Source organism: Mustela lutreola, chromosome 15, assembly GCF_030435805.1.
Source record: "Mustela lutreola isolate mMusLut2 chromosome 15, mMusLut2.pri, whole genome shotgun sequence".
In the NCBI taxonomy this organism is placed as follows: domain Eukaryota; kingdom Metazoa; phylum Chordata; class Mammalia; order Carnivora; family Mustelidae; genus Mustela; species Mustela lutreola.
The window spans coordinates 64,679,942-64,824,120 of NC_081304.1; the positions used below are offsets into that span (position 1 = coordinate 64,679,942).

A 144,179-nucleotide genomic window follows, 5' to 3' on the forward strand; every position below is an offset into this window, starting at 1 on the left:
ACTCTTCTCAGATTGGGACACCTGGGTGGCTCAGTCAGTTAAACGCCTGAGCCTTTAGCTCAGGTCCTGGGACTCAGTTCTGCAACAGATTCCCTGCTTAGCCGGGAGTTTGCTTCTCCCTCATCCTGCTGCTCCCCCTGCTTGTGCTCTCTCTCACTCACAAATAAATAAAATTAAAAAAATAAATTCTTCTCAGATAGCTAATATAGAATATCGTCTTTGTATTCATCAAAGGGAAAGTGCCATATCATAATGAAATTCAGACTACTTCAAATTCATTTTTTAACCAGTAAGGAAGTACTGGAAACAAGCCAAAAATGTCTTTAATGAATTAAAGAAATAGATTGAATTTCAATATCTTAATGTTTCTAAAATAAATTGCAAGATTTTTATACTAGATATCAGTGTAAATATTCATTATACAAGGATATTCTAAAAATAAACCTGAGAAAACTACTTGACATATATGATGACAAAAACGAGTTTGACAAAAGTCAGTTTGGGTAAAACTTAAAACACCTACCACCTGAAACTCTTGTTCTATAATTTAATTATTTTAATTTACAAAAATACAAAAATAATATATCAGAGTAAGTCTATTGATAGCTTTGAAGGTATGCTCTGGTTGTGCACTGTTTACTATTGAAAGGGGAATCAAATATGTGATGCTTATGGTGTGACTATATTAAAATTCAACAAGTTCAGAAGCATGAGAGGAATAGAATAAAGACAAAAGATGACCCTTACTTATCCTAAAGATAGACCATGGTATATATGTGCTAGTTGGGGAGAGAATCCACTCAGTAGATGGAGGATGTGGTAGTGGGAAAAAAAAGACACAACGTTTTGGTTGAACGTTTAGCACTATATTTAACAAAGTGAAATTGTGTGTTAACAGACTTGAATAAAATCCAAAAAATATTTTCAATTCATTGAAGATTATTTAGGAAAAACTTGAAAAATACAACTCGATAAGGATTCCAATAAAAGATTCATAAGCAATACAAGTTCCAGAATTTTTAGTATATTTTCCCTAAAAAGCCATTTGATTTAAATTAAAAAGAATTCTATTTACCTGCTACTTAAATAAGAGGAAATTATTTGGTTTTGTAATAAGTCAATAAAATAAATTAACATATCTTGAGAAAACAGATATGCACACTAAGTTAAAAATAATAGTGCTTAAGCTGTTCAGCAAACATTTGTAAAATTCCTTGCCATCAGCTAGCTCTGGAGTTCTGCTAGGTAAGACCATGTATGTTACTGCTCAGAGTACTGACGCAAAGCAATTGTCCCCTTCACATCCATTTTTTGCTGTTGATATGTCATGCTATGTTGTTTAGAGATACATAGATGGCCCTACATGAAGGCCTTTTTTTGTGTGTGTATACGGGTGACTGTGATTTAACTTTCAAATAAGATGGCTCCTGATTTACAATGATTCAACTTACGATATATTTGGCAATGATGTGAAAGTGAAAGTGATTCAGTAGAAACTGTACTTTGAATTTTGAATTTGGGTCTTTATAAAAAGGGCCAGTGACATGTGGTATGGTGCCGTCTTGTGATGCTGGGCAGGGGCAGTGAGCCACAGCTCCCAGTCAGCTAGAAGATTACAGGGGTAAACACCTGATATTCTTACAACCATTCTATATATAACCATTCTTCTTTTTTTAGTGTAATATTTAATAAATTGCATGTGATATTTGATACTTTGTTATAAAATATGCTTTGCTTAAGATGATTTTGCCCAAATGCAGGCAAATGTAAGTGTTCTGAGTATGTTTAAATAAGCTTAAGGTAAGCTATGATATTTGATAGTTTAGGGGTATTAAATGCATTTTCAATTTTTTGTGTGTTTCTCTGTACATATCCCCCTTGTAAGCTGTGGAACATCTCTATATGTATATGTAGCCTTGGTATGGCTTACATATTATTGGCATGAAACATCTAGAACAGTACGTGTGCCATATAATTGTCTACAACATCAAACAAGTTTCTTGAAAACTTGTGCCAAAGGGGTTATGTCTTTAAGGATTCTTATTTCAGAAGGGTTCTCTCAAACGTAAGATTTTTCAGAAGTTAAGTGAAAATCTGACCAAACTAAACATTTTTCCATTTTCCCTAGTGAGCAAAGATAGCTAAAATCTATCTGCCATTTTCAACACTGTACTCAACGACTGTAATTCTAATTTAAGAACAGATTATTTATATCAAAACCACATGTTGGCCTAATCTTACACAATATTCATAAATCTCACTCAGAGCCTTGGACACTTTTATTTGTTGAGTCTATATGGTACTACGGACATTCATCTTTTTTGACCTCATAGCTTCATGTATGTCTATACTTTTGAAAATACATGCATCATAGTTCCATTGTAAAATGTCTGGGTTATAAAATATGCTATGCTATCAAAATGGTAATAAGAACATACAAATGACCTGATGTAATGAACTGGACCAGATTGCCAGATATCACATTTCATACCAGAAAGATTCAGTGGTAAGTTTTAAAATGGCCAGCTACACTTTGACTGAATTATAACTCATTTAACTTCTTTCTTTGTGTCCAGTATTATACATTAGTCAGTATTATAGTAAATAAGTACTTTGGACAGATGTAAATATGCTGTAATAAAAAATGTTTTTCTTCTTTCTTTTAGTCCTTTTAACTTGTAAGACTAGCCACAAATACCTTGCCTTCTCCAAAATAATTTGCAATCCAAATTTATCTCTAAATGAATTTATTGCACAGAAAAAATATATATATATACACTTACAGGAGACATGTTAAAAAATAGTTACACAACAGCAGGGCCCTAACTGTAAGCAGTATAGTTGTTTTGTTTTGTTTTGTTTTGTTTCTTTAAAAAAAAAAGAGGTTATGTGAAATACTGGAATTTTATTTCGAGGCCTAGTATTTCAAGACAGTTAACTACACTTACACTGTCAAACAGCCTCTTGTTGGCAGTATGATTTTATTGGCTCCATGGAATAACAGCAACAATTACTATTGATTCTTTCTTTTATGACACACACAGAAAAAAAAATTGACACATTTGCTCAAGACCATCCAGAATCATTTTAAACTATCAAAATTGATGGGAGGCCTTCACTGCCAAAGTCACTGCTGGGTTTTCACAATTCATTGCAGACAATCTGCTACTCCCATTATGATAAAGGAGAGAAGAGTCATAATCACGGAAGAAAGCTAGATTAATACTTGTAATTATCATTGAATTATTTAGCCTGCTATAGGATTATTATTATTAGTGTCATTTGATAATTTTCTCTCATTTTATTAAACACAACTGTGAGTAATTACCCTACCTAATATTTCTCTGTATTGGCTGACTAGCTAGCAAACATTGATGAAAATATCCGGTAGCCACACATATAAAATGTAGCATTATGATGCTGTTGAATCAGAACATACCACTACATGATCCTGTAGCTCTTTGAGGTTTTGCAAATCAATTAATTCTATGTTTATTGGATTCTTCCCATACAATTAGAAAATTTATAATAGAGTCCATGAACACTATTAGTTTTACCATTTTAAGCCAGCAATCACACTTTGATTTTTACAACAAAAGCAGAAATATAAACACACACATTTGGATCAGTTTTCTGTTAGTCTGTCTGGACTTCAGAATCCTATTCCTCAAGATAATGCACACCAAAGTTCTGGATTAAACAAGAAATTAGATGGCACCTGAACACTTGGTTTAATATTCTCCAAAGGACTATGCAACTTATTTCTTACATTATGACATTGTTTTACAAAGATCCATACTTTTATAATGTTAGTATTTTTAATAATCAATAAAGTCAATTAATCATGATTAAAATCAAACATAAAAATTTCTACTTTTTGCTTTTGCCCCCTCCATTTAGAACTTATTTATAGCCTGATAATTCAAAGGTCCCTATGTTTATGAAAATCTGGACAGAAATAGCTCTAAGATCCCATTCAGAACTTGATATTAATCTAAGTCTTTTGGCTCCATTTATCCTGAGAGCAAAGAGTAGGACAAAGGATTTGAGTACTGTTAGTTTATCTGGGAGATTATCCAAGGTAGAAAAGAATGGGAAAGTGAGACAGTGAAGAAGCAACTTTGTCAAAGAGGTACATTGTTGATATAATTGTTGTGGATAGAAAATGAAGGCTTGCTTTTACTGAAAGGTCCTGAGAAACTTCTTTAAGTTGTCCTCATGACGACCTGAAAACTGACAATTTTATCTATGGTTCTTATTTCCACTTCACTGAGAGCTGTCCTCAGAGGACATTAACTCTCCTACACTTTTGGGTTGTGTTGGAGACATTCTAAAATGAGAGAGTGAACATCAGATTCTATCAGTGTTAAGTAACTGCAATTTCCCATGGAACTATCCACCACAGGTTTGGCTAAAATCAGGTGTTGGGCCTTGATATCAGAGGGATTTGAGGCAGTATCATTTTAGGTTAATAATTATATCTGAAATTTCCAAAAACTTCAACTGATGAAACTTTGATTATAAATCTATAAATATAACAATAAATCTACAGTATTCCAATTATTTTCATAGAAATACACAGACAAAGAATCAATTGATTAATATTTAAATGTTACAAAATACTGAACTGAAAGAATTTGGTCATATAGCAACGTGTAAGAAGTAGAACTTAGGTTTAGTTTAGAACTCAGGATGCATTTGATACTCAGTTAAGAAATTGAATGGAGGGATGCCTGGGTGGCTCAATGGGTTAAGCCACTGTCTTTGGCTCAGGTTATGATCCCAGGATCCTGGGACGGAGCCCCAATTCGGGCTCCCTGCTCAGCAGGGAGCCTGCTTCCTCCTCTCTCTCTCTGCCTGCCTCTCTGCCTGCTTCTCAACTCTCTCTGTCAAATAAATAAATAAAATCTTAAAAAAAAGTAATTGAATGAATGTCTGACTGTCTTATAGGTTTGCTAAAAATCAGTGACTTTGTGTTCACGTGTGGCTATGCAGGAATTTTTAACTTTCTCTAAGAAGTTATTAGATTTGTTTATATAATGGCAGTAAAGGATGGGGAAAAGCAAAGTACAATCCCCATAAAGACAAAGACACTGAGTATGAGAAAAGAGTAATAGATAAGAAGAATCAATGCATTTGAGGAAAATGGGAATTGAAATACACAATGATTGTTGATTTTTTTAGATGGAGAACACAAAACTAGCTTGCAAGAAGGAAATAACAGAAGACATGTTGTGATGTGAGACAGAATCCTGGAAAAGGCAGTAAAGTGGAATAAAGGAGTAGGGAGAGCATATCAGGTAATTTGGATAGGAAGGAGTTAGGAGGTAATTGCTTGATAAATTTTATATGGCCCACTTAAATGCACAGATTTCTCTTCTTTAGTTTATATGGAGAACAGGGTGTCCTTTCTCTTCCCTTTCAGAGCACCAGAGGTGTACTCTTTCAGACTGAAAACCTGAAAAGCTCAGGACTCAGTTGCTTAAGCACAGCTGAGAGGACATATTTCAATTAAGATTTACATTTTTCTGTATGTAGTAGACTGTCAAAAGTTGTTTAACCATATTTTTTCATTTAACAAGAAGACTACAGAGAGTGTTTTCTGGTGTTGGTTCAGAGTGTCCATCCCTCTGAACAGATTTTTCTCTCAAAGTCCGGGGCAAGAAATCAATTGTTACATATGTATTCACTAAAAAAACAGCTGGAAGATGCTGAGCACTGTGGCCCATGAGATCAAGGCACCAGCACACACTTGTGAGTGGTGAGCTCCCAAGGCTGGAGGAAAATTCTAGAATACAGTGCTTATTAGAGAGCAATTCCTTTTCCCCTGTTTCCTTACCTCTCTGCACTACCCTCTTGTATCCACAGCATTGGAAATGCTTTTATCAACACACCACACTGAATCACCACAAATTATGGGATTCTCTTGGTGGAAAACCAAACACTGTGTAAAAACTGTGGTTTTCTAGTTCATGCTTCTGGATGGAAAATAATTCAGAATAAGCTGATAGGAGTAGCCAAGAGAGATTTAATCTTCTGTTTGGAAAAGGGCTTCTATATAAGTGAGTAGAGGAACCTTTAAGAATTATTCATGTTTAGGGGCACCTGGTGGCTCTGCAGGTTAAGCCTCTGCCTTTAGCTCAGGACATGATCTCAAGGGTCCTGGGATCGAGTCCTGCATTTGGCTCTATGCTTGGAAGGGACCCTGCTTCCTCCTCTCTCTGCCTTCCTCTCTGCCTACTTCTGATCTGTCTCTGTCAGAGGAATAAATAAAATCTTAAAAAAAAAGAATTATTCATGTTTAGGGGCACCTGGGTGGCTCAGCGGATTACGCCTCTGCCTTTAGCTCAGGTCATGATCTCAGGGTCCTGGGATCAAGCCCCACATCAGGTTCTCTGCTCAGCGGGGAACCTTTTTCCCCCCTCCCACTTTCTGCCTGTCTCTGCCTACTTGTGATCTCTGTCAAATAAATAATTAAAGATTTTTTTTAAAAAAAAATTATTCATGTTTACATATATGCACCAGAATGCTATGTCCCTTGTCAGATAGGCTTCAAATCAACAGAAATGATACTATTTTACTTAATAAGTTTTTTAATTCCTCTGTTAAAATTTTGGAATACATCATTTTAATGCACATGTGCAAATTTGTAATCACTTCATGTGAGAAAAGGAATGCTTAAAAAGGCAACCAGGGGCACCGGGGTGGCTCAGTGGGTTAAGCCTCTGCCTTTGGCTCAGGTCATAATTTCAGGGTCCTGGGATCGAGCCTTGCATCATTCTCTAGGCTCAGCCGGGAGCCTGCATCTCTCTCTCTCTTTCTGCCTGCCTCTCTGCCTGCTTGTGATCTCTCTCTGTGTCATATAAATAAATACAATCTTTTAAAAAAAAGGCAACCAAAAAACATTTACAGTTTTGGACAGGAGTTTCCCTTACATTTGGATAAGGATGCAAATTCAACTTCATAATAAATTACACTGCATCATAAAGATTAAATGCACTTGGGATTGCGTTCTCTCCTCCCTCCATCCTATCGTACACACAGCTGCCCGACTAATCTTCCAAAAACACACATTTTCATGTGCTGCTTTTCAAAACTAGCTTCCTGTTGCCTGAAAAAATAGTCTCAAATGCTTTTGTCTGGCATTCATGGCTCTCTAGGATGGGCACTCTGGCCAACACATCACTGCTCGTTTGTTCCACCACACACAAGTGGATCTCGGGCTAGTTATTCAGAGACCCACCTCCTCACCGACCCAGCAAAGGTCTCGTGTTTCTACTAAACTCGCGGCTCACTCAGTGATGTTCTCAAAGGCCATTAGTGGGTGACATGCCACTGCTAGAGTCAGGAGCCTGTGTGAAGTTGCCGCTGCCTAAGTGCATGGACTGAAAGCGGGAACGTTAATTCTCCAGGAGAAAACTGGGGCATTGTTATGAGAAGGCAGATGGCAAAACCACCCAGGTCCCCTATGACTGCTTTAACACACTCTGGACAAAATTTAAGGAGACAAGTGAACGTATTAACACAAAATTTAAGGAGACAAGTGAACGTATTAACTCCCACTTAGGCTGTAGAAGGCAAATGCAACGGAGGGAAGGCGTTATCTTCTTCTGGAACAAACCACTTAGCTCCAGCTACTTTTATAAATAGATCAGACCCTGTCCAGGAGCCCACTTAGCTGGGTTCATTTGTATACAATGTCCATACCCTCAGGAATATTAACATTTTATCTCAGATTGCATTAATTTAAATAAAACTTAACAAAAATGGTGTGAAATGAACAAAAACACCATATTCTGTGATGAATCAAATGAAATACATTTTCAGTTGCTGTTTTCCCCATTTAAAGATAAAATTTCTGATAACTGTCATTACTTGTGAAAAGACACAAGACCAACAGTTTGTGTTTATGTGTGTTTTGGTTTTTGGTTTTTGGTTTTTTTCTTCCCCTTAAGGCTATAGCCATATTGTCACTAATAAAGATCTCAAATTTGCCTGGAAGCTTTCATGGCAAATTTTCAGTCTGAGGGTAGTCACCATGCAGCCAAATGGGTTTAAACATCATCAGTGCCTTTGTTCCACACACATTCTCTTCCTGGTTTAAACATTAGTTATCCTGGTTCTACACCGACACAGTATTTGCATCTCTCTCCTGTCCATAACTCCTAAAAGTTGGGGACCTCTCACTTTGGTTTCCCCAGAGCATGACATTTTATTTGGTGCTTGGGGGGCAATGGGCAGTTCAAGAAGTATGTTAATACTATCACTCAATGTATTGATCCATGCTATGCACCAACAGTGTAGTAAATATCATTCATTTCTTGTAACAAAGGCAGTAGAAACTTCTCCCAAGGGACGGAATTCCAAGGACAGAATGAAGGCAGGAAGGGAGCTGGTCTATTTGGACCTACTTTGTGAGAGACACTGGTTTAGGTATTTTTATGTATACATTATACCACTGAACTGTCACAATCCTGCAAATTCTTACATGCTTGGGTTTCTATGTAGCAAGTTTAGCAAGCCACCCAAATTCACAGTGACAGGCCCGTGAGTCAAATCCAGCATGCTTGACTCCATGATTGTCAAGTCCACTAGCCCCATATATCATGAATCTGAGATTCATGAGTATGTAGGTGCTATCAGGAAATGTCAAAAATGCCCATTTCAGGGACACATGGATGGCTCATTTGGTTAATTGTCTACATCCAGCTCAGGTCATAATCCCAGCATCCTGGGATCGAGTCTCTCATCAGGCTTCTTGCTTACCAGGAGCCTGCTTCCCACTCTGCCTGCCTCTCCCTCTACTTGTGCTATCTCTCTGACAAATGAATAAATTAAATCTTTTGTAAAAATCTTGTTAAAAAGTCCCATTTTAAAGAATGTTTTAAAACATTGTTTGGACAGCAATAGAAGCGAAAGCAGAATGACATAATGTAACGACAGATAGTTTATGTGGGAGCCCTTTGGGTACTCTGGTGGATGAATGTTTTTAAATTAGATTTTCATGGACATGGGGAGTTAGAGAGGAGAAGGGAGGTGGGAGAAATTGGAAGGGGAGCTGAACCATGAGAGACTATGGACTCTGAAAAACAATCTGAGGGTTTTGAAGGGGCGGGAGGTTGGGAGGTTGGGGTACCAGGTGGTGGGTATTATAGAGAGCACTGCTTGCATGGAGCACTGGGTGTGTTGCAAAAAGAATGAATACGGTTATGCTGAAAATAAATAAAAAATAAATTTAAAAAATTATTTTTTTTGTAAACTGCCAAAAAAGTAAAGCACTCCCATTTATAGCGTATACTTTATGGTTCACAAAGCACGTGCCAACAATAAAAATAATGATGGGTTACCGTTACAATTCATAGAAAAGGAGGCACAGGGAAATTGAATGAAAGGGAATAACAAAGTAGGTTCATAAGTCCATCTTCCTTCTAAAAAAAATTAACCTGAAAGTTCGTTTCTGCCACCTTTCTCCTGTTTGATCTGATAAAGAATGACCACGATACATGAATTATAGTTCGGAGTTTTGAAAAGCATAATAGCTTTATACCAACACTTTAGCTTTTATTTATTTATTTATTTATTTATTTATTGCTAAGAAGAGAGCTCGATTTGATATGCGGTTCCTGACAACCAACCTCAGAAGTAATTCCATCTTCATGAGAACTCTGAAAGAACCTCAAACCAAACCTCAAAATAGATTCAAAGAGAAATACTCTTAAAAAAATTTCCCTTCCTGGGGCACCCGAGTGGCTCAGTGAGTTAAGGCCACTGCATTCAGCTCAGGTCATGAATCTAGGGTCCTGAGATTGAGCCCAATGTCTGGCTCTCTGCTCAGCGGGGAGCCTGCGTCCACTTCTCTCTGCCTGCTCTCTGCCTATTGGTGATCTATGTCTTTCAAATAAATAAATAAAATCTTTAAAAAAAAATTTCCCTTCCTATCAGAAGCATACCAAACCACTAACAAATTCCCCAGAAAGCTTCATCTAAAAGGTTGTACTTTCCTCATTCACCCAGCAGGACCTTCTTCTCTGGGCCTGGTATTTCTTCAATGGCCTATTCCAGAGAATAAGACACTAAACTACTGAGCGCCATGGGCCTCAGAACCACGAAAGAGATGATGAGGGGCACAAAGCACGCCTCTGGTCACCAAGAGGGTATGTAAACGTTTGCTGCTTTTCTGCATTTTTCAAAGCTGAGTTTTTAGCTGGAGGCCACTCCTTTAGGATAAATTGCTGATACCATATAGTAAAAGCCATTATATGGTTTTTATATGTAACCATTATATGGTTTACAAACCATTTCCTATCTTTGCATTCTCATGTGCCAAGACAGACACAGATTATTTGAAACCCTGAAGAGAGTGCTATTGCATTTAAATTGCCTGTAACCTTCGTGTGATAGATTTATGATTGATGATAGATTTAGTTAAAATATTACTGTTTTAAATATTTATTCTCAGTAAACGATTTCAAACTATGCTCATTTAAGTAAGTTGGTGCATAATCCCTTTTCAATTAAACCATAGTGCAAGGACCAATGCTGCGCTTCCGTGAGAACCCCAAGCTCTTTTTCTAGAATGGCCATATGCATATGTATCAGGTGTCCTCTTTTCACTCCCTTTGTGGAGCACCTAGCATGGAGGTCATGTAATAACCAATGACCAAAAAACAAACAAAAAACCCAAACATCCAGGTCAAAGTTATTCGTGCCTGCCATCATGCAAAGGCAGACCCTGTCTGGAGACCAGGAGACTGCTCAAATAGAAGGCAGGCATCTCAGCCCAGGCCTGTGCTGGGGAAGTTGGTTTCGGGCTTCTGGCGCAATCAGAAGTCAGCGAAGTGACCCGAGAGTGCAGCCGGGTTTAGGGCTGATGATGTTTTTCCAGCCAGGCTGCACCCGGACACCCGCTCGGGGAGCCAGGCTAGGGGGCCGCTGAGCGCCGGTGCTGGCCACGCTCGCTGGCCCCCGGGGCTTCACCCGGTGCCCAGGCCCCGGCCTCCGACTCAGGAAGGAGGGGGGTGGGGGCGGGGGCAGCCTGGAGAAGGGGCTTTGCTAATTGCTGAAGCGGGAAGTGAGCTCGCGGAGGACATGGCGGAGAGTCTGGGAGGAGGTGGAGGGGCTGGCGGAGGAGGGGCGTGCAGCGCCCCTGTGCTGTGCTGCGGCCCAGTCGGGACTGGAGGACCCACAGGACTCGCCGCCCATGCGCTCCTCCGCTCCTGCCCAGCCCTGGAGTCCGCGCTGCCCCTCCCAGCCCCAAGGCTTCTCCACACTAACCTTTGCGGACAGGTAAATTGAAGCCATGCCGCGCCCTCACCTGGAGCAGAAAGCGCAGGCCGCGAGCTCGCGGGGGTGTGGGGACCCAGCCTCCCACGACCCCTGGGGCAGCGGGACCACCACAATGCCACGCCGCACCCAGGTCCGCACGGGGTCGGGCCAGGGATGGCGCCGCCCGCGGTTCCCCCCGCCAGTGGGCGCGCTAGCCCCCATTGTTCAGCACCCGCATGCCTGCGTGCCAAGGTCCCCCTTCCCTCGTCTCCCGCCATGGCCCCACCGCTTTTGTTCTGGACTTGGGATCCTAGGTGGAAACTAGTCCCTCAGACCTCCCTGGCAGCAAGGAGCGAAGGGAGGGATTCTCGGTTTTTCCACCCTGGCTCTTCCTCTCTCCACATTCACATGCCTTCTTGTGTCCTTTCCTCTCCTCATTGTCACTTTTATTAAATGGTTTTGTTCTGCATGTTGACCCGCAGAGCGATTTCATGAATGAATATACAGGAAACTAAGTCGGAGCCCACCTGTGAGAGCCCACCTGTGGAGGCCTTTCATTAGAATGGTCTCTGGTTCTAGCCTCAGTTCAGAATACTGCGTGTACCTGAGGACCGAGTCCAGTTGTTTCTTTCATCTCTGACTTGAATTTGAAATCCTCCTCAGACTTCAGCTTCCAGGATTGCTCCCATCCTTGCTCTCCCACTGTCTCGGTGGGGATCCGCCATGAGTGTTGAACACAGGAATGAATGAATGATATATACCCCCAGGTCGCTGGTGCTTTTTCTTGTTTTTCTGAGGTTGGAAAGGCTTGGGAGAGACCCCTTGTATGCAGATACAGAGCTGCATGCAATTGCTTAGATAAACGTGGTCCCCACTTAATTGCTTGGGCATTGAACATTTCGCCCTTAACCTGTGGCTTGAGCAGTTAGGAGGAGACAATCTGGAGGTGAATCAGAAGATGGCTGAATCCACATGGTGGTGGCCTGGGTTTGGGAGATTTTCCTGGAGATTCTAAAGAAAGATCTAAATTCTTCCAATGGGGAGTGGTAAACATTTTATCAATGGGAGATGGAAAATAAATTGTCTGGTTAACCTTTCCCTCCCCCTCAAAACCCATTATTTGAAAAAACAAAAAAGGAAGTGAAGGGAGAAATCCTCCCACTCCCATCCCCACTCACCTCCATAGCCACCTCCTCTTCCAAGAACTAACAGACAAGGTGCCAAGAAGTGTTAGGGACCAGCAGTGGTCTCAGAGCTCATTCAAGGATCATGGTGAAAGTCATTCAAAGAGATTGTGGGGGCACAGGGATCCAATTAAGGGGGACAAGTTTAAGGTTTGCCTGGTCCCCTAAAAATTAATGGCACTAGAGAAGATGAGCTTTGGGAACTATAGCTTAATGGATACAACGTGTAAAATGCTTCAGTGAGTCATGGTGGGAAGAGGCCATGAGGGCAGCAAAGACAGTCTTAGATGATGTTATTAATAGCACTACAGGCTCTAGATTTCCTGTGGTGGTGTTCTTGGCAAGACCAGCCCGGCCAAAGTGGATCCTCACAACCTGGAACAGAGGGTCTTGGAGATCCCAGCAAGTGTGGTATGATGAGAGCGTAAAATGATAGGAGGTGTCCTTTGGAAGGACTGTCTTCTTGATTTTAAAAGGGAGAACCCAAATATGTAGGGGAAATCTTCTTGGCTACAAAGAAGGCCGAGGCCTTCTAAGGTCAAGGTCTCCCCGTCATTTTAAAAGTTGTCAAAGAACATATTCAGACATTTCAAAGATGTCCTCATGTCCATCCGTTTCCACTCTGGAATTCTATCAATAAGGTGAGAGTTCCTCTAGTTGGAAAAAAGATCTAAAAAGACTTCCCTTTCTCATGTAATTTCTGTAACCTCCAGGACACACCCACCTACCCCTTCCAGCGCTGTAATGAAGCTACAGCTGGTGCCAATTTGTGGAACTCATTAAAGGCTATTTTCCCTTATATACCCCTGGACCAAGTTCCCATGCTCCCTCACCTGATTTCCTGCACTCACCTCCCACCTGGTGTGTTCACACCTGCACGTGCCTTTTACCAACCCCTTTGCCAAAAGGCAGCCAGAGTGACCTTTCAAAGACCTATCAGTTCCTGGCCTTTGTCTCCATAGAAATCTGCACTGATCTTCTAACAAATTCTCAGTCCTCCAAAGGCATCCATAATCCTCCCATCCATCTCTTCCTACCCTTCCAACTGACTGATGCCTGTTCTGCCCTGTCTTTCTGCCCTTCAACCACGCTGCCTCCCTCTTCCTGTGGAGACCCCTCATGGTGCCTGCCTCCAAGCACAGGTGATTCCCATTGATGGGAAGACCCTCTTCCTCTCCCCCGTCTCCCCACTCCAGTTACTCCCACTTATTCGTGAGCTCACAAACCCCATGGTACACACTCTCCATGCAGCCTGCTCTCTCTTTTCTAGCACTGCCCTCCGTTTCTAGCTGTGGTTGTGTCACGGATGTCCCTCCCCAGCCTGCCTCCAAGCTCTCCGTCCGTTTAGCTCCAACACCTGACACAGTGCCTGGCACGTAGTAAGCCCTGGCTAGCTTCTAAGAGCCTCACTGAGGGACTGAAAGCGTTTTAAAAATGTCACCACGTAGGCTCCAAACTGTAGGCAGAAAAAGCTTTGCCTGGATTGACATTATAGAGACGTATTTGTCAAGTTAGATGTGTTCACTGACTTTACCTTATAAAATTAAAAAAAAAAAGGACCTCTGTATCGCTTCCCATCTAACGAAGGCACATGTATACTATTAGACCACGTTATGAGCTTAATGGAAGGAGACAAGATTTTTTCGCTAAGAAAATGTATAAGACTGTTGAGGTCACGTGGGAGGAAATAGTCCGTTTGTTGGAGCATTGCTATCTTACTCTATCACAGCCACTAATAAAAATCTGACACGGGGTGAGTCCGAATTGTCTGTCGGAGATGAGTTAGATCTGGCTCATGTTCGTACAGACATGAAAGCCAGGAACGAAGAAGCAGGCTTTGAAAGCCAGGGTTGAGGAGGCTTTGTGGTTCACTTCGATGAGCTTAGTGCCCAGGGCCACTGGCAGACATGCAGGCCTGTGTCCTTCCTTTGTTCTGGGGTCCCTCTTGCACCATGTGGTGAGGCTAGCAGCTGGGAGCAGCTCATGACAGTGCCAGGTGGCATCATATGTCTCCCACCCTCCTGTGGGCTCCAGTGGGCTCCAGTGTGCTCCAGTGGGTCCCAGGGGACAGCCTGCCTTCCTTGCAAAGCCCAGTAGCACTGGGAGCAGAAACTGGGACCAAAGAGTGAGCACCCTGTTTGACAAGCTGGACCAGCCACCTCTTCTTCAGATGCAGGGGGAGCCCTGGTGTGCTGACTTTTCCCTTCTTACTTTCCCCTTTCCTCCCTCCCTCCCTCTTCCCTTCCCCTCTCTCCTTCCCTGGTAGTGCCCTTTCCCGATGCCCACTTCATCCCTTTTCCTTTCTTACATGCCTGTCTTCTAGAGTTTCTTCTCTCCTGCCAATTACTTCCCTTCGTCTAAATCTCCTCTTTCGTCCCTTTGTCCCCCCTCTCTGCTCCTCCTCCCCTTCCCAGGCCCCTGTTCAGCTCCATCCAGACTGCAGGCAGAGGTGGACAAACACTCTCACTCACTAGCTCAGCCACCCTCCAGAAAAGTCACTCTTCGGTGGCCACCTTCCTGACCCCCTGGTCCTTTCTCCACTTATTCAGCTATTGCTCTGAAGTCTGAGGAGGACAGAGCGGGTCTGCCGCAGAATCAGGCCAGAGGAGAAACCAAACCATGTGTCCACACTGTCCCCAAGTACTGCTGCTCTGAGAGCTTTCTGAGTCCTCAACAGGGTTAGGATTTAGGGGCTTCTTCAGAACCGGGAGTGAAAACAGCCATAGGTCAAAAGAAAAGCTATTGCCCCCACAGAAAAATAATAATCACAAATGAAAACTAAGTTAGCTCTGAAATCCCAAAGTCAAAAAATTGCCTTGAATCTGTCACTAGAAAGCACCCAAGGCCTCACTCTCTGGGTTCTGCGTGCCCTGGGAATGGCAGGAGGCTTTGACCCCCTTCCCTCTTCATCAAGTCCCAAAGAACGTCCTCTGAGGTGGTCTTCAAACTTCCTCTGAGAAACTGTCTCTGGGAACTGTAGGCCCTTGGCTGCTGGGACGAATGAGGGTGATGTCAGGACCTGATGGGAAGCTTTACCAGGAGACTGCTTCTGGATGCAGTCCTCAGGTCCCATGGTCTGGGTGAGATCAGGGTCTTTCAGTGGAGGCAGACAGATGAGATTTCAGGTTTTGAGTTGATTCTGGGATGATTAGTGCTTTGGAGGGCATTGGGTGAAGGTATTTTGCACACGGGAAGGACACGAATTTGGGGAGCCAGAGAGTGGACTGTTAAGAGCTGACCTGCATTTCCCCCAGAAACCTTGCTGCTGTCCTTACCTCTGGTACCACAGAACGTGACCTTATTTGGAACTAGAGTCCTTACAGATGCAATCACATTACAGTGAGGTCGTTAGAGTGGGCCCTAATCTCCAGTAACTGACCTCCTTATATAAAGGGAAAATCTGGACAGAGAGATGCCCCTACTGTCAGTGGTGGGCAGTGCATGAACTTCTAGAACCCTGACAGTAGTGGAAAACAGACTCTGGCTGGGCACTAGGTAAATGGGAGCTCTAGTGGAATTTCAGATGAAGATGCTGTGGACCTCGGCTTCCCAGGTCATAGTGATGTTAGGATTTCAAATTCAAGTCAGAGATGAAAGAAACATCTGGACTCGGTCCTCAGGTACACGCAGTATTCTGAACTGAGGCTAGAACCAGAGACCATTCTAATGAAAGGCCTCCACAGGTGGGCTCTCACAGGTGGGCTCCGACTCAGTTTCCTGTATATTCATTCATGAAATCGCTCTGCGGGTCAACATGCAGAACAAAACCATTTAATAAAAGTGACAATGAGGTGAGGAAAGGGAGGCCAGAAGGCATGTGAATGTGGAGAGAGGAAGAGCCAGGGCGGGGCGGAAAAACCGAGAAACCCTCCCTGCGCTCCTTGCTGCCAGGGAGGTATGGGGGACTAGTTTCCACCTGGGATCCCAAGTCCAGAACAAAAGTGGCGGGTCCAAGGCTCGGGATGAGGGAAGGGGGTCCTCGGCACCCGCGCGTGGGGGTGCCAAACGATGGATGCTATTGCGCTTGCTGCGGAGGGGCACCTCGCCAGGCTCCGTCCCCGGCCCGACCCCATGGGGTCCCGGGTGCGGCGTGTCGTCCGGGGTGGTCCCGCTGCCCCGGGGGCCGTGGGAGGCTGGGTCCCGACACCCCCGAGAGCTAGTGGCCCGCGCTTTCTGCTCCAGGTGAAGGCGCGGCGAGGTGTCACTTTACCTGCTTGCAGAGGGTCCTCCGGAGAAGCCATGGGGAGGGGGGGGCAGCGGGCCGCGGAGCGGGACAGCGAGGCCACAGGTGCTGGGCGGGATCGCGGGAGAGCGGGGGTCCTGCAGTGCTGACTGGGCCGCAGCAGAGCACCGCGGCGCTGTGCACCTCTCCTCCGCCAGCCCCTCCACCTCCTCTCAGACTCTCCGCCAAGTCCTCTGCGAGCTCACTTCCAGATTCCGCAATTAGCAAAGCCCCTTCTCGGGCCTCCCCAGCCCCCCGCCCCTCCCCCTCCGTCCTGGGCGCGGGCCCAGTGCACGGGCGCCCGCGAAGCCCCGGGGGCCTGCGCCGGCGCTGAGCGACCTCCTAGCCTGGCTCCCCGAGCGGGTGTCTGCGTGCTGCCTGGCTGCAAAAAGATCATCAGCCTTAAACCCTGGCTGCACTCTTGGGTCACTTCGCTGCCTTCCTGATTGTGCCCAAAGTCGGGAACCAGCTTCCCCAGCACAGGCCTGGGCTGAGATGCCTGCCCGAGATCTGTTTGAGCAGTCTCCTAGTCTCCAGGTAGGGTCCGCCATTGCATGATGGCACCCGCGAATCACTTCGACCTGGATGTTTGGGTTTTTTGTTTGTTTTTTGGTTATTGGTTATTACATGACCTCCATGGTAGGTGCTCCACAAAGGGAGTGAAAAGAGGACGCCTGATACAAACGCATATGGCCATTCTAGAAAAAGAGCTTGGGGTTCTCTCGGAAGCGCGGCATTGGTCCTTGCACTATGCTTTAATAGAAAAGGCATTATGCATAAACTTACTTAAATGAGCATAGGTTGAAATCGTTTACTGAGAATAAATATTTAAAACAGGTATATTTTAACTAAATCTATCATCAATCATAAATCTATTGCACGAAGGTTACAGGCAATTTAAATGCAATAGCACTCTCTTCAGGGTTTTAAATAATACGTGTCTGTCTTGGCACATGAGAATGCAAAGATAGGAAATGGTATCAGCAATTTATCCTAAAGGAGTGGCCTCCAGCTAAAAACTTAGCTTTGAAAAATGCAGAAAAGCAGCAAACGTTTACGTACCCTCTTGGTGACCAGAGGCATGCTTTTTGCCCCTCATCATCTCTTTCGTGGTTCTGCGGCCCTTGGCGCTCAGTAGTTTAGTGTCTTATTCTCTGGAATAGGCCATTGAAGAAATACCAGGTCCAGAGAAGAAGGTCCTGCTGGGTGTCTGAAGAAAGCACAACCTTTTAGATGAAGCTTTCTGGGGAATTTGTTAGTGGTTTGGTCTGTTTCTGATAGGAAGGGAAATTTTATTTTTAAAGATTTTATTTATTTATTTGATAGAGATCACAAGTAGGAAGAGAGGCAGGCAGAGAGAGAGGAAGAAACAGGTTCCCTGCTGAGGAGTGAGCCTGATGTGGGGCTCGATCCCAGGACCCTGGAATCATGACCTGAGCCGAAGGCAGAGGCTTTAACTCACTCTGCCACCCAGGTGCCCAAGGGAAATTTTTTTTAAAGATTTTATTTATTTATTTGACAGACAGAGATCACAAGTAGGCATAGAGCAGGCAGAGAGAGAAGTGGAAGCAGGCTCCCTGCTGAGCAGAGAGCCAGACATGGGGCTCAATCCCAGGACCCTTGGATCATGACCTGAGCCGAACGCAAAGGCCCAGTGAGCCAACTCACTGAGCCACTCGGGTGCCCCAGGAAGGAAATTTTTTTAAGAGTATTTTCTCTTTTAATCTATTTTGAGTTTTGGTTTGTGGTTCTTTCTGACTTCTCATGAAGATGGAATTTCTTCTGAGGTTGGTTGTCAGGAACCCCATATCAAATCGAGCTATCTTGTTAGCAATAAATAAATAAATAAATAAATACTCAAGTGTTGGTATAAAGCTATTATGCTTTTCAAAATCCCGAACTATAATTCATGTACCGTGGTCATTCTTTATCATATCAAACAGGAGAGTGGTGGCAGAAACGCACTTTCAGGTTAATTTTTTTACAAGGAAGATTGACTTATGAACCTACTTTGTTTTTCCCTTTCATTCAATTTCCCTGTACCTCCTTTTCTATGAATTGTAATGGTAAACCATCATTATTTTTATTGTTGGCCCGTGAGAATTAGAGATCAATGCCCAAGTGAAAGCAGAAAGAAGGTTTATTAAAGCAACAGCACACTATCTAAGGGAGAGCAGGTGGTATTCCATGAGGTGGAGCTGGCCCTTACTTTGTTTTGGGATTGGATATTTCTTGGTCTTTTTGAAGTGGGAGGACCTTCAACATGCAGTGGATTGATCTCCAATTTTAGTATATGTGCTGCCGAAGCGAGCACAAGTGGATTGATCTCTAATGGAGGCTGCTTCCAATCATTTGGGGGACTCCTACCACATGTTGGGAAAAGGAGTTGTTGTCATTTTTATTTTATTTTTTTCAGGGTTCCAAAATTCACTGTTTATGCACCACACCCAGTGCTCCATGCAATATGTGCCCTCCATAACTCCCATTAACAGGCTTACCCAACCCTCTGCCCCCTCCCCTCAAAACTCTCAGTTTGTTTCTCAGAATCTTTAATGGTTTGTCTCCCCCTCCAATTTCCCCCCACTCACTTCTCCTCTTGATCACCCAGTGTCTTCTGTGTTATTCTTTATGCTCCACAATTAAGTGAAACCATATGAAAATTGACAATCTCTGCTTGAATTATTCCATTCAGGATTATCTCCTCCAGTCCCGTCCATGTTGATACAAAAGTTGGGTATCCTTCCTTTCAGAAGGAAGCATAATACTCCATTGTAAAAATGGATCATATCTTCTTTATCCGTTCATCCATTGAAGGTCATCTTGGTTCTTTCCAAAGTTTAATGACTGTGGCCATTGCTGCTATAAACATTAGGGTACAGATGTCCCTTCTTTTCACTGCATCTGTATCTTAGGGGTAAATACTCAGTAGTGCAATTGCAGGGTCATAGGGTAGCTCTAATTTTAATTTCTTAAGGAGTCTCCACACTGTATCCCAAAGTAGCTGCACCAACTGGCATTCTCACCAATAGTGTAAGAGGGTTCCCCATTCTCCACATCCTCTCCAACACTTGTTGTTTATTGCCTTGTTAATTTTGGCCATTCTAACTGTGTAAGGTGGTATCCCAATGTGCTTTTTTTTTTTTTTTTTTTTTTTGGTTTTTATTTTTTTTATTTTTTTATTTTAATTTTTTATTTTTTATAAACATATATTTTTTATATACATATATTTTTATCCCCAGGTCTGTGAATCACCAGGTTTACACACTTCACAGCACTCACCAAATCACATACCCTCCCCAATGTCCATAATCCCACCCCCTTCTCCCCAACCCCCTCCCCCCGGCATCCCTCAGTTTGTTTTGTGAGATTAAGAGTCACTTATGGTTTGTCTCCCTCCCAATCCCATCTTGTTTCATTTATTCTTCTACCCACTTAAGCCTCCATGTTGCATCACCACTTCCTCATATCAGGGAGATCATATGATAGTTGTCTTTCTCTGCTTGACTTATTTCGCTAAGCATGATACGCTCTAGTTCCATCCATGTTGTTGCAAATGGCAAGATTTCATTTCTTTTGATGGCTGCATAGTATTCAATTGTGTATATATACCACATCTTCTTGATCCATTCATCTGTTGATGGACATCTAGGTTCTTTCCATAGTTTGGCTATTGTGGACATTGCTGCTATAAACATTCGGGTGCATGTGTCCCTTTGGATCACTACATTTGTATCTTTAGGGTAAATACCCAATAGTGCAATTGCTGGGTCATAGGGCAGTTCTATTTTCAACATTTTGAGGAACCTCCATGCTGTTTTCCAGAGTGGCTGCACCAGCTTGCATTCCCACCAACAGTGTAGGAGGGTTCCCCTTTCTCCGCATCCTCGCCAGCATCTGTCATTTCCTGACTTGTTGATTTTAGCCATTCTGACTGGTGTGAGGTGATATCTCATTGTGGTTTTGATTTGTATTTCCCTGATGCCGAGTGATATGGAGCACTTTTTCATGTGTCTGTTGGCCATCTGGATGTCTTCTTTGCAGAAATGTCTGTTCATGTCTTCTGCCCATTTCTTGATTGGATTATTTGTTCTTTGGGTGTTGAGTTTGCTAAGTTCTTTATAGATTCTGGACACTAGTCCTTTATCTGATATGTCGTTTGCAAATATCTTCTCCCATTCTGTCAGTTGTCTTTTGATTTTGTTAACTGTTTCCTTTGCTGTGCAAAAGCTTTTGATCTTGATGAAATCCCAGTAGTTCATTTTTTCCCTTGCTTCCCTTGCCTTTTGCGTTGTTCCTAGGAAGATGTTGCTGCGGCTGAGGTCGAAGAGGTTGCTGCCCGTGTTCTCCTCAAGGATTTTGATGGACTCCTTTCGTACATTGAGGTCCTTCATCCATTTTGAGTCTATTTTTGTGTGTGGTGTAAGGAAATGGTCCAATTTCATTTTTCTGCATGTGGCTGTCCAATTTTCCCAGCACCATTTATTGAAAAGGCTGTCTTTTTTCCATTGGACATTCTTTCCTGCTTTGTCGAAGATTAGTTGACCATAGAGTTGAGGGTCTATTTCTGGGCTCTCTATTCTGTTCCATTGATCTATGTGTCTGTTTTTGTGCCAGTACCATGCTGTCTTGATGATGACAGCTTTGTAATAGAGCTTGAAGTCCGGAATTGTGATGCCACCAACGTTGGCTTTCTTTTTCAATATCCCTTTGGCTATTCGAGGTCTTTTCTGGTTCCATATAAATTTTAGAATTATTTGTTCCATTTCTTTGAAAAAGATGGATGGTACTTTGATAGGAATTGCATTAAATGTGTAGATTGCTTTAGGTAGCATAGACATTTTCACAATATTTATTCTTCCAATCCAGGAGCATGGAACATTTTTCCATTTCTTTGTGTCTTCCTCAATTTCTTTCATGAGTACTTTATAGTTTTCTGAGTATAGATTCTGTGTCTCTTTGGTTAGGTTTATTCCTAGGTATCTTATGGTTTTGGATGCAATTGTAAATGGGATTGACTCCTTAATATCTCTTTCTTCTGTCTTGCTGTTGGTGTAGAGAAATGCAACTGATTTCTGTGCATTGATTTTATATCCTGACACTTTACTGAATTCCTGTATAAGTTCTAGCAGTTTTGGAGTGGAGTCTTTTGGGTTTTCCACATATAGTATCATATCATCTGCGAAGAGTGATAATTTGACTTCTTCTTTGCCGATTTGGATGCCTTTAATTTCCTTTTGTTGTCTGATTGCTGAGGCTAGGACCTCTAGTACGATGTTGAATAGCAGTGGTGATAATGGACATCCCTGCCGTGTTCCTGACCTTAGCGGAAAAGCTTTCAGTTTTTCTCCATTGAGAATGATATTTGCGGTGGGTTTTTCATAGATGGCTTTGATGATATTGAGGCATGTGTCCTCTATCCCTACACTTTGAAGAGTTTTGATCAGGAAGGGATGTTGTACTTTGTCAAATGCTTTTTCAGCATCTATTGAGAGTATCATATGGTTCTTGTTCTTACTTTTATTGATGTGTTGTATCACATTGACTGATTTGCGGATGTTGAACCAACCTTGCAGCCCTGGAATAAATCCCACTTGGTCGTGGTGAATAATCTTTTTAATGTACTGTTGAATCCGATTGGCTAGTATTTTGTTGAGTATTTTCGCATCTGTGTTCATCAAGGATATCGGTCTATAGCTCTCTTTTTTGGTGGGATCCTTGTCTGGTTTTGGGATCAAGGTGATGCTGGCCTCATAAAATGAGTTTGGAAGTTTTCCTTCCATTTCTATTTTTTGGAACAGTTTCAGGAGAATAGGAATTAGTTCTTCTTTAAATGTTTGGTAGAATTCCCCCGGGAAGCCGTCTGGCCCTGGGCTTTTGTTTGTTTGGAGATTTTTAATGACTGTTTCAATCTCCTTACTGGTTATGGGTCTGTTCAGGCTTTCTATTTCTTCATGGTTCAGTTGTGGTAGTTTATATGTTTCTAGGAATGCATCCATTTCTTCCAGATTGTCAAATTTATTGCCGTAGAGTTGCTCATAGTATGTTCTTATAATAGTTTGTATTTCCTTGGTGTTAGTTGTGATCTCTCCTCTTTCATTCATGATTTTATTTATTTGGGTCCTTTCTCTTTTCTTTTTGATAAGTCGGGCCAGGGGTTTATCAATTTTATTAATTCTTTCAAAGAACCAGCTCCTAGTTTCGTTGATTTGTTCTATTGTTTTTTTGGTTTCTATTTCATTGATTTCTGCTCTGATCTTTATGATTTCTCTTCTCCTGCTGGGCTTAGCGTTTCTTTCTTGTTCTTTCTCCAGCTCCTTTAGGTGTAGGGTTAGGTTGTGTACCTGAGACCTTTCTTGTTTCTTGAGAAAGGCTTGTACCGCTATATATTTTCCTCTCAGGACTGCCTTTGTTGTGTCCCACAGATTTTGAACCGTTGTATTTTCATTATCATTTGTTTCCATGATTTTTTTCAATTCTTCTTTAATTTCCCGGTTGACCCATTCATTCTTTAGAAGGATACTGTTTAGTCTCCATGTATTTGGGTTCTTTCCAAACTTCCTTTTGTGGTTGAGTTCTAGCTTTAGAGCATTGTGGTCTGAAAATATGCAGGGAATGATCCCAATCTTTTGATACCGGTTGAGTCCTGATTTAGGACCGAGGATGTGATCTATTCTGGAGAATGTTCCATGTGCACTAGAGAAGAATGTGTATTCTGTTGCTTTGGGATGAAATATTCTGAATATATCTGTGATGTCCATCTGGTCCAGTGTGTCATTTAAGGCCTTTATTTCCTTGCTGATCTTTTGCTTGGATGACCTGTCCATTTCAGTGAGGGGAATATTAAAGTCCCCTACTATTATTGTATTGTTGTTTATGTGTTTCTTTGATTTTGTTATTAATTGGTTTATATAGTTGGCTGCTCCCACGTTGGGGGCATAGATATTTAAAATTGTTAAATCTTCTTGTTGGACAGACCCTTTGAGTATGATATAGTGTCCTTCCTCATCTCTTATTACAGTCTTTGGCTTAAAATCTAATTGATCTGATATAAGGATTGCCACTCCTGCTTTCTTCTGATGTCCATTAGCATGGTAAATTCTTTTCCACCCCCTCACTTTAAATCTGGAGGTGTCTTCGGGCTTAAAATGTGTTTCTTGGAGGCAACATATAGATGGGTTTTGTTTTTTTATCCATTCTGATACCCTGTGTCTTTTGACAGGGGCATTTAGCCCATTCACATTCAGGGTAACTATTGAGAGATATGAATTTAGTGCCATTGTATTGCCTGTAAGGTGACTGTTACTGTATATGGTCTCTGTTCCTTTCTGATCTACCACTTGTAGGCTCTCTCTTTGCTTAGAGGACCCCTTTCAATATTTCCTGTAGAGCTGGTTTGGTATTTGCAAATTCTTTCAGTTGTTGTTTGTCCTGGAAGCTTTTAATCTCTCCTTCTATTTTCAATGATAGCCTAGCTGGATATAGTATTCTTGGCTGCATGTTTTTCTCGTTTAGTGCTCTGAAAATATCATGCCAGCTCTTTCTGGCCTGCCAGGTCTCTGTGGATAAGTCAGCTGCCAATCTAATATTTTTACCATTGTATGTTACAGACTTCTTTTCCCGGGCTGCTTTCAGGATTTTCTCTTTGTCATTGAGACTTGTAAATTTTACTATTATGTGACGGGGTGTGGGCCTATTCTTATTTATTTTGAGGGGCATTCTCTGAACCTCCTGAATTTTGATGCTTGTTCCCTTTGCCATATTGGGGAAATTCTCCCCAATAATTCTCTCCAGTATACCTTCTGCTCCCCTCTCACTTTCTTCTTCTTCTGGAATCCCAATTATTCTAATGTTGTTTCGTCTTATGGTGTCACTTATTTCTCGAATTCTCCCCTCGTGGTCCAGTAGCTGTTTGTCCCTCTTTTGATCAGCTTCTTTATTCTCTGTCATTTGGTCTTCTATATCACTAATTCTTTCTTCTGCCTCATTTATCCTAGCAGTGAGAGCCTCCATTTTTGATTGCACCTCATTAATAGCTTTTTTGATTTCAACTTGGTTAGATTTTAGTTCTTTTATTTCTCCAGAAAGGGCTTTTATATCTCTCGAGAGGGTTTCTCTAATATCTTCCATGCCTTTTTCGAGCCCGGCTAGAACCTTGAGAATTGTCATTCTGAACTCTAGATCTGACATATTACCGATGTCTGTATTGATTAGGTCCCTAGCCTTCGGTACTGCCTCTTGTTCTTTTTTTTGTGGTGAATTTTTACGTCTTGTCATTTTGTCCAGATAAGAGTAAATGAAGGGGCAAGTAAAATACTAAAAGGGTGGCAACAACCCCAGGAATATAGGCTTTAGCCAAATTAGAAGAGATCCAAAATCGTGAGTGGGGAGAAAGGGGATAAAAAGAGGTTCAAAAAGGAAGAAAGAAAAAAGAAAAAAAAAAAAAAGAAAAGAAAAGAAAAGAATTTTTTTTTAAAAAAGAAAACACCTAAGAAAAATGTAAAAAAATATATATATATATTAGATAAACTATTAAAAAATCGTTAAAAAAGAAAAAGGTAACAGTTAAAAAAAATAAAAAATAAAAAATAAATAAAAAAAATAAAATAAAAAATAAAATTTTACCTGAAGGCGAGAAAAAAAAAAAAAATGAAGAAGAAAAAATTAAATTAACTGCAAGACTAAAAAAAATCACAGGAAAAAAGCCATGAGTTCCGTGCTTGGCTTTCTCCTCCTCTGGAATTCTGCTGCTCTCCTTGGTATTGAAACCGCACTCCTTGGTAGGTGAACTTGGTCTCGGCTGGATTTCTTGTTGATCTTCTGGGGGAGGGGCCTGTTGTAGTGATTCTCAAGTGTCTTTGCCCCAGGAGGAATTGCACCGCCCTTACCCGGGGCCGGGGTGAGTAATCCGCTGGGGTTTGCTTTCAGGAGCTTTTGTTCCCTGAGCGCTTTCCGTAGAGTTCCAGAGGACGGGAATACAAATGGCGGCCTCCTGGTCTCCGGCCCGGAGGAGCCGAGAGCCCAGGGCCGCACTCCCCAGTGCACCCTCAGAGAACAGCGCCCAGTTACTCCCGTCTGCCTGACCTCCGGCCGTGCCCCGAGCTCACCGAGCCTGCGACCGGTTCAAGGTAACACGGAGCTGCGAGCTTACTGTCGGCTCTGCCTCTGTAGCCGGCTTTCCCGTTCCAATACCCGCAAGCTCTGCGACACTCAGACACCCCCGATCCTTCTGTGACCCTGCGGGACCTGAGGCCACGCTGACCCCGCGTGGGCTTCGCCCCGGTTTAGCCTCTGGAGCGATGTCCCTCCGCGGAACAGACTTTTAAAAGTCCTGATTTTGTGCGCGGTTGCTCCGCCGCTTGCCGGGAGCCGGCCCCTCCCCCCGGGGTCTATCTTCCCGTCGCTTTGGATTCACTTCTCCGCCGGTCCTACCTTTCAGAAAGTGGTTGTTTTTCTGTTTCCAGAATTTCTGTTCTTCTTCTCTTCGATCTGCCGATGGATTTTCAGGTGTTTGCAATCTTTAGATAAGCTATCTAGCTGATCTCCGGCTAGCTGAAGCAGTCTCAGCTTGCTACTTCTCCGCCATCTTCGGTTTAACCCCCAATGTGCTTTTGATTTGAATCTCCCTGATGGCTAATGATGATGAACATTTTCTCATGCATCTGTTTGCCATTTGTATGTCTTCTTTGGAAAAGGGTCTGTTCATGTCTTCTGCCCATTTTTTGACATGATTATCTGTTTTTTGTGTGTTGAGTTTGAGGAGTTCTTTATAGATCTTGGATATCAGCCCTTTATCTGTAATGTCATTTGTGAAAATCTTCTCCCATTCCGTGGGTTGTCTCTTCATTTTGTTGACGGTTTCCTTTGCTGTGCAGAAACTTTTGATCTTGATGAAGTCCCAAAAGTTCATTTTTGCTTTTGTTTCCTTTGTCTTTGGGGACATGTCTTGAAAGAATTTGCTGTGGCCAGTGTCCAAGAGGTTACTGCCTATGTTCTCCTCTAGGATTTTAATAGATTCCTGCCTCACGTTGAGGTCGTTTGTCCATTTCGAATTTATCTTTATGTATGGTATAAGAGAATGGTTGAGTGTCATTCTTCCATACATAGCTGTCCAATTTTTCCAGCACCATTGATTGAAGAGGCTGTCTTTTTTCCACTGTGTAATTTTCTCTGCTTTGTCAACGATTTTTTGACCATAGAGTTGATGGTCCATATCTGGGCACTCTACTCTATTCCACTGGTCTCCATGTCTTTTTAACCCACTGAGCCACCCAGGTGCCCCTTTTAAGCTATTATTTAAAAGTAGAGTCATTCTTTTTTTTTAAGGTTTTATTTATTATTTACTTGACAGAGAGAGATCACAAGTGGACGGAGGACAGGCAGAGGGTTAGGGTTAGACTTCGTTGGGGTCAGGGTTAGGGGTTAGGGGTTAGTGTTAGGGTTAGGTTCAGCAATAGGATTCGGTATACAGCCCGTGTTAGTGTCACGGTCTGGGTTACATTTAGGGTTAGAGTTAGGGTCAGGCTCACAGTCAGGGTCAGGTTTAGTGTTCAGGTCAGGATCGGGGTCACTGTTAGGGTCAGGGGTAGGTTAATGACATGATCTGGGTCAGGGTCAGGGTGAAGTTTAGCACAAGTGTCTTTTAAGGGTCTGGTTCAGGTATTGGTTTAAAGTCCACATTCGAGTCAGGAACAGGGTTATGTAGAGGTCAGTGTTAGTGTCATGATTAGGATTAGGGTCAGTGTCAGGGTCAAGGTCTGGTGAAGGTCAGGGCCAGGGTCAGGTTTAGGGTCAGGCTTTGGTTTAGGGTCAATGTTTGGTTCAGTGTCACAGTTAGGTTTTGGCAGTAGGGCTTGGGATTGGGGTTAGGGTTAGAGTTAGTAGTAGGGTTATGGTTAGGGTTAGGGATAGCGTAAGGTCAGGATTAGGGTTTGGTTTAGGGTAGGGGTTAGTTTTAGGGTCAGGGTCAGCATTAGGTTTAGGTTCAGGGTCCGTAGAGGGTCATGGTAGAGTTACCTTTAGGTTTAGGATTAGCGTCAGGCTCAGAGTCACGGTCAGGGATAAGGTTAGGGTAAGGGTTAGGTCAGCGTCAGGGTTAGGATTAGGGTCAGGGCCATGGTCATGTTTAGGTATGAGTCATGGTTACGGTAATGTCAGAGTTAGATTTAGGTTCAGGGTCCACATCAGGGTCAGTGTCAGGCTTAGGTTTAGGTTTAGAGTTCAAGTCAGTATCACAGTCAGGTTCAGGGTCAGGGTCATGGTCAGGGCTTGGGTTAGGGTTTGGGACAGGCTCACAGTCAGTGTCAGGGTCAGTGTTAGTGGTTACACTTAGTGTTAGCCCCGCTCCTGGGACATGGACCCATCCCTTCAGGGTCTCAGGATAATCTCTTGGCAGAAGGGTGTAGACCCTACACCCGATTCCACTTAACCAGCCTTAAACTGGTGTGTGAACATGACTTGCCCCCAAGACATCTAAACCCTAATCAGCCTGATCTTGCTTGGGGCATCTCCACCTACGATGGCATGGCCAGGTCCTCCTTACACACAGGCACACAGACACCCAGAGCTGAACACACACACACACACACACACACACACACACACACACTCACTCACAGAGAGAGAGACGAGTAGGAGAGCTAGGGCTACACCGGTTGATCAGAAGGTGTGGAATCTCAGACTCTGAGCCCCCTGGTGTCCCCTTTGATTTTATTAGCCAAAGGGCCTGAGGCGTTGGGGAAACCTGATATGACCTGCCAGGGTTTGGACGTGTCTGGCGGGCGAGCTCTCTTCCCTGCATCCTCTGGGCTTCAGTACAGCAGAAGAACATGTCGCTTCCTTTAGAATGTGCCTAGAAATGAGCTGGGCACGGCGGTTTTCTCTGTAATGGGGTGCCTGGATACGTGGGTTCCAATTCCGTTGGGCTCTGTCGTCATGGAAGTGAGGTCACCACTGCCTGGGGCTCCTTACCGAACTCTTGCTGCACCAGAGCTCCCTGAGCCATCGGTCCCCAAGCTGCTCAAGGCTCACACTCCACTCAATGCAGAGCCCATCCAGTGACCCCCATACAGCCTCCCCCCAGGCCCTGGGAGGCCTGGGTGCAGCTGTTGTCCCCGCTGGAGGGAACAGAGCTGGGTTTAGACCAGGTTAGTGTTAGGGTTAGGGTTAAGAATGACTTAGGGTCAGGGTTAGGGTTAGACGTCTTTGGGGTCAGGGTTAGCGTAAGGTTTAGGGTGGGGTCAGGGTTAGGGAGTTAGGTTTAGGGTCCGGCTCATAGTAGGGTCAGGGTTAGCGTTACGCTCAGAGTCAGGTTCAGGGTCAGTGTTAGGTTGACGGTTAGGTTTAGGGTCAGGTTCAGGGTCATGCTCAGGTTTAGGGTCAGGTTCAAATTTTGGTTTTGGGGCAAGGTTCATGTCAGGGTCAGGTTTAAGTGGGGACAGGTTTAGTGTCAGGGTTAGGGTTAGGTCAGCTTTATGTTTAGGTTCTTTTTATGAGTAGGTTCAGGATCATGGTTAGCTTTAGGGTTATGATTCTGTTCAGAATCACGGAGTGGGTCAGAGTTAGGTTTACAGACAGGGTTAGGGTCAGTGATAAGGTCAAGGCCAGTGTCAGGTTTAAGGTTAAGGTCTGACATAGGCAAAGTTCACAGTTAGGGTTATGATCAGTGTCAGGGAGAGGGTCAGGTTTATTGTTAAAGTGGGGTTAGGGTTAGGGTTAGAGGTAGGTTGAGGGTTAGGGTTAGACCGGGTTAGGGTCAGTGTCAGGGATAATATTAGGGGTTAGTTTTAGGGTTAGGTTCAGCGTTAGGTTTCGGGTCAGGGCCCATGTTAGTGTCAGGGTCAGGGTTACGATTAGGGTTAGAGTTAGGGTCCGGCTCCCATTCAGTGTCAGGGTTATTGTTAGGGTCAGTGTCAGCCTCTCTGTTAGGGTCAGTGTTAGGTTTATGGTTTTACCTGGGTCACGGTCAGGGTGAAGTCTAGGCCAGTGTCAGGATTACGGTCAAGATCAGGTTTTGATTTAAAGTCCACATTCGGGTCAGGGACAGGGTTATTTAGTGGTAAGTGTTAGAATCATGGTTAGGTTTAGGGTCAGGGCCAGAGTCAGGTTTAGGGTCAGTGTCTGGTATAGGCAAAGTTCAGCGGTAGGGTCATGATCATAGTCAGGTATAGGGTCAGTGTTATTGTTAAGTTTAGAGTTAGTGTTAGGGTTAGCGTTAGGTTGACTGTTAGGGTTAGAACTTGTTAGGGTCAGGGTCCGTGGTAGGGTTAGGGGTTAGTGTTAGGGTTAGGTTCAGCGATAGGATTCGGGGTACGGCCCGTGTTAGTGTCAGGGTCTGGGTTACCTTTAGGGTTAGAGTTAGGGTCAGGCTCACAGTCTGGGTCAGGTTTAGTGTGCAGGTCAGCGTCGGGTTCACTTTTAGGGTCAGGGTTAGGTTTATGGTCATGGTCTGGTTCAGGGTCAGGGTGAATTTTAGCGCCAGTGTCCGGTTTAGGGTCAGGTTCAGGTATAGGTTTAAAGTCCACATTCGGGTCAGGGACAGGGTTATGTAGTGGTCAGTGTTAGTGTCATGGTTGGGATTAGGGTCAGGGTCAGGTTAAAGTGAAGGTCAGGGCTAGGGTCATGTTTAGGGTCAGGCTTTGGTTTAGGGTTATTGTTCGGTTCAGTGTCACAGTTAGTTTTCAGCAGTAGGTTTTGGGATTGGGGTTTGGGTGAGAATTAGTAGTAGGGTTAAGGTTAGGGTTAGGGATAGACAGCGGAAGGTCAGGGTTAGGGTTTGGTTTAGGGTAGGGGTTAGTGTTAGGGTCAGGGTCATCGTTAGTATTAGATTCAGGGTCCGTAGAGGCTCATGGTTAAAGTTATCTTTAGGTTTAGGGTTAGCGTCAGGCTCACAGTCACGGTCAGGGGTAGGTTTAGGTTTAGGGTCAGGGTTAGGTCAGCGTCAGGGTTAGGATTTGGGTCAGCGTCAGGCTCGTGTTTAGGTATGAGTCATGGTTACAGTAATGTCAGAGTTAGGTTTAGGTTCAGGGTCCACATCAGGGTCAGTGTCAGGCTTAGGTTTAGGTTTAGGGTTCAGGTCCGGATCACAGTCAGGTTCAGGGTCAGGGTCATGGTCAGGGCTTGGGTGAAGGTTTGGGGCAGGATCACAGTCAGTGTCAGGTTCAGGGTTAGTGGTTACTGTTAGTTTTAGCCCCGCTCCTGGGTCATGGACCCATCCCTTCAGGGTCTCAGGATAAACTCTTGGCAGAAGGGTGTAGACCCTACACCCCATCCCACTTAACCAGCCTTAAACTGGGGTGTGAACATGACCTGCCCACCAGACATCTAACCCCTCATCAGCCTGATCCTGCTTGGGGCATCTCCACCCACGATGGCATGGCCAGGTACTCTTTACACACAGACACACAGACACCCAGAGGCACACACTCACACACACACACAGATGGGGAGGAGACCGATCAGATGGTGTGGGACTCTCTGACTCTGAGCCCACTGCTGCCCCCTTTTGATTTTATTAGCCAAAGGGCCTGAGGTGTTGGGAAACCTGATATGACCTGCCAGGGAGGGGACGTGTCTGGCGGGCGAGCTCTCTTCCCCCTGAATCCTCTTGGCTTCAGTACAGCAGAATAACATGTCGCTTCCTTTAGGATGTGCCTAGAAATGATCTGGGCATGGCGGTTTTCTCTGTAATGGGGTGCCTGGATACGTGGGTTCCAATTCGGTTGGGCTCTGTCTTCAGGGAAGTGAGGTCACCACTGCCTGGGGGTTCCTTACCAAACTTCCTGCTTCACCAGAGCTCCCTGAGATGCCCGTCCACAAGCTGCTCAAGGCTCACACTCCACTCAATGCAGTGCCCATCTAGTTACTCCCATACAGCCCCCCCCCCCCCCGCCCATGGAGGGCTGGATGCAGCTGTTGTCCCCGCTGGAGGGAACACAGCTTGGTTTAGACCAGGTTACTGTTAGGGTTAGTGTTAAGAACGACGTAGGGTCAGGGTTAGGGATAGACATCGTTGGGGTCAGGGTTAGCGTAAGGCTTAGGGTGGGGTCAGGGTTAGGGTTAGGTTCATGAATAGGTTTAGGGTCAGGCTCACAGTAGGGTCAGGGTTAGCGTTTCGCTCAGATTCAGGGTCAGGGTCAGTGTTAGGGTGACGGTTAGGTTTAGGGTCAGGTTCAGGGTCATGCTCAGGTTTAGGGTCAGGTTCATGTTTTGGTTTTGGGGCAAGGTTCATGTCAGGGTCAGGGTAAGGTTTGGGACAGGTTAAGTGTCAGGGTTAGCGTTAGGTCAGCTTTATATTTAGGTTCTCTTTTATGAGTAGGTTCAGGATCCGGGTTAGTTTTAGGGTTACGATTCTGTTCAGAATCACGGATTGGGTCAGAGTTAGGTTTACAGTCAGGGTTAGGGTCAGTGATAAGGTCAAGGCCAGGGTCAGGTTTAAGGTTAAGGTCTGACATAGGCAAAGTTCACAGTTAGCGTTATGATCAGTGTCAGGGAGAGGGTCAGGTTTATTGTGTAAGTGGGGTTAGGCTTAGGGTTAGAGGTAGTTTGAGAGTTAGGGTTAGATCGGGTAAGGATCAGTGTCAGGGATAATGTTAGGGGTTAGTTTTAGGGTTAGGTTAAGCGTTAGGTTTCGGGTCAGGGCCTGTTCTAGTGTCAGGGTCAGGGTTACGATTAGGATTAGAGTTAGGGTCAGGCTCCCATTCAGTGTCAGGGTTATTGTTAGGGTCAGTGTCAGCCTCTCTGTTAGGGTCAGCATTAGGTTTATGGTCTTTACCTGGATCACGGTCTGGTTAAGTCTAGTCCAGTGTAAGGATTACGGTCAAGATCAGGTATTGGTTTAAAATCCACATTCAGGTCAGGGACAGGGTTATGTAGTGGTAAGTGTTAGAATCATGGTTATGTTTAGGGTCAGGGCCAGAGTCAGGTTTAGGGTCAGTGTCTGGTATAGGCAAAGTTCAGCGGTAGGGTCATGATCATAGTCAGGTATAGGGTCAGGGTTATTGTTAAGTTTAGAGTTAGTGTTAGGGTTAGCGTTAGGTTGACTGTTAGGGTTAGAACTTGTTAGGGTCAGGGTCCGTGGTAGGGTTAGGGGTTAGTGTTAGGGTTAGGTTCAGCGATAGGATTTGGGGTACGGCCCGTGTTAGTGTCAGGGTCTGGGTTACCTTTAGGGTTAGAGTTAGGGTCAGGCTCACAGTCAGGGTCAGATTTAGTGTTCAGGTCAGGGTCGGTGTCACTCTTATGGTCAGGGTTAGGTTTATGGTCATGGTCTGGGTCAGGGTCAGGGTAAAGTTTAGCGCCAGTGTCCGGTTTAGGGTCAGGTTCAGGTATTTGTTTAAAGTCCACATTCGGGTCATGGACACAGTTATGTAGTGGTCAGTGTTAGTGTCATGGTTAGGATTAGGTTCAGGGTCAGGTGAAGGTGAAGGTCAGGGCCAGGCTCAGGTTTAGGGTCAGGCTTTGGTTTAGGGTTAATGTTAGGTTCAGTGTCACAGTTAGGTTCTGGCAATAGGTTTTGGGATTGGGTTTTGGGTGAGAGTTAGAAGTAGGGTTATGGTTAGGGTTAGGGATAGACAGTGGAAGGGCAGGATTAGGGTTTGGTTTAAGGTAGGCGTTAGTGTTAGGGTCAAGGTCATCGTTAGGATTAGGTTCAGGGTCCGTAGAGGGTCAACGTTAGAGTTATCTTTAGGTTTAGGGTTAGCGTCAGGCTCACAGTCACAGTCAGGGGTAGGGTTAGGGTTAGGGTCAGGGTTAGGTCAGCGTCAGGGTTAGGATTAGGGTCAGGGTCAGGGTAATGGTTAGGTATGAGTCATGGTTACGGTAATGTCAGAGTTAGGTTTAGGTTCTGGGTCCACATCAGGGTCAGTGTCAGGCTTAGGTTTAGGTTTGGGGTTCAGGTCAGGATCACAGTCAGGTTCAGGGTCAGGGTCATGGTCAGGGCTTGGGTGAGGGTTTGGGGCAGGCTCACAGTCAGTGTCAGGGTCAGGGTCAGGGTTAATGGTTACTGTTAGTGTTAGCCCTGCTCCTGTGTCATGGACCCATCCCTTCAGGGTCTCAGGATAAACCCAGGGCAGAAGGATGTAGACCCTACACCCCATCCCACTTAACCAGCCTTAAACTGGGGTGTGAACATGACTTGCCCACCAGACATCTAACCCCTCATCAGCCTGATCCTGCTTGGGGCATCTCCACCCACGATGGCATTTCCAGGTGCTCTTTACACGCAGACACACAGACACCCAGAGGCACACACGCACACACACACAGAGACGGGAAGGAGACCTAGGGCTACACCGGCGATCAGATGGTGTGGGACTCTCTGACTCTGAGCCCCCTGCTGTCCCCTTTTGATTTTATTAGCCAAAGGACCTGAGGCGTTGGGAAACCTGATATGACCTGCCAGGGAGGGGACGTGTCTGGCGGGCGAGCTCTCTTCCCCCTGAATCCTCTTGGCTTCAGTACAGCAGAATAACATGTCGCTTCCTTTAGGATGTGCCTAGAAATGAGCTGGGCATGGCGGTTTTCTCTGTAATGGGGTGCCTGGATACGTGGGTTCCAATTCGGTTGGGCTCTGTCTTCAGGGAAGTGAGGTCACCACTGCCTGGGGGTTCCTTACCGAACTTCCTGCTTCACCAGAGCTCCCTGAGACGCCCGTCCACAAGCTGCTCAAGGCTCACACTCCACTCAATGCAGTGCCCATCTAGTTACTCCCATACAGCCCCCCCCCACCCCCGCCCATGGAGTGCTGGGTGCAGCTGTTGTCCCCGCTGGAGGGAACAGAGCACGGTTTAGACCAGGTTAGTGTTAGGGTTAGGGTTAAGAACGACGTAGGGTCAGGGTTAGGGATAGACGTCGTTGGGGTCAGGGTTAGCGTAAGGCTTAGGGTGGGGTCAGGGTTAGGGTTAGGTTCATGGTTAGGTTTAGGGTTAGGCTCACAGTAGGGTCAGGGTTAGCGTTTCGCTCAGATTCAGGCTCAGGGTCAGTGTTAGGGTGACGGTTAGTTTTAGGGTCAGGTTCAGGGTCATGCTCAGGTTTAGGGTCAGGTTCAAGTTTTGGTTTTGGGGCAAGGTTCATGTCAGGGTCAGGGTTAGGTTTGGGACAGGTTTAGGTCAGCTTTATGTTTAGGTTCTCTTTTATGAGTAGGTTCAGGATCAGGGTTAGCTTTAGGGTTACGATTCTGTTCAGAATCACGGATTGGGTTAGAGTTAGGTTTACAGTCAGGGTTAGGGTCAGTGATAAGGTCAAGGCCAGGGTCAGGTTTAAGGTTAAGGTCTGACATAGGCAAAGTTCACAGTTAGCGTTATGATCAGTGTCAGGGAGAGGGTCAGGTTTATTGTTAAATTGGGGTTAGGCTTAGGGTTAGAGGTAGTTTGAGGGTTAGGGTTAGACCGGGTTAGGGTCAGTGTCAGGGATAATATTAGGGGTTAGTTTTAGGGTTAGGTTCAGCGTTAGGTTTCGGGTCAGGGCCCGTGCTAGTGTCAGGGTCAGGGTTACGGTTAGGGTTAGAGTTAGGGTCAGGCTCCCATTCAGTGTCAGGTTTATTGTTAGGGTCAGTGTCAGCGTCTCTGTTAGGGTCAGCATTAGGTTTATGGTCTTTACCTGGATCACGGTCAGGGTGAAATCTAGGCCAGTGTCAGGATTATGGTCAAGATCAGGTATTGGTTTAAAGTCCACATTCAGGTCAGGGACAGGGTTATGTAGTGGTAAGTGTTAGAATCATGATTAGGTTTAGGGTCAGGGCCAGAGTCAGGTTTAGGGTCAGTGTCTGGTATAGGCAAAGTTCAGCGGTAGGGTCATGATCATAGTCAGGTATAGGGTCAGGGTTATTGTTAAGTTTAGAGTTAGTGTTAGGGTTAGCGTTAGCTTGACGGTTAGGGTTAGAACTTGTTAGGGTCAGGGTCCGTGGTAGGGTTAGGGGTTAGTGTTAGGGTTAGGTTCAGCGATAGGATTCGGGGTACGGCCCGTGTTAGTGTCAGGGTCTGGGTTACCTTTAGGGTTAGAGGTAGGGTCAGGCTCACAGTCAGGGTCAGATTTAGTGTTCAGGTCAGGGTCGGTGTCACTCTTATGGTCAGGGTTAGGTTTATGGTCATGGTCTGGGTCAGGGTCAGGGTGAAATTTAGCGCCAGTGTCCGGTTTAGGGTCAGGTTCAGGTATTTGTTTAAAGTCCACATTCGGGTCATGGACACAGTTATGTAGTGGTTAGGATTAGGGTCAGGGTCAAGTGAAGGTGAAGGTCAGGGCTAGGGTCAGGTTTAGTGTTAGGCTTTGGTTTAGGGTTAATGTTAGGTTCAGTGTCACAATTAGGTTCTGGCAATAGGTTTTGGGATTGGGGTTTGGGTGAGAGTTAGAAGTAGGGTTATGGTTAGGGTTAGGGATAGACAGCGGAAGGGCAGGATTAGGGTTTGGTTTAGGGTAGGGTTTAGTGTTAGGGTCAGGGTCATCGTTAGGATTAGGTTCAGGGTCCGTAGAGGGTCATGGTTAGAGTTATCTTTAGGTTTTGGGTTAGCGTCAGGCTCACAGTCACAGTCAGGGGTAGGGTTAGGGTTAAGGTCAGGGTTAGGTCAGCGTCAGGGTTAGGATTAGGGTCAGGGTCAGGGTCATGGTTAGGTATGAGTCATGGTTACGGTAATGTCAGAGTTAGGTTTAGGTTCTGGGTCCACATCAGGGTCAGTTTCAGGCTTAGGTTTAGGTTTGGGGTTCAGGTCAGGATCACAGTCAGGTTCAGGGTCAGGGTCATGGTCAGGGCTTGGGTGAGGGTTTGGGGCAGGCTCACAGTCAGTGTCAGGGTCAGGGTTAGTGGTTACTTTTAGTGTTACTGTTACTGTTAGTTGTCATTGACCCATCCCTTCAGGGTCTCAAGATAAAATCTGGGCAGAAGGTTGTAGACCTTACACCCCATCCCACTTAACCAGCCTTCAACTGGGGTGTGAACATGACTTGCCCACCCGACATCTTACCCCTCATCAGCCTGATCCTGCTTGGGGTATCTCCACCCACGATGGCATCGCCAGGGGCTCTTTACACACAGACACGCAGACACGCAGACACCCAGAGGCACACACACACACACGCACACACACACACACACACAGATGGGGAGGAGACCTAGAGCTACACCGGTCGATCAGATGGTGTGGGACTCTCTGACTCTGAGCCCCCTGGTGTGACCTTTTGGTTTTATTAGCCAAACGTCCTGAGGCATTGGGGAAACCTGTTATGACCTGCCACATAGGGGACATGTCTGGAGGGCCAGCTCTCTTCTCCCTGCATCCTCTAGGCTTCAATACAGCAGAAGAACATGTTGCTTCCTTTAGATTGTGCCTAGAAATGAGCTGAGCAGGGGGGTTTTCTCTGTAATGCGGTGCCTGGATACGTGGGTTCCAATTCCGTTGGGCTCTGTTGTCAGGGAAGTGAGTTCACCACTGCCTGGGGGCTCCTTACCACACTTCCTGCTGCACCAGAGCTCCCTGAGCCACCGGTCCCCAAGCTACTCGGGGTTCACAATCCACTCAATGCAGTGCCCATCCAATGACCCCCATACAGCCTCCCCTCAGCCCCTGGGAGGCCTGGGTGCAGCTGTTGTCCCCGCTGAGGGAACAGAGCTGGGATTAGACCAGATTAGTGTTAGGATTAGGGTTTCGAAATATTTAAGGTCAGGGTTAGGGTTAGACGTTGTTGGTGTCAGGGTTAGCGGATGGCTTAGGGTAGGGGTCTCGGTTAGGGTTACGTTCATGGTTAGGTTTCGGGACAGGCTCACAGTAGGATAAGGTTTAGTGTTATGGTCAGAGTCAGGGTCAGGGTCATTGTTAGGGTGACGGTTAGTTTTAGGGTCCGGTTAAGGGTTATGGTCAGATTTAGGGTCAGGTTCATGATTTGGTTTGGGGGCAAGGTTCATGTCAGGGCCAGGGTTACGTTTGGGAACGTTTTAGTGTCAGGGTTAGGGTCTGAGTCAGGGTTAGGTTCATGGTTATGGTAAGGTCAGCTTTAAGTTTAGGTTCTGTTTTATGAGTAGTTTCAGGATCAGGGTTAGCTTTAGGGTTACGATTCTGTTCAGAATCACGGATTGGGTCAGAATTAGGTTTACAGTCAGGGTTAGGGTCAGTGTTAAGGTCAAGGCCAGGGTCAGGTTTAAGATTAAGGTCTGACATAGGCAAAGTTCAGAATTAGATTTATGATCAGGGTCAGGGAGAGGGTCAGGTTTATTGTTAAAGTGGCGTTTCGGTTATGGTTAGAGGTAGGTTGAGGGTTAGGGTTAGACCGGGTTAGGGTCAGTGTCAGGGATAATGTTAGGGGTTAGTTTTAGGGTTAGGTTCAGCGTTAGGTTTCGGGTAAGGGCCCATGTTAGTGTCAGGGTCAGGGTTACGTTTAGGGTTAGAGTTAGGGTCCGGCTCCCATTCAGTGTCAGGGTTAGTGTTAGGGTCAGGGTCTGGGTCACTGTTAGGGTCAGGGTTAGGTTTATGGTCTTTATCTGGGTCAGGGTCAGGGTGAAGTCTAGGGCCAGTGTTAGGTTTACTGTAAGGTTCAGGTATTGGTTTAAATTCCAGATTCGGGTAAGGGACAGGCTTATATAGTGGTCATTGTTAGGGTCATCGTTAGGTTTAGGGTCAGGGCCAGATTCAGGGTTAGGGTCACGGTCTGGTATAGGCAAAGTTCACGGCCAGGTTTATGGTCAGCATCTGGTATAGGCAAAGTTCAGGGTTAGGGTTATGATCATAGTCAGGTATAGGGTCAGGGTTATTGTTAAAGTTTAAGGTTAGTGTTAGGGTTAGCGTAGGTTGACGGTTAGGGTTAGAACTTGTTAGGGTCAGGGTCCGTGGTAGAGTTAGGGGTTAGTGTTAGGGTTAGGTTCAGCGATAGGATTCGGTGGAGGGCCCGTGTTTGTGTAGGGTTAGGGTTACATTTAGGGTTAGAGTTAGGGTCAGGCTAACAGTAAGGGTCAGGTTTAGTGTTCAGGTCAGTGTCGAAGTCACTGTTAGGGTCAGGGTTAGGTTTACCGTCATGGTCTGGGTCAAGGTCAGGGTGAAGTTTAGCGCCAGTGTCAGGTTTAGTGTCATGTTCAGGTTTTGGTTTAAAGTCCACATTGGGTCAGGGACAGGGTTATGTAGTGGTCAGTGTTAGTGTCATGGTTATGATTACGGTAAGGGTCAGGGTCAGGTGAAGGTCATGGTCAGGTTCAAGTTTAGGGTCAGGCTTTGGTTTAGGGTCAATGTTCGGTTCAGTGTCACATTAGGTTTTGGCGGTAGGTTTTGTGATTGTGGTTAGGTTTGGATTTTGTAGTAGGGTTATGGTTAGGGTAGGGTTAGACAGCGTAAGGTCAGGGTTAGGGTTTGGTTTGGGTAGGGGTTATTGTTAGGGTCAGGGTCAGCATTAGGTTTAGGTTCAGGGTCCTTATTTGGGTCATGGTTAGAGTTACCATTAGGTTTTATGGTTAGGGACAGGATCACAGTCACGGTCAGGGTTAGGGTTAGGGTGAGTTAGCGTCAGGGTTAGGATCAGGGTCAGGGTCAGGGTCATGTTTAGGTATGAGTCATGGTTACGGTAATGTCAGAGTAGGTTTAGGTTCAGGGTCCACATCAGGGTCAGTGTCAGGCTTAGGTTTAGGTTTAGGGTTCTGGTCAGCATCACAGCCAGTGTCAGGTTCAGGGTCAGGGTCAGGGCTTGGGTTTGGGTTTGGGGCCGGCTCACAGTCAGTGTCAGCATCAGGGTTAGTGGTTACTGTTAGGGTTATCCCCTCCTCTGGGTCATAGACCCATCCCTTCAGGGTCTCAGGATAAACCCTGAGCAGAAGGGTGTAGACCCTACACCTGATCCCACTTAACCAGCCTTAAACTGGGCTGTGAACATGACTTGCCCACCAGACACTTAACCCCTCATCAGCCTGATCCTGCTTGGGGCATCTCCACCCATGATGGCATGGCCAGGTCCTCTTTACACACAGACCCACAGACACCCAGCGCCGCTCACACCGACACACACACACACACACACACACACAGACACTCACAGTGAGAGAGACGAGTAGGAGACCTAGGGCTACACTGGTTGATCAGAAGGTGTGGAATCTGACTCTGAGCCCCCTGGTGTGACCTTTTTATTTTATTAGCCAAAGGGCCTGAGGTGTTGGGGAAACCTGATATGACCTGCCAGGGAGGGGACCTGTCTAACGGGCCAGCTCTCTTCTCCCTGCATCCTCTTGGCTTCAGTACAGCAGAAGAACATTTTGCTTCCTTTAGGATGTGCCTAGAAATGAGCAGGACACGACGGTTTTCTCTGTATTGGGGTGCCTGTGTACGTGGGTTCCAATTCCGTTGGGCTCTGTTGTCAGGGAAGTGAGGTCACCACTGCCTGGGGGTTCCTTACCGAACTTCCTGCTTCACCAGAGTTCCCTGAGCCTCCGGTCCCCAAGCTGCTCAAGGCTCACACTCCACTCAATGCAGTGCCCATCCAGTGACCCCCATACAGCCTCCCCCCGCCCCTGGGAGGCCTGGGAGCAGCTGTTGTCCCTGCTGGAGGGAACACAGCTGGGTTTCGACCAGGTTACTGTTACGGTTAGGTTTAAGAATGACTTAGGGTCAGGGTTAGGGATAGACATCGTTGGGTTCAGGGTTATGTAAGGCATAGGGTAGGGGTCAGGGTTAGGGTTAGGTTCATGGTTAGGTTTAGGGTGAGGCTCACAGTAGGGTCAGGGTTAGCGTTACGCTCAGAGTCAGGGTCAGGGTCAGTGTTAGGGTGACGGTTAGGTTTAGGGTCAGGTTCAGGGTCATGGTCAGGTTAGGGTCAGGTTCATGTTTTGGTTTTGGGGCAAGGTTCATGTCACGGTCAGGGTTAGGTTTGGGACAGGTTTAGTGTCAGGGTTAGGGTCAGGGTCAGGATTAGATTTACGGTTATGGTAAGGTCAGCTTTAAGTTTAGGTTCTGTTTTATGAGTAGTTTCAGGATCAGGGTTAGCTTTAGGGTTACGATTCTGTTCAGAATCACGGAGTGGGTCAGAGTTAGGTTTACAGACAGGGTTAGGGTCAGTGTTAAGGTCAAGGCCAGGGTCAGGTTTAAGGTTAAGGTCTGACATAGGCAAAGTTCAGAGTTAGGGTTATGATCAGGGTCAGGGAGAGGGTCAGGATTATTGTTAAAGTTGGGTTAGAGTTAGGATTAGAGGTAGTTTGAGGGTTAGGGTTAGACCGGGTTAGGGTCAGTGTCAGGGATAATGTTAGGGGTTAGTTTTAGGGTTAGGTTCAGCGTTAGGTTTCGGGTAAGGGCCCATGTTAGTGTCAGGGTCAGGGTTACGGTTAGGGTTAGAGTTAGTCTCAGGCTCCAATTCAGTGTCAGGTTTATTGTTAGGGTGAGGTTCAGATTCTATGTTAGGGTCAGGGTTAGGTTTATGGCCTTTACATGGGTCAGGGTCAGTGTGAAGTCTAGGGCCATTGTCAGGATTACGGTTAAGATCAGGTATTGGTTTAAAGTCCACATTCGGGTCAGGGACAGGGTTATGTAGTGGTAAGTGTTATAATCATGGTTACTTTAGGGTTAGGGCCAGAGTCTGGTTTAGGGTCAGCGTCTGATATAGGCAAAGTTCAGGGGTAGGGTTATGATCATAGTCAGGTATAGGGTCAGGGTTATTGTTAAAGTTTAGGGTTAGTGTTAGGGTTAGCGTTAGCTTGACGGTTAGGGTTAGAACTTGTTAGGGTCACAGTTCGTGGTAGGGTTAGGGGTTAGTGTTAGGGTTAGGTTCAGCGATAGGATTCGGGGGAGGGCCCGTGTTTGTGTAGGGTTAGGGTTACATTTAGGGTTAGAGTTAGGGTCAGGCTCACAGTCGGGGTCAGGTTTAGTGTTCAGGTCAGGGTCGAAGTCACTGTTAGGGTCAGGGTCAGCTTTATGGTCATGGTCTTGGTCAAGGTCAGGGTGAAGTTTAGCGCAAGTGTCAGGTTTAGTGTCATGATCAGGTATTGGTTTAAAGTCCACATTCGGGTCAGGGACAGGATTGTGTAATGATCAGTGTTAGTGTCATGGTTATGATAAGGGTCAGAGTCAGGGTCAGGTTACTCTGTCAAGGTGTAGGACTCTCTGACTCTGAGCTCATTGGTGTCACTTTTGATTTTATTAGCCAAAGGGCCTGAGGCATTGGGGAAACATGATATGACCTGTCAGGGTGGGGACGTGTCTGACGGGCCAGCTCTCTTCTCCCTGCATCCTCTTGGCTTCAGTACAGCAGAAGAACATGTTGCTTCCTTTAGGATGTGCCTAGAAATGAGCTGGGTAGGGGGGTTTTCTCTGTATTGGGGTGCCTGGATACGTGGGATCCAAATCGGTTGGGCTCTGTCGTCAAGGAAGTGAGGTCACCACTGCCTGGGGGCTCCTTACCGAACTTCCTGCTCCACCAGAGCTCCCTGAGCTGCCGGTCCCCAAGCTGCTCAAGGCTCACACACCACTCAATGCAGTGCCCATCCAGTGACCCCCATACAGCCTCCTCCCAGGCCCTGGGAGGCCTGGGTGCAGCTGTTGTCCCCAGTGGAGGGAACAGAGCTGAGTTTAGACCAGTTTAGTGTTAGGGTTAGGGCTAAGAAAGACGTAGTTTCAGGGTTAGGGTTAGACGTCTTTGTGGTCAGGGTTAGTGTAATGCTTAGGGTAGGGTTCAGTGTAAGGGTTAGCTTCATGGTTAGGTTTAGGATCAGGATCACAGTAGGGTCAGGGTTAGCGTTACTGTCATAGTCAGGGTCAGGGTCAGTGTTAGTCTGACGGTTAGGTTTAGGGTCAGGCAGGTTCATGGTCAGATATAGGGTCAGGTTCAAGTTTTGGTGTGGGGGCAAGGTTCATGTCAGGGTCAGGGTTAGGTTTGGGACAGGGTTAGGGTCAGTATTAAGGTCAAGGCCAGGGTCTGGTTTAAGGTTAAGGTCTGAAATAGGCAAAGTTCAGACTTAAGGTTATGATCAGGGTCAGGATTATTTTTAAAGTGGGGTTAGTTTTAGGGTTAGAGGTAGGTTGCAGGTGAGGGTTAGACCGCATTAGGATCAGTGTCAGGGATAATGTTAGGGGTTAGTTTTAGGGTTAGGTTCAGCGTTAGGTTTCGGGTCGGGCCGTGTTAGTGTCAGGGTCAGGCTTACGTTTAGGGTTAGAGATTGGGTCAGGCTCCCATTTATTATCAGGGTTAGTGTTAGGTTCAGGGTAAGGGTCACTGTTAGGGTCAGGCTTAGGTTTTTGGTCCTTGCCTGGGTCGGGGTCAGGGTGAAGACTAGGGCCAGTGTCAGGTTTAAGGTCAGGATCAGGTATTGGTTTAAATTCCACATTCGGGTCAGGGACCTGGTTATGTAGTGGTCATTATTAGGGTCTTGGTTAAGTTAATGTTCAGGGACAGTGTCCGTTTAAGGGTCAGGATCTGTTATAGGCAAATTTCAGGGTTAGGGTTATGATCATAGTCAGGTATAGGGTCAGGGTTATTGTTAATGTTTAGGGTTAGTTCTACGTTTAGCGTTAGGTTGATGGTTAGGGTGAGAACTTGTTAGGGTCAGGGTCCGTTGTAGGGTTAGGGGTTAGTGTTAGGGTAAGGTTCAGAGATAGGATTCGGGGGAGGGCCCATGTTAGTGTCAGGGTCAGGGTTACATTTAGGGTCAGAGTTAGGTTCAGTCTCACAGTCAGGGTCAGGTTTAGTGTTCAGTTGATTGTCAGGGTCACTGTAAGGGTCAGGGTTAGGTTATCGTCATGGTCTGGGTCAGGGTCAGGGTGAAGTTTAGCACCAGTGTCCTTTTTAGGGTCAGGTTCAGGTATTGGTTTAAAGTCCACATTCGGGTCAGGGACACGGTTATGTAGTGGTCAGAGTTAGTGTCAAGGTTAGGATTAGGGTCAGAGTCAGGGTCAGGTAAAGGTCAGGGCCTGGGTCAGGTTGAGGGTCAGGCTTTGGTATAGGGTCAATGTTTGGTTCAGTGTCACACTTAGGTTTTGGCGGTAGGGTTTGGGATTGGGGTTAGGGTTAGAGTTAGAAGTAGGGTTATGGTTAGGGTTAGGGATAGACAGAGTAAGGTCACGGTTAGGTTTGGTTTAGGTTATGGGTTAGTGTTAAGGTCAGGGTCAGCATGATGGGTAGGTTCAGGGTCCTTATTAGGGTCATGGTTAGAGTTACCATTAGGTTTAGGGTTAGGGTCAAGCACACTGTCACGGTCAGGGGTAGGATTAGTTTCCGGGTTAGGTCAGCGTCAGGGTTAGGATTAGGGTCAGGGTCAGGGTCCTGGTTCTGTTTGAGTCATGGTTACGGTAATGTCAGCGTTAGGTTTAGGTTCAGGGTCCACATCAGGGTCAGTGTCAGGCTTAGGTTTAGTTTTAGGGTTCAGGTCAGGATCACAGTCAGGGTCAGGTTCGGGGTCAGGGTCAGGGCTTGGGTCAGTTTTCGGGGCAGTCTACAGTCAGTGTCAAGGTCAGGGTCAGGGTTAGTGGTTACTGTTAGGGTTAGCCCCGCTCCTGTGTCATGGACCCATCTGTTCAGGGCCTCAGGATAAACCCTGGGCAGAAGGGTGTCGACTCTACACTCGATCCCACTTAATCAGCCTTAAACTGGGGTGTGAACATGACTTGCCCACCAGATATCTAAACCCTCATCAGCCTGATCCTGCTTGGGGCATCTCCACCCACGATGGCATGGGAAGGTCCTCTTTACACACAGACACACAGACACCCAGAGGCACTTACACACAAACACACACACAGAGACAGGGAGGAGACCTAGGGCTACACAATTGGATAAGGTGTGTGGGACTCTCTGACTCTGATCCCCCTGGTGTCACCTTTTGATTTTATTAGCCAAAGGGCCTGCGGCATTTGGGAAACCTGATATGACCTGCCAGGGAGGGGACGAGTCTGGCGGGCGAATTCTCTTTTCCCTGCATCCTCTCGGCTTTAGTACAGCAGAGAACATGTCGCTTCCTTTAGGATGTGCCTAGAAATGAGCTGGGCATGGCGGTTTTCTCTTTTATGGGGTGCCTGGACACGTGGGTTCCAATTCAGTTGGGCTCTGTCATCAAGGAAGTGAGGTCACCACTGCCTGGGGGCTCCTTACCGAACTTCCTGCTGCATCAGTGCTCCCTGAGCGGCCGGTCCCCAAGCTGCTCAAGGCTCACACTCCACCCAATGCAGTGCCCATCCAGTGACCCCCATACAGCCTCCCCCCAGCTCCTGGGAGGCCTGGGTGAAGCTGTTGTCCCCGTTGGAGGGAACAGAGCTGGGTTTAGACCAGGTTATTGTTAGGGTTAGGGCTAAGAAAGACGTAGGGTCAGGGTCAGCGTTAGACGTCTTTGGGGTCAGGGTTAGCGTAAGGTTTAGTGTGGGGTCAGGGTTAGGGTTAGGTTCATGGTTACGTTTATGATCAGGATAACAGTAGGTTCAGGGTTAGCGTTACGGTCAGAGTCAGGCTCAGGGTCAGCGTTAGGCTGATGGTTAGGTTTAGTGTCAGGTTCAGGGTCATGGTCAGTTTTAGGGTCAGGTTCAAGTTTTGGTTTGGGGGCAAGGTCATGTCAGGTCAGGGATAGGTTTGGGACAGGTTTAGTGTCAGGGTTAGGGTCAGGGTCAGGGTTAGGTTCATGGTTATGGTCAGGTCAGCTTTATGTTTAGGTTTTGTTTTATGAGTAGCTTCAGGATCAGGGTTAGCTTTAGGGTTACTAATCTGTTCAGGATCTCGGATCGGGTCAGGGTTAGGTTTACAGTCAGGGTTAGGGTCAGTGTTAAGCTCAAGGCCAGGGTCAGTTTTAAGGTTAGTTCTGACGTAGGCAAAGTGCAGAGTTAGAGTTATGGTCAGGTTCAGGGAGAGGGTCAGGATAATTGTTAAAGTGGGTTTAGGGTTAGGTTTAGAGGTAGGTTGAGGGTTAGGATTAAACTGGGTTAGGGTCAGTGTCAGGGATAATGCTAGGGGTTAGTTTTAGGGTTAGGTTCAGCATTAGGTTCGGGTCAGGGCCCATGTTAGTGTCAGGGTCAGGGTTACGATTAGGGTTAGAGTTAGGTTCAGGCTCACATTCAGTGTCAGGGTTAGTGTTAGGGTCAGGGTTAGATCAGCATCAGGGTTAGGATTAGGGTCAGGTTCTGGGTCATGGTTAGGTATTAGTCATATTTACGGTAATGTCAGTATTAGGTTTAGTTTCAGGGTCCACATCAGGGTCCTTGCCAGGCTTAGGTTTTGTTTTGGGTTCAGGTAAGGAACACAGTCAGGGTCAGGGTCAGAGTCAGGGTCAGGGCTTGGGTTAGGGTTTGGGGCAGGCTCACACTCAGTGTCAGGGTCAGGGTTAGTGGTTACTGTTAGGGTTAGCCCTGCTCCTGAGTCATGGACCCATCCATTCAGGGTCTCAGGATAAACCCTGGGCAGAAGGGTGTACACCCTACAACCGTTCCCACTTAAGCAGCCTTAAACTGGGGTGTGAACATGACTTACCCACCAGACATCTAACCCCTCATCAGCTCATCCTGCTTGGGGCATCTCCACCCATGATGGCATGGCCAGGACCTCTTTAAACACAGACATACAGAAACCCAGAGGAACACACACAAACACACACACACACACACACACACACACACGCAGAGACAGGGAGGAGGCCTAGGGACACCCATAGATTAGAAGTGGTGGGACTCTATTACTCTGAGCTCACTGGTGTCCCCTTTTGATTTTATTAGCCAAAGGGCCTGCGGCATTGGGGAAACCTGATATGACTTGCCAGGGAGGGGACGTGTCTGTCGGGCGAGATCACTTCTCCCTGTATCCTCTGGGCTTCAGTACAGCAGAAGAACATGTCGCTTCCTTTAGGATGGGCCTAGAAATGATCTGCACATTGGGTTTTCTCTGTCATGGGGTGCCGTGATACGTGGGTTCCAATGGCATTGGGCTCTGTCATCAGGGAAGTGAGGTCACCACTGCCTGGGGGCTCCTTACCGAACTTCCTGTTGCACCAGAGCTCCCTGAGCCGCCAGTCCCCAAGCTGCTCAAGGCTCACACTCCACTCAATGCAGTGCCCATCCAGTGACCCCGATAAAGCCTCCTCAGAGTCCCTAGGAGGCCTGGGTGCAGCTGTTGTCCCCGCTGGAGTGAACAGAGCTGGGTTTAGACCAGCTTAGTGTTAGGGTTAGGGCTAAGAAAGACGTAGGGTCAGGGTTAGGGTTAGACGACTTTGCGGTCAGGGTTAGCATACGGCTTAGGGTAGGGGTCAGGCTTAGGGTTAGGTTCATGGTTAGGTTTAGGGTCAGGATCACAGTAGGGTCAGGGTTAGCGTTACGATCACATTCAGGGTCAGGTTCAGTGTTAGGTTGACGGTTAGGTTTAGGTCCAGACCGGGTCATGGTCAGTTTTAGGTTCAGGTTCAAGTTTTGGTGTGGGGGCAAGGTTCATGTCAGGGTCAGGGTTAGGTTTGGGACAGGTTTAGTGTCAGGGTTAGGTTCAGGGTCAGGGTTAGCTTCATGGTTATGGTAAGGTCAGCTTTATGTTTAGGTTCTGTTTCATGAGTAGGTTCAGGATCAGGGTTAGCTTTACGGTTACGATTCTGTTCAGGATCACGGATTGGATCAGAGTTAGGTTTACAGTCAGGGTTAGGGTTAGTATTAAGGTCAAGGCCAGGGTTAGGTTTAAGGTTAAGTTCTAACTTAGGCAAAGTTCAGAGTTAGGGTTATGATCAGGGTCCGGGAGAGGGTCAGGATTATTGTTAAAGAGGGGTTATGTTTAGGGTTAGAGGTAGGTTGCGGGTTAGGGTTAGACCGGGTTAGGGTCAGTGTCAGGGATAATGTTAGGGGTTAGTTTTAGGGTTAGGTTCAGCATTAGGTTTCGGTTCAAGGTCCGTGTTAGTGTCAGGGTCAGGGTTACATTTAGGGTCAGAGTTAGGTTCAGTCTCACAGTCAGGGTCAGGTTTAGTGTTCAGTTGATTGTCAGGGTCACTGTAAGGGTCAGGGTTAGGTTATCGTCATGGTCTGGGTCAGGGTCAGGGTGAAGTTTATCACCAGTGTCCTTTTTAGGGTCAGGTTCAGGTATTGGTTTAAAGTCCACATTCGGGTCAGGGACAGGGCTATGTTGTGGTCAGTGTTAGTGTCAAGGTTAGGATTAGGTTCAGAGTCAGGGTCAGGTAAAGGTCAGGGCCAGGGTCAGGTTGAGGGTCAGGCTTTGGTATAGGGTCAATGTTCGGTTCAGTGTCCCAGTTAGGTTTTGGCGGTAGGGTTTGGGATTGGGTTTTGGGTTAGAGTTAGAAGTAGGGTTATGGTTATGTTTAGGGTTAGGGTTAGACAGCGTAAGGTCAGGATTAGGATTTGGTTTAGGGTCGGGGTTAGTGTTAGGTTTAGGGTCAGCATGATGGGTAGGTTCAGGGTCCTTATTAGGGTCATGGTTAGAGTTACCATTAGGTTTAGGTTTAGGGTCAAGCACACTGTCACGGTCAGCTGTAGGGTTAGAGTCCAGGTTAGGTCAGTGTCAGGGTTAGGATTAGGGTCAGGGTCAGGGTCCTGGTTAGGTTTGAGTCATGGTTACGGTAATTTCAGAGTTAGGTTTAGGTTCAGGATCCACATCAGGGTCAGTGTCAGGCTTAGGTTTAGGTTTAGGGTTCAGGTCAGGATCACAGTCAGGGTAAGGTCGGGGTCAGTGTCAGGACTTGGGTCAGGTTTTGGGGCAGGCTCACAGTCAGTGTCAGGGTCAGGGTCAGGGTTAGTGGTTACTGTTAGGTTTAGCCCCGCTCCTGTGTCATGGACCCATCCGTTCAGGGTCTCATGTAAACCCTGGGCAGAAGGGTGTAAACCCTACACCCAATCCCACTTAACCAGCCTTAAACTGGGGTGTGAACATGACTTGCCCACCAGATATCTAAACCCTCATCAGCCTGATCCTGCTTGGGGCATCTCCACCCACGATGGCATGGCAAGGTCCTCTTTACACACAGATACATAGATCCCAGAGGCACTCGCACACACACACACACAATCACAGAGACGGCTAGGCGACCTAGGGCTACACAATTGGATAAGATGTGTGGGACTCTCTGACTCTGAGCCCCCTGGTGTTACCTTTTAATTTTATTAGCCAAAGGGCCTGCGGCGCTGGGGAAACCTGATATGACTTGCCAGGGAGGGGACGTGTCTGGCTGGCGAGCTCTCTTTTCCCTGCATCCTCTCGGCTTTAGTACAGTAGAGAACATGTCGCTTCCTTTAGGAAGTGCCTAGAAATGATCTGGGCATGGCGGTTTTCTCTGTAATGGGGTGCCTGGATACGTGGGTTCCAATTCATTTGGGCTCTGTCATCAAGGAAGTGAGGTCTCCACTGCCTGGGGGCTCCTTACCGAACTTCCTGCTGCAACAGAGCTCCCTGAGCCGCCGGTCCCCAAGCTGCTCAAGGCTCACACTCCACTCAATGCAGTGCCCATCCAGTGACCCCCGTACAGCCTCCCCCCAGCCCCTGGGAAGCCTGGGTGCAGCTGTTGTTCCCGCTGGAGGGAACAGAGCTGGGTTTAGACCAGGTTAGTGTTAGGGTTATGGTTAAGATTGACTTAGGCTCAGGGTTAGGGTTAGACGTCTTTGTGGTCAGGGTTAGCGTAAGGTTTAGGGTGGGGTCAGGGTTAGGGTTAGGTTCATGGTTAGGTTTAGAGTCAGCATCACAGTAGGTTCAGGGTTAGCGTTACGGTCAGAGTCAGGCTCAGGGTCAGTGTTAGGCTGATGGTTAGGTTTAGGGTCAGGTTCAGGGTCATGGTCAGTTTTAGGTTCAGTTTCAAGTTTTGGTTTGGGGGCAAGGTCATGTTAGGTCAGGGTTAGGTTTGGGACAGGTTTAGTGTCAGGGTTAGGGTCAGGGTCAGGGTTAGGTTCATGGTTATGGTAAGGTCAGCTTTATGTTTAGGTTCTGTTTTATGAGTAGGTTCAGAATCAGGGTTAGCTTTAGGGTTACTAATGTGTTCAGGATCACGGATTGGGTCAGAGTTAGGTTTACAGTCAGGGTTAGGGTCAGTGTTAAGGTCAAGGCCAGGGTCAGTTTTAAGGTTAAGTTCTTAGGCAAAGTTCAGAGTTTGGGTTATGATCAGGGTCAGGGAGAGGGTCAGGATAATTGTTAAAGTGGGGTTAGTGTTAGGGTTAGAGGTAGGTTGAGGGTTAGGATTAGACCGGGTTAGGGTCAGTGTCAGGGATAATGTTAGGGGTTAGTTTTAGGGTTAGGTTCAGCGTTAGGTTTCAGGTCAGGGCCCATGTTAGTGTCAGTGTCAGGGTTACGTTTAGGGTTAGAGTTAGGTTCAGGCTCACATTTATGTCAGGGTTAGTATTAGGGTCAGGGTTAGATCAGCATCAGGGTTAGGATTAGGGTCAGGGTCTGGGTCATGGTTAGGTATTAGTCATATTTACGGTAAAGTCAGAGTTAGGTTTAGGTTCAGTGTCCACATCAGGGTCCTTGACAGGCTTAGGTTTTGTTTTAGGTTCAGGTAAGGATCACAGTCAGGGTCAGGGTCAGAGTCAGGGTCAGGGCTTGGTTTAGGGTTTGGGGCACCAATTCTAACAAAGGTGATAGGCTAGGTCAAATATCTACTAAAAGGTAAGTTGTAATTCAATTGGTCCACTAGCGTCACTGTGCTGCTTTCTCTGTGCGTTTCAATTTCATTGGCCACCTGTGCATGACCACGCCCAACCACATGGCCTATGTCCTTAAAATCTAGTCCGTAAAGGAGAGAGGGGTTGACTTCTCTGTAAGAAAAGCGGCCCTGGCTGGTCAGTTTGATTCTTGATGCTTGGTGCGAAATAAAGCTTTGTTTGACCTTCGCTTTGTATCAGTCTCGCTCTTTTAATCATGGACCCATTATTGGGGCATAACAGGTGGGACAGTGGAGCACGTACATAGCGGAGGGGACAGCCCACTGTGGGTATCCACCATTCCTTGCCTCCTCAACGAGACTCGCTGACCACATGACGTCTATGACCGAGTCAACGGGAGCTCGCCTTCCCTACAGACCAGAGCTTGCTCTGAGCACCGGCAGGAGGCGGTGGCCTCTTTTGAGCAGCCCAGAACCCTGTCTTGTCCTTTCTCACTCATGTCAACTCCCTGTGTTAGCCAAGCCTTGGAAGTGGAGACTTAGGAGGGAAGGGAAAGAAAGGCAGCCCCCGGCTCCTGATCCTGTCAAGTTCCTTACTCATCAGGAAGCCGAGGGAGGCAGGGTCGGTGGAACATGTGTGAGTCCCCAGGTGAGGTAAAGATGGCAGAGCTGGTCTTGTTCAGGATTTCCACGGTTCTGATAAGAAGAGGGCACGTGGGTGTGCCCCAGCTGTGGAATCCCTGCGTGAATTATTTAACACTGACATTGCACCCTGCGAAGATGAATGGCAAGAATCATGCCCATAATCACATTTTAAAATTTTTATTTGCTTGGAATGACATTAAATGCAAATAGAAAACAGCAGCCATGCCCCTTCAGAAGACAGACCATGGAGGAAATGAGCTTTCTATTTTAGTACCTTTAACAAACACTTCCTCCCTGTTTTTGCCCAAAGGGCCCTATATCTTCATTTTGCATGGGGCTTGTAAATTATGTAGCCAGCCCTGGGGACAGCTGTGCAGTGTCTCAATGACCCAGTGCAGGGAATGGCAGGAGCCTCCCTCCTTGATACAGTAGTATTACACAAGCCCCTGAAGCTGAAACAGAACTTCAGGATAAAGTCTGGGGGGGGGAGGTCCTCAAATTTCTGAGTCATGGGCTGTCGTAAACAAAATATCAACAGTCAGGTGGCTTAGGCAACATGCAATTTATTTTCTCATGGTTCTGGGCGCTGGGAGTCCAAGATCAAGGTGGCAGTAGGGTCAATTCCTCAAACGTCTCTCCTTGGCTTGCAGATAGCTGTGTTCTCCACTCTGTTTTCAAACGATTGTCCTTCAGTCTGTACTGTCTGTGTCCTAATCTCTTCTTCCTGTAAGCACAACAGTCCTGTTGGCTTGATGCCCACCCCCAGTGAGCTCGTTTTCCCTTTATCACCTCTTTAAAATTCCTGTCTCTGAATACTGCCACATTCTGAGATGCTGGGTGTTAGGACGTCAATGTAGGAATCTGGGGGCATCCAACTAAGCCCATAACAATAGTCAAAACTGGATCCGAAACTGAAATTTAGACACATTTTAAAATGCTAAAAGTGTATATATATATATATAATTTTTGTGGTAGGCCTGAGATGGTTGGTAGGCTGAGATGTATTTGTAACCTTTGAGGGAAACATCCTTTGGAATGATCAAAGAGAGCTTCTGTGTAATTCCATACACCCACAATTAAACCCCAGAGCTTTCTAATTTGGAATTTGGCTGTTTTGTGCTTGGTGGCAACCAAAACCAGCCTAGGGCTTTTCTTTTGTTCTGACAGAAAAGTAGGAGGCAGAGGACTTGAGCATTTAGACATCTTGCTGCTCTTTGGTTTAATCATACTCTACTGAGTTGCCCGAAACTAATTAAGCTCTTGGCTCTGTAGAGGAGAGATGATGTTCATTACATGTCATTGGCCACATTGTTCCTTTTTTTAATTGTTGTTAACATTTGTGTTATTTTTCAGTATAAGAGGCAAGCTTTATCGTAGTTTGGGCTGATGTAACAAGAGCACCATAAACTAGGTGCTTTAAACACATAATTTCTCTCAGTTCTGGAAGCTGGTAAGTCTACGATCAAGACCCTGGAAAATTCCGTGTCTGTTCAAGTGCCCACTTCCTGGGTCACAGATGACCATCTTCTCCCTATAACCTCCAAGGTGGAGAGGCGAGGGATCTCTGTGGGGTCTCTCTTATGGAGACACTAATCTCGCCCATGAGGACTCCACCCTCATGACCTAAACATCTCCCAAGGACCCCATCTCCTAGTTATGTCCCTTTGGACATTGAGTTTTCAACTTATGAATCCTGGAGGGATACACTGTCTACAGTGAGCTTCGTCAAACATCTTTTATGTTCAAGGCACTGTTTTTTGGCAAAATTAATCATTTCCTACACATCCTTTGAAGCAAGAGTATTCCTGCACTTTGCCTTCCTTTAGAACCTTTCTCTAGAGAGGATCCTAAAAAGTTCAGAAAAGACGCAGAAGAAACCTGCTGGTTAGCTCGTTTTTCACAGTAGAGCAGAATTCATTTTGAAGTAGGTTAATCTTAGAAATCCAGGCAAAGACACTTCGCTTGAAAATCATCTCAAATGATCAGTTTTGTTAGTATGAGTAATAGTAACTATAAGATCAATAGAACAACTTTTTCTTCTACTATAGGCCTACTGTGTGCTGGGTACCTCGGAGCATCTGAGTCGAACCATCTCGTGATCCTTTCAACAGCCCACTGAGGGTCACACTGTCTTCTCCTCCACGTTATGGATGAGCCTTAAGTCTGGGCCAGAAATGACACAACTTTCCCAAAGCCATATTGCTACTGAGGGGCCAGCTGGGATCTACGCCCACTCTGTTGCCAGAGCCTGTGATTGCAAACGTGGGCTGCACTAGCTGTTCAGAACAAAGGACTGTTCATGGAGGTGACACAGCTAACCCATGAGACCCACCACCCTTTTCCCTAGGGTCATCCCGGTACAGCCTGCAGTGATGGCCCGAGTTAAGCATTCGAACTTGGTGCTGCAGAGGGCGTGTTTTAGGGACAAGATTGGTGTTAAGGGGGTCTAATGAAGCCCAGAGGGAATGGGAGGAAACAGGACTTGGGGAAATATCTGGGTCCCTGGAGCAGTGATCTCCTTTTATTACTGTGCACCTCTCTTTCACAAAAATAAATACGTAAATACATACATACATACATACAAAAATATTTGCGTACATACCACCAATTTAAGCAAATTTTTGATAAATTATAGACTCTACTAAATTATTATGCACATTATAAATGACATGCAAAAGCTAAACAGATAAATGGATGAGATGAAATATGAATAAAACTTATAATATTTTCTTCCAGCCCCTTACTGGACTATTTCTCAAACTCCCTTTGGAGAAGACTTTTTAAAGATTTGTTCATTTATTTATTGAGAGAGAGACAGCACGTGTGTGCACATGTGAGTAGGGGGGTGGGGCAAAGGGAAAAGGAGAGAAGCAGACTCCCCATTGAGCACAGAGGCCTCACTAGGGCTCAATCCCATGACCCTGAGATCATGACTTGAGCCAAAATTTTGAGTCAGACATTTAATCAACTGAGACACCCAGGTTCCCTGGAGTAGACTTTTTAAGAAAGAGATAGGACACTTGGAATTATAGCAATAATTCCTAGAATTAATCTTTAAAAGTGGGAAGATAGAAATGGTTTTTTTAAATTTTTTAAAAGATTTTCTTTTTTTATTCATAAGAGATGGGAGGCAGAGGCAGAAGCAGGCTTCCCGCAGAGCAGGAAGTCCAGAGTGGGACTTGATCCCAGGACCTGGGATCATGACCCTCGCTGGAGAAAGACGCTGGAGATACTGATAAACCAAACTTTAGGGAAAAATACTGAACTTTACTGGGAAGATGAAGCAGAATAACAGCATATGGCAGCAACATGAATTTTAGATAGCTGTTGGTCACCCAGAAGGCTTAAGGTGGAGAGAAAAACAAAAGGTTGTAGTGACCCAAAATTGTCCGAGTTGTGTAATTTGACCCAGGAACTTCCGGGTGACATAAAGATTTGTTTATTTATTTCGCGGACAGCGCCATGTGGGGAAAGAGCGAGGGGGAATGAGGATTCCATACAAACGTGTGAGTGGCTCTTCTCCCATCTCCAGGGGGGAAGGAAGAGATTGGGTTTACTCCAGTAAGCATGGTGATGAGTTGGTGAGGTAGGTTGACTAGATGTCTGGACACCTGAAAAAGCCAGCTAAGGCTGGCTTCCTGGCCATCTTGTCAGTGTCTTATTGAAAGCTTGTCATGTGCAAGACTTTCTTTTAACAGGTTGCCAGGTGAATCAGACTACCGGCTGCCATGTGTCATTGCTCAGGTGGTCCAAGACACAATGTCCTGCAACTAAGGGGATGCACTTAGCATTACAGACATCGTTCTGTCTTTGTTATTTTGAAATTTAGAAAATATCTTATTAATTTGTTCACTCCAAAGAGGCAATTTATTGCTTACTATGACAGTCTTTTGGTAGAAGACACAAAACTGCTTTCTTTGTTATGAAAATCAATGTGTTACACCAATTTTCTGAAAGATGGAAATGAAGTGCCTCCTTCCAGCTGGGTCAGGACATAACTGTACCCTATGTATTGGTTTTTCAATAGAGTCCATTTACAGAATGTACATGTCTCTCAATACAGAAGACATTTGCTCACATTTATGTGTAGAACATTCCCGAACCTGGTCCAGGTTGCGGATGAAACCGTCACTCTGACTGGCAAGGCATAACGAAGAAGAGTTTTCCTGTAAACAATATGTGGTCATGGAAGGAATCAGCACTGCAATTCGTGGCTGATTCCAAAAGCTCTAAGAGGTGGTAGATGCACAGGCAAAGTGGTGACTTTTGCAGAGGAAGCAGGCTGGGGAGAGTTAGCAAAACAGAAGTTTGAGAGGGCCCTAAAATCTCCTCCTGTGGGATTATTGGCCATTGAGCTTGAGAAAGGCTATGGGGAAAACTTGAAAGAGCATCAGATCAAACCCTTGGCCACTGGAGGTTGAAACTGACATGAGCAGCACTATCTCTATTCTTGACCCAAGGCCACAGGATGACAAGCTTTGCTTTTTCAATGTGGTCTCATGTCTCTATACTGCCCTATAAAGAAATTAATACAAATAAATTCTGAGAGTGTAAAGTGTAAGCAGAGCTCCCCTTGGCCATTTCCTAAGTTTTGTCCACTCCGAAGTGAGTATCACTTTGGTGAGTGCATTGCAGGAAATGGCCTTAATGATCAATGGCAGACCTCCACTCCAGAGTGACATAAAAAGCAATCTGCACCTCCTTCCTGATTTGTCTGTAATGAAACTTGCTTTCCTCAGGTCCCAGCATTCGAGGCAGATAAATATGTTCCCTTTTGGTGGCTCTTACTCATACTTCAGCAAGATTTCCCATGTGCTTTCCATGGCTGGCTGGGAAACTGGACCACAATTTATGGCATCTTAGGGGACAGGCGCATAGAATTCCAGTGGGATCCCAGAACAGAACCTAATTGGAGATTAGAGACCATTGCGGTGCGAAGCTTTTCTTTGAGATCGAAAGAGGTGCATGTTATGCAAATATTAGCAAGTGTAAGTTCACACTGTCTACTGAAAATTTATAGACTCATTATGGTCAAGAAGGCTGGAAGATAAGTAGATTTTGGAAAAGATGCAGGTAAATTCAGGGAGGTGGCAAATTACCCCAGGAAAAGTAGAATGGCTAAAGAGTATGGCCCAAGCTTTTTAAAAAGATTTTATTCACTTATTTGACACACAGAGAGCCAGAAAGCACAAGTGGGGGGAATGGCAGAGGGAGAAGGAGAAGCAGGCTCCCCGCTGAGCAGGGAGGCAAATGTGTGGGACTCCATCCCAGGACCCTGGGATCATGACCTGAGCTGAAGGCAGACACTTAACCGACTGAGCCACCTAGGCGTCCCCTGGCTCCAACTTCCAAAGATGGTGTATGAGATACCTTTGGTGGGAAGGAATGAAGATCAGCAACTGTCCTTGATTCTGCTTCTCAGGAAGGCATTGTGATGTGGTGCCCAGGACTTTGGAGACAGACACACGCTTGGTGCCCTCCGGCTCTGCCGCAAAAGCAACACCTTCCAGAGGGCAGCTGCAGGCACCGGGTGTTGTCACACAGGGTCAGACCCGGGAGGCACTCAGCCACGTACCCATTCCACCATCCTGCTGGGTTTGGAAGAGCGCGATCAAAGTCCCTGCTGCCGAAGGACCATCCAGAGTGACATGTCCCATGGGGCACGCCGGCATTCCTTTACCCCTTCAGGTTATTGGCAGCAAGGCTGGAAATTTTTTAAATTGCCTGGGAAAATGATAGCAAATGGCTCCAAAAAGGAGTTTCAAAACGCAGACTTCATACTATGTTTTGAGTAAATTTCATTCATTTGGCAGGTACTGACAGGGTGCTTAAGTGCCAGGTACTGCTGCATTAGAAACGGACTTGAGGAGTTAACAGGAGGGGGCTCCAGCCCTCAACCAGCACAAAGTTGATCAATGGATGCATGTGACAGACAGAGCACTGTGACGGGGAGTACTAGGTGCTCTCATAAGAAGGGTGTGCTAGGAGTTAAGGGAACACTCGGGGGAAGCCAGAACCAACACTCGGGGAGAGCTGTGGGAAATATGATGGATGCAGATGGCTCCAGGGGAAACCAGAGAACTCCTCAGATCCCTGCTTCTTAACAGCTCCAAGTGCCCGCTGCTTCAGAGTGGGGGCTGGGCGAGCAGGGAGCTGGGGTGGGCGCAGCGATGCCTGATTTCCGACTTCCAGCCCCTGCGCTGTTTCACCTGTCCCTTTAGGAGTACAATGACATAGGATTTCACCAACGGAGGATCTACCCCTGCATCCTGGTACTGGAAAAGCACGCGAGGGCTGCGGAGCTGAAAGCGAGTTGGTAGTTCCAGTAATGTGTGCAGGGTTTTAAAAAACTATATACGGGAAAATATCCGGTCTTATTTGCATGTGTTTGTATCATGCACAATTTTTAACTGCAATCCTCCTTTTTCCTTCTTCCCTGTTGTTAAGACTCTCCTCTCCTCACCGCTGCCTTTGTCCCTATAATACCTGTTGACAGCCTGGTGCTCATCCATGAGCTCATTCGCCTCTATCCACACACGCATGGGGCTCTGTCACTGTTTGACAAATATGGGCTCATTTTATCTACCTCTTGATCTAGTGCTTCCCGGTTAAGAATCCCTCCTGCATAACGTCCTTCTGTTTTTATCTTCATTTTTATAAAGAATGGCTGCTCACCTTTTATCAGGTGCCTTTATTTTTTTATCAAATGCATTTATTGCTATGGTCTTAAGAGTTTTTTCACAGTTAATTTAGTGATGAGGTAAATCTTATTGATTTTCTGGTCTTGAGCTCCCTTTATTTTCCTGGAATGAATCCAAGTTGGTCTCAGGATATAGTCCTTTGATAGATGCCTGACTTCTGTTATTTGCTAACATTAGTTCAGTTTCTGTTAACTAATCTGTCCTAAGCCAGATTTGTTAATAGCTTCCCCGTTCCTCCCTCTCAGGTTTGGGTATTAAAATTGTGCTCAGCGTCATCAAGTGAATTGACTTATTATTGTTTAATTGCCTGTTGCCATTTAACAGTAGAATGACAGTTATCCAGCTGCAAACCTGTCTGATCTTGGAACTCATCTTCTGAATTTTCCATTCTTGAATCATTTGGATGATTTTGTTTTCCTAGGAAATCATCGTTTCTTCTAGGTTATCAAATTGATTAGTATAAAGTGCCTCGCAGTTTAGTGATTCCTTTTTATTATGCATTTGCTTTTATATCTCTGTTCCCAACCCTTATCTGTTTTGCAACTCTCTCTCTCTCTCTGTCCCCTCCTCCCTGAAACCCCCCTTTCCCCATCCCCCTTCCCTCTCTCCCCACCTCCTCCCACACCCCATCTTCCCCCTCTCTTATCCTTAATAGGGCTTGTGAAGTTTTTTTTTTAATTATTTCATTAGTCTTTCATAAAAACAACTTTGAGTTTATTTGCCGCTCATATTTTTTATTAGTTAAAAAATTTATCTTTATTATAATTACTTCCTTTCTTTTGATTGAGCTGCCCTTTTCTGATGGGTTTAAATGAGTAGTTTCTTTTATTCAAAAAAATGTTTGAAATTGAAGACATTTGACACTAAAGTCTCCTTAGAGTATAACTTCTGGTGTCTTCTGTAAGTTTTGGTATGAAATAGTCTCCCTTCCATTGCTTTCAAGATTTTCTTCAGTCGTCTTATGATTTCTTCTTTGACTGAAGACTGTATTTCTTAACTTGTATGTAGTTTCAATTTTTTGTTACCAGGTTATCTAATTCTGATTCTACTGGATTGTGATCAAAGAACTGTTCTTTAAATCTTTAATTTGGAAGGCTTGTAAAGGTTTCCTTTGTTGCCTAGTATGCAATTAATCTTTACAAATATGGCTTTCCTTAGGTGTAAGAAAGAAATGTATTCCGAGGGAAATAAGGATGTCTATTTTTTTTAAAGATTTTATTTATTTATTTGACAGACAGAGATCACAAGTAGGCAGAGAGGCAGGCAGAGAGTGAGAGAGAGGAGGAAGCAGGCTCCCCGTGGAGCAGAGAGCCTGATGTGGGGCTCAATCCTAGGACCCTGGGATCATGACCTGAGCCGAAGGCAGAGGCTTTAACCCACTGAGCCACCCAGGCGCCCCAGGATGTCTATTTTCTGTGTGTCCTTGTTTTTCCCTCCTTCTAGTAGATACTCCCATTTGAAAAGCTAAAATTTTACCTTGTTATTGCATTTTTAGAGTCTTTAGGTATTATGATGTTAGATGTATACCTGCTTATACCTTTTACATCTTCTTTCCAAACTCTGCCTTTAAAAATGTCCCTCTTCATCTTAGTACCTATAACTTTAGACCCAACTTGTCTGCGATGAATTTTGCCATTCCGGCTTTCTCTTTTGCATGGTAACTCCTCACCTGATACATTCTCAATCCCTTTTGCATTTTAAGTATGTTTCTTGAACAGCGTGGATCTGTAACCCCCTGATAGGTGCTTTAATAGAAAAAGTCAGTCTGTACACATTTAAATTAATGATAAACAGTCATGATTTTATTCCTTCCATCTTATTTTGTTTGTTTTTATTTTCCCCATTTTTGATGTTTTTAATCAAGTTCATTCTTTTTCTACTTGATAAATATAGAAGTTCTTTGCATTTTTCGATGACAGCTTAATTGAGATATAATTCACAGGCCATACCACTCACCATCTAATGTGATGGTGAGTTTTTAATGGCTTTCACTATAGTTAACTATACTATACTGAACTACCTACACATTTTCATCATCCTCAAAAGAAAACTTTAGCCATCACCACCAGTCTTAGGCAACCGCTAATCTACTTTCGGTCTCTGTAGATTTAGCTATTCTGGAAATTCCATATAAATCAAATTATGCAGTATGTGGTCTTCTGTGACTGACTTCTCTCAATCAGCAGAATGTTTTCAAGGCTCCTCTGTGTCGTGGCACATATCAAAATTCTATTCCTTTTCAAGGCTGAATAATATTCCACTGGCTGGGTGGATCACATTTTATTTATCTCTTCATCAGTTGATGAACATCTGGGTTGTTCTCATCTTTTCGCTATTACGAATAAACCCTAAACCTTCATGCACAAGTTTTTGTGTGGGCATAGTTTTTTTCTTGGCTCTATACACAGGAGTGATATTGGTGTGTCATATGGCAACTCTGTGTTCTGCATTTTGAGGAGCTACTAAACCATTTCTAATGTGGCTGCGCTATTTTCCAAGCCCACCAGCAATTTACAGGTTCCAGCTCTTCACATCCTTCCAACAGCTGCTTTTGGGTTTTTTGATAGTAGCCATCCACGAGGGTGGAAGGTGGTATCTCACCATGGTTTTGATTTGCATTTCCCGAATGATTAGTGATGTTGAGCATATTTTCACGTGCTTATTGTCCCATATACTTTATATATACCTTATATGTATCTTTAAATATATATATTTCATATTTTATTTATATTTAAATACATATTTAAGAATGTAAATACATGTACATAAATATGTTTATATAAATATATGATAATGTAAAATATATTTATATATACATTTATATATTAATGTATACATTTGAATATTGGAGAAATGTATATTCAAGTTCTTTGCTCATTTTTTTAAAAGATTTTATTTATTTATTTGAGAGAGATTTATTGAGAGAGATCACAAGCAGGCAGAGAGGCAGACAGAGAGAAAGAAGCAGGCTCCCTGCTGAGCAGAGAGCCTGATACGGGGATCGATCCCAGGACTCCGAGTTCATGACCTGAGCCGAAGGCAGCAGCTTAACCCTCTGAGCCACCTAGGCGCCCCTCTTTGCTCATTTCTTAACTTGGTTGTCTTTTTATTTGAGTTGTAAGAATTCTTCACACAGTCTGAATGCATGTTCCTTATATATGAATTGCAATTATTTTCTCCCATTTAGTGGCTTGTCTTTTGACTTTGTCAATGGGGTCCTTGGAAGCACAAAACTGGGATATTTTGGTTGAGTCCCATTTATTTATTTTTTTTTAAGTTGCTTGACTTTGGTGTTTGGCTGAGGAGCCGTTGTTAGATTCAAGACCACTAACATTTACCTTTGTGTTTTCTTCTGAAAACTTTATCATTTTACTTTATTTTTATTTTTTAAAAGATTTTATTTATTTGAGAAAGAGACAATGAGAGAGAGCATGAGCGAGGAGAAGGTCAGAGGGAGAAGCAGACTCCCTGTGGAGCTTGGAGCCTGATGCAGGACTCGATCCGGGAACTCTGGGATCATGACCTGAGCAGAAGGCAGCCATCCAACCAACTGAGCTACCCAGGCATCCCGAACTTTATCATTTTAATGCTTACATTTATGTCTTTGATGCATTTTGGGTTATGTTCCCTGTATGGTGTGAGGCAGGACTCCTGTTTCATTATTTGCATGTGGCTGCTTGGGAGTAAAATACTGTTCTTACCCCCATTGAATTGTTTGGCACCCTTGTCAAACATTAGTTGACTGTAATTTATTTTCCTTTTTTTTTCACGTGCCATGTATATTATATTTCTAGGAAAAAGGAATCCCAGGATTTTCCCTCCTGCCTGGATTCTTCCTTCTTCATGGTGCATGATGCCAGAAGAATTTTTCCATGCAGTGAAACCAAACTGAGGGGATGGAAATATTCTGCCACTTTTCTAGATCTTTCAGTTATACAAGTCTAGGGCTGGTCATGCCACACTTGTTTAACTTTCCCGTGAGGTTCACAGCAGTTTTCCCAGCTCTGTGTCATCAATAATTTCAAATTTGCCAATGTGCTCATACTTCGTCATCACAGTGAGGAAACGGGACGATGACTTTGGTGCATGGCCTCCTAAGAACCTGGCCTTCGCCCCCCCCTTTCAGTAGTGTTAATGTTCTTGAGGGCATCTGTGGGACATTTGTTCACACTGTTACTGTGGCACGGAAAGATGGCAGAAAAACCTTTTTTCCCTTTTATTAATATTTGGTCTTGTTCTCCTTCCCTTTCTCATAACTGAATGCGTATTTCCCCTCTGTCATTTGAAAACTGCATACTGTTCTCCAGCTGTTTTCCCCAGACAAGACCTTGTATATCAAGAATCCTTATTTCACGGTTATTATACACAATCTTAAAGATTTATGACTGTCCTCTTATTTTACACATGCATACACACGAAGCACTAAATACGGACTTTATCTGAATGGCTAAATGTTGGTCAACACAGAAGCCAGTTGTAGTGGGAACTTCTAGGATAAAGATATAGTCTGAAGTTTTTGTTCTTTAAAAAAAGCCTTCATGGGGCGCCTGGGTGGCTCAGTGTGTTAAGCCGCTGCCTTCGGCTCAGGTCATGATCTCAGGGTCCTGGGATCGAGTCCCACGTTGGGCTCTCTGCTCAGCGGGGAGTCTGTTTCCTCCTCTCTTTCTCTCTGCCTGCCTCTCTGCCTACTTGTGATCTCTCTGTCAAATAAATAGGTAAAATCTTAAAAAAAAAAAAAAAAGCCTTCATGGGGCGCGTGTGTGGCTCAGTGGGCTAAAGCCTCTTGCCTTCAGCCCAGGTCATGATCCCAGGGTCCTGGGATCAAGCCCCGCATCGGATTCTCTGATCAGTGGGGAGCCTGCTTCCCCCTCTCTCTGCCTGCCTCTCTGCCTACTTGTGATCTCTGTCTTTCAAATAAATAAAATCTTAAAAAAAAAAAACGCCTTCATATTTTATTAAAAATTTTAGGTGTCCGAATTCAAAAGGTTAACAATATAGTACAATAATAATAATATATCATCTAATAATAAAATAATAATAATTTCTCCTGCATAGTCACTGCTGCACACTAGTAAAATGAGATGTTTCTTTTCTTTTTTAAAGATTTTATTTTATTTATTTGACAGACAGAGATCACAAGTAGGCAGAGAGGCAGGCAGAGAGAGAAGGAGGGAAGTGGGCTCCCTGCTGAGCAAAGAGCCCGACGTGGGGCTCGATCCCAGCCAAAGGCAGAAGCTTAACCCACCCAGGCGCCCGGAGATGTTTATTTTCATTTGGGATTATGGAGGGGCAAGGTGTTTTTGGCTCTCCTGCTGAAGGAGGGACTCAGTCAGTCTCCACCTTTTTCCCTAATAGTAGCTCTGGAAGATGAAGACGTCCCTCCATCTCCCAGACATGAGGGTTTGACCAGGACATGGGATGGTATAAGCTCATTGACATAGTCTCATGAACTAAGCCCTGGTTTATTGGTCACAGTCGTTCTCCAAGTATTTTCAGGAATAAACTTCAGGTGTTGCCCTTACTCTAATTTTTCTTTCTGAGATTTCTGACTGCAATCACTACTTCCTGCAGTCAATCGAGGAGAAACGAGGCATGTGGCAGCGCAACAGTGTGTTTTTCTTTCAAGATGACAGAATCACTCTTGATTTCTGTACGCATCTCGGATTTTCATATACGAACATGGATTTTGGTGTCTACCCTGAGGAGATAATACGTATGGTGTGAGCTACACTTGTATTCTCATGACACGTCACCTGGGTTACCCAGAACTTTCTGGGCCCGGCAGAAAGGCAGAAACCCAGGTGAATTCCTCATTGTTCCAGCAGGCTGTCAGCCCTCAAAGGCCTTCTGGGTGTGTTTGTGCATCGCAGTGTCTGCTGTGTAAGATATAGAAAGAGCACAGTAGTTCAGGGGGAAAATATTTAGGAACACATTTTCCAGGAGGAACCAGGATTCCGTTTGGGTGACTCTTGACCATTTTTCATCTTCTGACCACTGAAAGTGGTAGTTAATCTACAGTCATGGTTTTAACATGCATTTCGAATGTAATGTTAGTTTCCATCAACATAAAACTATAAGAACTGTCTTCCTAAAGGGCATTCATGTAAGGCCCGTTATTTTCCAGCTTGATTAATGAAAACAAAATTTTTCTGTAATGCTTTCTTCCTACTCTGTATTAGTTTTCAGGACTGGATTGAAAGTGATTTATTGTGGATAGGGTTATACCTGCTCGTGGAATTTTTTTCTGTTCCTGGGTTTTTAAAGGTGGCAGAGTTGACTTTCTGATTTTAATTCATCTTCACTAGATGAAGAATTCACAAATAGGACTTTTTCTTGAAATAACCATAGCCTGGGGGCGCTTGGGTGGCTCAGGTCATGATCTCAGGGTCCTGGGATCGAGTCCCACATTGGGCTCCCTGCTCAGTGGGGAGCCTGCTTCACTCTTTGCCTCCCCCTCTGCTTATGCTTTCTCTAATAAGTAAATAAATAAATAACCTTAAAAAAAAAAGAAGTTTTATTTGACTGGAGCTTCATGTGGAGTGACAGATCAACAGAAAGACAAAGGGATATGAGACAGGAAGCAATGAAGGAAAACACAGAAGCGCACAGTATAGACAGATGTTCCTTGGCTTATGACGGCCTCGGCTTCTAATAAACCCATTGTTCAGCTGGAAATCTCTTTAGTTGAAAATGCATGGAAAACACCTAAGCGACTGAACATCAGAGCTTAGCCCCGCCAAACTTAAATGTCTTGAGAACACTTACAGTATTGCACAGTTGGGCAACATTCTCTAACACAAAGCCTATTTCACAATAAAGCGTCTGGTATCTCATGTAACTTACTGAACACTGCACTGAAAGCTAGAACAGGACAGTTCAAGTGTGTTGGTTGCTGACCCTCGTGATCACGTGGTTTGCCTGGGGGCTGTGCTTGCTGCCCCTGCCCAGCATTACAAAAGAGGACCCTACTGTAGATCGCCAGCCTGGGAAAAGATCCAAACTAAATGCATATCACTTCTGCACTATTATAAAAAGTCAAAAAACCATAAACTGAACCAAGGTGAAGTCAGGGATCTTCTGTACCAGGTGTGTTAGGGAAGGTCAAGCACTCCTGTCTGGCCAGGAACCATAGTGGTATGGGGGAAAGTTCCACAGTAAAAAGTTCTACAGAGGAGAACCACTAGGACTCAAGCACCAACGGTCACAGGTTGCGCCAGGAAGACTGGATGCTCTTCTGTGGGTGATGAGAAGCCATGAGAGACTCAGGAAGGCTGCAGAGCTCTGGGCAGGTGGGACAGCTGAGGGCTGCAATGAAGAGGGACAGGTGGAGCTGGGAGACCAGGTGGGGAGAGCCCGCTACCCTCGAACAAAAGGCGACAAAGGTCTGGACTGGGATGACGGAGATGGTGGAAGGTAATGGGATATTCATGAAACAGAACGGGAAAGCCATGGAAATGAAATAAGAGAGGGAGGGAAAACCGAACATAACTTTAATTGCCATCAGTATAAAACGTGTTGAATTAAAATGAATTGGTATTTCTAGACCGATGATGACATCACAATAATGGAAGGAAACCAATTCTGATTTTGAACCTGGTTAAGGAGAAAGTATAGACAAGAGAAAAGCAGAGGCTCTGGAGTCACACAAATGTCACCGTTGAGATTCGTCCCCACTCTTCATTCCCTTCCCTGTAAACCCAGGCAAGCGACACCTGCCTCACAGCACTGGTAACAAATAGGGAAGAGCACACGTTCCCACGTTCCCGGGTCAGACAGGACAGCCAGGGATCAGCGGCACATGAGGAGGTGACAGGTGGTCACTAAACTGAGCTCAGGTGCATACACAGCATTTTATGTCACCTTGAGATGGCTCCTCCTGTGACCTCTCGAAGAAGGCGGCAGTGGTGAGGAACGAACTCCAGGAGCTTATTAGCATACATGATCTTCAGGCCGTCCGGATGAGACTCAACAATCTGCTCTACAATCACCTAGCAGAAGGAAGAGCATTTTATTTTTATTTATTTGTTTGTTTGTGTTTTTGTTTGTTTTTAAAGCACCTAAAAGAGAAGTATGAACTATACACTACAGAGAAAAGAATCGAGTAAACCTTACAAATGCACTTTGTCCTTCCTCCTCCCCACTCAGTATGCTTTCTAAACAGGAGGTAAGTAACAACGGCATGAAAATCTAGGTCCCGGGATTTGGGAATACTGCTCCAATCCTGGGGGACACAGAGGCTGAGGGACAGAGACTGGCCTGAAGCTAAAACATCATACACACTCATCTGCTTCCCTTCTGAGCTTAAAAGCGAAATACTGTATCTGCAGACAACAGCTCTGTACCATCTTCACCCTGGCCTTATCCTCTACCGTCTCCAGAACAGGGAAAGGGCTGAGATGGAAAGTGATGGAAGAAAACACATCTTATTTTGCTTTAGTATTTTATATTTTTTTGGTGAGGCTGAGTTGCAGGAGGTGAATGACAAGCATACAAACTTAAAATACAAACGTGGCCACAGTTCATTTAACGACACGGAAACGTAAAGTACTTCCTTAATTTAGCATATTAGATTCAGTTCAATGAAAAGGGCGTAAATTAAATAACTAAAATGTTTTCATTTAGTGACAAAGAATAATGTGATCTTTTTCACCCCCACAGAGAGAGCTATGAACTATAATAGGATACATACAAAGAACTGACAGATCATTTACTTTTAGTAGTCTTAATGAAGCTGAGAAGATTACTGAAATTAATCCTTCAATTTCACTTCTATCACTGGGATACTGTCTCGTTTTAAAACTGGAAGCCTTTCATCCTGAAGTCATGGTGGGTAGCTTTATACTTACCGGACAGAAAGAACACTCGCACTGGCAGGTGACTGGAAGAAAGCCCTCAAACGCTGAGACTGGCTTCATGACTTCTGTCAGCCTTAACTAGATGAAACCGACGCTCTCTAAGTTGGAAGCTGCTGATTGCTGGCGGCCTCACATGGTGCAGCCCATACTCCGGCCGCTCAGAGGCAGGATACACTGACTCCCTGTATTTAACTGTATCCTTATAGGTCAAGAACACTGGGTAACCAAGTTCCGGACTTAAGGTACTACCCCGCTAACTCGCCCTTCAAAGCCCTTTATCTTTGAATATTCCCTCCCTCCCACATTCCTAGCCTGGCAAACTCCCCCATGGTCTTCAAGACTTAGGCCACATAAATTCTGCAAAGACGCCTCCCCTCACAGACTTTCCCTGCGCACAGAGCTGTCTTCCAGCTCCTCCAGTGGGCACGGGCGCCTTGGTGGGGTCACGCTTTTCGGCAACTTCATTAACGTATAACTTATGGAAATGGAAATTGACCTGAAAATGTTCTGATCCGTACCTTCTTCCTAGGCAAGTCCCTCACCCCTACTAAATTAAGATGATCCCTGAGTTATGGCATCACTGGAAGAGACTAGAGCGCATGCCTGATTCCTGCCATGCTGATGGGCACCAAGCGGGACCAACCTTTTCTTACAACCAGAAGAGCAGGAACTAGGAGCATCTTCAAGGAAGAGCCCTGAGCTCTCTCGCACCCAGTCAAGAAACGAAGCCAGATTAGATGCTCTGTGTTTGTGGAATGAGGTGCATGGGGGCACAAACCTCATCCATGTACGGTTTCACCAGTACTTGACCAACTAACGCCTCTGCATCCCGTGTCTTGTCAATTGTAGCGTAAGTCTGGAGGCAGTGCCGTATGATATCCACATTGGAAGTCTGAAGCCCTTCTAGCAGCAGGCCTCCCAGGGCCTGCTGCAGCATGGCCGTAATGTGGGCTATACGCTGCAAGAACAGAGAGACCAGGAAAGAAGGTCCAGGCACCAGTTTCTAAAAGCTCCAATATATGTGTATAATTTATATACATATGTGTTATATATATAAAGCGAGCCTCTAATTCTACCAGAATATATGTAAGATTAAAATCCCAACATTTCCTAGAGAAAAACAATGAATCTCTTTTCCCCATGATTGCTTTCTTTCTTTCTTTTTTTTTAAAGGTTTTTATTTATTTATTTGTCGAGAGAGAGCACAAGCACACAAGTAGGCACAGGCAGAAAGAGAAGCAGGCTTCCTGCCAAGCAAGGAGCCCAAGGTGGGACTCAATCCCAGGACCCTGGGATCATGACCTAAGCCAGAGGCAGTGGCTTAACTGACTGAGCCACTGAGGCGTTCCCTCCCTATGATTTCTTTGAAAGTAAGTCGGCTTCATCAAAGTGAAGTTCAGATAATTACTGAACGACAAAAAGTTATTTGCCTCTTAAGCTACGGAGTAAATCTGACAAACGTGCATTTAAACCCAGTCAAGGGCTTTGGATAAATGAACTCTGACTACATCATATGATGTGTCAAGTTACATGAAATTCAGAATTAATTTTACTTGCATAGTTTGGAGACTATGCTTGTGTCTTTACACAAAATCTATCTAGTGTGACATAATGGAAGCAGGGTCCCAAGCAGGAGACACTGAAAAAAAAAATTCAAAGCTAGCTTCAAAATCCTGTAGAGTAGCAACTATCAGGGACAATGCTAGGTCAAACCAAAATAATCCAGGAAATTCGCAAACAGCAAATTGAAAATCGAAACCAACACTTGCTGGTCTTACTTTGTCCCGAAGAGGCATGCCTTTGCTCTGAACAGCATGAAACTGTAACTGGTTAAATTCTGTGGCAATTCTCTCCAAAATCTGTCTAGTCCAGAGAGGGCTAGTAGAGACAATTAGAGAAATGTAATTCCCAAAGTTAAAACCTGCCACCCCCACCGCCCCCCATGCCTTACAGAGCTCAGGCACATGCACCTGCATGCCATCAATTTTCATGACAAACTGTCTGTGCAGCAGCCCCCAGTGCGAGGGGTGAGGAGCGGGGAGGTCATAGTAGCCACCGACGCAGCCTGGCCCGGGCCACAGGGCCCAGGCAAGGGGATGAAGCTATTTTAGGTCAGTGTGGGTACAACTGCATGTTTCCACCACGTTCCTCGGGCTCTCCCATTTGTGCCCTTCTTCTCCCTTCTTCTCCCATTCTCTAACCCCCTCCTCTCTCTTGCCCTGTCCTACCATTCATACCCGAAGCCCCCTCTTCTTCTCCGCCTGCCTCATTCTCCCTCCCAAGTACCTCCCCAGTACCAACTACCGCTGTCTCCTCAATCAGCTAAAACTGACCGCCTAGCAGCAACCTGGGAAATCGCTCAGAGCAGCGGACTCCAAGTTTAAATTTACCCAACGGCAGAAAGAGTAAGCTCGGTGCTCCGGGAGCTGGTGAGAAATCACTCACAGTGCATCTGCCATCAAGTGGACTGGATACACTTCCCTCTTGCCCCCCACATTAGAAAGTGTCAACCCCATTCAAAAGGAAGTCGAACAGTGAAAGAAAAAAAAAACACAACAAAGGCCCCAAAGCCCCTGCTGGGCTCTATGAGGCATCCCACATCTGAGGATGGGCAGTCAGGTAGTGAGGAAACACACTGTAAGGAAACCCAAAATCTCTGGAGACCTGCCACGGTGTGCCCCGTCCCAGAGCATCAGAACTGGTGTGGAGGGAAGGCAAGTGCTTGGCACTAACAGTGCCGAAGCCTAATCCCAACCTCTACTGACTGATCCCATGCACATTTCCTATTTATCCCTTTCTCGGCATTTCTGGGCCTGGCAGAGCATGATGGATTTACCATGCGCTGACGCTACTCTGGCTTTCCTGACTCTAGAGCTCAGAGCTGCTCTTCGGGAGAAAAAAGTCCTCCAAGGTAATTCTGAGCAAGAAAGCGCACAATGTCTGTTTATCAAGGACAGTGCTGCAAAGGGACAGGATTGTAGACACAGAGCTCACTGAGGTGTTTCTATCCGAGGAGCACAGCAGCAACAGCAAAGACAGGAAGAACACTGGAGGGCCAGCGCCCCAGGGGCCGAACGTGGACATGGCTGGAGGGGCTGCAGGCGCTGCCAAGGGCCGCAGCGAAGCAGAGCCGCTGGAGACACACGGGCTGCAGAAGGGCCGCATGCAGACTGTCTGCTAAGTGTGGACGAACCTGGGCAGAAGCACGAGTACAACGGGCTAGAGACACAAGCACAGTGGAGGCTGACCACTTAGTTGAATGCCTTGATGTGAAAGGGGGCAGAGACCTAGGACCAGAGAATCACTTCCTTTGGGATGTGTCCATTCTTAACCTCCATCATGAGACATGTGGAGCATATGGTCTCTCAAGTTCCTTCCAAATCTAAAACCTTAATTCCTAAAATTTAGAAACCTAACTCCGCCTGCAAGGGGAGGGACTGTTAGTGTCACACAACAGAGCACTCAGGGCACCAGGCGACCTTGACGCAGGCATCCCAGCTGGAATGTGTAGGACCAGCCCCAGCTACTCCCACTGCACCACTGTGAGTCTCACGGTGCTGACAGGACCTAACTACTCATTTTCTGAGTCACTCATCTACCCTGGCTGATTGAAAATTCACACCAGGAAGGGAACAAGACAATCACAGTATAACAAAGAGAGCCATCATCTTTTTCCTATTTCATAAGTTTTTTCTTTCCTGTTTGTAAATTTCAACTGGATATGTCCTATACTGTTTCATAATAATAAAATGCTGGTGCAAAATACATCAATGGTAATACTCTGGGCATGTCTAGGGAAAAAAATGAGATGGAGAAAAACCAAGATGAATGGTAGGTATACCTTAAAGATCAACAGGACTTTGCTAGTCCTCAGGGAAGGTGATTCCAAATATACTTTTCCACTGCAAGCATAATGACGTGTTGGAACTGTGGTCTATAACCAAAGGGTTTATAGGAACGTGATATAGATTTCAGCATTTCATGCTCTCCACTCTCCTGGAGCTACATTCTAGCCACAAACCTGGATTTTCTTCTTGTTCAGAAATGAATTCTAACTATGCCGTCCATGCCTAATTAGACTGGTTGTGAAGTATTAATTTATGTGCTACTTAGTTAAAAAAAAAATGCTTACCTGCTTCCTTCTAGTGCAGAGGTTTCTTTAGAACTTTGTGAATTTAAGATTTTTTCAATCTTTTCAACTGATCAAATAACTTGTATAAGCCTCAACACACACATCTATAAAAATAAAAATTAAGCAAACAAAAAACATCACCATCTTTACTCTTAATCATCTTTATTTCCCATGCTAAATGCAGGAAAATATAAGACCAAAAGTTAACTTCAAATATATAGGGCATGCTATATTTTGAATATTTCTATGAAACACAGAATTCTCAAGAATGCCAATCTTAGTTCTAGAATAAGCATACTTCCATATTCTATTGCAAGTTTATAGAGGAAAAAAAAAACCTAGACTTTGCTTTCTCATATTCTATACTATTATTTCTTCTTTTCCCCATCCTGAATATTTCTATGGGCATTTCTTTCCTATTTTTTTTAAAAAGATTTGTTTATTTGAGAGAGAGAGAGAGACTGCATGTGCGCGTGCAGGGGAGGGGCAGAGGGAGAGAGAGAATCTCGAGCCGACATCCTGCTGAGCACAGAGTTCAATGCGGGGCTCAATCTCATGATCCTGAGATCATGACCTGAGCCAAAATCAAGAGTCAGACGTTTAACCAACTGAGCCACCAGGCGCCCCTCCATTTGTTTTCTTATGGCCCTTTATTCATGTTTTAACTTTGGCTTCCGATCGTACTGGCCCTCTCAGTTTACATGTGCATATACCTATATGCCCAAGCACCAAATCATTAAAGACCTTTTATACTACAAATATTATCAAAGAGGTTGAGGGACATTATGAAAACTCTCATCCTTAAAGAACAAAAAAATACAAAGTCATCCATTCAATAAATAATAATAATAATGAACACCCCTGGGAGCTCGACATTCATTCCGACAGGGGTGGGGGGCACGAGAAAATAAAGCAAGAAATACACCCTGCTCTCACAAAGCTTACTGTTTTGTCTGGAAGTGCACGACAAGCATTCTTTGGACAAAAGCTGTGAGGAGATCCAGAGACGAATTAAACAGAAGGTCCCTCAAACAGGCTTCTCCCCACTGAGATTTTAAGAAATATGCGAATAATACACATAGAAAACATTGTACAGAGCAGCAGGCGAGAGTCAGAAGCCCAGACTCCCAATGCCCACTGTGCCCCTACATCGTTATGATCATGAATGATATCGGGGACACTTGGAACTGGAGATAGCACTAAGGGGCACACTCCCGGGGTGAGCCCTCAGATGTACAGAGCCGTTGCCTGTCTCACACACCTGAAACTAAGCCAACACCGCATGCTAACTACTGGGAATCAAAAAAATTAAAGTGAACACCAGAACATAAAGAACACAGGATCAGAAAATAACAACAAACCTACGGCAGAATCCTGAGTTTGCTTTGGAAAGCCCACTTCTCCCCTAGTCTCTAATATAGGCCTATTTTCTTTACAGGGCCGCTGACAATTTATACAGTCGTTAACTGTCAAGCGCTGCACCGACAACAGTTATCACTGTTTCTTTTTCTGGAAAAAGTAGGTGATCTTGAGATCGTGTTGGTACCTCTGAAATTCTGTCTTCTTATTTCAGGTAGATAACGTGACATAATACATAAAATGCACACGCGTGAGAGCTTTGAAAAAAAGCTAAATTAGAAAAAAAGAAAAAAAGCTGAATAGTGCTGACAAGTTCGCGGAGACAAGAGGAGAGGGCTTCAACTGGCATGCAGCATAAGAAATCTACTGGAGGGTACCTTTTTCTTCCTTATGTCCTCTTGTTTACACATTCGTTTATCTACTGCCCAAATTCCTTCACTGACTGGTGACCTGAGACTCTTTAAAGGAATAATAAAGAAAACGTATTACAGACATTGTTTTGTCACATTATCAAGTTCCTACATCTCATTCAATTCCACAGAACTTAATACCTGTGCACCAGTACTATGCAGATATTGACAAAAAAAATATACCATGATATACCAGACACAGTTACTGTTGAGGGGACTCATGATCTGGGGGCATAATGACACGAAGGCAGGGTCGCATGGCCAGAAGAAGAATGACACATATACAGTGAAAGTTATGGGGATGAGGGGGCTTAGAATGGAGAACAGATAATATGAAGCAAAGTACAGGAGAGTCTGGAAATGTGATGGGGCTCGAATCGGACTCTGAAAGCCATGTGTACACAGCTGCCGAGGTGGGGAGGGGATGGGGAGCAGATGTAAGTGCACACACACTCAGGGCCAGGGGCAGACAGGCACACAGCCATGTGCACTGCAGGCTTCCTTCTGGAGAGAAGCAGAAATAGGAATGGAGGGCCAACTTCACTGAGATGAGGTCTTTAGATTCTGCATATTTTGGAGAACGAAAGAATGTCAAAGCACTGATGCATGATGATGAAATGTGGGTATGGAAATACCAGGAATCAAGAATGAAGAACAGAAGACCAGAAAAAGGCAGAGCACAGAGGTAGAGAAACATGTCCAGAAGCTAATGAATAAAGAGATAATTAGGAATTAGGGCCAAAACAAAGGTTAACAGAAACAACTAGAATGAAGTAGGCATATCACAAAAATTCCACAGGAAGGTGAATTAATTCACTCCATCAACATTATGAAACACCTCCTGGACGTCAGTATTGTGGCAGCCCACAGGGATGCAATGAAGACAGATATAGTCGTATCCCTCAGTGGTCTTATAATCTCACAGAACAGCTTCAGAGTTGGGACCAGAAAGGCAGGTCAGGCCTGTGGCTGAGCAGGACCAAAGTGGCCATAAAGACAGGCCATGGAAAAGGGAGGGGATACGGTGATGGCAGGGGGTGAGGCGGGACGGGAGCCTGTGTGAGTAGAGCAAATCTGCCTCCAGGGAGGGGGTTCGAGAGAAGAGTGGGAGGCCTAAGGAAGGCTAGGCTTGGGAAACAACACCACTATGAGGCCCCGGGAGGAAGAGGCACACCAAGGAGACAGTGGGAGAGCCCCACAGCGGCTGGTGTGGAATCCAACAGCGGACCATGAAAATCCCTTCCATTCCAAAGAAAAGTACCTTTAACAAGATTTTGTAAAATTCAAATGAGACATAAACCATGGAAAGTATTGGCTACCTCAAGGCACAACTCAAGATTTTTACCTGTTTCACGAACTCTTTCCTGCCTGCCCCTCCCCTAGACTTCTCAGCACTGATATTTCCATTACTCCACATTTTTCTTGGTTCTAACCATGTACTGTGTCTTCCCTTAAATTATGTTCTCCTTATATTCTCTCTAGGATGCAGGGACTGTCTTAGGGGAGGGATGCACGAGGCCACTCAAGCTAGAGGAGACACACAAGGAAGGATGGTGCCGTTTATGACAAGTTTACGACAGGGCATCAGAACGGACAGAGGCCAGAAGTCAGGGCACCAGACACAGACGGGGGGGGGGGCGGAGGGGGGGAGACAGGGCAGCACAGTTTTCTGTTAGAAGTGATGCCACAACTGCCCCTCCACTGTTCACCCAGGTGGAGTTCCTATTCCCAATGGCTTAGAGGTGGGGAGTCCCATTCCCACAACAGAGGTTTTTCTGAGAGAACATGCAAATGTAACATTTATTAAGTATTACATTTTATTTATATTATCCTTCAGTTCCATTAGGGATTACACAGTTTTTGTAGATCAGCCCAGGAACCTAACCACGTGTAGATTACGTGGGGTGGGGGGGATATTTACAAGATTACAAACTGTTAAAATACAAGTCATTCGTAAGTTAGAAACCACTTACATATGACCAAAGTGGCATTAATAAGTTGAATTTGGAAATATGCTTCCTCTCCCCTGACATTTTAAGGTTGACTACTCTGAGAATATGTCTTCTTCAAATCAAACATGTTTTTTTAGGTTTTTAGCATATGCAAAAACAAAATCATTTACAAATCTTCTGAAGGTGAATATTATAATCATGAACCGTTAAAATACAACCACCAGTACACCAAACTAACAGATGAAAAGAGTTCTTAGAGAAAAGCCGACAAGGACAACAGGCGTCACAGCAGACTGTTTTCATTAATTGGGGACTTACCAGAACTTCTCGTAACTGTTCCAAAGGCACAGAAAGTTCATTGAGGGCTTTGTTCATGCCAACATAAAGGCAAAACCAGGTTGGCACAAACACATCACGATAAGGAGTAATAGTGACGTATCTATTTAACGATCAAAGCAGTACCAGATTTAAGTTATTTTTTTGGCACAACCGTATTTTGCTACATAACTAGCTAAACAACAGAAGTGTTATTTGGCCATTAATGTTCATAGAATATGAAAAAAATCTGTTGAAATACATGGAACTATAAAAATAAGGGAAGTCATGAGAAACGAAAGTTTCCTTAAGAACAATTTGCCTTTAGATGACATTTTAAATGAATGTGAAAAATTTTCACAGAAGGTGAACAGTTCTCTGTCTGTAATTGATGATACTCAGCCAGCTGATGTGAAAGTCTGACGGGCGACGTCTCTCTTAAACATTATTATAAGCCTTGAGAAAAATAGAAATTAAACAGAAGTAAAATTTTCTAGGTTTTTAATCCTATTGGGATATTTATCTTAGTGGTATATTTCCCAAAAGCAAATGTGCATCATTAATTTTAATGCTTCTTGAAATTCCCACGGAGCTGCAACTTTCTGTGCTTCTCTGGACAAACAGATTTAAAACAAAATGAAGCATCAACAAGGAGACTTTTCTGCCAAGTAACAAAATTCAACATTTCTAAATGGCTTTTACAAACAATTGATAAGCTCACTGCAAATCATTCTTATATTTTTATAAAACCAAACTTTTAAATATCAATATTGGCCAATGTTCCCTCAACCTAGCTCTGGCTAACAGATATACCTGGGAGTAAATTAAACATTGTAAGAGTGGTGGACATTTGCTCCTACAAATTAGTCTAAGTCAAGGAAGATTTCAGGGTAATCACTTAGCAACTAATAAAACAACCCCTTGGGTATTATTATCCTTTACTTTTCACTGTTGACTAATGAATTTGAAACATAATCAAACTAGAGCAACCTTAAATGAATAAAAACTAAAACAAAAAAAATGTATTCCAAAAAGTTTAGTTCTTTTATTAATGAAATTGGTAATTTCTTCAAGTTTCTGGTGGGGTTGGTGGGGTAACCAACTGAAGACTCTGCCCAGACATCTAAAAACTCTGCCCTTTTAATAAATATGAAGGAGAGAGAAAGTGTGTGTGTGTGTGTATGCAGGACTTGTGAATTTCAGGTTTACCAAGTTTGTGGAAAGGTTGACAAAATCTGCATAATCCTTGTTGATGAGCTCGACCATGGCTATTTTAAGAAGTTTATAGTAGAGTTCCAGATATCCTCTTAGTTCCTCCAGCTGGACACGCTTCCTACAGTCAGACACAAAGTGATCGACGTCGAAATCTTCCTGAAAATCAAACCAGAAAGAAAAAATGATTGCACTGATACCACATTTTACATAGAAAAATAAGATCAGAGAAAGAATAAGAGGCCGTATTACTGCAGGGGAACACACACAGGACATCAGGGGGTCTGCTCACTTCCTAAGATTATGGGAAAGGGGACCCCTCACCAAGACCATTCTCTCCTGTTGCCTAACTCTACAGGCATTTTATTTCTTTTAATTATACATTTCAAAGAGGCTCTTCTCAAAATAGAAACAGCTTTTTCTTCTTAATTTTAAAAGTAACAAATGTTCACTGTCAAACTTTCAACCAACCAAGAAATACTTATGTAAGAGAGAAAAAAAAAATCACCCACTCTCGAATGCTCTGCAGTTAAGCATTGTTAATGTTTATTTTTCTTCGCTATTTAACACAGCGATTCACATCCTTCCAGACTTTGTTTTGGTCTTTCTCTTTACTTATTTTTTTTTTAAGATTTTATTTATTTGAGAGAGAGAGACGGAGAGAACAAGTGGGAGGAGGGGCAGAGGGAGAAGCCGGCTCTCTGCTGAGCTGGGAGCCTGATGCCAGGGTTCATTCCAAGACCGTGAAATCAAGATCTCAACCAAAGGCAGACGCTTAACTGACTGAGCCACCCAGGTGCCATAGTCTTTCTCTTTAAAATATAAATTACTTTTGGGGTGCCTGGCTGGTTCAGTGGGTTAAGGCCTCTGTCATTAGCTCAGGTCATGATCCCAGGGTTATGGGTTGAAGCCCACATTGGGCTTTCTGCTCAGCAGGGAGCCTGCTTCCCTGTCTCTCTCTCTGCCTGCCTCTCTGCCTACTTGTGATCTCTGTCTAATAAATAAATAATTTTTAAAAAAATAAAATATCAATTACTTTTTAAAGAAACTGACATATAATGGACACATGCTAGTTTCAGGCGTACAACATAAAAATTCCATATTTTTATCTGTTGTGAAATGATCACCCTAAGACTAGTTAACATCCATCACCAAACATACACATTTTTTTCTTGTGCTAAGAACTCCTAAGCTTTAGCAACTTTAAATATATAATAATATACGGCACCTGGGTAGGTCAGTGAGTTAAGGCCTCTGCCTTCGGCTCAGGTCATGATTCCAGGGTCCTTGGATCGAGCCCCACATCAGGCTCTTGAAAGACCCGCGGTTCCCCTTACCCAAGAATTCAACACTGCCACAGGATGCAAACAGCAAGAGGTTCTTTATTGTAACGCGGGCGCCTGCGGGTGGTCAGCAGCTCCTGCCAGCTGAGCACACCAGGCTGGGGTGGTGCAGGATTTTTATAGACAGGTACATACAAGTCCCGGATGGGACAGGGCCAATTGGCTGAGAATTTGAACATTTGAAAAAGGGCATACTTGGTGGTAGTGGATTGGCTTTGGAAGACCCCCTGCGTGCGAAGAAAAAGGCGGGAAGGGGAAAAAAAGAGGGGAAGTTAGACCTTATTACTCAGCAGAAAGACATCCTGTCTATGTGACTATGCAGCCCCCTGCCTACGTAACTAACGTGACTATGCAGCCCCCTGCCTACATGACTAACGTGACTATGCGGCCCCCTGCCTATGTGGTCAGGTATTAGGCCATATTTTATGAGAAGGCTATTTGCAGGGAATGCCATATCTTGCTAAGAAACAGTTATTATGAAACTACCAGCTATCATTGTATTGGGGGAGCCAAGCGGTTACAGAAAGGCAAAAGAGCAGTTAATTAATTATATATCCTAAAAGCCAAGCAGTTACAGAAAAGCAAAAGAGCGGTTAATTCATTGACACTTTGGGGAAAGGGTCTTTCACTCTCTCCTCAGCAGGGAGCCTGTTTCCTCCTCTCTCTCTGCCTGCCTCTCTTCCTACTTGTGATCTCTGTCAAATAAATAAATAAAATCTTAAAATATATATATATATAATATAATATGCAGCCATCAAAAGAAATGAAATCTTGCCATGTGCAATGACATGGATGGAACTAGAGGGTATGCTGAGTGAAATAATCAGAGAAAGACAATTATCATACAATCTCCCTGATATGAGGAATTTGAGAGGCAAAGTGTGGGGTGTGGGGGTAGGGAAGGAAAAATGAAACAAGATTGGATTCGGAGGGGGGCACCTGGGTGGCTCAGTGGGTTAAAGCCTCTGCCTTCGGCTCAGGTCATGATCACAGGGTCCTGGAATTGAGCCCCACATCGGGCTCTCTGCTCAACAGGGATCCTGCTTCCTCCTCTCTCTCTGCCTCTCTGCCTACTTGTGATTTCTGTCTGTCCAATAAATAAATAAAATCTTTAAAAAAAAAAAGATTGGATTGGGAGGGAGACAAACCATAAGAGACTCTTAATCTCACAAAACAAACTGAGGGTTGCTGGGGGGAGGGGTGTAGGGAGAGGGTGGTGGGGTTGTGGACATTGGGGAAGGTATGTACTACAGTGAGTGCTGGGGAGTGTGTAAGCCTGACAATTCACAGACCTGTAACCTTGGGGCTAATAATACATATTTCTAATAAAAAATAATAAAATTAATATACAATAATACACAGTATTATTTACTACAGTCACTATGATGTACATTACATCCCCAAGGCTTATCTTATTAACTGGAAGTCTATACCACTGGACCCCTTCATCTATTTCCTCCACAACCTCGCCTCTGGCAACCACCAATCTGTTCTCTATGACTTCATTTTGTTTTGTTTTTTAGATTCCACATGTGAGGGAGATCATACAGTATTTCTCTTTCTCTGTCTGACTTATTTCACTCAGCACAATATCCTCAAGGTCCATCCATGTTGTTGCAAATGGCAAGACTTCCTTCTTTTTATGGTTGAGCAATATTCCATCGTATACACACACATTTTCTTTATCCATTCATCCCGTTGGTGGACACTTTAGTTATTTCCAAGTCTTGGTTGTTGTAAATACTGTGATACTCACTACTGTGAGTGTGAGTCTTGCTGGCCGCTAGAGCCAGGTGATCTAGAGGTATACCCTGGGTAGCAACTGCAAACCTCAGGGCATCATACGAGCATTCAAGCTCCTTTCCAGGAGATACCAGAAAGCAGAAGCGAGGTAGAGGGACAGCGCAAAGATGGTACCCATCAGCTCCATCTTTGGAGAATACCTTACTAGGCTCCCAGATCCATGTGAAATTAGATGCCTGCCCCTCAGGGCTTTAAGATAAGCAAATGAGCCTCTTTCACAGAAATCTGAACCCATTTCAGTCTGCTGCTTCTGTGCTGAGTTCCAGGGTGGGTCAGTCTACTCACGCGACTGCTTTAAGAACTGTTTCTCAGTTTGCTATAGCCTTGTGGGTCTCATGGGTGCAAGCTCTGATGGCTTTCAAAGCTGGATGTTTTGGTGTCTTGTCTCTTAGATGTACGTCTTGGAAGTTGGGGTGCCAGAAGTGGGGCTCAAACCCTTTGCTCCTCAGGGAGAAGCCTGGGGTTTTGAGTACCCTCCCAATCCCAGGTCGCTGTACCAGGGGTGGGGTTTATGGCAAGACTGATTCTTACTTCAACATAGGTTTTTTTCCTTACTCACCTAATGTGTAGAAGTCACTCAGCTAGTTGTAGGGTTTTTTCCATTTTGAATGGAAACCCCAGACCTTCTCTATGTATGTGTGTACACACACACACAAATATTCATGCTCTTCTAAACTATTTCCCATCTAGGGGCACCTGGATGGCTCAGTGGGTTAAGCCTCTGCCTTCAGCTCAGGTCATATCTCAGGGTCCTGAAATCAAGCCTCACATCAGGCTCTCTGCTCAGCTGGGAGCCTACTTTCCCCCCTCTCTCTGCCTGTCTCTCTGCCTCCTTGTGACCTCTCTCTCTCTCTGTCAAATAAATAAATAAAATCTTAAAAAAAGAATAAAAAAATAAAAAATAAAAACCCATTCTATTAAAAAAATTTCCCATCTAAAAATATAACTTGAATGTCTTTACATAAAACACATACATTTCTATTAATATTTTATGTGCATGCTGAGTGTCCCATTGAACAGATGTTCCAAATCTTTCATAATCTATTTCCAAGTATTGGTCTCACAGGATTAGCTATCCTGTGTTTCCCCTTTACAATACTGTGATACCCCGGTAGGCTTATATGCTTAGAGGCAATAAATTACTATCTAATTCCCCTGTGACTCTGCTACTCCATGACCTGTTTAGTCAGCAAGAATCAAATGTGATGATTCCCAAACTAGTTAAGGACACCTACACTTACTTTTCATTAAACACTATGTAAACCAACAAAATATGACTGCAAAAAAAAAAAAAAATCACTGTTCTTTTGAAAACTAACACAGCTACTTTGGAAAGATTTGATACAAAGAAATCAATAAGAAAATTTTTGCTAAGTTAGGTATGGGTGAGATGACCAAGTACCAGGCAGGGAGGGAGTGATCACAGGATTCTCAGTCAATTCAGTTAAAGAAACTGAAACTGAATGCAAAAAAAGACAACATAGAAAGCTTTTTTTAAAGATTCTTTCTATTTATTTGAGACACAGACAGACAGTATGAGCAGGGAAAGGGGCAATGGGAGGAGATTCCCTGCTGAACAGGGAGTCCAATGCGGGACTCCATCCCAGGACCCCGAGGTCATGACCTGAACCGAAGGTAGATGCCTAACCTATTGAGCGACCCAAGTGCTGTGATAACTCAGAAATCTAATCTGCAGGCCAGTTTCCAGAGAAAAGACCTGGCACTGTTTCAATGGAGAATAAATGTACATATATTTTTTCCAATTAAATGCTAATAACTGTATGTACCATTCCCTAAGAGTACTTGTTTAAACTGACTTTTTTAGTTAATCAACCAAAGACTGACCCTGCTAGTGTCGGAGAGAAGGACTTCATACCAAACCGTAATTTCACAGTCATCTACAAAGAGCCACCTTCTCCTTACACTGGTGACCAAATTAGCCTGGACCTTTCTCTCCTGAGACCATTTCAGACCTTACATCATAGCTATGTAGTACATCACGGGAGGGGGTCTTGGTTCATAATCCTGGCCATCCTACTCACCAACTGTATACCTTTAGGTCGATCACTTTCCCTGCCTCAGTTACACATTGTTGAAGTTCTTGAACTTCATGATGGCATTCTAAATTGTATAACTGGGGTGCCTATGTGGTTAAGCATCTGCCTTTGGCTCAGGTCATGATCCCAGTCTCTTGGGTTTGAGTTCCACATCAGGCGCTCTGCTGAGCAAGGAGCCTGCTTCTCCCTCTGTCCCTTCCTCCTGCCGCACTCTCTCACTCTCAAATAAAATCGTAAATAAATAAATAAATAAATGAATCATATAACTTAGCCTCAGTGAACAAATGCTATTAGGTAATATTAGTACTCAACTTACCATTTATGCATTTGTTCTCAGATAAACAAAAGTTGCATAACACATGACCAAATAACTCAGAACATCTGTGAATACTGGGTTAGGCAGCGTTTGCTGTGAAAAGCAAACCCAAACTCACAGTGCCATAATAGAGACCCATTTCACTTAACCCAGAATGGTTTTACTACTTTAGGAATGGTTTTACTTTATAGTGTAAATTTCCCAAGTATTCAAAAGAAAGTATTTACAACCCATACATTTATGGTCAACTGATTTTTCACAAGGATGCCAAGACCATTTAATGGGGGGAAAAAACAGTCTTTTCGAGTGCCTACTACTGGGACAAGTGAATATCTACATGCAAAAGAATGAACTTGGAACAGCAACATTACACATACACAAAAATATAACTCAAAATGGATCAAAGATTTAAATGTAAGAGTAAAAACTGTAACACTCAGAGAAAACAGGTGAAAATCTGTATGACTTTGGATCAGAAAAAGCTTTCTTAGACATGATACACAAAGCAATAAGAAATATTAGATAAGCTGAACTTGATCAAAATAAAAACTTTCGTGTGTCAAAGGACACTACGGAGAATGTGAAAAGACAACCCACAGAATGGGAGAGAGTATCTGCAAATCATTTGTCTGACAAGGACCTAATAACCAGAATATGCAAATATACTCTTAGAACTCAACAACAAAAAGACAAATAACCTAATTTAAAAACAAGCCAAAGACTTTTGAATAGACATTTCTCCAAAGATGATACACAGACGGTCAAGAGCACATGTCGGGATGTTCGACATCCTTAGTCATTGGGGAAATGCGAATCAAAAGCACATGCAGATGCCACGTCACACCCACTAGGACAACTATGGTAAAATAAGAAAAAGAAAAAGAGAAAAAAAAAGAAGAAAAGTGCTGGCAAGAAGGCGGAGAAGCTGGAACCCTCCTGTATTGTCGGTGAGAATGTAAAACAGTGTGGCTAAGGCAGCAAACAGCTCGGTAGCTCCTCAAGAAGTTACACACGTACAATTACACAGCAGTTCTACGTCTAGGGGTATGACACCGACAGAACTGACAACAGATGTTTCTGCCACAACCTGTACATGAATGTGCACAGCAGCGCTGCTCGTAACAGCCAAAAGAGTATATACCCAACGTCCATCAACTGATGAATGGATACATAAAATGTGGAAGAGCCTCTTACACAACCATAAAAAGGAATAAACTGTTACATGCTACAACACGAGTGAAGTCTGAAAACATTCTACTCTCAGGTTAAAGGAAGCCAGACACAAAAAGTCACGTGTTATACAATTCCACTGATATGAGATGTTCCAGAAAAGTCAAATCCATAAAAACAGAAAGTAGATTCATGATTGCCAGGGAATAAGGGGAGGGGAGAATTGGAACTAAGAGGTTTATTTTTTGGGTGATGGAAGCATTCTGGAATTAGACAGAAGTGACGTATGTACCATATACACAGTGAATATACTAAAAACCAGAGAAGAGTACACTTTAAAATGGCAACTATTATGCTTTGTGAATTATATTTTGATGAAAAATGAAACAACTTAAATATCAACAAGTTAAATGCTAGGATACATTAAAAAAAATCCAAAGTAACACTAATCACAGGAACAATGGCATAGCTACATGAATTTCAGACAAAGCAGATTTCAGAGAAGGAAAATTATCAGGCATAAAGAGCAGCATTACATAATGATAAAGAAATCGACTGACCAAGAAGACACAATTATCCTTAACGTATGTGTGCCTGATCAACACAGGTGAGACACAACCTAACAGAACTGCAGGGAGAAATAAACAATTCCATTATCACAGCTGGTGACTTCAACACTTCTCCATCATTAATGGGCCGATCCAGCAGCAGGGCAACAAGGATCTGACAAATGTGGACATTCATTCCAGACATGGCACACTTAACACCACCATCAATTACTGTACAACAGATGTACACAGACAATTTCGCCCAGTAATAGTGCAACACACATTCTTCTTAAGCTCACATGGAACACTCATCAAGACAGAATAATTCTGGGCCACAAAACACAACAAATTTTTAAAAATAAAAATTATACCAAGTATGTTCTCAGACCGCAATGGAATTAAAATCAGTAACAGAAGATAGCTGAAGAAGTCCAAAATACATGGAGATTAAATGACACACTTCTAAATGACAGGAGACCAGTCTCAACAAAATACAATGTAGCAAAATGTGTGGAATGCTGCTTAAAGGGAAAATACAGTACTGAATGCAAATATTAGAAAAAAAAAGATTAAAGTCAATAATCTTAGCTTCCATTTTAGGCAACAACAACAAAATCAAATCTAAAGTAAGGAGGGGCTCCTGGGTGGTTCAGTTGGTTAATCATCTGCCTTTGGCTCAGGACATGGTCCTAGGGTCCTGGGACAGCGCCCTGCATAGGAGCTTCCTGCTCAGGGAGGCTGCTTCTCTGACTCCCATTCCTCCTGCCTGTATTCCCTCTCTCACTGACTCTCTCTGTGTCAAATAAAATCATTAAAAAAAAACCCTAAAGGAAGTAGAAAAAAATAAAAATTAGAGCAGAAATTAATGTAATTAAAACCAGGAATTTTTTTTTAATCGATAAACCCCAAGTCTGTTTCTTTGAAAACATCAATAAAACAGATACACCCTTAGCCAGGCAAACAAAGAAAAAAAGGTAGAAGACATAAATTACTAATATCATATGAAAGAAGGGAGGGCTACTGCTAACAATCCCAATCACTGTAAATTCAACCAAACATTTATGGAATACTACACAATTCTCTAAAATCTCTTCCAGAAAGTAAAACTAGAAGGAATACTTCCTAAATCATTCTAGGAGATCATTATTACCCTGACACCAAAACCAATACTACAAGAAAAGAAACTACAAACTAGTATCTCTCATGAACACAGACACAAAAATCTTCAACAAAAATTAGCAAATAAAAGCAAACACTATATTAAAAAATTATACACCAGGTTCATGTAGGATTTATTCTAGGTATGCAACATTAGAAGATGTTCAACATTAGAAAATCAATGTGATCCATCATATCAACAGAAAAAAAATCACATGATCATATCAATGAAGGGAGGAAAAAAAACATTTAACAAAATCCACACCTCTTCATTATTAACCCTCAGGAAACTAGGAATAGGAGGACTTCCTCAACTTGATAAAGAATGTCTCCAAAAATCCACAGCTAAAATGATATTAATACTGAGAAAATAGAAGACAGGGAATCAAGGCAAGGATGTCCCTCCTACTACTACTATTCAATACTATACTGGAAGGCCAAACTAATGAAATAAGGTAAGAAAAGGAAACAAAAGGTATACAACCTGGGAAAGAATAAAACTTTGTTCACAGATGACATGACTGTCTACAGAAAATACAAAGACTTCACACCCCACACCCTCCTGAAACTAGTCAAGTGATTATAGCAAGTCTGCACAATACACAGTTAAAATACAGAAGTCAATTGCTTTCCAATGATGTATCAGACAAGGGCCAGTATTCAAAATTTATAAAGAATTTATCAAACTCAACATCCAAAAAGCAAAAAAAAAAATCCAGTCAAGAAATGGACAGAAGACATGAACAGACCAAAGAAGACATCCAAATGGCCAACAGACACATGAAAAAGGGCTCCACATCACTCAGCATCAGGGAAATAAAATCAAAACCACAATGAGACACCACCTTACTTTAGTCAAAATGGCTAAAATTAACAAGTCAGGAAACAACAGATGTTGGCGAGGATGTTGAGAAAGGGGAATCCTCCTACAGTGTTGGTGGGAATGCAACTCTGGAAAACAGTATGGAGGCTCCTCAAAAAGTTAAAAATGTAACAACCCAACGACTTAGCAATTGCCCTATTAGATGTTTATCCAAAGTACACAAAGTGATTTGAAGGGGCAAAAGCACCCCGATGTTTATAGTCAAACTATTGAAAGAGCCCAGATGTCCATCAACAGATGAATGGATAAAGAAGATGTGGTATACACACACACACACACACACACACATTACTCAGCCATCAAAAAGAACAAAATCTTGCCATTTGCAAGGACATGGATGGAACTAGAGGAAGACAAATACCATATAGTTTCAGTCACATGTGGAACTTAAGAAACAACAGATGAATATAGGAGAAGGGAAGGAAAAATAGAAACAGACAGGGAGGCAAATCACAAGAGACTTAACTATAGGAAACAAACTGAGGGTTACTGGAGAGGGGAAAGTTGGGGTAACTGGGTGAGGGGTATTAAGGAGGGCACTTGTTGGGATGAGCTCTGGGTGTTGTATGCAACCAATGAATCACGAAATTCTAACCATGAAACTAAAAGTACACTATATGTTAACGAGATTGAATTTTAATTAAAAAATTTAAAAAGTCAATTGCTTTCGTATATACCAGCAATGTACAAGTGGAATTTGAAGTTAAAAACACAAGACCAGGGGTGCCTGGGTGGCTCAGCGGGTTGGGCCGCTGCCTTCGGCTCAGGTCATGAACTCAGAGTCCTGGGATCGAGCCCCGCATCTGGCTCTCTGCTCGGCAGGGAGCCTGCTTCTTCCTCTCTCTCTGCCTGCCTCTCTGCCTGCTTGTGATCTCTCTCAAATAAATGAATAAAATCTTTAAAAAAAAAAAAACACAAGACCATTTACATTAGCATACCAAAAAAAATTAATACTTAGATGCAAATCTAACGAAATATGCACAAGATCTATATGAGAAAAAGTATAAAATTCTGATGAAAGATAACAAGCAAGGTAAGATGTGAAGTGGAAAGAAAGTCCATAATCTTGGGTAAGAACACTCAATACTGTTAAGAGGTCAGTTCTTCCCAAACTGATCGACAGACTCAATGCAATCCCAATCAAAATGCCAGGAAGTTATTCTGTGGATACCAACATGTTGACTCTAAAATTTGGATGGAAAACTGGAAAACCAAGAGTCCCAGAGTAGTCAACAAAATATTAAAGAGCAGGGAAAAAAAGGAAATTGAGGATTGCCACCACCCAATCTCAAGACTTACTATTAAAGCTATAGTGATTAAGACAGAAGGTGCCTGGCAAAAGAGACAGGTGCTTGGAACAGAGTGGAGAGCCCAGAACAACATCCACACACACAGGCAAAGGCAACTCAATGGCAAGGACAGTCTTCAACAAATGGAACCGAACAATGGGACATTGATAAGACAAAACAAACAAATGAAAAGAATAAAAACAAACTTTTCACACCTTTCCCAAAACCTAAACGTAAAATGCAAAACTTCTTAAAGATAACATAAGAAAAAATGTAGGGATCCTTGGATTTGGCAATGACTTTTCAGATATAAAACCAAAAGCATGATCTACGAAAGAAAAAAATGGATGAGAGGGACTTTGTTAAAATTAAACTTCGCTGTAAAAGACAATGTTAAGAGAATGAAAAGACGGGACGCCTGGGTGGCTCAGTTGGTTAAGCAGCTGCCTTCGGCTCAGGTCATGATACCAGCGTCCTGGGATCGAGTCCCACTTCGGGATCCTTGCTCCGCAGGGAGCCAGCTTCACCCGCTGACTCTGCCTTCCACTGTCTGCCTGTGCTCACTCTCGCTCGCTCTCTCTCTGACAAATAAATAAATAAAATCTTAAAAATAAAAAAAAGAGAGAGAGAGAGAATGAAAAGACCAGTCACAGAGTAGAGAAAATATTTGCAAAACACACCCATGGTAAAGGACTTAAAATGTGAAAAGAGCAGTGGCTAGGAAACCCAGTCAGTTAAGCATCTGCCTTTAGCTCAGGTCCTGGGACTGAACCCCACACTGGGCCCCCGGCAGAGAGGAGCCTGCTTTTTTCCCTCTCCCGCTGCCTGCTGCTACCTCTCCGTGTGCTTGTGCTGTTAATAAATAAATAGAATCTTTAAAAAAGAAAAAAAAAGGATCTGAAAAGATGCTCAACTTTGTATGTCATTAAGAAATTGCAAATTTAAACAAGGTACTATTACATATCACGTAGAATATAAAAAATCCAAAGCACTAGTAATACCAAATGCTAGCAAGGACGTGTGACAACCGAACTCTCATTCACTGTTTGGTCAGAATGCAAAATGGGAGGCACTATGTGAGACAGCTTGGCAGTTTCTCACAGAACTAAACACATTCTCACTATAAGATCAGTAATTGTGCTCCTTTGTATTTACCCAAAAGAGCTTAAAACTAGTGTCCACACAAAAACCTGCACATGGATGTTTACAGCAGCTTTATTCTCTGAAGTGCCAAAACTTGGAAGCAATCCAATCTCCTTCAGTAGGTGAACAGGTACACTGTGCCACACCCACACAACGGATTATTCGACAATTAAAAGATGAATTATTAAGCCACAAGACTTCGAAGAACCTTAAATGCATATTGCTAAGTGAAAGACCAGTCTCAAAGGCTAAATACTATATGATTCCAACTCTATGGCATTCTGGAAAAGGTAAAAATTAACCAACATTTTTATTTTTATTTATTTTTTAGGTCATCTCTATGCCCAATGTGGTGGCTAGAACTCACAACCCCGAGATCAAGAGTCAGATGCCCTAGCAACTAAGCCAGTCAGGTGCCTCTGAAAAGGTAAAACTCTAGACAGTCAAAAGATCCCGGGCTGAGGGGTGAGCGAGGAGGGTGCAGAGAGAGGAGAAGAAACAAATAGATGAGGTACAGGGGTTTTCAAGGCAATTAAACTAGGCTGTAAGATACCAACAGTAGGTAAATAACATTATACATTTGTCAAAACCCACAGAACTATAGAAAGAGGAGTGAACCCTAATGTAAACCATGGATTTTAATTAATACTGTATCAATGCTGGTTCATCAGTTGTAACACATGTACCACAACAATGTAATACATTAATAATAGGAGATAGTGAAGTTAGAAGAAAAATATCTTCTCTTTGTACTCAGGGGTATTTCCTATCGGAACCCAGTTCAAGTACAAATCCCCCAAAAGGCCAGAAGTTGGGAGATCACAAGAGGTGTTGGAACACAGGAAAATAAATGAGCAAACCAGACAAGCTGCAGGTAATTAAGAACCATTAACCATGAGAGAAGCAGTGACATCACTCAAAATTAAAACCAAGTAGAGTTTAAAAGTTTAGCTACTTTACTAACTAGCTGCAATCAGGGATGGCAAACAAAGACTAATTCAAAGTAACCTGGGAATCAATCATTTAAAATTTACCAATAATCTGAAATTAGTAGCTTTAATGCTATGAAAATTACATGGAATTTGGAAAGATTGAAGTTCTCTAAACTTCCAAGAAGTAAAGCACTCCTTCTCAGATACATGGACTTATAAAATCACTATATACTATCTCCACGAGAAGCAGAATCCCCAGAACCATCACTCTGTAAAGATGAAAAGTACTAAGAGGGCATATGAAATTTATGAGCTCTGACCTGAAACATGTCCCATTTTATCGAGACAAAAAACCAAAATAGTTAAGCACTAATCTGCACACTACAGAGGGGTTGAAAGACATAGAAAGATTGTGTGAGCTCACGTTATGTGTGTGTTTCCAACCATTCTTGAAAACAATGGACAACAGAGATGAATAAATGTCCCTGTATATCCCATAAATATTCCTCAAATATTTATCATGCAACTCCAGCTCTGCTCTAAAACCTGGGGACATAGTCATGAAAAGAAAAGACAAGGTCTCTGCTTTTAAGGAGCAGATATTCTAATGCAGAAATGAGAAAATAAATATGTAAACAAACATTATATTAATGAACAGTGATCAAATAGTGATTAATGAATAGTGATCACAGCTAAAAAGAAAACAGGACACAGTAAAGGTCTGAGTGACAAATGGGATGTATTTTAACTTGGATGAACCAGGAAATATAGAACAATGAGTTGAGATCCAAATGACACAAAGGAGCTAGCCACAGGAAGTGTGGGAAGAGTGTTCCCGCCCAAGGTATCAGCATGTATACAAAAATGTCCTTGGAGCTCTTCCCTCCAGCCCCTGCTCTCAAATCTCTGACCCAGCTAGGTGGGGACATAATCTAGGACTTGTGTCTCCCAAAACTCATTCTAAATCTTTGTTCGGTGACTAAATTATTCAAGCTTGAGAAATTAAAAACATATGCTAACAAGATCTTCCCACCATCTACAGAGAGATCATCTTAAAAGCATCATGAAATAGTAACACTGAAATTCTAAAAAACTTCTGTTCTAACATTTTCATCAATTTTATATCAAACTCCTTTCTTGAATTTATATACCCATTTGACATATTTATGAAGAGACAAAAAAAAAAAAAAAACCCTACATTCCGTAAATGTATTTATCCATCTAACAAATATTTGAGTACCTAATTACACTCTGTTCCAGCTGATTTCTTCTCTTTATCTCTTTTTTCCCCTCAATTTAACACCAATCATAATCTATGTAGGCTTTTAATTCGCTTTTCAAAATTAATTTCTTGAGCTATTTAAAGGAATTATCCAGTGCTAGAGTTCTCAACACTGGTCACACATTAGAATCACTTAAGGAACTTTTTTTTTTTTAAGATTTTATTTATTTATTTGACACAGAGAGAGAGATCACAAGTAGGCAGAGAGCGAGGGAATCATGCTCCATGCTGAGCAGAGTGTCCCATGCAGGGCTCGATCCCAGGACCCTGAGACCATGACCTGAGCTGAAGGCAGAAGCTTAACCCTCTGAGCCACTAAGGCAGCCCCTCACCTGAGGAACTGAAAAACAAAAAGCCCAAAGGGCACCTGGCTCGTTCAGTCAGTGGAGCATGCAGGTCTTGATCTCAGGGTTGTGAGTTCAAGTCCCATGTTGGGTATAGAGATTACTTAAAAAAAAAAGAAATAAAGAGCCCAAGTCCCAGTTTGTGATTAATTTGTTTAAATGTTTCAAGAAATTTGATGCTAAATGTTGTAAGACTAGTTAAATAACAAAAAGATATATTTACATAATACTTCTTGCTCTCAAATTTTGAAAAAGAGCTTACTAATAATAACTTAGTAGGCCAACATTTTATTTAAATAAGTTTTATGGTTCTACAAAGAGTGAATTAGAAAATCAAAAGCAAGGAGAAATGGGCATGATGTGAACATGGGGAAGCAAGAGAAAGCAAGAAAGTATGTGACTGGGAAGCAAATGCTTAGCTCTGAGATGCTTCTCCGAGAGAAGAACAGATTAAAACCTAAAAAGAAAGAAAAGAAGGATCCCATGCACTCAAGGAAAGAGAAGTCCCCCAACATCCCTCCTGGTTTTTCCAATATAAACACACAGCTTGGCCGACTTACCACATCCTGGTTGGTACCGACTTTATCAACTTTTCTATTTAGGCCAAACTTGACCGGTCAATGATGGATGGGCTGTGTGCCAAGTGTACCAATTGTACAACTGACTGTGTAATGGCTGAAACTGAGAAACCGGGGTGAAAGTATCAAGAGGCTCTAAGGATAGCGAGAGAGCCAAGACTCAAACGATTACCACGTACACACAAGACAAACTATGCAGATGACTGCTCAGTACGGAAGTAATTCAGAGTGTTACACTGTGGCATCAGCTGACCCAGACCCAGAAGATTGCTGGAGTTCCCATCATGGACATCTCTAACCATATAGACGAAACTGAGCGAATGCCAGATGATGATGGAGCCCCTCACTCCTATGTCTTAATAGAGTTCCTCAGCTCTCCTTTACCAACTTTTCCTGTTGCCAGTTCATACAAGCAATTCTCCTTACCCAGTTCCTCTGTTCTGAGCTATGGCTAAAGACACTCACTTTTTTATGTTTTGAAACTGATTATCTTGTACCATTTTACTTTTTGTTGCATCTTTTTATAAATCAGATGACCGCTCACAAGACAAAAAAAAAAAAAAAAAAAAAGGAATGGAAAAGATCAAAAGGGAGGACAACAACAACAAAAAAACAGTTCTTTTTTGCCGGGAACCCTTCTTACAAGTGCCAATCAGATAAACTATATCTGATGTTACATCGTCACAACTCCTCTATCATCAGGGAAAGTAGTTCACATAAGAAAATATCTCTATAAAATGAGTTCCAGGCTTACATTCCATATTTGGCTAATTAGAATTTCATTACGATGTCTGTCTCAAACTGATGCGGAAGAGAATGGAATCTTGTCATCAAGACGTGACATCGAACTAAGAACCCACAGGGTAAGCACTCAGCTCCTGTGATACGAAGACAGCTCCTGGGGATGGGTGACCCTGGGCAACAGTGGCTGACCTGCGGGCCTGCGGCTATCTGCCATCTGTCACTCTTCCCTCTTCCTCCTCTGTCAGCTGCTATCTCCAGCCACCGTCAACAAAGTCCACCTCAAACAGCCATCACTTCCCTCTGGTCCCATTTACCGTAGATAAGCTCCAGGCCAGGCATCAAGATCACCAGCCCTGTGGGAACTTCTTCTAAGGTAAGAGGTGGCCCTATTGGTGAAATGCAGGTGCCAAGGCATGCAGACATTGTGCCATCTTCTGGGCTATTCTTAATGTTCTGATTGTCCCACTTCCCTCAGTTCCCACCTGTGGCCTCTGGAAAGGAACATATTACAGTAGGATTTCCAAGGACTGATGCGTGGGGGTCAGGAGATCTGGCCTGTGATTGGTCCCAACTAGCTGTGTGGCTTTAAAGGAAGTCATCACACCTCAGGCCTCAGTTTCCTTATCTGCAAGCCAGGATGGACTGGAGTCTTTTCAGAGGAGCCGGCAAAGATCACATAGATAAGCACCACCTCATTATACTAACAAGCAAACAGAAGGCCGGAGGCGAGTGATTTGCCCCAAGTCAGACATAAGCAGGCAGAGAGCAGAGCCGAGGATGGGACCCACATCTGCAGGTCACAGCTAATCAGCCAGCACAGTACAAACAGATCTGAGCAGCTGCTCATTCTTCCCCTTTTCCGTTTTGTCCATCAGAATGCATGGTCCCTGCAAACAAGGACACACAGGACCTGCTGCCTGTCTCAAAATTCCCAGTTCACCCAATTAGAACAGGGAGGAGCCTCAAGGACTTACCCCCCCACCCCCACACATGGTTCTTTTACCTATGGAACATGAGGGTACATACATTCACCGTCCAGAGGGCTCCTGCCTTCACTTCTCATGGAAAAGGTCATCATGTGCCTGCCCGGGGTGCCAACGAAGCCACAAGTTCCAGAGAGGAACTGACACAGAGAAGTTCGAAGGAGGCAGACTGGCTCAGCACAGAAACAAACTGTCTACCAAGGAAAACTACCCCATGGGGGACTGATTCTTTTGAAATACGTTCGAGTGCGTGGGAAAATGGTTTTTCAAGAGCTGGTGGACTGACCAGTCACCTGGTACATACAAGATCACATCCGCATTCTGACAAGAGTGGCTTGCCTGCAGTGTAGACCAGGGGCCAGAAAGACAAGAAAGACGCATGGAGACTGGGTGAGAAGCTTCTACGGTGTGATGGCAAGGGCGCACTGCAAAGGTACGAGAAGTGATGGAAAGATGTATATGGACTCAAGAGGTTTAGGAAGCGAAATACACAGGACTTGGTGTGACAGACTAGATTTTGGAAAGGTGACAGAGTAGGAGTTGACTTCTGGTTTCCCGACTCCAGGCTAAACGGATGAAGTGTTTACTGAGAGAGGCAATAGAATAAGAAAGGTGGTTTTCAGTGGAGGAGGTGCTCATGAATTCCGTCTTGAACCTGATGAGTCTGAGGGGCCACAGACACATCCGAGAAGAAAGGTCAGCAAGTCCGATACACAGAACTGGTGCTCAGGAGGTGTGTGGGCCAGAGACAGGAATCTGCCTGACCTGCTGATAGGTGGTCATGAAGCTGCACAAAAGGTCATCTAGGGAAAGAAAGGAACACGGGGCTGAGCCCATAATTAGCATTCAGTGGCTACCAGGAGCATGACTGTGCACAGGAGACACATCAGAGAGGTAGAAGAAAGACAGGAAGCAATGCAGAGCATTTGGTCTACTGCGATGTCGAGTAAGGAGACAGAGAAAGGTCGGGTGCGCTGACTTAGAAACCTTTTGGTAAGAACTCTTTAGTGGAACGACAGGGCCTGAAGGGTGGAAGGTGGGAAAGTCAAGTCAACCCCTGAGCACTGGCTGTGATGTGCGACAGTGACAGGGCAATACCTAGAGGTGGGGCAGTCAAGTGGGAGAGAATCAAACAGGAGCGCGGGATGGGAAGGAGTGCAGGGGAGAGGATCCTCGCAGGCTCCTGGAAGGGAGGGAGGGCATGGACTCCGAGCCAGAGTGGAGACTGAACCCGAGGAGGAAGGAGAGCCCCTCCCCGTACCAGGCGAGGAGGAGAAGGGGACAAATACAAGAATGGGCTCATGATCAGCAGGATGGAGGAAGTCCCGTGGGATGGCTGCTAATTTTTCTGTAAAACTGGAGATGAAGTCATATGTTGAGATGGAAGAGGAAGGCTACATGTGATGTCAATAGCACACCCATGTAAATGGTCTAATTTATCTGTTATGCCACTTTCTCCCCTACTACCAATACCTTATGTCCTGCTCATCTATTATTTGGCTGTCAACCCAAAGGATTTTCATATTTCTAAGCCGAAAAAGTATGATGTTGCCAGTGCCTCTGCCCCAGGTGACCCTTCCCCATCTGCCATTCCTGCACTTTGATCACCTACCTCTTTTGCATACCTTTCCCCGTCTATTTCTCATTAGATCTCATAAACATGACTTTTTAAGTAGTCTCCTGCCACCAGTCAGCTCGAACTCAACAGATATGACCATGCAACTTCCTGCTGTAAACCTGACTGCAGCTCTACCGTGAAGACTGCATCAACGTGGACCCCTCAATGTATGCAGTGTCCAAGGTGCAACCGCAGCCCCACCCCATCTCCCTTTCTACCATCTCAGTCTCATTCCAAAATGTGCCAAACAAGACACCTATGTAGAAATACAACCCCGACAGCAAGCTCTCCACTCATTTCTGCCTCGGAACTGTAACTTAACAAAACATCTCTCTGACGGAAACACAAATTGCATATAACCTTTATCTCCAGCTCCCACATAGAAGATCAATACCACTTTACACAGAACAGCTGTTCCATGTATTTTCCTTCTATGTATGAAGGGGTCACGTTCATTAACACTACAAATTGTACATTATATTCAGAAATGTCAGAGCCTTGAAATAATATGGAATTGCTGGCATTCTAGCCACTTTCCCAGTTTGCTCTCTTCCTACCTCTAAGTCCTACTTTAGAAGTGCTATTTTGAGATTTCTATTTTCCGAAGCTGCTTTGACCAAAGGCATTCTGTCAGCTCAGAGTGAGAAAGATGGCGGGGCAAGGAAGTGCGAGAAAATGCTAGTGTTAGGCCCAAAGAAAGCCTGACGAAGTCCAAAGACAGACAAGCTAAAGAGACTTCCGTGCTTTGAGGTTCTTTAAGTCTGTGTGTGTGCCTTTTCTTCTTCCAATGACCTCTCTCCTCATCACGTGTCCTTCGTTAACAAAAGGTTTCTGGATCCGAGAATTCACGCTGTGCTCTCCTTCAGACACTCCATTCAATTTACACCTTTTATTACATTGGCTTAACATCACCATACAAAAACAAGAGTACAATATACCTTCGTCTAGGCATCCCTACATATTAAAAATGATATGGCCACACCGCAGAGGATCCAGACATAAGCACTTTTAAAGCCAGAGTTTGGGAGATGTGATCTGAATGCAAGTATCAAAAAGGAACTAGCTGGTTAACCCAAAAAAGAAAAAAACATATTATGACTTGAAGCCATAAAAAAGTAAGAAATTGAAACTCTTTTCAGAATTTTAGGTACCTACAGAGCCAAAACTTTTTAACACTGAAACCAGCTACTAAATCCCAATCCTTAGAAATTAAACATATACGTTTTGATTGTTTAAGTACAGACCCAGAGGGATACAGAAAACAGATAAAGCTCCTCCTGGCTCTGATTCAAACCTTGGGACATTTTCAAGGCTATGTCTGATGAACCTTTCCTGTCAGTCAAGTCTTTTCAGTTTAAATTTCTATTCTGTAAGTTTATGTCCTACAGTTATCTGCTGCCAGCTTCAGGCTGACCTCACCAAGAGAAGTAGGGCACCTTTAGAAAAGGAGCTTGGTATGCTTTGTAGTACTGGACCAGAACCAGTAAAGACAGTGCAGTCTTTCAGATTTCTCATTCCAGGAGCTTAAGACGAAAGTCAGGCATAAACGTTAGGTTAAGTGCCTTTTTGACCCGATTCCTGGTAAGTACGTGTGTTCAGAGATGTGTTCAATGCACAGTCGCTCAGCTTCTAGGCACAAGGCACTGGGAGGCTTCTGGCAGGCCGGGGGAGCGGCGGTCTGACTGTGCCGCACGGTACCAGAGGCGGGTCCTACGGGTCCGGAGCTTTTACGTTTAGCTCAAAACCACTTGCCCTGAACTTTCAGGCCTTTTCATTCAATGTGCACGATTTCACAGGAGTGCTTTCTCCAGGCTGCACCTAGCCCACCCGAGGCCAAGAGACTCAATGCGAAGTGCAGTGAGGTCCCCGCCGAGGACCCGTCCGGGGCGGGGACAGCCCAGGAAGCCCACAGGAGAAGCCCGAGGAGAGGCCCCGGAGGGCCAAGGAGGGCAGGCCACCCACGGCCCGGCTCCGGGGAGCAGAGCCCAGGCGTGCACCTTCATGAACTCGTCCTTGTCGAAGCAGAGCGTGTCCGGCCCCTTGGGCAGGTTCATCCTACTTCTCTCCATCCCGCCGGCTGCCGCCTCTCAGCACCGACACTCGAGCGAGGAGAAAAGGTAGGAGGCTGCGCTCCCCGACGCTACCGGTGAAGCCACGGCGTTTCCACGGCACAGAAGGCACCGCTTCCTCCAACATGGCAGCGCCCCTGCCCGGCCAATGAAAGAGGACGCCACAGGCCCGCCTCCGCCTGCCTCCGCCTACCTCGACCAAGAGAGGCGCGCGGGCTGCTACCATCGAGCCAGCAGGTGATGCTGCCCCCGAGCGGTGGAGGGCGACACTACAACCTCGCCTACGTTTCTGCAGGGCAGCCCCGAGGCTGTTGATGCCCCGGTGAGCGGGAGAAGGGAGGGCGGGGAGGGTCAGGGGCGCTCCCTCCCCACCTCGCCCTTTCCCTCGGAAAATCGGCCTGCGAACCTCTTCCAGGACCTTCTCCCGAGATTGTCCCGCGGGAAGCATAGCCGTGGCGGGATGCTGGCCCTTTACTTCTGCAGCCGGTTGTCCAGAGAGGGGGGCGCGTCCGGGTGTCAGGCCTCCGGTCCCCGGGCGCCGCCGCTGCAACCGCCTGGGCGCGGAGGCCTCTGTGGGAACCCGGCTTTCGCCATTAGCCCTGGCAACCACCTGCGAGCTTGGCTTCTCCCCCGCTGAGCTTGGCTCCAGCGATCTGTAGGGAGGAAGGTGGTCAGCTGGCAGCCTCGGGTCGTCTGGGCCGCTCCCAGCTCCACTTCAGCTCAGCTGTGGGGCGGCCACAAGTTTGGGTTCTCAGAGCTCTTAAAGAATCACCTCGCTACCGGCCGGCCGACAAAACGCAGCCGACAACTAGATGTGCGAGCATGTTTATGTCCAGTCCGCTCTAGAATGGGCGGAATCGTGTGTTTGTGGCTAGAGTTGGTTCGATCGCCACACCTGCCCCCAATTTCCGAGACCCCCTCCTCCTCCTGCCGTCCACCCCACATTTAATTTGAGATTTTTCTTTCCTCTTCCCTTGCTCTTTCTCCCACTGTCCTCCCCTTTAGTGGGAATGTCATGGTCAAATGATGATTCATTTCTCTTTTTTTCCTCCGTGAGACTCTGACAGCTCAAACCACAGATCTCACACGCGCCCTTCAGGCTGCAGCTTTGCTGTAATAGCCCAGGACTGGGCTGCCCCTCCCAATGCTGTGATCTCCCAGAGATAGCATGAGCAGTCCTTAGAAAGGGATGGGACACAGCAAGACAATGGCTTACAGTGAGTCTTACATTCCAGTCACTCCAAACGGGAAACTGGTCACTTTTTTTTAAAAAACGTGAGTACAGGGATGCCTAGGTGGCTCACTTGGTTAAGCAGCTGCCTTCGGCTCAGGTCATGATACCAGCATCCTCAGATCGAGTCCCACATGGGGCTCCTTGCTCAGCAGGGAGCCTGTTTCTCCCTCTGCCTCTGCCTGCCATTCTGTCTGCCTATGCTCGCTCTCTCCCCCTCTCTCTCTGATAAATAAATAAAAAAAAATCTTTAAAACCTGAGTACATAATCTGAAACAATACATTCCCTAGCAGTGGGCCTGGCAAGGCCTTGTTGAGGAAAACGTTCCCAGTCAATATCCAGAGACTATGACAGGTAGGATGAGAGCTGGAATCTTATTTGGAGAATCAGAATAAATTGCCAGGGGAGCAACTATGAAAGTGCATTCTATGCCCTGTTGTGGTCATTTGGATATAGGGAATGAAAGCCTCATTATTTGGTCTTTGTTTGTTTACTCTTATTATGAAAATTCTCAAGCATACACCAAAGTGTGTAGAGCAGAAGGATCCCAGCCCTTCCGAGTACTTATCACTCTGCTTCCCCAACTGTTTCATAGGCCCTCCTCCTTCTACTGCCCCCAAAGTGCCTGTATTTTTGTTTTGGGGGGAGAGGGGAGGTCTGGAATATATTTTAAAATAAATCCCAAACATCACATCATTCCCTGCTCCCCAAATACCTTGGTTTACACATCAAAGAAGGAGGAGGAAGAGGTGGAGGAGGGGAAGACTGAGAAGGAGGAGGGATGAAGAAGAGAGATTTCCGCACAGGCCCACTATGCCAGAATCAATAGGTCTAATAAGCTATTCCGATTGGCTCTGAGAGGCATAACTTTTAGCCTCTCAGACTTTTAGGGCCACAGTGCTAATAAGTGACAGGGGCAAATTCAGGCAGCGCAAAGAGCAAGGCCCACACTCATCACCAAGGCACCGAGTGGGGGGGCAAGGGTGCCAGACCGACGGAACAAAGTTGTCTGGGAACCCCACCTGCCCTAGAAGTCCAGATGAGCGAGTAGTTGAACTGTTTTTTACCTTCATTGTCATTCCTTTCTGAAATTACTGCCAGCCTTTGGTAAAGACATGAACCTGAGCTTGTGCAGCCTGGGGTACTGATCTTGGGGTTGCTGAAGAGAGTAGGTGCCAACAAAGAATGAAAATCCCTGCTGCCTGTTCTCCTTCCGAGAGTCAGGAGGTGACAGTCAAGACCCCATACAGTTCACTGCCACTTGGAGCCCTGGCTGTGGCAGTGGCATGGCCCACCAAAGCCAGGGGCAACAGGCAAGACCCCAGACCCCAAATGCTAATGGAACACCCTGGGGAGGACGAAGGAAAGGCAGAGAGTCAGCGGAAACCTTCCCAAAGGACATTTCCCTCAGTTTCATCTGGGAGCTGACATTCAGCTGGTACACACCCCTTCAGCCACACAAAGTTTGGTGACTAGCCTCTGGCCAGAAGCTGCGGTGTGTCTCCCTACCCTGAACCCTTCCCAAGATCCCTACCATGGCCTCGCGATCCAGGCACTGGGCGTGTAACACTTGACTCTGCAGGGGTCCCCGGGCCAGCTTTTGGTTAGTTAGTTGTCCACGCTGTTAAAGATTTGACTACTGTTACATGTTTGACTCTCGTCTTTGGTGATGGTACCTATTTCATAGGAAATAGAAGCTGGAATCCAGGAAACAGGCTGGAAGATGAAATTAAAAAGTGGATACAAAGCTTCTAATCAGAGCCAGACACAATCAGCGATCAGCTATATCCCAGTCTCTCCCCTCTTCTCTGATCTGTACTTTCCTTAATGAGGAATGAGACTTTAAGTTGACTTTTTTTATCTTCAAGTCTCTCTCTCTCTCGATTCCCTAACTTCCCTCTCTTGCCTTCATTTCATCCTAGAACTTGTGCCCACGACTTCTTTTCTAAGTAAATATTAATCCCCTTTGACTCTGAATCTCTGGAAGATTCTCAGTTCCCTATTTTTGCTGGCACTGTGACAGGTCCTCATTTCTCCTTCCCACTCCTCTCTATTTATAGTTTTCACATTTTTTTTGGCAGGTTGGCTACAGAACACTCAAAAATTGCAAAGAGAAATATTGTGTTCTGGAAATTCGCCCGAGCATTTTTTTCCAATATCGTCCTTATGCTCTTCTGATCCTCTCTTGAACTGTTGGACTAAAGCAGCTGACGCTTCCACCAGCAACCAGAGTCATCCTGTCCACTACTGTGGGAACAGAGGATTTCCATTTGGAACTGCAGACTGAGCCTAAAGTCTGGTGGCCCTTTGGTGACAGGATAGCAGGTATGGGACGGGTGGGACATGGAGGACAAGCATCATGGTAGAGGTCTCAATTCGACCAGGAAAGCTCACAATGAGCCAACAGGTCCATTTCAACATCTTCTGTATTTTCCTTATAACCTGTTTAATTCCAGAGTGGATTTGAGATCATTTAGTTTGATTCTTAAATGTTTCCCATTCCAACCGGAAACAGACTCATCCTATGGGCTCCCAAATTCTGCCTCATCTTCCTAATCAGTTAGTACCCCAAATTGGTATGATAGTGCCAGAACATTCTTACATGTGTATTTTATAACAGACTAGTATTTTATTAGTTTTTTTTCAAACTAATAAGAATGATAAGGGTAACTTTTTTTTTTCTTTTAAAGCATAGACAAAATCACGAAAGACATTGAAATGAACCTAAAAGATTATAGTGTCTTCCAAGGGAAAACAGGTGTTGTCTCATGTACCCTTCTGGGCTGACCAATTCTATGGGATATTCTGTGCCTTTCTTGTCTTTGAGCTATTTTGCAACTCTATAGATTGTACATAATTGATGTGGATGCAGATGATCTTGTCTAGCTATATGTAAATGAATTTTGTCCACTGGAAGTACAGTTGACCCCCTTTCCTTTTGTAGAAGGCAGTTTTGCATCCATTTGCATTCTATTTGCATATCTATTTGCATCTATCAAAGCAAATTCGTTTAAGTATTACTGATTGTATATGTGTCTGCCTTGAGATTCTTGCTTGAAGTGGTGGTAACATATTAGTGGTTCCCGAGCTAATGAATGAATTAAACAAAACCCCTTCAGGCATTCATCTCATATTTGTAAAATGGTCCTTATTTAATCTTTTCGAGAAAATGATACACTAGCAAACCATGACAAGATTCTGGTAAATGAAAAGTGCAATGAAATCAAATCGGAGTGAATTTTAGAATTACCTTCAATGTGGCCCACGCTATGCCAGAGGCAGAGAATGAATGAATCTCAAAGACATGGCTTCTGGCCCCCAGGAGTTACAGTAATCTGTGTCAACATTGGCATGCCTGAGAAATGCATGTGACATTCCCATCAGGGTTTCCCTGGGGGTTCAGTTAACCTTTCTCTTCCAAGCTACCCTCTCTTGTAGTGATATCAACTGTGCCCTTGGTTTCAGCTCCCATTCCCTAGCCAACATCTCTCCCACTGATACACGACCATCTGTTTCTTTCCTACCCACCAGGCCCGTGTAACTGACTACCTACTCATGCTATTTCACTGATGCCCCACCTGTGCCTCAAAACCCAGCATGTTCAAAACTTGATTCATCATCGTTTGTGAAAGAATGGCATATCCTCTTTTTCTTTGTTTCTTTATAAATGATTCTACCAATGCCAGCGGCATGCACCAGAAACCAGGAAGGAATCATACAGCTGAGCCAACCTGCTGTACTTTAAAACACTTGACCACAATTCTCCAGTGGATACTCAACCCTGGCTTCAAACTCCCTTGTCTCTCCGGTGAGTTTGCTTTCCTTCCTTCAAGACTTGCCTCAACAATCCCTACCCCCACCTCTTCTGAACTATGTCACCTCACTCCCAGCTCCTGTCCTAGGGATGAGGGAGCAGAAGACAAGCTTAGGACAAAGCAGAAGCTGGCGCCCTACACCCTCTCCCCAAGCCATATGTGTAACATTCCTCATGCACTCCTGGCTGCCCTAAAGGAAAAACGATGCTTAACTGATAGAGATCCCAGTCCTGCAGGACAGGAGTATCCCTCCATCTACGAATGTCCTAGTGACTTACAAGGAAGGAAGAAGCTTTCTCATCAATAGCCTGACTTCCAGACACCCATACCTCAGTTTCCGGAAGCCCTAACATCACCCTCCCCTCCATAAAATTAAGGGAGGCTAAGGGGGAGGGAAGTGTAATAAAACTGAATTTCTTCTAAGCCCAAAGGCCACTGACAAGGATGTGTGATAGGAGGAAAGTAACATATCTCCAGGAAACTTCCGACTGTCTTCATGCTTTCCCACATTAGAGGCAAAAACAGCCTTGACTTGACAATAACCAGGTCTCCCTTATCCTGAAATTCTTCTTTAGCATATGACAGTCCTTCTGGACACCCCCTTTGTCCTCACCTTCCTCAGCTCCCAGTCAACCATGCCTCTGTCTGAGCAGCTCTTTCTGCCCTTGGGTCCTGTCCCTGTGTTTTAATAAAACCACCATTTGCACCTGAGACGTCTCAAGAATCCTTTCTTGGTCATTGGCTCTGGACCTCACCCCACCAAACCTCACCTGTGTTCCAAAACTTCATCACTAGTGTGACACTTCAAGAAAATAAAAGCCCTTTGTGCAGGAATTCCCTTATCTTACCACCACCCAATCAAATCTATACCTACATTTGTATCCATTTTTAATTTGTTTTTAGACATTTACTCAACAAATATTTAGTCAGTACCTACTGTGTGCTACACACTGCCCTGAGTGTTTGTAAATCTGTGGTGAACGACACAGAAAAGTCCCTGGCATAATTGAATTTACATGGTAATTGGAGAAATGTACAAGAAACACAGAAAGAGTTGAAGACAGAGCAGGTTTATTGAGAAGAGCAGACATCCCCAGCTAGGGTTTGTTCTTCCTTGTGCCTGGGATTTGTTCCTTCCAGCCCTCTCCAGGACTCCACTCCCAGGGTCAATATCAAGTTCTTGTTCCAATGGATCCTTCCAGTCAGAAGACAAATGACCTTTTTCTTAAAAACAAAAGGAAAAAACCCAAAACAAAGACTTCCTTTAACCTTCTACCTTCCTATAACAACCTCCATATTTCTCTCCCCACCTCATTCCCAGCATAGCTTGTATAATATTTGTCTACACCTGTGGGTGTAGGGTACCATGTCCCCAAGGGTAGTTGAAAAATCTCTATAAAGAATCCTTATGTGCAGATCATTTTATGGGAGTCCATTTCCAGATCCAAACTCCATGTGTACTCTGTAGGATAGGTGATATGCCCATTCTTGGGTCTGATATCAGGATACTCCGCTCCTTCCTGGAAGATCAAGACACTCCTCTCAGATCTTATTAGAGTGTAGGACTTGGGCTGATACCAAAGTTGAAATACCAGTTTTGTTTCAAATAATGCCCTTCTGTGGGCAGTCCTGGGGCTCCACCTTTAGAGCTTACTCTCTTTATTAAGGGTAAAGGTTAACATCGGAAAGGGGATTAGGGCAGATGTTGGAAGTGCTCAGAATATCAATCAGTTTTGGTTAGTGACACTCATTCCTTCATATTTAAATTAAACTACATATTTTTAGGGACATAATAGGGAAAAGCACAAGTAAGGATTTTAATGGTTTCATTCCATTCTAGTATGGTTTGGGAAATAAAATAACAGAAAATGAGACTGTTCTCCTTTAAAAAAAAATCAACTTGTAGCAGGCAAATGTTATTCCAATGAAGTCGATCCTTTTCTTTCTCATTTTCTTTTTAAATATTTATTTATTTATTTAGTAGACACACACACACACACACACACACACACACAGAGAGAACACAAGTAGGGAGAGCGGGGGAGGGAGAAGCAGGCTTCCTGCTGATCAGGAATGTGGGCCTTCATCCCAGGCCCCTGGGATCATGACCTGAGCCAAAGGCAGCTGCTTAGTGACTGAGCCACCCAGGTGCCCTCTATCTCATTTTTTAAATGTTTAATATTTTCAACACCTAGTTAATAAAATATACATATATTGTGATGAGAAGTTTATGATTAAAAAGTTTCAGATGTCCACTTAAAAATGTGCAAGGTGTGTGAATTCTCATAGGCGGTCCATGCACCATACATGCCTATCACTAGCAAACGTGGATGTACTCGGTGTCTCTAGGTTCCCGCTTCCTTAGTGCCCTCTTAATCACATGGTTTCTCTTCCTACCATCCTGGACCTGTATTCTCAATTTGCTTCTCTATTTCATCTCTGCCCCTTTGAAGAGCTTGATTCTGGGTCTTCTGTAGTTATGCGTTCGCTCTCTCTCGCTCTCTCTCTCTCCCTCGATCAGGCTTTCACAACCTAGCACTATTGATACCTGGTGGGTGATTCTCTGCTGTGGGGCTGTCCTGTGCCCTGCAGGACAGTTAGCAGCATCTCTGGTCTCTAGCCACTAGATGCCAGCACCCCCCCCCCCCAAGTGGTGACCACCAAAAATGTCGCCAGATATTGTTCAATCGGCCCTGGGAGCAAAACACCTTGCCTCCCAGCCCCAGTTTTAAAACCACTGCTTTGGCCGATTCCATTCAGCATCATTGATTTAAGTTCTTTGTAGAAGCTGAAGGCTCTGAAGTTAACGTCTTTAATCCTAACCCGCCCTTGGAGCTGATAATCACATGGCCAGGTGCCCGCAGCATATTTCTCCATGAATATGTAACAGTAGTCTTATTTTCACCAGGATTTCTATCCTGCTCCCTCCTCACCTGCTCCTGTCCCAGTCTCCCCATCTTAGTAAACAGCATCCCCACCTCCTACTGACTAAAGCCTCAGCCCCTGGGATAAATTCCCCCTTTCCCTTTTCTCATATCTAATCCATCAGCAAAACCAACTGATTTGACCTCCAAAACAGAAGTCAGACTTGCTCACTGCTCTTTATATCCATTGCTCCCATTTGAATCCAAACCCTGAAATTTTTTTTGCACTTCAGACACTGTTAACAGTCATTGGTCCCACGACTACACCTACACAGATATTTTACAAGATCACTAATCACCACCAAGTTGCCAGATCCAATGATTAACTTTCAGATCCAAATGAATCAACCTGTCAGTCCTATAGACATAGAACTCCCTCCACTTCTCTGGAAATATTCTATCTTTTTCATCGTGATGTTGGCTCTCCCTTCCTCTTCCACACTGGTCAGTGATGATGGCTCCTTTCCTGGCTGGGTTTTTTTGAGCTTCCTGACCTTTAGACATCAGTCCTGTGCTCTGGGACTCGGACCTTCTGCTTGAGTTTTCGGTGTGTTAAAGAAAAAATTCAGCTGAGTACATTTTAAAGAACCTATTGGCTTTATTCAATGATTCACGAAATGGGCAGCAATCTGCTTGCAGACTGAAAGGAGCTCAGAGGAGCAGTACAAAATGAAAGACTTTTATATGCGGAAGAGAGGAGGAGCAAGGAAGTCACGTCAGGCAAACAAGGCAGGTTGGTTATGGCCAGGTGACTTGGCTTCTGGGGATGGCAGGGGTCTGAGGGAGTGGGGATCAGGTGGTGTCTGCTTGCCTGGGCTCAGAATCCATTTCTGGGACAGCTGAAATCATAATTAATTCTGGTTTGGGGGACATGGGTCTTAGCATAAGCAACTCCATTTTGGGCCTCTTGTTTTGTTTTTAATAGTTACTTCATAGCAAATAATAACAAGTTTAGTAACTTTAAACAGCTCAGTTTACTATCCTACCATCTCTAGCTGTCAGGAGGCCATAAACAGCTTAACCAGGGTCCTCGGCTCTGGGTCTCACTCAAAGGAGGAGAGAAGGCGCCCACCAAGCTGTGTTCTCACCTGCAGGTTCCACTAGGGAAGGCTCTGCTTCCAAACTCACTCGGGTTGTTGGAAGAACTCATTTCCTTGTAGCTGTGTGATTTGGGGGGCAGCCCATGCTGGGGTGGTCCAGAGAGATTCTCCAGGCTATTAACTGGAAACCATCCTCAGCCCCCAGAGGCTGCTTGCGGTTTCCTGCCATATAACTCTCTCCACAGGTGATTCTGAATTTGGCTCTTTGCTTCTTCAAGTCCAGGACAGCCTCTCACTCCAATCAGTAAAACAGTCTGATTTAATATAATGAGATCATAATAGTGACATCTTCTTACCTTGCCAAATTCTACTGGTTAAAAGCAAGTCCTAAGTCCCATACACGCTCCCATCCATACTCACAGGACAAATACCAGGGGACAGATATCATGAAGCTGCCTTATCATGTTGCCAAACACACCTCTGTCCATACTCACTGCATAGGTAAGCCCACTTCTTCTCGGGGCTTGAACCCTATGTCCTAATGGTGCTCATATTTGTGCCTCCAGCCTGGACCTCACCCATGAATGCCAGACTCGTGTGTTCAGCTGCTGGTTGGGCATCCCCATGTGGATTCAGCCCCCATCTCCAGAACCAAACACCTGTTGCCCATCAAACTTGCTTCTCCCGTCGTCTTTCCCATCTTAGCAAGTGGTAACGTCACTGTTCCAGGCCCTCAGGCCCCCCAAACTCTAAAATCATCCCAACTCTTGTCTTTTCCGCACACTCCACACTTAATATATTTACAAATCCTGCGTGTTTTGTCTTCAATATACACCCAGAATCTCCCCCCTTCTCCCCACCCCTGCATCTACTGCTCTGGTCTGGGACAATACCCCTTCTCACCCAGATCAGTGGTCCTCAACCAGGAGAGTTTTGTGTATCTGCTCGTCCGCAGGGGATTTTGACAGGGTCTGGACACACTTTTCTTTGTCACAACTTGAGAGTAGGAAAGGGCACTCCTGCGATCTAGTGGTCAGTGCACAGGACAGCTCTCCATAACAAAAATTAATGTGGCCCCAAATGTCAGCAGTATAGAAATCTCAGTCTACATTAATGCAAGAAGCATCCCCACCCCACAACCCCGCAAGTCCGTTCTGCACACAGCAGCCTGAGTGATTCTTTTCTTTTCTCTTTAAGATTTTATTTATTTATTAGACAGAGCGAGAGAGAGATCCATGTAGGCAGAGAGGCAGGCAGTGGGAAAGGGAGAATCAGGCTCCCTGATGAGCAGAGAGCCCAATGCGGGGCTCGATGCCAGGACCACGAGACCATGACCTGAGCTGAAGGCAGAGGCTTAACCCACTGAGCCACCCAGGTGCCCCGATCCTTTTCTAATCTAAATCAAGTCAAGCCTCTTCAAAACCATCCAAGCTCTTCTCATCTGGCACAAAGTTAAAGGCAAATCTTTACAATGGCCTTCAAGACTTTATGTGATCTGACCCCACTACCTTCCCTACCTACCTCCTACCACTTGCCATCTTGCTCATTTTTTGCCCAGCATTATTGGTCGCTGTGTCATTCTTTAAACACACCAGATGTGCTCCCACCTTGGGCTTACTGTTTGCTTTGTGTGGGATGCTCTTCTCCAAACAGCACAACTGCTTGTTCCTTAATTTCCTCCAGGTCTTTCCTCAAATGAGGGAGACTTCCCTGACACAGTCCCATAGAAAATACCAACCTGCTCCCCTAAACCCCACACCCCATGTCCACTCACTCAGCTTAGTTTCCTTCCTACCCCACATCAACCCCTGATATGTATGTGTATTTATTTGCTTCATTTCTCACTCAACAACTAAAATGAAAACTCCAAGAGGACATCAAATTTATTTTGTCTCTTGTTAACTATTCTGTCTTTAGGGTTTAGAACAGTACCTGACACATAGTAGATGTTCCGTAAATATTGGAGAATGATTTGTTACTATCTTTGCCTTTTCTCTATCCATTCTTTACACAGCAGCCAAAAATGACATTTTAAAAATGCAAAAGGAATCCCATGACCACCCTCCACCCACCAGTGTAAAACCCTTCAACGGCTTTTTGTTGTGCTCAAGCCGCAGCTGACATTCTACAGCCCAGGCCAGATTAAGATTTCAGAGTTCTTAATCACTGGAAAGACGATGGTGTTGTCACCACCAGAGATATTTAAATATTTTTGAAGATTAGATCCCAAAGTAAGTGTGCTAAAAGCCTAGCAATATCCGATTTCACAAACTCAGATTTCATAAAATCTCATTAGTCTTCTCACCTTGTGTAAGTTTAATCTTTCCTCGGCCCCCTTTTCTCTTCTGTTTCAGGCACTCACCATACTTTGCCAGAATGACCATAATGGCCTTCCAACCTGTCATCTCATCTTCAGGAATATGCCCCTTTCCCTCCCCTCCTCACACCAATTCATCCTCTAAACTTATTCTAAGATGATCACTCTAAAATGTTCATCTCACTGTGTCCTTCCCCTACAGGAACTTACTCAATAGCTCCTAAGGACGTGTGAATTTCCTTGGTGTGGTATTTTTACAAGACCCTTTGCTTGCAAGTGGCAGCAATCCAAAGAAAACTGGAGGAACCAAAAGGGAAAAGCAAGCAAACAAACAAAAAACAAAGGAATGTCCAGGTTCCTGTAGGGGTGGATACCACAGAAGTTCATAAAAATCCAAAAGAAGATGGGGTACCTGGGTGGCTCAGTGGGTTAAGCCTCTGCCATCGGCTCAGGTCATGATCCCAGGGTCCTGAGATCGAGCCCCACACCAGGCTCTCTGCTCTGCAGGGAGCCTGCTTCCTCCTCTCTCTCTGCTTGCCTCTCTGCCTACTTGTGATCTCTGTCAGATAAATAAAAAAAAATCTTTTTTAAAAAATCAAAAGAAGAGCTGCAGAACTAAAATTTCAGAATCAAGAACTAGGGACTGGAAAACGGCAAAACACTTTTCTCTTTGTCCATGTCTCATGTTTACTCGTCTCCATATGGCTGCTTTCTTTTCTGGTCAGAATCTTCAAGTGTCCAGGAAGATGGTCATGGCCAGCTCCTGAATCCCATCCAGCAAGACCAGTCACTCGCCTAAAGAGAGAAATTTGTCTTCCTGTCATTTACATATCAATCCCAGGGAGACTCTGATTGGTCCTATTGGTCTCAGGTGGATCAATCACTATTTGGGTTTATATGTGTGCCCATCCTCCCCCAGACTGCATAAAGCACAGGTAAAATTTTTTTAAATTAACATATAATGTTCTATTTGCCCCAAGGGTGCAGGTCTGTGATTTTCTGTGTTACACATTTCACAGAACTCACCATATCACATACCCTCCCCAATGTTCATAACCCGGCCACCCGCTCCATCCCTGCAAACCTCAGTTTGTTTTGTGAGATTAAGTCTGTTATGGTTTGTATCTCTCCCCAACCCATCTTGTTTCATTTTTTCCCTTCCTACCTCCCATGACCCGTTACCCTGCATTTCAAATTCCTCATATCAGACAGATCATATGATAATTGCCTTTCTCTGATTGACTTACTTCACTTAGCATAATACCCTCAAGTTCCATCCAAGTCATAGCAAATGGAAAGATTTCATTTTTGATGGCTGCATAGTATACCTGTGTGTGTGTGTGTGTGTGTGTGTGTGCCTCTGGATGTCTGTGTTTCTGTATGTAAAGAGGACCTGGCCATGCCATCTTGGGTGGAGATGCCCCAAGCAGGATCAGGCTGATGAGGGGTAAGATGTCTGGTGGGCAAGTCATGTTCACACCCCAGTTTAAGGCTGCTTAAGTGGGATCGGGTGTAGGGTCTACACCCTTCTGCCCAGGGTTTATCCTGAGACCCTGAACGGATGGGTCCATGACCCAGGAGCAGGGCTAACCCTAACAGTAAGCACTAACCCTGACCCAGACACTGATGTGAGCCTGCCCCAAATGCTAACCCAAGCACTGACCCGACCCTGACCCTGACCCTGACTGTGATCCTAACCTGAACCCTAAACCTAAACCTAAGGCTGACACTGACACTGATGTGGACCGTGAACATAAACCTAACGCTGACTTTACCATAACCATGATTCATACCTAACCATGACCCTGACCCTGACCCTAATCCTAACCCTGACCCTAACCCTAACCATGACCGTGACTGTGAGCCTGAACCTAACTCTAACCCTAAATGTAGCCCTGACCCTGACACTAACACGGGCCCTCCCCCGAATCCTATCGCTGAAGCTAACCCTAACACTAACCCATAACCCTGCCACGGACCCTGATCATAACAAGTTCTAACCCTAACCATCAATCAAACACTAACCCTAACACTAACCCTAAATTTTAACAATAACCCTGAGCCTATACCTGACTATGATAATAACCCTAACCCTGAACTTTGCCTATACCAGACGCTGACCCTAAACCTGACCCTGGCCCTGACCCTAAACCTAACCATGACCCTAACAATGACCACTATATAAGCCTGTCCCTGACCCGAATGTGGACTTTAAATCAATACCTGATCCTGACCATAAACCTAACACTGGCCCTAGACTTCACCCTGACCCTGACCCAGGAAAAGACCATAAACCTAACCCTGACTCTAAGAGTGACCCTGACCCTGACCCTAACACTAAACCTGATACTGAATGTGAGCCTAACCCTAACTCTAACCCTAAATGTAACCCTGACCCTGAAACTAACACGGTCCCTGACCCGAAACCTAATCCTGAACATAACCCTAAAACTAACCCTTAACATTGTCCCTGACACTAATCGAACCCGGTCTAACCCTAACCCTCAACCTACCTCTAACCCTAACCCTAATCCCAATTTAGCAATAATCCTGACACTCTCCCTGACCCTGTTCATAACCCTAACTCTGAACGTTGCCTATGTCAGACCTTAACCTTAAACCTGACCCTAGCCTTGACCCTAACCCTGACTGTAAACCTAACTCTGACCCAATACGTGAGCCTGAACAGAATCGTAACCCTAAAGCTAACCCTGATCCTGAACCTACTCATAAAACAGAACCTAAACATAAAGCTGACCTTACCATAACCATAAAGCTAACCCTGACCCTGACCCTAACCCTGACACTAAACCTTTCCCAAACCTAACCCTGACCCTGACATAAACCTTGCCCCCAAACCAAAACTTGAACCTGACCCTAAATCAAACCATGACCCTGAACCTGACCCTAAATCTAACTGTCAGCCTACCACTGACCCTGACCATGACTCTGACCGTAACGCTAACCGTGACCCTACTGTGAGCCTGACCCTAAACCTAACCATGAACCTAACCCTAACACTGACCCCTACCCTAAGCCTTGCGCTAACCCTGAACCCAATGACGTCTAACACTAACCTTGACCCTACGTCTTTCTTAACCCTAACCCTAACACTAACCTAGTATAAACCGAGCTCTGTACCCTCCAGCGGGGACAACAGCTGAACCCAGGCTTCCCACGGGCTGGATGGAGGCTGTATGGGGGTCACTGGATGGGCCCTGCATGGAGTGGAGTGTGAGCCTTGAACAGCTTGGGGACCGGTGGCTCAGGGAGCTATGGTGCAGCAGGAAGTTCGATAAGGAGCCCCCAGGCAGTGGTGACCTCACTACCGTGATGACAGAGCCCAACGGAATTGGAACCCACGTATCCAGGCACCCCATTACAGAGAAAACCCCCCTACCTAGATCATTTCAAGGCACATCCTAAAGGAAGCGACATGTTCTTCTGCTGTACTGAAGCCCAGAGGATGCAGGGAGTAGAGAGCTCGCCCTCCAGACACGTCCCCTCCCTGGCAGGTCATATCAGGTTTCCCCAACACCTCAGGCCCTTTGGCTACTAAAATCAAAAGGTGACACGAGGGGGCTAGGAGTCAGAGAGTCCCACACCTTCTGATCCACCGGTGTAGCCCTTGGTCTCCTCACCGTCTGTGTGTGTGTGTGTGTGTGTGTGTGTGTGTGTGCCTCTGAGTGTCTGAGTGTCTGTGTGTAAAGAAGACCTGGCCATGCCATCGTGGGTGGAGATGCTCCAAGCAGGATCAGGCTGATGAGGGGTTAGATGTCTGGTGGGCAAGTCATTTTCACACCCCAGTTTAAGGCTGGTTAACTCGGATCGGGTGTAGGGTCTACACCCTTCTGCCCAGGGTTTATCCTGAGACCCTGAAGGGATGGGTCCATGACCCAGGAGCGGAGCTAACCCTAACAGTAACCACTAACCCTGACCCTGACACTGACTGTGAGCCTGCCCCAAACCCTAACCCAAGCCATGACCCTGACCCTGACCCTGACTGTGATCCTGACCTGAACCCTAAACCTAAACCTAAGCCTGACACTGACCCTGATGTGGACCCAGAACCTAAACCTAACTCTGACATTACCGTAACCATGACTCATACCTAACCATGACCCTGACCCTGACCCTAATCCTAACCCTGACGCTGACCTAATACTGACCCTAAACCTGACCGTGACTGTGAACCTGACCCTAACCCTAAACCTAAAGGTAACTCTAACCATGACCCTAATTCAGACCTTGAACCTAAACCTAATGCTGACCCTGACCCTAACAATAACCCCTACCCTAAACCAAACCTTTACCCTGACCTTACGCTGTCTAACCCTAACCCTAACCATATCCCTACTTCTAACTCTAACCCTAACCCCAATCCCACACCCTATCGCCAAAGCCTAACAGTGACACTGAACCGAACATTGACCCTAAGCCAAAGCCAGACCCTAAGCCTGACCTTGGCCATGACCTTCACCTAATCCTGACCCTGAGCCTAATCCTAACCATGACACTAAACTGATCACTACATAAACCTGTCCTTGACCCGAATGTGGACTTTAAACCAATACCTGAACCTGACCATAAACCTGATACTGGCGCTAAACTTAACGCTGACCCTGACCCAGACCATGACCATAAACCTAAGCCTGAGCCTAACAGTTATCCCGACCCTGACCTGAACACTAAACCTGAGCCTGACTGTTAGCCTGACCCTAACTCTAAACCTAAATGTAACCCAGACACTGACACTAACACGGGCCCTACACCGAATCCTATTGTTGAAACTAACTCTAACACTAACCCCTAACCTACCACGGACCCTGACCCTAACACATTCTAACCCTAACCATTAAACTAACGCTAACTCTAACACTAACCCTAAACTTTAACAATAACCCTGACCTTATATCTGATTGTGATCATAACCCTAACTCTGAATTTTGCTTCTACCAACCCTGACCCTAAACCTGACCCTGGCCTTGACCCTAAACCTAACCATGACCCTAACAATGACAACTACGTAACCCTGTCCCTGACCCGAATGTGGACTTTAACCCAATACCTGAACCTGACCGTATCCTGACACTGGCCCTAGATTTCACCCTGACCCTGACCCAGGCAAAGACCATAAACCTAACCCTGACCCTAACAGTGACACTGACCCTGACTCTGACACTGACGCTGGCACTAAATGGGAGCCTGACGCTAACTCTAACCCTAAACGTAACCCTGACCCTGACACTAACACAGGCCCTGACCCGAAACATAAACTGAACCTAACAGTAAAACTAACGCAAAACATTATTCCTGACACTGACCCTAACCCGGTCTAACCCTAACCTTCAAACTACCTCTAATCCTAACTCTAACCCCACTTTAACAATAATCCTGACCCTCTCCCTGACCCTGATCATAACCCTAACTCTGAACTTTGCCTATGTCAGACCTTAACCTTAAACCTGACCCTGGCCTTGACCTTAACACTGACCCTAACCATGACTGTAAACCTAACTCTGACCCAATCCGCGAGCCTGAACAGAATCGTAACCCTAAAGCTAACCCTGATCCCGAACCTACTCATAAAACAGAACCTAAACATAAAGCTGACCTTAGCATAACCATAAACCTAATCATGACTTTGACCCTAACCCTGACACTAAACCTGTCCCAAACCTAACCCTGACCCTGATATGAACCTTGCCCCCACACCAAAACTTGAAACTGACCCTAAATCTGACCATGACCGTGAACCTGACCCTTAACCTAACCGTCACCCTAACACTGACCCTGACCCTGACTCTGACCGTAACGGTAACCCTGACCCTATTGTGAGCCTGACCCTAAACTTAACCATGAACCTAACCCTAACCCTGACCCCTACCCTAACCCTAACGCTAACCCTGACCCCAACGATGTCTCACCTAACCCTGACCCTAAGTCTCTCGCTAACACCAACCCTAAACCTAACCCTAACCCTAACCCTAACTCGGTCTGAACCTATCTCTGTTCCCAGAAGCGAGGACAACAGTTGCATCCAGGACTCCCAGGGGCTGGGATTGGCTGTGTGGAGGTCACTGGATGAACAGGGCATGGGGTGGTGGGTGAGCCTTGAGCAGCTTGGGGATGGGCGTGCTCAGGGTGCTCTGGTGGGAGCAGGAAGTTCAGTAAGTAGCACTGAGGCAGTGGTGACCTCAGTCCCTGATGACATAGCCCAACGGAATTGGAACCCACGTATCACGGCACCCCATAACAGAGAAAAACCCCTGTGCAGCTCATTTCTAGGCACATCCTAAAGGAAGCGACATGTTGTGCTGTACTGAAGCCGAGAGGATGCAGGGAGAAGTGAGCTTGCCCGCCAGAAACGTCCCCACCCTGGCAGGTCATATCATGTTTCCCCAACGCCTCAGGCCCTTTGGCTAATAAAATCAAAAGTGACACCAGTGGGCTCAGACTCAGAGAGTCCCACACCTTCTGATCTATGGGTGTAGCCCTAGGTCTCCTCCCAGTCTGTGTGTGTGTGTGTGTGTGTGTGTGTGTGCCTCTGGTTGTCTGTGTGTCTGTGTGTAAAGCGGACCTGGCCATGGCATTGTAGGTGGAGATGCCCCAAGCAAGATGAGGCTGATGAGGGTTTAGATGTTTGGTGGGTAAGTCATGTTCACACCCCAGTTTCAGGCTGCTTAAGTGGGATCGGTTGTAGGGTCTACACCCTTCTGCCCAGGGTTTATCCTGAGACCCTGAATGGATGGGTCCATGATACAGGAGCGGTGCTAACCCTAAGAGTAACCACTAGCCCTGTCCCTGACACTGACTCTGAGCCTGCCCCAAACCCTCACCCAAGCCCTGACCCTGACCCCGAACCTGACCCTGACTGTGATCCTGACCTGAACCCTAAACCTAAACCTAAGCCTGACACTGACCCTGATGTGGACCCTGAACCTAAACCTAACTCTTACATTACCGTAACCATGACTCAAACCTAACCAGGACCCTGACCCTGACCCTGACCCTAATCCTAACCCTGACACTGACCTAACCCGGACACTAACCCTACCCCGGACCATGACAATGTGCTTGACCCTAACCCTAAACCTAATGGTAACTCTAACCATGACCCTAATAAGGACCCTGAACCTACACATCATGCTGACCCTGAACTTAACACTAACCCCGACACTAACCATGACCCTCTTCGGACCCTAAACCTAAACCTAAAGCTGACTGTGACCCTAAGACTACTCCTACCCTAAACCAAACCCTAACCCTGACCTTACGCTGTCAATCCAAACCCTAACCATAACCCTATTTCTAACTCTAACCCTAACCCCATTCCCCAACCCTACCGCCAAAACCTAACTGTGACACTGAACCGAACATTGACCCTAAACCAAAGCCTGACCCTAAACCTGACCCTGGCCCTGACCTTCACCTGACCCTGACCCTGTCCCTAATCCTAACCATGACACTAACACTGACCACTACATACACTGTCCCTGACCCGAATGTGGACTTTAAACCAATACCTGAACCTGACCCTAAACCTGAAACTGGCGCTAAACTTTACCCTGATCCTGACCCAGACCATGACCCTAACAAGTTCTAAACCTAACAGTCAACCTAATGCTAACCCTAACACTAACTAAACGTTAACAATAACCCTGACCCTATACCTGACTATGATCATAACCCTACCCCTGAACTTTGCCTATACCAGACTGTGACCCTAAACCTGACCCTGGCCCTGACCCTAAACCTAACCATGACTCTAACAATGACCACTATATAACCCTGTCCCTGACCCGAATGTTGACTTTAAACCAAAACCTGATCTTGACCGTAAACCTGATACTGGCCCTAGACTTCACCCTGACCCTGACCCAGGCAAAGACCAAACCTAAGCCTGACCCTAACAGTGACGCTGATCGTGACCCTAACACTAACCCTGACACTGAATGGCAGCCTGACCCTAACTCTAACCCTAAATGTAACCCTGACCCTGACACTAACACGGGCCCTGACCTGAAACCTAACGCTGAACCTAACCCTAAATCTAACCCCTAACATTATCCCTGACTCTGACCCTAACCCGGTCTAACCCTAACCCTCAACCTACCTCTAACCCTAACCCTAACCCCACTTTAACAATAAATCTGACCCTCTCCCTGACCCTGATCATAACTCTAACTCTGAACTTTGCCTATGTCAGACTTTAACCTTAAACCTCACCCTGACCTTGAACTTAAGACTGACCCTAACACTCTCTGTAAACCAACTCTGACCCAATCTGTGATTCTGAACAGAATCGTAACCCTAAATCTAACCCTGATCCTCAACCTACTCACAAAACAGAACCTAAACATAAAGATGACCTAACCCTAAGTCTGACACTAAACCTGTCCCAAACCTAACCCTGACCCTGACATGAACCTTGCCCCTAAAACCAAAACTTGAATCTGACCCTAAATCTGACCATGACCCTGAACCTGACCCTAAACCTAACCGTCACCCTAACAGTGACCCAGACCCTGACTCTGAGCGTAATGCTAACCCTGACCCTACTGTGAGCCTCACCCTAAACCTAACCATGAACCTAACCCTAACCCTGACCCCTACCCTAAGCCTTATGCTAACCCTGACCCCAACGACGTCTAACCCTAACCCTCTGCCTGTCCTCCGTCCACTTGTGATCTCTCTCTGTCAAATAAATAATAAATAAAATCTTAAAAAAAAGAATGACGCTACTTTTAAATAATAGCTTAAAAGGGGCACCTGGGTGGCTCAGTGGGTTAAGAAGACATGTAGACCAGTGGATTAGAGTAGAGTGCCCAGATATGGACCATCAACTCTATGATCAAAAAATCTTTGACAAAGCAGAACAAATTAAACAGTGGAAAAAAGACAGCCTCTTCAATCAATGGTGCTGGAAAAATTGGACAGCTATGTATGGAAGAATGACACTCAACCATTCTCTTATACCATACATAAAGATAAATTCGAAATGGACAAACGACCTCAACGTGAGGCAGGAATCTATCAAAATCCTAGAGGAGAACATAGGCAGTAACCTCTTGGACACTGGCCACAGCAAATTCTTTCAAGACATGTCCCCAAAGACAAAGGAAACAAAAGCAAAAATGAACTTTTGGGACTTCATCAAGATCAAAAGTTTCTGCACAGCAAAGGAAACCGTCAACAAAATGAAGAGACAACCCACGGAATGGGAGAAGATTTTCACAAATGACATTACAGATAAAGGGCTGATATCCAAGATCTATAAAGAACTCCTCAAACTCAACACACAAAAAACAGATAATCATGTCAAAAAATGGGCAGAAGACATGAACAGACACTTCTCCAAAGAAGACATACAAATGGCAAACAGATGCATGAGAAAATGTTCATCATCATTAGCCATCAGGGAGATTCAAATCAAAAGCACATTGGGATACCACCTTACACAGTTAGAAGGGCCAAAATTAACAAGGCAATAAACAACAAGTGTTGGAGAGGATGTGGAGAATGGGGAACCCTCTTACACTATTGGTGAGAATGCCAGTTGGTGCAGCTACTTTGGGATACAGTGTGGAGACTCCTTAAGAAATTAAAATTAGAGCTACCCTATGACCCTGCAATTGCACTACTGAGTATTTACCCCTAAGATACAGATGCAGTGAAAAGAAGGGACATCTGTACCCTAATGTTTATAGCAGCAATGGCCACAGTCATTAAACTTTGGAAAGAACCAAGATGACCTTCAATGGATGAACGGATAAAGAAGATATGATCCATTTTTACAATGGAGTATTATGCTTCCTTCTGAAAGGAAGGATACCCAACTTTTGTATCAACATGGACGGGACTGGAGGAGATAATCCTGAATGGAATAATTCAAGCAGAGATTGTCAATTTTCATATGGTTTCACTTAATTGTGGAGCATAAAGAATAACACAGAAGACACTGGGTGATCAAGAGGAGAAGTGAGTGGGGGGAATTTGGAGGGGGGGACAAACCATGAGAGACTCTGAGAAACAAACTGAGAGTTTTGAGGGGAGGGGGCAGAGGGTTGGGTAAGCCTGTTAATGGGAGTTATGGAGGGCACATATTGCATGGAGCACTGGGTGTGGTGCATAAACAGTGAATTTTGGAACCCTGAAAAAAATAAAATGAAAATGACAACAACTCCTTTTCCCAACATGTGGTAGGAGTCCCCCAAATGATTGGAAGCAGCCTCCATTAGAGATCAATCCACTGCATGTTGAAGGTCCTCCCACTTCAAAAAGACCAAGAAATATCCAATCCCAAAACAAAGTAAGGGCCAGCTCCACCTCATGGAATACCACCTGCTCTCCCTTAGATAGTGTGCTGTTGCTTTAATAAACCCGCCTTCTGCTTTCACTTGGGCATTGATCTCTAATTCTCACGGGCCAACAATAAAAATAATGATGGTTTACCATTACAATTCATAGAAAAGGAGGTACAGGGAAATTGAATGAAAGGGAATAACAAAGTAGGTTCATAAGTCAATCTTCCTTGTAAAAAAATTAACCTGAAAGTGCGTTTCTGCCACCTCTCTCCTGTTTGATATAATAAAGAATGACCACGATACATGAATTATAGTTCGGGATTTTGAAAAGCATAATAGCTTTATACCAACACTTGAGCTTTTATTTATTTATTTATTTATTATTGCTAACAAGATAGCTCGATTTGATATGCGGTTCCTGACAACCAACCTCAGAAGTAATTCCATCTTCATGAGAAGTCAGAAAGAACCACAAACCAAACCTCAAAATAGATTCAAAGAGAAAATACTCTTAAAAAAATTTCCCTTCCTGGGGCACCCGAGTAGCTCAGTGAGTTTGGCTCTCTGGGCCTTTGTGTTCGGCTGAGGTCATGATCCTAGGGTCCTGGGATTGAGCCCCATGTCTGGCTCTCTGCTCAGCAGGGAGCCTGCTTCCACTTCTCTCTCTGCCTGCTCTATGCCTACTTGTGATCTCTGTCTGTCAAATAAATAAATAAAATCTTTAAAAAAAAATTTCCCTTGGGCACCTGGGTGGCAGAGTGAGTTAAAGCCTCTGCCTTCGGCTCAGGTCATGATTCCAGGGTCCTGGGATCGAGCCCCACATCAGGCTCACTCCTCAGCAGGGAGCCTGTTTCTTCCTCTCTCTCTGCCTGCCTCTCTTCCTACTTGTGATCTCTATCAAATAAATAAATAAAATCTTTAAAAATAAAATTTCCCTTCCTATCAGAAGCAGACCAAACCGCTAACAAATTCCCCAGAAAGCTTCATCTAAAAGGTTGTACTTTCTTCAGACACCCAGCAGGACCTTCTTCTCTGGGCCTGATATTTCTTCAATGGCCTATTCCAGAGAATAAGACACTTAACTACTGAGCGCCAAGGGCCTCAGAACCACGAAAGAGATGATGAGGGGCACAAAGCATGCCTCTGGTCACCAAGAGGGTATGTAAACGTTTGCTACTTTTCTGCATTTTTCAAAGCTGAGTTTTTAGCTGGAGGCCGCTCCTTTAGGATAAATTGCTGATACCGTATAGTAAAAGCTATTATATGATCTTTTACAAACCATTTCCTATCTTTGCATTCTCATGTGCCAAGATCGACACGGATTATTTAAAACCCTGAAGAGAGTGCTATTGCATTTAAATTGCCTGTAACCTTCCTGCAATAGATTTATGATTGATGATAGATTTAGTTAAAATATAGCTGTTTTAAATATTTATTCTCAGTAAACGATTTCAAACTATGCTCATTTAAGTACGTTTATGCATCATCCCTTTTCTATTAAACCATAGTGCAAGGACCAATGCCGCGCTTCCGAGAGAACCCCAAGCTCTTTTTCTAGAATGGCCATATGCGTATGTATCAGGCGTCCTCTTTTCACTCCCTTTGTGGAGCACCTACCATGGAGGTCATGTAATAACCAATAACCAAAAAACAAACAAAAAACCCAAACATCCAGGTCGAAGTTATTCGCGGGTGCCTTTATGCAATGGCGGACCCTGCTTGGAGACTAGGAGACTGCTCAAACAGATCGCGGGCAGGCATCTCAGCTCAGGCCTGTGCTGGGGAAGCTGGTTCCCGGCTTTGGGCACAATCAGGAAGTCAGCGAAGTGATCCAAGAGTGCAGCCAGGGTTTAGGTCTGATGATCTTTTTGCAGCCAGGCAGCGCTCGGACAACCGCTCGGGGAGCCAGGCTAGGAGGCCGCTCAGCGCCGTCGCTGGCCACGCTCGCAGGCCCCCAGGGCTTCCCCTGCGCTCGAGCCCCAGCCCGCGCCTCAGGACGGAGGGGGAGGGGGCCGAGGGCGGGGGCGGCCGGGAGAAGGGGCTTTGCTAATCGCGGAATCCGGAAGTGAGCTTGCGGAGGACCTGGCGGAGAGTCTGAGAGGAGGTGGAGGGGCTGGCGGAGGAGGGGCGTGCAGCGCTGCGTTGCTGTGCTGTGGCCCAGTCTGCACTGCAGGACCCCCGCACTCCCGTGCTCCCGCCCAGCCCCTGAGGCCACGCTGTTCCGCTCCCGAGGCCCGCTGCCCCGCCCCGCCCCATGGCTTCTTCAGAAGACCCTCTGTGAGCAGGTAAATTGACACCGCGCCGCGCCCTCACCTGGAGCAGAAAGCGCAGGCGGCGAGCTCGCAGGGGTGTCGGGACCCAGCCTCCCGCGACCCGCGGGGCAGCGGGACCACCCCGGACGCCCCGCCCCACCGGGTTCCGCACGGGATCGGGCTGGGGATGGCACCGCCCGAGGTGCCCCCCGCCAGTGGGCTCGCTAGCCCCCATCGTTTGGCACCCCCATGCGTGCATGCCAAGGTCCCCCTTCCCTTGTCTCCCGCCATGGCCCCGCCGCTTTTGTTCTGGACTTGGGATCCTAGGTTGAAACTAGTCCCTCAGACCTCCTGGCAGCAAGGAGCACAGGGAGGGATTCTCCCTTTCTCCACCCTGGCTCTTCCTCTCTCCACATTCACATGCCTTCTTGTGTCCTTTCCTCTCCTCATTGTCACTTTTATTAAATGGTTTTGTTCTGCATGTTGACCCGCAGAGCGATTTCATGAATGAATATACAGGAAACTGAGTCGGAGCCCACCTGTGGAGGCCTTTCATTAGAATGGTCTCTGGTTCTAGCCTCAGTTCAGAATACTGCGTGTACCTGAGGACCGAGTCCAGATGTTTCTTTCATCTCTGACTTGAATTTGAAATCCTAACGTCACTATGACCTGGGATGCCGAGGTCCACAGCATCTTCATCTGAAATTCCACTAGAGCTCCCATTTACCTAGTGCCCAGCCTGAGTCTGTTTTCCACTACTGTCAGGGTTCTAGAAGTTCATGCACTGCCCACAACTGACAGTAGGGGCATCTCTCTGTCCAGATTTTCCCTTTACATAAGGAGGTCAGTTACAGGAGATTAGGGCCCACTCTAAGGACCTCACTGTAATGTGATTGCATCTGTAAGGACTCTAGTTCCAAATAAGGTCATGTTCTGTGGTACCAGAGATAAGGACAGCAGCAAGGTTTCTGGGGGTAATGCAAGGTCAGCTCTTAACAGTCCACTCTCTGGCTCCCCAAATTCGTGTCCTTCCCGTGTGCAAAATACCTTCACCCAATGCCCTCCAAAGCACTAATCATCCCAGAATCAACTCAAAATCTGAAATCTCTTCTGTCCGCCTCCACTGTAAGACCCTGATCTCACCCTTCCATGGGACCTGAGGACTGCATCCAGAAGCCACAGTCTCCTGGTAAAGCTGCCCATTAGGTACTGATATCACCCTCATTTGTCCCAGAAGCCCAGGGCCTACAGTTCCCAGAGACAGTTTCTCAGAGGAAGTTTGAAGACCACCTCAGAGGACTTTCTTTGGGAGTGAATGAAGAGGGAAGGGGGTCAAAGCCTCCTGCCATTCCCAGGGCACGCAGAACCCAGAGAGTGAGGCCTTGGGTGCTTTCTAGTGACAGATTCAAGGCAATTTTTCGACTTTGGGACTTCAGAGCTAAGTTAGTTTTCATTTGTGATTATTATTTTTGTGTGGGGGCCATAGCTTTTCTTTTGACCTATGGCTGTTTTCACTCCCGGTTCTGAAGAAGCCCCTAAATCCCAACCCTGTTGAGGACTCTGAAAGCTCTCAGAGCAGCAGTACTGGGGGACAGTGTGGACACATGGTTTGGTTTCTCCTCTGGCCTGATTCTGCGGCAGCCCCCTCTGTCCTCCTCAGACTTCAGAGCAATAGCTGAATAAGTGGAGAAAGGACCAGGGGGTCAGGAAGGTGGGCACCGAAAAGTGACTTCTCTGGAGGGTGGCTGAGCGAGCGAGTGAGCGTGTTAGTCCAGCTCTGCCTGCAGTCTGGATGGAGCTGAACAGGGGCCAGGGAAGGGGAGGAGGAGCAGAGAGCGGGGACAAAGGGACCAAAGAGGAGATTCAGACGAAGGGAAGTAATTGAGAGGAGAGAAGAAAATCTAGAAGACAGGCATGTAAGAAAGGAAAAGGGATGAAGTGGGCATCATAAAGGGCACCACCAGGGAAGGAGAGAGGGGAAGGGAAGAGGGAGGGAGGGAGGGAGGAAAGGGGAAAGGAAGAAGGGAGGAGTCAGCACACCAGGGCTCCCCCTGAATCTGAACAAGAAGTGGCTGGTCCAGCTTGTCAAACAGGGTGCTCACTCTTTAGTCCCAGTTTCTGCTCCCAGTGCTACTGGGCTTTGCAAGGAAGGCAGGCTGTCCCCTGGGACCCACTGGAGCCCTCTGAAGCCCACAGGAGGGTGGGAGAGGTAAGATGCCACCTGGTCCTGTCCTGAGCTGCTCCCAGCTGCTAGCCTCACCACATGGTGCAAGAGGGACACTAGAACAAAGGACACAGGCCCTCATGTCTGCCGGTGGCCCTGGGCACTTAGCTCATCGCAGTGAACCACACTGCCTCCTCAACCCAGGCTTTCAAAGCCTGCTTCTTCGTTCCTGGCTTTCATGTCTGTACGAACATGAGCCAGATCTAACTCATCTCCGACAGACAATTCTGACTCACCCCGTGTCAGATTTTTAGTAGTGGCTGTGATAGAGTAAGATAGCAATGCTCTAACAAACGGAGTATTTCCTCCCACGTGACCTCAACAGTCTTATACATTTTCTTAGCAAAAAACTCTTGTCTCCTTCCATTAAGCTGATAACGTGGTCTAATAGTATACATGTGCCTTCGTTAGATGTGAAGCGATACAGAGGTCCTTTTTTTTTTTTAATTTTACAAGGTAAAGTCAGTAAACACATCTAACTTGACGAATACATCTCTAAAATGTCAATCCAGGCAAAGCTTTTTCTGCCTACAGTTTGGAACCTACGTGGTGACATGTTTAAAATGCTTTTAGTCCCTCAGTGAGGCTCTTAGAAGCTAGCCAGGGCTTACTACGTGCCAGGCACTGTGTCAGGTGTTGGAGCTAAATGGACGGAGAGCTTGGAGGTAGGCTGGGGAGGGACATCCGTGACACAACCACAGCTAGAAACGGAGGGCAGTGCTAGAAAAGAGAGAGCAGGCTGCATGGAGAGTGTGTACCATGGGGTTTGTGAGCTCACGAATAAGTGGGAGTAACTGGAGTGGGGAGACGGGGGAGAGGAAGAGGGTCTTCCCATCAATGGGAATCACCTGTGCTTGGAGGCAGGCACCATGAGGGGTCTCCACAGGAAGAGGGAGGCAGCGTGGTTGAAGGGCAGAAAGACAGGGCAGAACAGTCATCAGTCAGTTGGAAGGGTAAGAAGGGACGGATGGGAGGATTATGGATGCCTTTGGAGGACTGAGAATTTGTTAGAAGATCAGTGCAGATTTCTATGGAGACAAATGCCAGGAACTGATAGGTCTTTGAAAGGTCACTCTGGCTGCCTTTTGGCAAAGGGGTTGGTAAAAGGCACGTGCAGGTGTGAACACACCAGGTGGGAGGTGAGTGCAGGAAATCAGGTGAGGGAGCATGGGAACTTGGTCCGGGGGTATATAAGGGAAAATAGCCTTTAATGAGTTCCACAAATTGGCACCAGCTGTAGCTTCATTACAGCGCTGGAAGGGGTAGGTGGGTGTGTCCTGGAGGTTACAGAGATTACATGAGAAAGGGAAGTCTTTTTAGATCTTTTTTCCAACTAGAGGAACTCAGTGGCCTCCTAGCCTGGCTCCCCGAGTGGGTGTCGGGGTGCAGCCTGGCTGCGAAAAGATCATCAGCCCTAAACCCGGCTGCACTCTCGGGTCACTTCGCTGGCTTCCTGATTGCGCCAGAAGCCCAGAACCAACTTCCCCAGCACAGGCCTGGGCTGAGATGCCTGCCTGCTATTTTAGCAGTCTCCTGGTCTCCAGGCAGGGTCTGCCTTTGCATGATGGCAGGCGCGAATAACTTCGACCTGGATGTTTGGGTTTTTTGTTTGTTTTTTGGTCATTGGTTATTACATAACCTCCATGGTAGGTGCTCCACAAAGCGAGTGAAAAGAGGACGCCTGATACATACGCATATGGCCATTCCAGAAAAAGAGCTTGGGGTTCTCGCAGAAACGTGGCATTGGTCCTTGCAGTATGGTTTAATAGAAAAGGGATTATGCACCAACTTACTTAAATGAGCATAGGTTGAAATCGTTTACTGAGAATAAATATTTAAAACAGCTATATTTTAACTAAATCTATCATCAATCATAAATCTATTGCACGAAGGTTACAGGCAATTTAAATGCAATAGCACTCTCTTCAGGGTTTTAAATAATCTGTGTCTGTCTTGGCACATGAGAATGCAAAGATAGGAAGTGGTTTGTAAAAGATCATATAATGGCTTTTACTATACGGTATCAGCAATTTATCATAAAGGAACGGCTTCCAGCTAAAAACTCAGCTTTGAAAAATGCAGAAAAGCAGCAAATGTTTACATACCCTCTTGGTGACCAGAGGCGTGCTTTGTGCCCCTCATCATCTCTTTCATGGTTCTGAGGCCCATGGCGCTCAGTAGTTTAGTGTCTTATTCTCTGGAATAGGCCATTGAAGAAATACCAGGCCCAGAGAAGAAGGTCCTTCTGGGTGTCTGAAGAACGTACAACCTTTTAGATGAAGCTTTCTGGGGAATTTGTTAGCGGTTTGGTCTGCTTCTGATAGGAAGGGAATTTTTCTTTTAAAGATTTTATTTATTTATTTGATAAACATAGATCACCAATAGGCAGAGAGCAGGCAGAGAGAAGTGAACGCAGGCTCCCCGGTGAGCAGAGAGCCAGACATTGGGCTCAATCCCAGGACCCTAGGTTCATGACCTGAGCCGAACGCAGAGGCTTTTACTCACTGAGCCACTCGGGTGCCCCAGGAAGGGAAATTTCTTTAAGAGTATTTTCTCTTTGAATCTATTTTGAGGTTTGGTTTGTGGTTCTTTCAGACTTCTCATGAAGATGGAATTACTTCTGAGGTTGGTTGTCAGGAACCGCATATCAAATCGAGCTATCTTGTTAGCAAAAAATAAATAAATAAATAAATAAAAGCTCAAGTGTTGGTATAAAGCTATTATGCTTTTCAAAACCCTGAAGTATAATTCATGTATCGTGGTCATTCTTTATCAGATCAAACAGGAGAGAGGTGGCAGATACGCACTTTCAGGTTAATTTTTTTTACAAGGTAGATGGACTTATGAACCTACTTTGTTATTCCCTTTCATTCAATTTCCCTGTACCTCCTTTTCTATGAATTGCAACGGTAACCCATGATTATTTTTATTGTTGGCACGTGCTTTGTGAACCATAAAGTGTACGCTATAAATGGGAGTGCTTTTCTTTTTTGGCAGTTTACAAAAAACTAATTTTTTAAATTTATTTTTTATTGATTTTCAGCATAACCGTATTCATTCTTTTTGCACCACACCCAGTGCTCCATGCAAGCAGTGCCCTCTATAATACCTACCACCTGGTACCCCAACCTCCCAACCCCCCGCCCCTTCAAAACCCTCAGATTGTTTTTCAGAGTCCATAGTCTCCCATGGTTAGCTCCCCTTCCAATTTCTCCCACCTCCCTTCTCCTCTCTAACTCCCCATGTCCATGAAAAACTAATTTAAAAACATTCATCCACCAAAGTACCCAAAGGGCTCCCACATAAACTATCTGTCGTTACATTATGTCATTCTGCTTTCGCTTCTATTGCTGTCCAAACAATGTTTTAAAACATTCTTTAAAATGGGCCTTTTTAACAAGATTTTTACAAAAGATTTAATTTATTCATTTGTCAGAGAGATAGCACAAGCAGAGGGAGAGGCAGGCAGAGTGGGAAGCAGGCTCCTGGTAAGCAAGAAGCCTGATGGGGGACACGAACCCAGGATGTTGGGATTATGACCTGAGCTGGAGGTAGACAATTAACCATCTGAGCCATCCATGTGTCCCTGAAATGGGCATTTTTGACATTTCCTGATAGCACCTACACACTCATGAATCTCAGATTCATGATATATGGGGCTAGTAGACTTGACAATCATGGAGTCAAGCATGCTGGATTTGACTCACGGGCCTGTCACTGTGAATTTGGGTGGCTTGCTAAACTTGCTACATAGAAACCCAAGCATGTAAGAATTTGCAGGATTGTGACAGTTCAGTGGTATAATGTATACATAAAAATACCTAAACCAGTGTCTCTCACAAAGTAGGTCCAAATAGACCAGCTCCCTTCCTGCCTTCATTCTGTCCTTGGAATTCCGTCCCTTGGGAGAAGTTCCTACTGCCATTGTTACAAGATATGAACAATATTTATACACTGTTGGTGCATAGCATGGATCAATACATTGAGTGATAGTATTAACATACCTCTTGAACTGCCCATTGCCCCCCAAGCACCAAATAAAATGTCATGCTCTGGGGAAACCAAAGTGAGAGGTCCCCAACTTTTAGGAGTTATGGACAGGAGAGAGATGCAAATGCTGTGTCAGTGTAGAACCAGGGTAACTAATGTTTAAACCAGGAAGAGAATGTGTGTGGAAGAAAGGTATTGATGATGTAGAAAGCCATTTGGCTGGATGGTGACTACCCTCAGACTGACAATTTGCCATGAAAGCTTCCAGGAAAATTTGAGATCTTTATTAGTGACAATATGGCTATAGCCTTAAGGGGAAGAAAAAAACCAAAAACCAAAAACCAAAACACACATACACACAAACTGTTGGTCTTGTGTCTTTTCACAAATAATGAGTTATCACAAATTTTATCTTTAAATGTGGAAAGCAGCAACTGAAAATGTATTTCATTTGATTCATCATAGAATATGGTGTTTTTGTTCATTTCACACCATTTTCGTTAAGTTTTATTTAAATTAATGCAATCTGAGATAAAATGTTAATATTCCTGAGGGTATGGACATTGTATACAAATGAACCCAGCTAAGTGGGCTCCTGGACAGGGTATGATCTATTTATAAAAGTAGCTGGAGCTAAGTGTTTGTTCCAGAAGAAGATAACGCCTTCCCTCCGTTGCATTTGCCTTCTACAGCCTAAGTGGGAGTTAATACGTTCACTTGTCTCCTTAAATTTTGTCCAGAGTGTGTTAAAGCAGTCATAGGGGACCTGGGTGGTTTTGCCATCTGCCTTCTCATAACAATGCCCCAGTTTTCTCCTGGAGAATCAACGTTCCCGCTTTCAATCCATGCACTTAGGCAGCGGCAACTTCACACTGGCTCCTGAATCTAGCAGTGGCATGTCACCCACTAAAGGCCTTTGAGAACATCACTGAGTGAGCCGTGAGTTTAGTAGATGCACGAGACCTTTGCTGGGTCGGTGAGGAGGTGGGTCTCTGAATAACTAGCCCGAGAACCACTTGTGTGTGCAGGAACAAACGAGCAGTGATGTGTTGGCCAAAGTGCCCATCCTAGACAGCCCTGAATGCCAGACAAAAGCATTTGAGACTATTTTTTTCAGGCAACAGGAAGCCAGGAAGCTAGTTTTGAAAAGCAGCACATGAAAATGTGTGTTTTTGGAAGATTAGTCGGGCAGCTGTGTGTATGATAGGATGAAGGGAGGAGAGAACGCAATCCCAAGTGCATTTAATCTTTATGATGCAGCGTAATTTATTATGAAGTTGAATTTGCATCCTTATCTAAACGTAAGGGAAACTCCTGTCCAAAACTGTAAATGTTTTTTGGTTGCCTTTTTAAAAAAAGATTGTATTTATTTATATGACACAGAGAGAGATCACAACTGGCAGAGAGGCAAGCAGAAAGAGAGAGAGAGATGCAGGCGCCTGGCTGAGCAGAGAGACTGATGCAAGGCTCGATCCCAGGACCCTGAAATTATGACCTGAGCCAAAGGCAGAGGCTTAACCCACTGAGCCACCCCGGTGCCCCTGGTTGCCTTTTTAAGCATTCCTTGTCTCACATGAAGTGATTACAAATTTGCAGATGTGCATTAAAATGATGTATTCCAAAATTTGAACAGAGGAATTAAAAAACTTATTAAGTAAAATATTATCATTTTTGTTGATTTGAAGCCTATTTGACTAGGGACATAGCATTCTGGTGCATATATGTAAACATGAATAATTATTTTTTTAAAAAATCTTTATTTATTTATTTGACAGAGATCACAAGTAGGCAGAGACAGGCAGAAAGTGTGTGTGGGGGGGGGATAAGGTTCCCTGCTGAGCAGAGAACCTGATGTGGGGCTTGATCCCAGGACCATGAGATCATGACCTGAGCTAAAGGCAGAGGCGTAACCTGCTGAGCCACCCAGGTGCCCATAAACATGAATAATTCTTTTTTTTAAGATTTTATTTATTCCTTTGAGAGAGACAGATCAGAAGTAGGCAGAGAGGAAGGCAGAGAGAGGAGGAAGCAGGCTCCCTGCCAAGCAGAGAGCCCGATTCAGGACTCGATCCCAGAACCCTGAGATCATGTCCTGAGCTAAAGGCAGAGGCTTAACCCGCTGAGCTACCCAGGTGCCCCTAAACATGAATAATTCTTAAAGGTTCCTCTACTCACTTATATAGAAGCCCTTTTCCAAACAGAAGATTAAATCTCTCTTGGCTACTCCTATCAGCTTATTCTGAATTATTTTCCATCCAGACGCATGAACCTGAAAACAACAGTTTTTACACAGTATTTGGTTTTCCACCAAGAGAATCTCATAATTTGTGGTGATTCAGTGTGGTGTGTTGCTAAAAGCATTTCCAATGCTGTGGATACAAGAGGGTAGTGCAGAGAGGTAAGGAAACAGGAGAAAAGATATGGCTCTCTAATAATCACTTTATTCTAGAATTTTCCTCCAGCCTTGGGAGCTCACCACTCACAAGTGTGTGCTGGTGCCTTGATCTCATGGGCCACAGTGCTCAGCATCTTCCAGCTGCTTTTTTAGTGAATAAATATGTAACAATTGATTTCTTGCCCCGGACTTTGAGAGAAAAATCTGTTCAGAGGGATGGACACTCTGAACCAACACCAGAAAACGCTCTCTGTAGTCTTCTTGTTAAATGAAAAAATATGGTTAAACAACTTTTGACAGTCTACTACATACAGCAAAATGTAAATCTTAATTGAAATATGTCCTCTCAGCTGTGCTTAAGCAACTGAGTCCTGAGCTTTTCAGGTTTTCAGTCTGAAAGAGTACACCTCTGGTGCTCTGAAAGGGAAGAGAAAGGACACCCTGTTCTCCATATAAATTAAAGAAGAGAAATCTGTGCATTTAAGTGGGCCATATAAAATTTATCAACCAATTATTTCCTAACTCCTTCCTATCCAAATTACCTGATATGCTCTCCCTACTCCTTTATTCCACGTTACTGCCTTTTCCAGGATTCTGTCTCACATCACAACATGTCTTCTGTTATTTCCTTCTTGCAAGCTAGTTTTGTTTTCTCCATCTAAAAAAAATCAACAATCATTGTGTATTTCAATTCCCATTTTCCTCAAATGCATTGATTCTTCTTATCTATTACTCTTTTCTCATACTCAGTGTCTTTGTCTTTATGGGGTTTGTACTTTGCTTTTCCCCATCCTTTACTGCCATTATATAATCAAATCTAATAACTTCTTAGAGAAAGTTAAAAATTCCTGCATAGCCACAAGTGAACACAAAGTCACTGACTTTTAGCAAACCTATAAGATAGTCAGACATCCATTCAATTTCTTTTTTTTAAGATTTTATTTATTTATTTGACAGAGAGAGATGACAAGCAGGCAGAGAGGCAGGCAGAGGGAGAGGAGGAAGCAGGCTCCCTGCTGAGCAGAGAGCCCGATTTGGGGCTCGATCCCAGGACCCTGGGATCATGACCCGAGCCGAAGACAGTGGCTTAACCCACTGAGCCACCCAGGCGTCCCTCCATTCAGTTTCTTAACTGAGTCTCAAATGCATCCTGAGTTCTAACCTAAACCTAATTTCTACTTCTTACACGTTGCTATATGACCAAATTCTTTCAGTTCAGTATTTTGTAACATTTTAATATTAATCAATTGATGCTTTGTCTGTGTATTTCTATGAAAATAATTTGAATACTGTAGATTTATTGTTATATTTATAGATTTATAATCAAAGTTTCATCAGTTGAAGTTTTTGGAAATTTCAGATATAATGATTAACCTAAAATGATTCTGCCTCAAATCCATCTGATATCAAGGCCCACCACCTGATTATAGCCAAACCTGTGGTGGATAGTTCCATGGGAAATTGCAGTTACTTAACACTGATAGCATCTGATGTTCTCTCTCTCATTTTAGAATGTCTCCAACACAACCCATAAGTGTAGGAGGAGAGTTAATGTCCTCTGAGGACAGCTCTCAGTGAAGTGGAAATACGAACCATAGATAAAATTGTCAGTTTTCAGATCTTCATGAGGACAACTTAAAGAAGTTTCTCAGGACCTTTCAGTAAAAGCAAGCCTTCATTTTCTATCTACAACAATTATATCAACAATGTACCTCTTTGACAAAGTTGCTTCTTCACTGTCTCACTTTCCCATTCTTTTCTACCTTGGATAATCTCCCAGATAAACTAACAGTACTCAAATCCTTTGTCCTACTCTTTGCTCTCAGGATAAATGGAGCCAAAAGACTTAGATTAATATCAAGTTCTGAATGGGATCTTAGAGCTATTTCTGTCCAGATTTTCATATACATAGGGACCTTTGAATTATCAGGCTATAAATAAGTTCTAAATGGAAGGGGCAAAAGCAAAAAGTAGAAATTTTTATGTTTGATTTTTAATCATGATTAATTGACTTTATTGATTATTAAAAATACTAACATTATAAAAGTATGGATCTTTGTAAAACAATGTCATAATGTAAGAAATAATTTGCATAGTCCTTTGGAGAATATTAAACCAAGTGTTCAGGTGCCATCTAATTTCTTGTTTAATCCAGAACTTTGGTGTGCATTATCTTGAGGAATAGGATTCTGAAGTCCAGACAGACTAACAGAAAACTGATCCAAATGTGTGTGTTTATATTTCTGCATTTGTTGTAAAAATCAAAGTGTGATTGCTGGTTTAAAATGGTAAAACTAATAATGTTCATGGACTCTATTATAAATTTTCTAATTGTATGGGAAGAATCCAATAAACATAGAATTAATTGATTTGCAAATCCTCAAAGAGCTACAGGATCAGGTAGTGGTATGTTCTGATTCAACAGCATCAGAATGCAGCATTTTATATGTGTGGCTAATGGATATTTTCATGAATGTTTGCTAGCTAGTCAGCCAATACAGAGAAATATTAGGTAGGGTAATTACTCACAGTTGTGTTTAATAAAATGAGAGAAAATTATCAAATGACACTACTAATAATAATCCTATAGCAGGCTAAATAATTCAATGATAATTACAAGTATTAATCTAGCTTTATTCCCTGATTATGACTCTTCTCTCCTTTATCATAATGGGAGTAGCAGGTTGTCTGCAATGAATTGTGAAAACCCAGCAGAGAGTTTGGCAGTGAAGGCCTCCAATCAATTTTGATAGGTTAAAATAATTCTGGTTGGTCTTGAGCAAATGTGTCAATTTTTTTTTCTGTGTGTGTCATAAAAGAAAGAAGCAATAGTAAATTCTTGCTGTTATTCCATGGAGCCAATAAAATCATACTGCCAACAAGAGGCTGTTGACACTGTAAGTGTAGTTAACTGTTTTGAAATACTAGGCCTGGAAATAAAATTCCAGTATTTCACATAACCTCTTTTTATTTAAAGAAAAACAAAACAAAACAAAACAACTATACTGCTTATATTTAGGGCCCTGCTATGGTGTAACTATTTTTGAACATGCCTACTGTAAGTGTATATATATATTTTTTTTTTCTGTGCAATAAATTCATTTAGAGATAAATTTGGATTGCAAATTATTTTGGAGGAGGCATGGTATTTGTGGCTAGTCTTACAAGTAAAAAGGACTAAAAGAAAGAAGAAAATCATTTTTTATTACAGCATATTTACATCTGTCCAAAGTACTTATTTACTATAATACTGACTAATGTATAATACTGTACACAAAGAAAGAAGTTAAATGAGTTATAATTCAGTCAAAGTATAGCTGGCCATTTTAAAACTTACCACTGAATATTTCCGGTATGAAATGTGATATTGGCAATCTGGTCCAGTTCATTACATCAGGTCATTTTTATGTTCTTATTACTATTTTGATAGCATAGCACATTTTATAACCCAGACATTTTACAATGGAACTATGATGCATGTATTTCCAAAAGTATAGACATACATGAAGCTATGAGTTCAAAAAAGATGAATGTCCGTAGTACCATATAGACTCAACAAATAAAAGTGTCCAAGGCTCTGAGTGAGATTTATGAATATTGTGTAAGATTAGGCCAACATGTGGTTTTGATATAAATAATCTGTTGTTTAATTAGAATTACAGACGTTGAGTACAGTGTTGAAAATGGCAGATAGATTTTAGCTATTGTTGCTCACTAGGGAAAATGGAGAAATGTTTAGTTTGGTCAGATTTTCACTTAACTTCTGAAAAATCTTACGTTTGAGAGAACCCTCTGAAATAAGAATCCTTAAAGACATAACCCCTTTGGCACAAGTTTTCAAGAAACTTGTTTGATGTTGTAGACAATTATATGGCACACGTACTGTTCTAGATGTTTCATGCCAATAATATGTAAACCATACCAAGGCTACATATACATATAGAGATGTTCCTCAGCTTACAAGGGGGATATGTACAGAGAAACACATAAAAAATTAAAAATGCATTTAATACCCCTAAACTATCAAATATCATAGCTTACCTTAAGCTTATTTAAACATACTCAGAACACTTACATTTGCCTGCATTTGGGCAAAATCATCTTAAGCAAAGCCTATTTTATAACAAAGTATCAAATATCACGTGCAATTTATTAAATATTACACTAAAAAAAGAAGAATGGTTATATATAGAATGGTTGTAAGAATATCAGGTGTTCACCCCTGTAATCTTCTAGCTGACTGGGAGCTGTGGCTCACTGCCCCTGCCCAGCATCACAAGACGGCACCATACCACATGTCACTGGCCCTTTTTATAAAGACCCAAATTCAAAATTCAAAGTACAGTTTCTACTGAATCACTTTCACTTTCACATCATTGCCAAATATATCATAAGTTGAATCATTGTAATTCAGGAGCCATCTGATTTGAAAGTTAAATCACAGTCACCCATATACACACAAAAAAAGGCCTTCATGTAGGGCCATCTATGTATCTCTAAACAACATAGCATGACATATCAATGGCAAAAAATGGATGCGAAGGGGACAATTGCTTTGCGTCAGTACTCTGAGCAGTAACATACATGGCCTTACTCACCTAGCAGAACTCCAGAGCTAGCTGATGGCAAGGAATTTTACAAATGTTAGCTGAACAGCTTAAGCAATATTATTTTTCAGGGCGATCATATGATAGTTGTCTTTCTCCGCTTGACTTATTTCGCTAAGCATGATACGCTCTAGTTCCATCCATGTTGTCGCAAATGGCAAGATTTCATTTCTTTTGATGGCTGCATAGTATTCCATTGTGTATATATACCACATCTTCTTGATCCATTCATCTGTTGATGGACATCTAGGTTCTTTCCATAGTTTGGCTATTGTGGACATTGCTGCTATAAACATTTGAGTACACGTGCCCCTTTGGATCACTACGTTTGTATCTTTAGGGTAAATACCCTGTAGTGCAATTGCTGGGTCATAGGGCAGTTCTATTTTCAACATTTTGAGGAACCTCCATGTTCCAGAGAGGTTGCACCAGCTTGCATTCCCACCAACAGTGTAGGAGGGTTCCCCTTTCTCCGCATCCTCGCCAGCATCTGTCATTTCCTGACTTGTTGATTTTAGCCATTCTGACTGGTGTGAGGTGATATCGCATTGTGGTTTTGATTTGTATTTCCCTGATGCCGAGTGATATGGAGCACTTTTTCATGTGTCTGTTGGCCATCTGGATGTCTTCTTTGCAGAAATGTCTGTTCATGTCCTCTGCCCATTTCTTGATTGGATTATTTGTTCTTTGGGTGTTGAGTTTGCTAAGTTCTTTATAGATTCTGGACACTAGTCCTTTATCTGATATGTCGTTTGCAAATATCTTCTCCCATTCTGTCAGTTGTCTTTTGATTTTGTTAACTGTTTCCTTTGCTGTGCAAAAGCTTTTGATCTTGATGAAATCCCAATATCTCATTTTTGCCCTTGCTTCCCTTGCCTTTTGCGTTGTTCCTAGGAAGATGTTGCTGCGGCTGAGGTCGAAGAGGTTGCTGCCTGTGTTCTCCTCAAGGATTTTGATGGATTCCTTCCGCACATTGAGGTCCTTCATCCATTTTGAGTCTATTTTTGTGTGTGGTGTAAGGAAATGGTCCAATTTCATTTTTCTGCATGTGGCTGTCCAATTTTCCCAGCACCATTTATTGAAGAGGCTGTCTTTTTCCCTGATATGAGGAAGTGGTGATGCAACATGGGGGCTTAAGTGGGTACGAGAAGAATAAATGAAAGAAGATGGGATTGGGAGGGAGACAAACCATAAGTGACTCTTAATCTCACAAAACAAACTGAGGGTTGCTAGGGGGAGGGGGTTTGGGAGAAGAGGGTGGTATTATGGACATTGGGGAGGGTATGTGTTTTGGTGAGTGCTGTGAAGTGTGTAAACCTGGTGATTCACAGACCTGTACCCCTGGGGATAAAAATATATGTTTATAAAAAATAAAAAATTATATTAAAAAAATAAAATAAAACCATAAAAAAAGCACTATTATTTTTAACTTAGTGTGCATATCTATTTTCTAAAGATATGTTAATTTATTTTATTGACTTATTACAAAACCAAATAATTTCCTCTTATTTAAGTGGCAGGTAAATAGAATTCTTTTTATTTTAAATTAAATGGCTTTTTAGGGAAAATATACTAAAAATTCTGAAACTTGTATTGCTTATGAATCTTTTATTGGAATCCTTATCAAGTTGTATTTTTCAAGTTTTTCCTAAATAATCTTCAATGAATTGAAAATATTTTTTGGATTTTATTTAAGGCTATTAACACACAATTTCACTTTGTTAAATATAGTGCTAAACGTTCAACCAAAACGTTGTGTCTTTTTTTTTCCACTACCACATCCTCCATCTACTGACTGGATTCTCTCCCCAACTAGCACATATATACCATGGTCTATCTTTAGGATAAGTAAGGGTCATCTTTTGTCTTTATTCTATTCCTCTCATGCTTCTGAACTTGTTGAATTTTAATATAGTCACACCATAAGCATCACATATTTGATTCCCCTTTCAATAGTAAACAGTGCACAACCAGAGCATACCTTCAAAGCTATCAATAGACTTACTCTGATATATTATTTTTGTATTTTTGTAAATTAAAATAATTAAATTATAGAACAAGAGTTTCAGGTGGTAGGTGTTGTAAGTTTTACCCAAACTGACTTTTGTCAAACTCGTTTTTGTCATCATATATGTCAAGTAGTTTTCTCAGGTTTATTTTTAGAATATCCTTGTATAATGAATATTTACACTGATATCTAGTATAAAAATCTTGCAATTTATTTTAGAAACATTAAGATATTGAAATTCAATCTATTTCTTTAATTCATTAAAGACATTTTTGGCTTGTTTCCAGTACTTTCTTACTGGTTAAAAAATGAATTTGAAGTAGTCTGAATTTCATTATTATATGGCACTTTCCCTTTGATGAATACAAAGACGATATTCTATATTAGCTATCTGAGAAGAATTCATTTTTTAAATTTTATTTATTTGTGAGTGAGAGAGACACAAGCAGGGGGAGGAGCAGGGTGAGGGAGAAGCAAACTCCCGGCTAAGCAGGGAATCTGTTGCAGAACTGAGTCCCAGGACCCTAAGATCATGACCTGAGCTAAAGGCTCAGGCGTTTAATTGACTGAGCCACCCACGTGTCCCAATCTGAGAAGAGTTCTGTATGTTATTCCTATTCATATGCAGTTTAAAGTCTAGGTGATTAACTTAATATTTTAGTGGCTATTACATAGATAGCACTATGTTCCAGGCAGAGAGTAAGAAAGAAATATTAAATCAACCATATTCTATGCATTCTAAATGAAAATAATTAATCAATCATAATAAATCCTTCTATTTATGGAATATCAACTTATAAGCTTTCCTCCATATGAACAATGCCAAATACCAGAATAAAGGGTCATCTAATACAAATAAAGGATAGAATTAAAGAATTGTGGTAAGCCATTAAATTTTGAAAAATTGTGCTATATTGTTGCTGAGTTGTGGTTTTCAGTTACTTCTGTTGCCCATAGTTTCCTACACTTGGATCTCCGAGCATTTGTTACACCATGTGAAAATATGAACTCTTTTTCTTTATTCTGTCTTACTAGAATAAGAATCCTTGAAATTTTATGGACATTTGAACTCTCCGTTATTAGCAGAAATTCTATCACACAGTAAGTTTCCAAATATAAAAGCCAGAGTTTTACAATGACTTCTAAGCTTTTACATGATCTAGCCACTCATTTAACCTCTGTGACCTCTTTCCCTGCTACTCTTCAGTCACTCAAAGTGGCCTCCTTGCTATTCCTCAGATATGCCAGGCATGATCCAACCTTCAAGATAGCCAATTCCTTTGTCTGGAGTGACCTTATTGCTGATAGTTCTGGGCAAATTCATCACCTTTCCATACCTTTGTTCAATTGTCAGCTTCATTGTAACTACCCTGATCTTCCTATTAAAATTCTTAACTCCCCATCCCCTGCCTAGCAACCTTGATTTTTCTCACCCTGATCTAAAATTTCTTTTTCCCCATTGTACTCATCATTTTTGAATACACTATGCAATTTTTATTAAGGTTTATAGCTTTTAATTGTTTAACCCATTAAAATAAAAGTTCTACAAAGCCAAGTATTTCATTTACCAGTGTAGTCTGAAGTAATATATGCCATATAATAGGTTGAATAGACAATTGGTAAATTTCAGAAAAAATTAATGTTGAGAGTATACTGAATTTCATAAGTCATTTCAATATTTTTTTCCAAAAAATAAACTATGTAAAACATACCTTAAATTTACTTTCAAAATATTTTATAGCATATAATGGACAATATACATAAGCCTTAAAGAAACAATCATATAAATAACCATTTCATACCTACTTAAATATTGCCTAATACCACACTCCTAGATCCTCTCTGAATGCTCTAAAATAACCCTTCAAAGGAAATACATTTTTAAAAATAACAGATTTTTTGGCGAATAATTTAATAAAATAAAAGTTTCATTCATCTATGTAGATCATAATAAATGTTTTTAATAAGCATGAAATTATAACTCTGAAGTGTGCTAAAATGAAACCACCTGCTAAGGGTGAGAGAACAAAAATAAACATCATTTTTCCAAATAAGAGGAATTTATTACCTTTGAATCAAAGCATGTGGATTTGTTCAAACTGGCAATAAAGGAATAAGGAAACACAAACCATAGAATGTCATATTTTAGATTTCTAAAAGACTTCAAAGTGAAGAGTATATATTTTTTAAATGCTACATAATGCTACATAATGACAAGATGACAGGTTGTGACAAATAGCATTTTAAAAGCTCTACTCATAATGGAACGGAAGGTGTCATTTCCCTATAATTTTATATATGTCATTAAATTACTATATCTGGATACAACATATTACCAAACAGATGTTCATCAAAGACTAAATCATTTTTAATGGAACATAATAATTTGAACGTACATCTATTATTCATTTTTTTGATCTAACATTTATAGTCTCGCTAAACAATTTATCAGTTGTAGACAAAATTTAAAAAAAATAGGATAAAAAGTCTTGTGTGGAAAAGTAGATTTTCTTTGAAATTTGCATTTAAATGAAAATATTTGCTGATATTTTAAAAACTTTAAATGTAATTTTATATATATCTGACCTATCAGATGATATAAAATTTTTGGAGAAAATATGACATATTTTTTTGATCTTGGTTGAAGGTATTAATAAAGAGCAACTGTTTGTATTATTTGTATTGTGATATCTTAGTTAATAAACATAAATAACTGGTATAAAATATGTTTTTTTTAAATTTTATTTATTTACTTGACAGAGATCACAGGAAGGCAGAGAGGCAGGCAGAGAGAGAGGAATGGAAGCAGGCTCCCTGCTGAGAAGAGAGCCCACTGTGGGACTCAATCCCAGGAACCTGGAATCATAACCTGAGCCAAAGGCAGAGATTTTAACCCACTGAGCCACCCATGCGCTCTAAAATATGTTTTTTTTATTATAGAATTATAGTTCTTGCCAAAATATGGAAGTAGCTGGAACTGAATGCCTCCCTCAAAGCCAGCTCTGGAGAAATTATGCAAGTGTAATATAGAACTATTTCAGATATGAACCAAAAACAAAGAAATGATGATAAATTCCTTAAAAGACTCAAAGTTGCTCTTGACTGGTATGTTTCATGCTCTATTCCTGGTTTGAGGACAGGCTTTAACAGGCCTGTCACTGTAGAAATCAGCTGGATGTTTAGAGGCTATCAGAACTGTGCAAAAACCTTGAAGGAGTAAAGACTTGAAAATTATTTAGAGAGATTAGCTCCCTAAGGCATTATTCATCCACACATTTTCTCCAAACAATTAAGACTGATGGATGAGGGGCACCTGAGGGGCTCTCTCATCACGTGGGTGGTGGGTTAAGCCTCTGCCTTCATCTCAAGTCATGGTCTCTGGGTCCTGGGATCCAGCCCCACATCGGGCTCTGCTCAAAAGGAAGCCTGCTTCCCTCCCTGCTTGCCTGCCTCTCTGCTTACTTGTAATCTCTCTCTCTCTGTCTCTCTCTCTCTCTCTCTGTGTCCAATAAATAAATAAAATCTTAAAAAAAGGCTGATGGATGATAAATTATGAAAACTGCTCCCTCCAAATGTTGCTTCTTCATAAGGATTTAAGAATTTAAAATTGTAAGAATTTAAAATTGAAACTTGATCATAGGATTTATCTTATAGAATAACATCAAGTGAAGGCAGTTATTATTAGTTCTGAAGTATTTGTGATTCTGAATTCTTGGCCTCATTAGTAAATTTGTTTTTAAATTCTCCCATGGAGTGGTGATTGGCCTTCAGTCTTTCATTCATGTACATCATTGGGTCAAATGAGATGTGTGTGCCCAGAACTATATATTATCTTCTTTGTATTTCACTGGAGACGTCATTTCTGAGTTTTGTTCAATTGAATTTGGACAGATGTTTTAATAGTCACTTCTAGAGTTGGCCCTGGAGAATATCTTCCTTTTTTTTTCTCTTCCCGATTCTCTGAAAAACCCTGACTAATTCACATTATCACAGTGATATCACAATTCAAGTTTTTCCAAACACTATAGCTGCAAAATAGAAGGAAGCTACTCAGAATGTAATGCTATTGTGAATGATTGAGAAAGAAAACATTATTATAATTAAGCTACCAGGTTTCAATGTATTTTATTGTTGCTTAGAAAATCCTAGCATACCCAGACTTTACAGAGATTTGATGATCCTAAGAGGAGCTGAACTCATGGACCAAAATAGCTATGCACATAAAAAGTACAATTACTTACCTAAAAAAGATGATGTGGTTAACTTTATATGGCAATCCAAGTGTTATTGGAACAGGAATTTATAAAATAGCTTAGGGGCACCTAGTTGGCTCAGTGGATTAAGCCACTGCCTTCAGCTCAGGTCATGATCTCAGGGTCCTGGGATCAAATCCTGCATCAGGCTCTCTGCTCAGCAGGGAGTCTGCTTCTCTCTCTCTCTCTCTCTCTCTCTGCCTGACCTCTGTCTACTTGTGATCTCTCACTGTCAAATAAATAAATAAATAAAATCTTTAAAAAAAAAGAATGACTGTACTTTTTAAAAATAGCTTAAAAGGGGCACCTGGGTGGCTCAGTGGGTTAAGCCGCTGCCTTCCGTTCAAGTCATGATCTCAGGGTCCTGGGATCAAGCCCCACATCAGGCTTTCTGCTCAGCAGGTAGCCTGCTTCCCTTCCTCTCTCTCTGCCCACCTCTCTGCCTACTTGTGATTTCTCAATGTCAAATATATAAATAAAATATTTTTTTAAAATAGCTTAAAAGTATATGATAAAATAATGATATATATATACAAAGAAAAGAAAGATACTATACTGTGAATATAAATTAAGTGAAAATTGTTGAAATAAAGAATACAATAAATGGAGACTAAGATGAATATAGCTGTAAAATGAATAAGTGAGTTGGGAAAAACAAACAAACAAACAAACAAATTAATGACTTCTGCCCAAATGCAGCAGAAGAGAAAAAAAATAAAGAAAATATTTAAATAAGTACTGAGATAAATTTTGGAGAATTAAAGAAAGATAAAAGATACCAGACTTAAAATGATGCTAAACATGAGAAATCAGAAACAAAACAAAACAAAAACCACACACACAAAAAACCACTCATATAGGGCGCCTGGGTGGCTCAGTGGGTTAAGCCACTGCATTCGGCTCAGGTCATGACCTCAGGGTCCTGGGATCGTGTCCCGCATGGGGCTCTCTGCTTGGCGGGGAGCCTGCTTCCTCCTCTCTCTCTCTCTGCCTGCCTATCCAACTACTTGTGATTTTTCTCTGTCAAATAAATAAATAAAATCTTTAAAAAAAACACTCATATATATTAGGGTGAGTTTTAAGAATATCAAAAACAGAGAAGAGCATAAATGATGCCCAAGAGAAGAACAGATCACCTAAAATGTACAAGAATAATACTGACAGCAGAATTCTCAATAGTAATAGCATATAAAGGAGAGAGCTGGGTGTTTGTATAGATGGAAAAGATATTTGAAACTAGATATTATACATCAAGGCAAATTATTGATTAAATTTGAGAGCACAGTAAAAATACAATGAAGCATGTTAGGTCTTAGAACATTTATCACACAGAGACACACATTTTAGAAAACTTCCTTGGAGGACAGCTCAATTTAGATAGAGAAAACAGAATTATGTACTCAAAGGCACATTTTGAAGGAAGGATTGAATATAGTCTGCACTGCAAATATTCTTTAATCGTATGTTCTGAATTTCCTAAATTTAAGAAATATTTGTTCAAATATTTATCTTTAAATAAACCCTAGGAGACTTTTTCTTGGATTCTGGAAAATCAGTCCATTTGGATACAAATCTTTTTGTCACTGATGGAAATTTTGATAGCCCTTAACTGTGGAATGCCTAATGTATGGTTACAGCAATTGTGATTTGCAAATACATGGGTGATGTGTGTGTGTTGTGTGTGTTTATTTTTATTTTTGATGGTTTTACTCTTCTATGAGATTTTTAAGTAGACATAATTTTAATAAATTATGATTTGTTGAAATTTATCTGAGGTTATATATAATAAAATGAAATTTTTGTGAACTGAAGAAGTGTGTCTCCATTTTTTTTTTAAAGAGTAGACTGGTCTTTAAAAATTGTCCAAAGAAGTACATTATATTCATTATTAAATTTGATAATATACAATAAAGTATTCATGGTCATATGGAACCATATCAAATTCTACTATTAATTCATATTAATAATTACCATAAGAGGAAAAAGGGATATTTTTCAAAATGAAAATTAGTGTATTTTTTAAAATATGATATAGTGTTATTCACTGAACAGAGGGAACAAATGTCAAAGTTTAACACAGTTTACAGAATGTTTTAACATAAATTGAAATTTAAATCTGACCAAATTTCACAGTTTTAAGTAAAATGATAGCACTTTAAATCCTTGAAAAGTGGTAAGTGACCCAAAACATTGCTTAGAAAAACAAATTTAACACTACACTAGTCTGAGATGGTTACGTTATGGTACAACTTGCCATTGTGTATCATCAAATGGTATATTTTTTTTCTTTTGGTCTTGTCATTATATTTTATGTTAGCCATTCTGATAAGTGTGTAGTGATATTTCAGTGTCATTTTGATTGCATTTCCTTGATGTCTAATTATGTCAAATTATATTATTTTGATGTTTAATGTTCTGAGCTTTCTCAGTTCAAGACCATGAAGCCACGTAGGAAAAATACAGTTGCAGATGCACTCATAGACCAACTCTTATTTAGAAATAAGAACAAAAATTACTACCCATTCCAACAAAAAGTAGATTTGTTATGCAGTAGGGATTTTATAAATTACCTGACACAACTTATATTGTAAGATGAAATGGGACAGGCGGCTTCTTGCAGCTATATACAACATCATTTTAATTTCAATTTTCAGTATAATTTTTCCAAGGTATACACAGAATATATATTTAATGTAAATTGTGAACATTTTAAACTCTGTATATGGAAATTAATCAATTTTAAGTTTATAACAATCAAAATTAACGGAAGTTTATTTTAAATTAGTTAGCTTTCTCTGCATTGCAAGACAGAATAATCAAGAATTGGTAAGAAAAAAATAATCTCTGTAAAATTACCAGGGGTGCATTATAAAGTGTTCGGTAACCAATCAAACTCACAATTTCGATTGAATGGCAAGTGATTTTTAAAATCTGGAACTCATTGTCAATTTTTTTTTTCTTCATTGTGTCTTAATAAATTACTGTGTTCATTTGCATGGAAGTGAAGAAAAATGCATGACATTTCATCTCAACACTAACACTTTTAACTGGCAACTCTGAATGTACTTTACAGCAGTGTAACAAAGTAAAGATCAATGATGTTTCATGAAATATTTGTTATAATTCTCAAGGAGATAGGGAGTTTGTGCAAAAATGCAAATCACTTTGGGACTAAACACATTGTTTATTTCAGCTAATTTTAAGAAAATATGCTAAGACTCTCTCAAAAAAGCAAGCAACGATTTAGGTTTTTCTTCAAACTCCTTATCTAATCCTGAACCAACAGCACATAGTTCAAAGAGCAACTAATTTGAGCAGCTCCAATTTACACGTTTCCTAACAATGCTTAATTTAGTGGAATTTCTGTCCAATTATGTTAATTTGATGTAGTGAAAGACAAACATTCAAAAAGATCATCCTTAATTTATATAGATTGCCAAACTCTGCATTTTCTGAATGACGCCCAGGAAAGTATTTTCAAAAACAAACAAACAAACAAACAATGCCAGAACCACTATTAGGTCATCTCTAGGCAGAAAGTGACTCAGAGCCTACATTACTCTCTCCCTGAAAGTATACTGTAGACACTGAAACTACTACCCTGAGTCTGTGCTATCAAATTCCTTAAGTTAGAAAGTTTTAAAACCAGTCTGTGTGGGAGTATTTCACTTATAGATAGAGACTTGTTTGTTTATACATTTTCATACTTGATTTTTAGGGTGTAATAACCATGTTTTAAAATTCATGGTGGTTTTGAATACTGTTGGATAATTGTGCTAAAATGGTATATCCATTCCTCCTAGGAAACAGAAATTATAGAAAGGTAGCGTTTTTCAGATCTGACATCTTTGAGTCATTGCAGTTTCAGTATAAATGCAATAGGAAAAGTGACATTCATGTTTATGATATTTTCTATAAATAAATTAGAATGTACTGGAGGCCTGATATAAAGTGGGATGACTAAACTTCAGTAAGATCTTGTTTTCAATTCAAAATAAATTTTAAATTGAATTATGCACCTCTAAGTTCAGAGACAATAAACATTAACCAACACAATTAATAAGTTCTATTTCTTGAAATTTCGGGAACATTGATAGTCTCACCTACTGGATGAACAACAGCTAACATTTTTGGTCATGGATTCTTGCTAAAATATCACTTTCCCAAAGAAAATTAATGTTATGAATTTTCACTGATTGTTATTGATCATGAAGAATATAACAACCATGATAAAAAGAGTAGGAAAAACATGATATCTCATCTGTAAGGGCATGTGGAAAGTAGGAAATGCTAATAAAAATAACTACAATTATTTCCCAAGTTAACATAATATAACAGAACAAAAATATTTCATAACAATATTTTCTAGGCTCATTCTGATAACTCTTTTCTACATTCAAATTTAAAGGTTGAGGCATGTGATATATATTACACAAAAACCATCCCAAGGAATTCGTTTTAAAAAAAAAACTCTTAATAAAGGACAAATCCAAAGGAATTTCTTTTCTAATTTAATTAACAAATTATAAATCGACTTACCTATTTCATCACAGTGTATCAGGCACCAATAATATTTTTTAATCGTCATACCTGATGCAATAGTTACCATCTTTCAGACATACTGATCACGAACAAGCAAATAAACAAGAGCACTGTAGCTTAAGATCTACCTGCATAAATATAGGACTACTTCAGACAATCTCTTCACCACAACATAGCAATGAATAGAAATCATACATGCTCTGTAATGGACATACAGATGAGATAGAAGGGGATGGGTGTTAATATATGCAGAATCTTTATTAATTAC

The 144,179-nt window shown here is 43.7% G+C and overlaps 1 protein-coding gene across 4 annotated transcripts; it reads right to left on the minus strand.

Annotated features, from left to right (window-relative positions):
* Nucleotides 1–51,584: 51,584 nt before the first annotated feature.
* LOC131816187 (conserved oligomeric Golgi complex subunit 2-like) lies at nucleotides 51,585–96,180 on the minus strand. 4 transcript variants are annotated; one of them, XM_059148649.1, is made up of 5 exons: nucleotides 68,144–69,145; nucleotides 67,144–67,323; nucleotides 65,371–65,498; nucleotides 54,888–54,975; nucleotides 51,585–51,720 (listed from the first exon to the last, which is right to left on the minus strand). In XM_059148649.1, exons 1-5 carry the CDS (start codon nucleotides 68,354–68,356, stop codon nucleotides 51,703–51,705), a joined length of 627 nt encoding a protein of 208 aa, XP_059004632.1. In that variant the 5' UTR covers nucleotides 68,357–69,145; the 3' UTR covers nucleotides 51,585–51,702. The 4 variants fall into 4 exon arrangements, 3 of the variants coding, with proteins under 3 accessions (XP_059004632.1, XP_059004631.1, XP_059004633.1); XR_009347975.1 differs by lacking the exons at nucleotides 51,585–51,720; nucleotides 54,888–54,975; nucleotides 68,144–69,145 and adding exons at nucleotides 70,498–70,601; nucleotides 75,743–75,904; nucleotides 95,526–96,180 and having other exon boundaries at nucleotides 64,984–65,498; nucleotides 66,357–67,323; XM_059148648.1 differs by lacking the exon at nucleotides 51,585–51,720 and having other exon boundaries at nucleotides 54,587–54,975.
* Nucleotides 96,181–144,179: the final 47,999 nt, after the last annotated feature.

What these genes read in the sequence shown, in the direction of transcription:
- LOC131816187 (XM_059148648.1), bottom strand. Translation starts at nt 68,356, where the DNA reads ATGAAAATTGATGGCATGCAGGTGCATGTGCCTGAGCTCTGTAAGGCA. An exon ending in GCATGCCTCTTCGGGACAAA is followed by an intron (nt 67,324 to 68,143) that starts GTAAGACCAGCA and finishes CTGTTCTTGCAG; the next exon opens with CGTATAGCCCACATTACGGC. An exon ending in TGAAACCGTACATGGATGAG is followed by an intron (nt 65,499 to 67,143) that starts GTTTGTGCCCCC and finishes TCCTTCTGCTAG; the next exon opens with GTGATTGTAGAGCAGATTGT.